At 35.0% G+C, this 144179-nt stretch overlaps 1 protein-coding gene across 1 annotated transcript; it reads left to right on the top strand.

Moving 5' to 3' along the window:
- Positions 1-31888: 31888 nt before the first annotated feature.
- On the top strand, positions 31889-117384 carry POT1 (protection of telomeres 1; the record flags this gene model as incomplete). The annotated part of the gene is made up of 19 exons (XM_080701443.1): positions 31889-32011; positions 37732-37804; positions 47743-47834; positions 56013-56123; positions 58054-58101; positions 61339-61453; positions 76215-76345; positions 80468-80758; positions 83509-83664; positions 89303-89472; positions 91400-91488; positions 94928-94984; positions 97931-98087; positions 101806-102011; positions 104402-104537; positions 109133-109221; positions 113297-113388; positions 114912-115017; positions 117272-117384. The coding sequence occupies 19 exons, from the start codon at positions 31889-31891 to the stop codon at positions 117382-117384; spliced, it is 2355 nt and encodes a 784-aa protein (XP_080557569.1).
- Between the last annotated feature and the right edge of the window lie 26795 nt (positions 117385-144179).

The raw sequence follows: 144179 nt of genomic DNA, 5'->3' as shown, positions 1-144179 counted from the left end.
CAAAAAATGCACAGATGCAGGTGACTACTCATGCCCATCATTAACTGTGTGTTGTACAGGGAAACAGGTAACTTACAAGGCCCATTCCCTTGCGATGCCCCTCTCCAGCCCCACCCCATCTACTCAATAACTACTATGTGATTTATCACCTGTTTATTTCCTTAACATTTGCCACCATCTGTAATTGATATATTTTATTCACGGTGGTCGTGGTGGCGCACGCTTGTAATCCCCGTGCTTGGGAGGTGGAGACAGGAAGATCATGCAGGTTCGAAGCCAGCCGTGCTGGCTTAAGAGACCCTGTTTCAAAATAAAAATATTAAAAAATAGGTCTGGGAGTGTAGCCTGGAGGTAGAAGGGTTTCCAGGAATCCCAGTACCACCAAAAAATAATAATAATAATAGAATTATATATTTAAAATATATATGTTTTATTCACTTGTGAACATGTTCATTGTCTCTCTTCTTTCTTAGTAGGATGTATGCTACAGAAAGCTTAGAGCCCACTTTCTTCCTCTTCCTTTCTTCCTTCTTTCTTTCCTTTTTTTTGTGATAATAGGAATTGGACCCAGAGTTGTTCTACCTCTGAACTACACACCCAGCCCTATATTTTTTTTTATATTGAATCATCTCATTATGTTTCTGAGAGTCTCCCTGAGTCGCTGAAGCTACCCTCAAACCTCCATCTTCCAGTTTCAGATTCATAGGATTACTGGTGTGCACCGCTATGCCCAGATGACCAGCTAGATAAGCAGCATTGAACACAGTGCCTGTCACAAAATTCAAGCTTGGTAATTTTAATGAACAAATCAAAAAGTAAATAAACTCAAGATTGAATTACATTTTTATCTGTACTTTAGTAATGTCTTTCTCATTAGGATGATAACACATTTTATATATAATTTTATTGTATTCTGTTTTAATAAACATTTATTTTCATTCCACCTCTAACAGAATATGAATCCCCTGAAAGTTGAGTCATGTATTATCCTCCTTAGTACTGCAGACATTTTGGGGTATAACACTGTGAATAAACATTTTTATTAGTCTCCCAAAATCATTTTTATTCTAATGAAATGAGAAGATATACATTTCACAAGTTATCACATATGGAAAATATACTTCTTTAAGATTCAGAGCAAAGAATTTTTGTTTATGAACATATAATTTAAATACACATTTTCCCCTGTGAATTCCATAGTCTATTTTAACAAGTTCCTTGATTCAGAAATTAGCTGTTTAGAAAAATTCAAGGCTATAAAATATTTCTGAAGTATCATTTTTAAGAAGTGCTGTTTATCACCCAGGTGTGGCGGCACTACATGTAGTCTCACTACTTGGGAGATGAGACAGGAGAACCACAGGTTTGAGACGAGTTTCAGCAAATTAGGGGGACTCTCAGTAACCTGTAAGACCCTGTTTCAAGACAAAAAAAAGGGGGGGGAGCAAAGGGGGTGAAGATATGGCTAAGAAGTTCAGAGGTAGAATGGTTTCAATACACACACACACACACACACACACACACACACACACACACACACGGAAATGTAGTGATTGACTTTATACCTTCTTCATTTTCTTTAACTTATCAGATGCCTGAAAATCATTGTGACTTTCTCTAAAGTACTTAGTAAAACTTCCAGGATGCTTCTGAACAATACACATAACTTACAGAAAATGTCATTTCCTCCATTTTGCAAATTTTTCATTGATAAGCTACTACATATTTAATAACATTAAAGACATACTTAATTTATAAAAATGTAGGCATCTTCTTTAACAATAGGAATATAAGGCTGTAAAGGATGTTAATAATGTTTAGCCATTATGGATATTAACATTTCATCTATTGCCTGAACATGTACTTTGATGTAGTTTGCAATAAAAGGTATAAAACATGCATTTTTGGGGGAATACTAGGGATAGGGATTGAGCTTACAGGCGTTCTACCTTTGAGCTACCCTACCAGCCTTATTTTATTTTTTTTACTTTGAAATAGGGTCTCACTAAGATGCAAGGTATGCTTTTTATGTCTTTAAGGAAGAGTGATATTGGGTGACCGACTATCCCAGTTTACTTTAGACTAAGAGATTTCCAGGGATATAGGATTTTAAGTGCAAAAAACAGGCAAAGAAGGTTATTTACCCTACAATGAAATAGCATTAAGGTTTTTTTTTCTTTTTTAAGTGAAATCATGTAGTTGTTGAAAAAGTTTCTAGAATTTTACAGGAATGTATCTCTAAGGTATAGTTAAAGAGAGAATGGTAACTCATTTTTGCTTGAAAGGTTGACATTTTCATGTTTTATTTTCATCCCAAGATGACGATTATTATTTATTTATAATAGTTGTAAGGGTACATGGCACTTACAAACACATAAAAGACAGAGCTCCTGTGAGGTTTCCCATCTAACTCAATATACAATATACCATACAACAGGAATAGGGGAGGTAGAAGACTTAGAAAAAATCAATACTGAAGGGCTTAGTCTAAGAAATGTGCTCTAAACTTTCAAGGCGAGATGTCAAGAAATAAAAATAAGTTTGTTCAAGCAAGACTAATCTGGTTTTAAACCTTTTGAGAATTATACATGCATAAATAATAAGGGAAAAGAATTTCTATATCTTTTTTCACTTTCTATATCTTTTTTCACTTTTTTTTATCACTTTCTGGCAAGCTTTTTTTAAATTTATCATTATACAAGGTCCTTCTTTAACCTTATTAATGTTTTCTTCCTTGAAATATTTTCCCCGAGAGTTATAAAACCTACTCTAGCTTCTCTTAGATAATTTTCCAGAGATGTCATTGTTCTTTGTTACTTACCAATTTATCATATTATTAGTTTCCAATGACCTTTTTAAAACAGCATAGAAGTGGAAATTTGAAATCCAATCAGAGAATTTCTGTCTTGCCAAATTTATTCCATTTTATCAGACTGGTATTCTTATTTTCTTATTTATATCAAATTGCTTTTTGTTTTTATGTTGTTCCCTTCCTCTTTCCTATCTTCAGTTGGACTGATTGTACCTTTATCCAATTTTTTTCTTCTGAGCTGTTGGAAGTTGTTATACATCATTTTCCTTTTATGTGAGTAGATCCCCTTAATTTTTTTAAAGTTTTTTATTGGTAAGATGTAGTTATACATCTTAATGGGATAAAAGGTGGTAGAAACATACATGCACACATCACCCAATTAGCCCTTACCAAATTTCGATCCCATTACCCCCCCTCCTTCCTATGCTTGGCTTAGTGATTGACTTTGATATGTTTGTTTAACTATATCATGTGCATTAGAGAATTCTCTAAAATTTCTAATATGATGAAATGTGATGTTAGTCAATGTCTTTATAGTACTAGTTCATTTAAGAAAAGTAATTTGTAACCCTCATCTATAAAATTAATGTTCAATATATTGAATATATCTTGTTTTAAAACCCCACATGATTGGTCACTATTTTTAATTATTTTAATTTATATTTAGCACATCTTTACCAATATCCATTCTGTGTGTGTGTACATGAGAGAGAGAGAGAGAGAGAGAGAGAGAGAGAGAGAGAGAGTAATGCTATATTTTACCTCAAAGCTATACCATCTGACCTTTAAAAAAAAAAGAAATAGGTTCTCACTAAATTGCTGAAAATCTCATTAAGTTGTTGAGGCTGGCTTTCAACCTTAGCCCTGCATATCCTGCATATCGGTATTTATTCTTATCATACATTTGTGAATTCTCCTTCATATATTGAATATCGTTTTCTTCTTCCTCAAGTAAAACTTTGGGTATACATGAGAGACAGTTTCTAAGCGATTTTTTTTAAATCTTCAACAAAAAAAGTCCTCTCTAACTAAAAGTATCTTTTCTTTCCCTCACTCTTAAATAATTATTTTTTCAGGAAACAAAACTCTAGGTTATTTCTCTGGTACTATTAGGAATGTTAGTTATTCTTAATTTTTTGTTGAATTTAAAATATTTGCAACACTTGAATGGATAGCTGGGCCTGGTAGTACACCCTTGTAATCTCAGTACTTGGGAAGCTGAGAGAGGAGGATAGCAGGTTTGAAGCTAGCCTCAGCTACTTAGTGAATCCCTCCACAAATTAGTGAAACCCTGTTTCAAAATAAGGAATAAAAAGTACAGCTGGAGGTATAGCTCAGAGGTAGAATGCCCCTGGCTTCAATCCCCAGTGTTATAAATAAATAAATAAACAAATAACCATGTGCTCACCAAAGACAGGACCACAGTGGCACAGCTAGTCCTCCAGACACCAGGATCAATGAAGCCAGTTATCTGAGTGCATTCAGAGAAGCTGTGGGACTTAGCGTGTGCCTCAGGACTGGTGCTATCCTTGTGCGCCCTGCCTGCACCCCAGAACCCACACTAGCTCTGTTCACAGGCCTGCACTCCTAGACCCAGCGCTCCCTTGTGTGCCTAGCCCCCAACCCAGGTCCAGTGCTAGCCTGGTGCACCCTGCCTGAGCCCAAGACTGGTGCTAGCCTGTGTGCACTGCCTGCGCCCCTGGACCCAGTGCTGTCTGTGTCCACCCCACACCCTGAGACCCAGTGCTAGCTGTCTGCACCCACACTGCACCCCAAACCCTGGTGCTAGCCTAGAGTACCCAGCCCACACCCTGGGTCTGGCGCTAGCCCTGTGTACCCTGTCTGAGTCCACGACCCGCTCTTGGCTTCTGCCCCCGCCAGAGCCCAGAAACCAGCAATATCTGTGCACCCAGTCTGTGCCCCCGAACTCAGCAGCACTTTGGCGGTAACTGTGTGCACCCCAGGACCCTGCAGCAACCCTTTGTGCCCAGTGTGCACCTTGGGACCCAACAGACCAGCCCAGTTAGAATTTCCAGAGACACAGGAAGGGGTTCTCAAGGTTCAATACCTGCACAGGGCCACAGTGGAAGGTTCTAAGACTACTTTGGATACACTCCACCCCTGCAGTAGGGAAGCACAGGCCTGAGTCCAGGGTGGAGAGTGCAGAGGCGTAGACTATAGGCTGGAAAGACACAGAAACTGAAACTTGTACAGAATTTATTAACAGTGACACCAGATGCCCTGACACCTAAACCCTAAGCTGTCAAAGGCAAGAGAGGGGTTCAAACACCCAGAGAGTGGCCTATGAAGCTGACAATAGAATACAGAGCAAATTAGGAGACATTGAATTATACTCCAAAAGCTACCACAGCAATCAGACATTCAGATTTTATATGGATCTGACTCCATATTCATAAATTAGTAGGACTGTTTTTGGTTTTTTTTAGTTCTTTTTTTTCTCTTCTTTTTTTTCCTATTATTTGGGTTCTTTTATGTTTGATAGTTTGTTTTGCTTTCTGGTCTCAAAGAGTAGCTAGTTCGTTAGTTCTTTTTGTTTTATTTTTGTCATTTTTTCCTCCTTCTTACTCTTTGTTTTTTTCTTTTTTTCTTCTTCCTCTTTTGGTTTTATTTGTCTTTGATTATATAATAGTTAGCTTTTGTATCTTGTGTTGTTACTTTATATGTGTTTGTTTACTCCTTCTCCCATTGAAAGGGGAATCAGACTAAGAAATAGGGGAGATCAAACTAAGACAGCAAGACAGGATCTTTCCCATTTCTCCCCCACTTCTCTCCCCTTATCCTGCTTGTGCTGACACCACACTTGTGGTTAACAAAGGGAAAACTGTGTTCCAGTTGCATAGCCAGCTGACCTCGACAGTTGCAACCTGGAGATAGCCTTGGGACTAAACTAATGAATATGTGCAGACGTGCTTGGAGCTGGATCCGGTGGAAGGATCACTGTATTCTTGGAATAACCACAAGGTTGCTGATGTTTGCCAAACCTTTATTCCTTTGTTTGTAAGACCTATAAAAACCCCTGCGCCCAAAGCTCGGGGCTCTCAGCCTCTGTTCAGCTTTGCTGATCATGCTTTGAGCCCCAGCATGCTGGAAGAATAAAACCTTTGCTTTTGCATGAAGAGAGTGGCTTGGGGTCCTCCTTGGTTGTCGCACGGAGCACCGATCTCAACACCATCCCTCTTAGAAACTACCCCACTCTAAACTATCTACTCTCTTCCCTCAAAACTTTCCCATACTGTATCTCATTACTTAATATTCAAGGTATTTCAAATCTCCATACTTAAATACTCTACTAACTATAAGAGTCCTACTATCTAAAACTCTCTCATTCTCAACAAGATATTACCTTATTATATGTAAATTCTTACTAAACCTAAACATATCCTCTACCTAACCTGACTCCTGTACCCATCAACCCTGTTCCTCCCCCATTACCCAACCCTCACCATTGGAAAAAGTACTGCTAACCTGATGACAGCTCTAAATTACTAATACTAAGATTGGATTAGACATAATACTCACAAACAATGGGAAGACATCAGAAAAACAAGCCTGAGATCCTTGAAAATATGAGAACCAAGAGACAACAGAAATCATGAATACTGACCTACAAGAAATGCTAGGGGGGGTGTTCAGAATCCTGATCTACAATATGATGAAAGGCTTTAAAACAAGTCTACAAAAAATGAAAGAGGAAATAAAAACACTAAGAAAATCAGAAAGAGTTCTGGAATGAAATGAAAGAGTCAATAAATGAAATGAAGACAGCAATGGAAAGAAATTCTAGAAGATTAGATGAAATGGAAAGTAGAATATTACTGTTAGAAGATAGTTAACTCAAATCCGAAAAAACAGTCAACAGCAAACAGAAGTCATTACAGCAACAAAACCTAAACATCCAACAACTATGTTACAATATGAAGCATCCTAACTTATGGATAAAAGGCATTGAAGAAGGTATAGAGGTACAGAACAAGGGAATCTGCAATCTCTTCAAAGAAATAATTTCAGAGAATTATCCAAACATGAAAGAGAATTGGATCTTCACTTTCAGGAAACATACAGAACACCATTAAGACAAGATCAAGGAAGAACATCCCCACACCATATAATAATCAAAATGACCGACACAGAGGTCAAGGAAAGACTCTTAAAAAAAGTGAGAACAAAAGGATGGGTGACATATAGAGGCAAAACAATAAAAATCACCCCAAACTATACATCATCAAATCATGAATGCCAGGAGAGACTGGTATGATGTGATCCAGACCCTAGAAAAAAACATCCAACCAAAACTGCTATATCCAGCAAAACTACTATTCAAAACCAATGGAGAAACAAGTGTTTCAGGATGAGCAAAATTTCAAGAAATCATGAATTCTAAGCCAACACTAGAGAGAATGCTTAAAGAAATAAACCATAAAGAAGAAAAAAGAAGCAGACTCCAGAACCAGAGAAGAGATAAAGTTGATCAGCAGGGCATCTAAGTAAAAAAGAAATAATATTATATACAACAGAAGACAGAACACAAAATGACAGGAAACAAACACCATATTTCAGTAATAATGCTGCATGTCAAAGGACTTAACTCTCCAAAAGACACAGACTGGCAATGTGGATTAAAAAATATAATTCAACTATATGCTGTTTGCAAGAAACTCACCTTACAGTAAAAGACATTCACAGACTGAAAGTGAAAGGATGGAATAAGATATATCATGCCAATGGAGACTCAAAACAGGCAGGAGTAGCAACACTGATATCCAAAAAAAACAGACTTTAAGCTAAAACACATTAGAAGAGACAAAGAAGGACACTTACTTTTATTAAAAGAAACAATCCACCAAGAAGATATAATAATAGTAAATGTTTATGCCCTGAATGTGGATGCAGCCACATTTGTAAAACAAACCCTGCTGGACATCAAATAGACCCAAATATAATAATAGTGGATAGACTTTCAAGGCAGAAGATGAGTAAAGACTCTTCAGAACTAATGAAAACTATAAACCAAATGGACCTAATAGACACATACAGGCTATTTCAACCAGGAAAAGCAGAATACACATTCTTCTCAGCAGCCCATGTCACATTCTCTAAAACAGATCACATCCTGGGACACAAAGAAAGCACCAGGAAATTCAAAAGATGTAATATAATTCCCTGAATCTTTTCAGACCATAATGGAAAGAAAGTAGAAATCAACAACAGGAAACTCAAGAGAAACTATTTAAATACATGGAGATTGAATGATGAATGGGTAAAATAGAAAATTAGGGGAGAAATAAATTTCTGGAATTAAATGAAAATAGATAAACAACTTACCCAAATCTATGGGACACTTTGAAGGCAGTGTTTAGAGGAAAGTTCACAGCATTGGTGCCCACATAAGAAGAACAGAACGGCGCCAAGCAAACAACTTAATGACACAACTCAAGGACCTAGAAAGACTGCAATAGTCTAATCCCAAAGCCAGCAGAAAGCAGGAAATTATTAAAATCAGAGAAGTCAATGAAATACAGAACAAAAACACAGTTCAAAGAATCAACAAAATAAAGAGTTGGTTCTTTGAAAAGATTAATAGGATTGAAAAAACCCTGGCCAACCTAACCAAAAGAAAGAGAGAATCAACTCAAATTATTAAAATCAGAAATGAAAAAGGAGACATCACCACAGACAGTTGGAAAATTCAAAGGATTATCAGAAACTATATTGAGAATTTATACTCCAACAGACTGCAAAACATGGAAGAAATCGATAGATTAAACTAACCGAACCAAGAGAACATAGCAAGCCTAAACCAACCAACACCAGACAAAGAAATAGAAAGAGCAATAAAAATTCTGCCATCAAAGAGAAGCCCAGGCCCTGATGGGTTTCCAGCTGAATTCTACAAAACTTTCAGTGAAGAACTAATACCAATATCTCACAACTTATTCCAGTAAATTGAAAGAGATGGAATTCTCCCTGGTTCCTTCTATGAGGCCAGTATCACATTAATTCCCAAACCAAATAAAAATACCTCAAGAAAGGAAAATTACAGAATAATATCCTTAATGAACATAGATGCAAAAATTCTAAACAAAATACTAGCTATATGCATTCAAAATCATATCAAGAGAATTGTACACCATGACCAAGTTGGTTTCATCCCAGAAAAGAAAAGCTGGTTCAACATACGCAAAACAATATATGTTATTCACCACATAAATAGAACTAAGAAAAAAAACACATAATCATATCAATAGATGCTGAAAAAGCATTCAACAAAATTTAACACCAATTTATGTTAAAAAACACTGCAGCAAATTGGAATAGAAGGAACATATTTCGCCGGGCGTGGTGGCGCACGCTTGTAATCCCCGCGCTTGGGAAGCAGAGACAGGAGGATCGCGCAGGTTCGAAGCCAGCTGCACGCACTGGCTTAAGAGACCCTGTTTCCAAATAAAAATGTAAAAATAGGTCTGGGAGTGTAGCCCAGAGGTAGCAGGACTTCCAGGAACCCCAGTACCAACAAAAAAAAAAAAGAAGGAACATATTTCAACATCATTAAGACAATATACAATAAACCCAAAGCCAACATCATATTGAATGGGGAAAAACTGCAATAATTCCATTTAAAGTCAGGAACAAGACAAGGATGCCCACTATCACCACTCCTTTTCAATATAGTCCTTGAGACTCTTTCACAGAAATAAGACAAGAGAACAAAATCAAAGGAATTCAAATAGGAAGAGAGGAGTTAAAACTATCCTTATTTGCAGATGATCTTTATCTAGAAGACCCAATGAACTCAACCAAAAGACTTCTGGAGTTTATTTACCAATTCAGCAAAGTTGCAGGATACAGAATCAACCTAAAGAAATTAGTTGCTTTTCTTTATGACAACAATGAATCCACAACAAAAGAAATAAAGAAAACTATTCCATTTACTATAACCTCTAAACCAATAAAATACCTAGGAATAAACCTAACCAAAGATGCAAAAGACCTCTACAGAGAAAACTACAAAGCATTAAAGAAAGAAATTTAAGAAGACCTTGGAAGATGGAAATATCTGCCTTGCTCATGGATAGGCAGATTAAATATCATCAAAATGGCCATTCTGCCAAAAGTGATCTAAGGATTCAATGCAATTCCCATTAAAATACAAACAACATTCCTCATAGACATGGAAAATCAGTTTTGAATTTTGTATGGAGAAAGAAAAGACACAGAATAGCCAAACCAATTCTTAGCAACAAGAACCAGGCAGGAGGCATCACAATCCCAGACTTCAAATTATACTATAGAGCAATAGTAGTAAAAACAGCATGGTATTGGCACAACAACAGGCAGACTGACCAGTGGAAGAGAATAGAATATACAGAAACAAATCCACACATCTATAGTTAATTGATCTTTGACAAAGGGGCCAAACTCATTCGCTGGAGAAAAGACAGCCTTTTCAACAAATGGTGCTGAGAGAACTGGCTATCCATTTGTAGAAAGTTGGATCTGAATCCTTGCTTCTCACCATGCCCAGGAATCAACTCGAGATGGATCAAAGACTTGGAAATCAGACCAGAGACTTTGAAGCTATTAGAGGAGGGCATAATCTCAACATTCCAACATATAAGCATAGGTAGTAACTTTCTCAACAAGACCTCCAAAGCACAGGAAATTAAAGCAAGAATTAACAAGTGGGATGGCATCAAACTAAAGTTTCTTCTCATCAAAAAACCCATCAAGAACATAAAGAGAAAGCCTACAAAATGAGAGAAGATCTTTACCAGCCACCACTCTGATGGGCTATTATCCAGAATATACAAAGAGCTCAAAAGACTTTACACTAGGAAAACAAACAACCCAATCAAGTAATGGGCAACTGAAGTGAATAGACACTTCAAAAAGAAGAGATACAAGTGGCCAATAGATGCATGAAAAGATGTTTAACATCACTAGCCATCAGGGAGATGCAATCAAAACTACACTGAGGTTCCATCTAAACCAAATCAGAGTGACAAGCATAAAGAAATCAAACAACAACAAATGCTGGTGAGGATGTGGGGAAAGAGGAACCCTCTTATACTGTTGGTGAGAGTGCAAACTAGTTTAAGCGCTATGGAGATCAGTGTGGAGATTCCTTAGAAAACTGGGAATAGATCCACCATTTGATCTGGCTATACCACTCCTGGGTATCTTTCCAAAGGGGTTGAAATCAGAGACCTACAGTAACATATGCATATCCATGTTCATAGCAGCACAATTTGTAATAGCCAAAATATGGAACCAACCTAGATCTCCATCAACAGATGAATGGATTGCAAAATTATGGGAAATACACAAAACGGAATTCGATTCAGCTATAAAGAAAAATAAAATAATAGCATTTGCAAAAAGATGGAAGAAACTGGAGAACATTATATTAAGTGAGATTAGTCAAGCATAGAAAGAGAAGGGACATATGTTTTATCTAACATGCCCAAGTTAGGGAGTAGTGGTAATGCCAGAGGGACTACAGATAATGAAGGGGAAATCGCGGCAAAGCTAGAATGGAAGGATAGGAGAGGAAGAAAGCTGAGGTTGTTCAATGGAAGGGCTACATCTGAATATGTGTAATACTATAAATATAGCATGGTTAACCTGGACACTGATTATTGGGAGGAGGTAAGGGGAATAGGGGGGAGAGGGCACAGAGCACAATCTAAGTGTATACCATATTCAATATATTCCACATATAAATAAAATAAAATATGAAAAAATGCAAAAAAAATTAAAATTAATTAATTAATTAAGAGACTAATGGGGAAAATTACAAAGCCACTTTGCCTCAATGTAGGCCTGTAAATAACAATAATGTGTCACCTGACAAAACTTTGATGAATGTCAACTATGGTAATAATTCTATCTGGAACAGTTAATGGAAGATACAAATACACATATGAGCTTGAGAAATACTTGACTTAATAATGTATTCTTATATAATGTACAGATTATTAAACATTTTCAACTTTATTATATCTACTATCTTTCTAGGTACTAGATTTAGCTGGAGAATAATTATTGCAAATTAATCTCTCATCTAGAGAAAAAATAAGACCACCCTAGCAAATTTGTTAATAACCCAAAACCTAGAGTATGGCTAGCATTTTAAAAATAAATCATGGACATTAAAAATTCCTGCTAGAGCCGCGCATGGTGGTGCACGCTTGTAATCCCTACACTTGGGAGGCAGAGACAGGAGAATTGCGCTGGTTCGAAGCCACCTGTGCTGGCTTAAGAGACCCTGTTTCCAAATAAAAATATAAAAATAGGTCTGGGAGTGTAGCCTGGAGACAGAAGGGCTTCCAGAAACCCCAGTACCACCAAAAGTAAAAAAATAAAATAAAAAATTCCTGCTAGAAACAATGAGCAGATGTTAGACAGGTAAAAGTGAATATGTAAAAATAGAGTTCTAGATTTGTATTTTTTAAATTTCCAAGTCTAGAATGGAATAATTTTGTTTAGCACAAGTTTTTTATTCTAGCATGCAAACTAGTAAGTTTAAATTTACCAAGCACAATTGTACACAATATTAAATTTTTGACTGTATCAATAAATATATAATGCCAGTTGAAAAAAAGGTTATATCATAATTTGGACAAGTCATAGCATTTCTAAAATATTAGAAAAAACAGATAATACGTTCCAGTGCTGGTATTGAATACCAAAAATGTGTTTGGAAGATCTCAGAACAATTTGGTAATGGAAGGTTCAGTAAAGGCAGAAAAGTTGAAGCAATAGGGAGTTTAGTCTAAAAGAAGGATACAAAGTACATGATAACTGTCTTCAATATCTTATGCGCTATAAAATTATTTAAAAGAATTGTACTTTGTCTCTGATACTTTTGAAAACAGAAGTAGTTTCACATGCTTAAACCTCGACTACTTAAACAAAATTCTCTTCTAATATGAAATATTTCTACTTAACACATCCAAGTGACATATTTCTCAGTTCTCATTTTTATCCTCTTTACAGAGGAATCTATACTAATAACTTGTAAATTGTCTTCCTGCCTTCTCTTCACTATCATGCACTTCCATGGTGTTTTTCTTTCTTTGCTCTGCTCAGGCTCTCATTCCTTCTTCCACTCCCTAAACTAGGGGTTCAGAAAGGTCGTCTTTGTTTCCTCACTACTATACTCTTTCAACAGTAACCATGCACCCTCTTTCTCTGTAAACATACAACTGAACTGCAATTACACCTTCGCATGTTCATTCTCAGATATCATATGCTGACTCTATTTTAAATGACCACCTTTACTTTTTCCTCAGCCCTCTCGAAAGTATGTCTCTCTATGACCTGGTAGCCCAGCATATCTGTTTAAAAGAAGTCATTCAGGGATGCCAATTTCTGGTGAAAGTAGTGTTGAGAAAATACAACTAAAAATAAAATCTCTTCCTAACTTAGTAGATTGTTAAGTCAGATGTTAGGTCTATTTTTTAATTTTTTGAGGAATCTCTATACTGCTTTACAGAGCAGCTATATCAATCTACATTTCTGCCAGCAGCATAAAAGGGTTTCCTTTTCTCCAACATTTGTCATTTCTTTTTATACTAACTATACTAAATGTGTAGCTATTATAGTGTGTGTGTGTGTGTGTGTGTGTGTGTGTGTGTATTACTGAAGATTAAATCCAGGAGCATTCTATCTCTGACCTACCCACCCAGATATATATATATATATATATATATATATATATATATATATATATATATATATATATATAGTTTTGAAAGAAACTCTCTTTGGTTGCTGAGACTGGCTGAGATTCTGCAATCCTCCTGTATCAGCCTGCCAAGAACTGGAATAACAGGCATGTGCCACCATCATTCTGGCTATCAAAAAAAATTTTTTAATCTTTCAATACTCAATTTGTATTTTCCCATGCTGTCTATTGTACTTAAGTGAAGTATTCTTCTGAGAATTTGAACTTTTATAGTCATAACTTTTTATGACCATCTTAATTTTCTTTTTCTTATACAGCATTTATTAACTTACCACTAAAAGCAATTAAAATATTACTTTACTTACACTTGTTCTTACTTTGCCTCTTTCATCTACTACCTAATTTATGTCAATTAAAATACTGTTAGTTCTTTTTCTCTGTTATTGTTTTTATCCTATATAGTCTTATGCTACTATTATTTAATTTAATCACTGTTAAATATTTTTGAAAATTTCACTACCACAATTAAAAACTAAAAAATGAGGATGTTTATGACATTGGGTTTTTTTTTTGTTTCATCATCCAACATTTGACATTTATATTATCTCTACTTAAATAATTTGTTCTATAACCAGTTTCCCTAGATGTTAAATCTGTGCTTCAATATTTAAGTCATTTTAGATTTAATTCTTTTGTTTCTTACTATGTTATTGGAAGTGCATCCTTCAGTAATTTCTTCAAGAAGGGTTTTGAGGAAATTATCTTGTTTATATTCTTGAAAGTTTGAAAATACTTGCCTTCTGCCATTATAGATAAACAGATATTTTGACTGTTTAAACAATTTTTTATTGGTGCATTGTAGTCATACATCTTAATAGGGTACAAGATAGTAGAGGCATACATGCACACATCATTCAGCCCTTTCCCAATTCCTACCCCATTCCCTCCCCCCTCCATCCTTCTCATGTTTGGTTTAGTGATTGACTTTGATATGTTTTTTAATGTACATCGCGTACAATAAAGAATCTCCCTCTTTCACCCTTCCATCCCTCTTAGTTAAGCTGCCTTATGTGCTCATCTATGATTTTTCCTTCCTTGTCTAGATTTAAAATAGTACAAAATATTTTAGTCACACTTTCTTTGGGGATTATTTAGATTTGCTTTACTTCCTTCTTACATTAAAAAGAAAAAAGCTACATAGAAGGTTAAAGCCAACCTGAAAAGTATCTTGTAAGATGAGTGAATTTTCTTTTTTTTTTCTTCTTTTTTTTTTTTTTTTTTTTTTTTTGTTGGTACTGGGGTTCCTGGAAACCCTTCTCCTTCGGGATACACTCCCAGACCTATTTTTTTTTTTTTAATTTGGAAACAGGGTCTCTTAAGCCAGCACAGCTGGCTTTGAACCTGTGAAATCCTCCTGTCTCCACCTCCCAAACATCTACTTTACATACTTCTAGTGCTTTGTATGTCATAATCTTCTTTCCCTTTAATGTCAGAAAATTAAGTGAAAAAATTTTCAGTAAGTCTGATCCAACTTTAATTAATATACAGTGTTCAATGAATTGAACCAAATATTCTTACATGTCAAGAATTCTCTTTCTTGACTCATGTCTTTAAAGGTAGTACCCATATCATTTGTTCTATTCTCCTCTATATGGATCCAATTTTGTGTATAAAACATCAATTTAGGAAGCTTTCACATCTCTTTCTTTCTCATCATTTTAATGCTTTTTATCCTACTACATTTAATTAAATATTCTGAAATACATCCTTCAGGTAGATTCTTTGCTAGTAGTGTGGTAGTTCAATTTTTGCAATGTTTATGAAATCCTGGTTTTGTTTCCAATTCTTTTGTTATTTCTCCCAGGAGTTCTTGTATGTCTGCCTTGACCTCTCAATCACAAAGGCTGCTACAGTCTGGCAGTTTGGAATGTCCCCTTAATATCCATGTTTTAAATGCTTGACTCCTTGTTTGTCATTACTGAGAAGAGGTGGAAGCTGCAAGAGGTGGGGTGTGGTAGGATGTCTTCTGGTGACTGATGATGTGCCTTCAAAAAGGACTGTGGAACTCTTTCACCCTTCCTCTTTCTTTTTCACTTCCTGGCCATGAGGGCAAGTGTCTGTGCCCACCATGCCCTCCCTTCCACCATGTTCTGCCTCACCACAGCTCAAAATCCATCCTGGATTGGCCACCAAAACTGTGAGTCACCATAAACCTTTTCTCAGTACCAGACAATTATCTCTGCTATTTGTTTAAGTTACAAAGCTGGCTAACACAGAAACTGGCTGTTTTTTTTTTTTTTTTCCAGCAAGGTAGTCTATAGAAATTTCATAGAGAAACACTTCATCAAAGGTTTTAACTACTTCACTATAAAATATTTTGGTGGGTGTCTTTGTTTTTTACTTTTAATAATACTTGTGGCTTTTCCCTCTTTTTTATGCCCATTTTACATTCTTGTACACCTTTAAATTTGAGCAATTGTTAATTTCCCCCAATATTTACCGAATGTATTGTGAAAAATAACAGAAGGATTTAGGCTGCCACAGAGGAGAGGATGATAAACAACTTTGTTACCAAAATGGAATATACATAGTTTAATTTTCTTCAATCTCAACTCCCTTGCCATGCCATGAGGACAAAGAGGATTCCGGGAAGGCTTCGTCAGACAGCTGACACTCTTTGATTGTGATGCCTAAGACAAGAATTAGTTAATTTTACATTGTATGATACCAACCACTTTGGAAAGTTGATATTCCAAAAAGATTTGTTCATGATCTCCAGTGACTGTGAATCTCTGTCTTCTCTCTCAAAATGGTTCAATGTTCAATCCATGCACCATATTTTATAAATATGTTCCGAGTTTGGGATTATAGTTGCTAATATGATCTAAGGTAAAAATTTCCATTTCTATTTCTCTTTTTCTTTGTTAAAAGATTTTGTTCCTTTTCTAACTTAAAAGTAAATTTATACACATGTATTATTTGAGTAGATATTTTATCATCCTCTATTTTATCTTTAGTTACTCATATTTTATCAATTCATATTGTCTATTACAGAGTTAATAAGTAAGAAAAATAATCTATTTCATTTAGCCTTTAGCTGATTGGTATATTTTATAAAATACTTATTTGTACTTGTTTAATATCCTACATCTTTTTAGAATATTTTGCAATATTTTGTCTCATTCTGGAAATGTTCATTATATTCCATTTGAAGTCTTCAGTTTCTTCCTAAGATCTCAAAATCACTTCCTTGTGAAATTGGTGATTTGTATTAATAAAACATATGAGCCTCAAATTTTTTGGTGATTTCTGTTTGCGTAAATGTGGGTATATGTTCTGACATCAGAGCTGGCCTCAGGAGAATGTAGGAGGAAAAATGCAGGTAAATTGTGCCAGAAATTTTCATCTGATTTTGTATGGCTGCAGTCATCCAAGCACTCATTCTCTCCACTTCACTGGGAGGGTAAATACAGCTGATGCTCATGGAAGGAAAGAATTCTGTTGAACTATTCCACATCCACTCACCCAAATAATCTTTTCTCTAGGGGTTTCCCCAACTGTTTGCACATGTTGGCTCTGGGCTGAAAGCATCTTTTGGTATAGTGCCACACAATCCTCTTCTGTGTTATCTAGGCCATGGTTTATATTAACTTTCATCCTCTATTTTCTGTATCTTGTGATTTTCTCAAATTACATGGTTAACTTATAAAAATATTCTAGTTTCCCAGCACCACTTCAAATTTATTATTTTAGAAGATACATTTGGCCATTTTAAAGGTAGTTTGGGTTAGAGAGGGTTCATGTTTTCAGTCAACCATCTTTAATCTAATATCCTCACTTTCTATAATTTAAGAGATCAATATAATACTTATATGGATTTATACATTCTAGGAATTCAAGGGAATGTTTGTTTTAGTGGTTATTTTTTTGTGATGAATTTTTCTTTTACTTGTAGATATTTTCCATTAATTTAATGAATGAAGCAGATTTTAAGACCATAATAATAGAAGAGATGGTTTGATTACAACTGAAATTAAAGTTCAATAATCTATGGGTAAAAAAAAATCTGTATGGGTTTCAAAATGGTGACTGCAGGACACAGCAGATCTCAGTAGCTGGAACAAATAAAACTCGACTACTGAGAAGGCAGTATCTTGACAAAAAAACATAAAGCAGCAAATTTTATTAATGAATAAAAACACCAATGGGGACCACGGCAAACGCCAATCCAATACTCTGAACATGACATCCACTGTAAAGAGCCCAGGCGTGTGACTCACCTGGTGTGGCAGTTGACGCCATCTTAGCCTGCAAGCCTGATTGCGATTGCCAGTTCTATTGCTGCAGCCTTGAGAAATCCCAACAAGTAATCCTAGAACTTGCAGTGCAGAAAGTGGCGGCAGAGCTCCAACATCTTAAGTAACCAGCTCCACACTTCAGTGATACAGAAAAAGATCCAAAATCCCGTGCACTTACCAAAGGCAGCAGCACTGCAGCAGTGCATTGTGCCCTCCAGAAACCTGGCCATCAAGACAGAATGGTAACCGCATTGCATTACTCATTATACGGCAGAAGAAAGCCCAGAGTAGCAATGGGACCCAAGCGGGCTAAGACTTAGTGGCTCATCCTGGAGGTAGTCCAGTTAGAACCTCCAGAGACACAGACAAGACCCATAATGCTCAAGGCACAGAACCTGCATAGGGTCACAAAGGGTTGCTCCAAGACTACACTGAACCCCCTCTGGCAATGAGGGTAGGGAGGCACAGGCCCAGGGCAGGAAGGCACATAGAACAGGGCCTGAAATCACAGAGCCAGCGATTGAGAGCTCAGAGACAGGGGCCAGAGAGAGTGGAGCCCAGGGCCAGAGGGTACAGAGCACAGGGCTGGAAAGTGCAGAGCCCAGGGTGGGGAAATACAGACATGGAACTCATTTATAGTGACACCCAATGCCCTGACACCTAAGCACAAAGCTGTCAGAGGTGAGAGAGGGGTACAAACACACATAAAGTGGGTTCAAAAGCTAACAATAGGTTACAGAGCAAATGAAAGACATTGTAATATACTCCGGAATCTACCACATTGAACAGACTTACAGATATTATATGGGCCCAGGCCCTATATATGTAAATTAATAGGACTGCTTTTTTGTGTTTTTTTCTTTCACACTGTCACTAGTTCTTTTTCTTTTTTCTTTTTTTTGTTTCTGTTCTTTTTTTATCTTTTGGTTGGTTTGTTTTGGTCTTTGATTTTTAATTGTTAGTTTTTGTAACTTGTTTTGTTATTTTATGTATGTTTGTTTACTCCCTCACCCATTCCTTTTACAAACTTCCTCCCTCTGGCCTATCAACTCTCCTCTCTCAAAACTTTTTCCCCTTACTGTATTTCTATGTTCTATATTCAAGCTTTATTTATTTATTTATTTATTTATTTATTTATTTATTTATTGTGGTACTGGGGTTCCTGGAAACCCTTCTACCTCTGGGCTACACTCCCAGACCTATTTTATACTTTTTTATTTGGAAACAAAGTCTCTTAAACCAGCCCAGCTGGCTTCGAACCTGCACGATCCTCCTGTCTCCACAGGGATTACAAGCACGGGGATTACAAGCGTGTGCCACAACGCCCGGCTATATTCAAGCCATTTCATATCTCCATATCTAACTACTTTGTACTAACTACAAAATCCTACCTAAATTAAACCAAGAAGACATATCAAGCCTAAACCAACCAATAGCAAGAAAAGCAATAGAAATAGCAATAAAAATTCAGCCATCAAAGAAAAGCCTAGGGCCTGATGGGTTTCCAGTTGAATTCTAAAAATCCTTTAGTGAAGAAATAATCCCAATACTTCACAACTTGTTCCAGGAAATTGAAAGAGATGGAATTCTACCAAACCCCTTCTATGAGGTTAGTATCACATTAATCTCAAAACCAAATAAAGATACCTCAAGAAAAGAAAATTACAGACCAATATTCTTGATGAACATAGATGCAAAAATTTGAAACAAAATTCTAGCTATATGCATTCAAAACCATATCAAGAAAATTGTTCAACATGACCAAGTTGGTTTCATCCCAGAAAAGCAAATTTGGTTCAACATATGCAAATCAATACATATTATTCACTACATAAATAGAATTGAGACCAAAAGCTACATGATCATATCAACAGATGCTTAAAAAACATTGACAAAATCCAACACCCATTCATGTTTAAAAACACTGCAGAAAATTGGAATAGAAGGAACATATTTCAAAATCATTAAAACAATATACAATAAACTGGAAGCCAACATAATCTTGAATGGGGAAAAACTGCAAGAATTTTCTCTAAAATCTGGAACAAGATAAGGTTGCCCACTATACTATCACCACTCCTTTTCAATATAGTTCTTGAGACTCTGCCACAGCAACAGGACAATATAAGGATATCAAAGGAATTCAAATAGAAAGGAGGAATTAAAATTTTCCTTATTTACAGATGACATGATCCTTTATCTAGATGACCCAAAGAACTCAACCAAAGGGGCCAAATTCATACACTGGAGAAAAGACAGCCTTTTCAACAAATGGTGCTAGAAGAACTGGCTATCCATTTGTAGAAAGTTGGATCTGAATCCTTGCTTCTCACCATGCCTAGGAATCAACTCGAGATGGATCAAAGACTTGGAAATCAGACCAGAGACTTTGAAGCTATTAGAGGAGGGCATAATCTCAACATTCCAACATATAAGCATAGGTAGTAACTTTCTCAACAAGACCTCCAAAGCACAGGAAATTAAAGCAAGAATTAACAAGTGGGATGGCATCAAACTAAAGTTTCTTCTCATCAAAAAACCCATCAAGAACATAAAGAGAAAGCCTACAAAATGAGAGAAGATCTTTACCAGCCACTACTCTGATAGAGGGCTAATATCCAAAATATACAGAGTTCAAAAGACTCTACACTAGCAAAACAACCCAATCAAGAAATGGGCAACTGAATTGAATAGACACTTCACAAAAGAAGAGACACAAATAGCCAATAGATACATGAAGAGAAGTTCAACATCATTAGCCATCAGGGAGATGCAAAGCAAAACTACACTGAAGTTCCATCTAACTCCAGAGTGGCAAGCATAAAGAAGTCAAATAACAACAAATGCTGGCCAGGATGTGGGGAAATATAAACTTTTCACACTGTTGGTGGGAGTGCAAATTAGTTCAGCCACTATGGACAATTAGTGTGGAGATTCCTTAGAAAACTGGGAATGGATCCACCATATGATCCAGCTTTACCACTCCTAGGTATCTTTTCAATGAGGTTGAAATCAGAGAACTACAGTAACATATGCATACCCATGTTCATAGCAGCACAATTCGTAATAGTCAAAATATAGAACGAACCTAGGTCTCCATCAACAGATGAATGGATTGCAAAATTATGAAAAATACTCATAATAGAATTCTAGTCAGATAATGGAGGGGAAACCTCAGCAAAGCTAGAAAGGAAGGGTAGGAGAGGAAGAAAGCAGAGGTTGATTAATGGAGGAGCTACATTCAAATATGTGTATAAGTGAATGTAGCATGGTCAACCTGTACACTCATTGTTGGGAGGGGGAAAGGAGAAGTAGGGGAGAGAAAACCAAGTACTGTGTAATAAAGACATTTCAGTCCATAGCAGCCTGAGGAATTGCATTAAAGTTGTACCATGGATTGAGATAAAAAACATGAAAAATGGGAAATGTTAAGGTTCATAAAGCAAGAGTTCTATTTTGGACTTGTAATGGTTTGAGTTGGAGAGATCATCTAGACATCCAAGAAAATATCTAGTATGTAGCTGAAAATAAAAGCCTTTAATTATGAGAAGTATGTTTATAATGTGGACATCTGAAATGGAAGATATAAAATTGAGACAGCATAAGCACACAACTGCACTGAGGGTTGGGAGGAAGTGACTCACCCAAAGAGCACCAAGGCATGGCTGGATGGTAAGAGGAAAGGAATATAGAGCTCTTAAGGCTATGCATCTTTCACGGTGTTCCCTCGTCTGCTATCAGTTTTTACTACATGTGAAAATTATTAGCGATGCTAGATATCTTAAATCTATAAGTCCTCTGGTGTTCACCTGAAAGAAGAGTGCTTTTTACAAAAAGAAAACCAAAATCTAAAAGTTACTTAAACCATAAAGCTATCCAATAGTTTACATAACTAAAAGTTCAGAGATAAATCAAGTTGTAGAGTTGTTGAATTTTTTTTTCTGTGTGTGTGTGTGTGTGTGTGTGTGTGTGTGTGTGTGTGTGTGTGTGTGTTTTACTGGTGATGGAACCAAGAGGCTTGCTAGCTCTGGGCTATACTCTGAGACCTATTTTATATTTTATTTGGAAACAGGGTCTTACAGGGTCTTACTAAGTTGCTGAGAGCTTCACTAAGTAGCTGAGGCTCACTTCCAACCTGTGTGATCCTCCTGTCTCAGCCTTCCAAGCACTGGAATTACAAGTGTACGCTACCACGCCTGGTGAGTTAGTCAATTTAAGAGTTCACCACTACTGTTAAGATTATAGGTTTTTTTATCTTATTATTTTACCTGATATTATACTCAGCCAGCCATAGGACTAGCTATATCTTAAGTTTATTTCTTTTTGGTCATGGGATGGCTGCCAGAAGGAATTGACATGCATATTTTCTCTTTTGGTACCAGGAAGAGGGGCTGCTAATTTCAAATTATATATCTACAGTAAAAGAAAGAAAAACTTGCCCTAGAAGTGTCAGAAAATAGTTTCTTTCATTTCCAGCTATTGTGGCTCACATGTTTATTCCTAAATGGATAGCCTATGGCATAGAGGATAGATTTTTCTGCTGGAGGATAGATGGTTTATTATAAAGGATATCAGGCAGAAATGGAAAGGAAGAAAGCATTTTAATATAAGAAACATGATGGAAGAAATTGAACAAGGTTAATATTATTGAAATTTTGGAAGTCTAATATTAGTTGAAAATTAGTAGATTACTTAGATTAGGTAGAATATTCTTTCTTGTCATATATACAGGACAAGACAAAAGAAATCTATTTCCCTTTTATAGTTTTCTTTCAGAAAGTCTAGTAGACTTACTAATCTCAATTAAATATGTCTCTATATTTTGCATATGTGTACATCATCATAATGTGAAACCTATTAAGAATGAAAAAGTGCTTTTATCCATCTGTCTTATTACTCTGATACTATGTTCTAGATTGAATATACTATCTTTAAACAGAAGATTTTTAAAAGTATGACAATTGATTCTATTATACTCTAATCAATGGAAAAATATTTTGAACTAATTTGTCACAATTTTGAGTTCAATAAAAGATAACAAAGATAATATTTCATTCTTTGATACAGTAGTTATAACTATCATTCTAACAAAACACAATCTTTGATGAGTATGTTGTGGGGAGAAAAGATTAACATTTAGTCTTAGCAAGTTTCATTTTTATTGCACACATGTGAAAAATGAATAAACCAATTTTCAAGAGGACTCTTTCCATTTTCTATAAAAATGTAGAAACATAATGAATAGATGTAGATTCAATTTAAAATAATAGGGAAAAGTTCTCACAAAGTTACAAAATGGCATTCTGTATTAAAAATGTATTTTGAATTTAAAGTAAATAGTTCCCAATTATTCCAAATAGCCAGGACAAACTTTAAAAACATGTAAACTCTTAATGGGCTTTCCATTATCCAAACTATTCATTATAAAGTTTCTAAAATTATGCCAATATTTGGTTACTAGAAACATGGGAGAAACAGGAAAATGTCAAGGTAACAAATTGCTAGTTGCTACTGTGTGCTCTGACTTTTGTAGAGGTAGACTTCCATTTTAGTGGTGGACATTTATAGAGTTGGACAATGCTATTTTAGTGTAAGGTTCTTTAGAAAAGAGGTTGCATATATGCAGGAATTTTCAGGATATCTCTCTTTGATATAAAATGTAAAGTTGAGCATGGTAGAGCCTGCTTGTAATCTCAGCATGAAGGCTGAGACAAGAGGATCACAGGTTCATAGCCTGCCTCAGCAACTTATTAAGGCTCTCTGCAACTTAATGAGACCCTGTTTCCAAATAAAAAGTAAAATTTGTCTGGTGGTGGGAGATAGAATGTCCCTTGTTTCGATTCCCAGTACCACAAAATACACACACAATAAAAACAAACAGAAACAAAAATAAAATGTAAACCATGAAGATGAAAGGGACCCTTAAGTCAAGATATAAACTATTACCTCTACAATGTGAAGAAGCTGAAAGATCATCTCTAAATAAACTACCCTCTGTGTCTCTTAATTTAAGATTTTTTTTTTTTTTTTGCAGTACTGGGGATGGAATCCAGGGACATTATATTTTCAAGCAACACACCCAGCCCTATTTTTTGTCCTTTATTTTGAAACAGGGTCTAACTGAGTTGCAAAGGGCCTCACTAAGTAACTGAGGCTGTCCGCAAACCACTATCCTCTGTCTTAGCCTCCCAAATGATGGAATTATAAGCGTGCACCACCAACCCTGGCTTTCATATATTTTTTCTTAGATTTCTTTATGGCCTTTCTTCTGAGTGTGATCCTTGAATTATATACATATAAATCTGATTCTAAAACAAAATTCTCACTGGTTTTGTCAAAGATTTCACTTATTCTTAAACATTTTAGGATCTCAATAACTTTACCAAAGATTTCCTATTTTTCTCAGTGTGTGAATGAGGCACAGCACAAGTATCAAAGTCTGGCGTCTCTCTTGGGAATCATGAAAACCCTGGAGCATTTTGCTGGTTCTTTTTCAGTTTCTCCCCTTTTTCTCTTTATTATCCAATTCTAAAGAGACTAGGAGAACAAAAATGTGTTTAGGTAACATGTTTCTTCATACATATAGGCACTAGGGAGTGAGAAGGGGGGTCTTGGGGTTGCTTGGTACTGGGGATTGAATCCAGGGTTACTTTACCTCTGAGTTTTACCCCAGCCCCCCTTTTATTTATTACTTTGACATAGGGCCACATAGGTTGCTGAGGGTCTAAGTTGCTGAGGCTAATATTGAATCTGTGATCCTCCTATTTCAGCCTCCCAAATACTGGGATTACAGGCATGTGCCACCATGCCTGGCAAGTTCTTGGTTTTTACTACAAGCGAGTTTGACAACCTTTTTCTGAATTAACACTCAAAATAATGACCACTTAAAATAATTTTCTAATGATGATTTTTGGAATATAAATATCTATCTTTGTTGTCATTTATTCAATTGTCTGTTGAGACAGTATTCTCCTACCCTGTATCATTTGCACACTGAGTCACTAAGGTGACATGTGATATAGTCAAAAACAGAAGAATGATCCATTCCTTTACTCCATGATAAAAATTCAAGTCCTCTTGCTTATTCCACATTTCACTTCACATGCATTTGGGTCCTCTGTTGTAATAACTTGACTTCAGACTTTTATTTTCTATTTCTAGCTATTAGCTTTTCCCTTAGTGCATGGTTTAACTCTTAACATTCCTTTTAGATGAGGCTTTTCACTGTATTTGCCTTCATTCACTCCAAATCACTGCACCGGCAGAGTGAGGAGGGAGCTGAGAAGAAAGTGGCACAATAGATGGAAAAGAATTCTCTGATGATCTTTAGCTCTAAAGAGTAGTGAATTTCCTTCTTCCCCCCACCCATCCCTTAAACAAACATACTGATGTCAAGCACTAAGCCAAGCATGGGAAGAAGGGATGGAGAGGGAATGGGGTGGAGATTGAGTAGGGGCTAACTGGGAGATGTGTGCATGTATGTCTATACAAGATTTTTTTTTATCCGATTATGATGTATGAATACAATACACCAAAAAAAAAATTACTGCAATTTATAAAAAAAAGAGTAGTGAAGATAAACTTTGTATCTAAGTGCTATAATCTGAAACATTCTAATCTAAAAAGTCTCTTATCTATATTAATCCAGGTAAATATTCAAAATTCAAATCTTGACTAATGTATGATGATAATCATTATAACCAAAGATCTTTCTCATTTTACCTCTAATTCACAGAATCAAGTCTTTAAACCATTTGTAGGCTGTATTGACCTCCAATGGTATTCATGTGTTTATAAGCTAGCTATTCTACTACTTTGGCACAAATAAGCAATATGCCTACTTTTCACTGTCATACATAATCTCACTGGTGTCTATTCAAAATCAGTGTTTTTCTTTCTTTTCTTTTCTTTCTTTTTTTTTTTTTTTTTTGGTGGTACTGGGGTTCCTGGAAGCCCTTCTGCCTCCAGGCAACACTCCCAGACCTATTTTTACATTTTTTTTTTTAATTTGGAAACAGGGTCTCCTAAGCCAGCGCAGGTGGCTGGCTTCGAACCTGCGCGATCCTCCTGTCTCTGCCTCCCAAGCGCGGGGATTACAAGCGTGCGCCACCACGCCCGGCAGTGTTTTTCTTTTAATCAATTCCACTGATGGTTTTCAAGCACTAGTACACTGGAGATAATGTTTGTCCACAGGGCCTCTGAACTACTGGACAGAAAATTAATTAGTATATCATTATCATGATGTCTTAGCTAATCATTCATTTGTCAAGTACTTGCTGACTGCCAAATGAACATAAGAGCCTGACATCTCAGCTCCCGTGGAGCTTAAGTTCCAGTATAAAATGTAATTGAATGCATCAATTTTATAGTAGCTAGAAGGTTGTTAGTGCTCTAGATAAAAGGGTAGCAAAAGTCTGGAGGTGTGTGTGTGTGTGTGTGTGTGTGTGTGTGTGTGTGTGTATGCGTGCGCATGCGCATAAATGCATGCATGAGCAATTTTAAATTCAGTGGTCCCTTTGGCACTTTGAGACAGTTATGTTGAGAAAATTCTTAGAGGAGAGGAGGAAATTCATTAGGAACATTGTGCTAGTACTCTGATTGAAGCTCCACACCTTAACATCAAGAAATACACTTGTTCTGGAGTGAGTAGACAGGAAGAAGTAAAGACAGAAAGACATTAGAGGGATTGGAAAATATATTGCCTTTTAAGTATTTAAAAGACTTTGATTTCTATTATGATAGCATTGCAGAACCCCTGTGGTTTGAGCAAAGAATCAAATGATGTAACACACTGGCTTGGTTGAAATGGAATATTGGTTGTGTGTAGAAAAGAGTTGGAAAATAAAGAATCAAAAGGATCTTCTAGGATGTTATTGCAGAAATCCAGTCCAGAGAGAATGGTGACGTGGATCATAGTGGTAGTGGTGGAGGTGATATGTAGAACTAATTCTGTACATACAATAATGGAATAGACTGGAATAGACAAAAGAAACTTCTGAGTGTTGTTCATCACAGCCCTATTGGTGTCAATAATTAAAAAATTAACAAATGAATAATAAATACTAGGAGAATTCAAAAGTATTACATGGAATGCAAGAGTATGACATTTAACTTCTTATGAAAAATATTAGAATTCAGGAAACTACCCTGCCTTTTTCTCTGAGGTTTCATGGTGGTTGGTTTTGTTTCTTTGTATATATCTCACTCATGTGCCATCTTTCTTGGCACTTTGATTTTCTCTGCTTTTCCATACTGTTATGGACAATAACTACCCTACCCTTCTATTAATTTTGCAGTTCAGGGGCCAAAACCAACTGACTTCTATAGAAATGCCAATCTCATCTTTTTTTTTTTTTTTTCATTATTGGGGATGGAACACAGGGGCATTCTACTTCCAATCTACACTGCCAGCCCTATTTTTTTTTATTCTTTATTTTGAAACAGGGTCTCACTGAATTGCAAAGGGCTTCACTAAGTAGCTGAGGCTATCCGCAAAGCTTGATCCTCCTGTCTCAGCCTCCCAAATGCTGGGATTACAAGTGTGCGCCACCACGCCTGGCTCCATCTTCTTAAGAGAGAAAATCTGATGAGCTCAGCTCTGGTAATAAGTCGTTGTCTCTTGAGTCAAGTGATCAAGTGGTCACTCTGGTTCACTCTATAGCCATGTGGCCATGGATAGATTTCTGTCTGTGGGTAGGGAAACTCTTAAAGAAGTAAAATATAAACCACATAAACATCCAAAGCATTGCACACATGATTATCAGATAATCTTACCACTAAAGTGGGCTTAGATATACAATGTAAAGGCTATAAAAAATCCAGCTATGTAAGCATAGTTATTTTCAGTTAAAGGACTAAGTAATGAAAATAATATTTTTAATTACAAAAAAGCCTATCTTTTGTATTTAACAATAACCAGTGTTAATACTTTATGAACATCCTTTTTGATATCTCTGAATGAATAAATAGAATTAGAATGAAGCTACCTGGCTACATAGAATTCATTTTAAACTAAATGAATCCTAATTTAAATGATACTTTAAATTAAAAGATTAACATAAATACCATTTTAAATAATCGGAAGAGAAACCAACTGAAGTAAAATGGAAAAGTGGGAGAATGAGAAGAAGACAGATTGAAAATTATTTGAATATGTGGGAAATATGTGCATTGAGAACCACCTCCCAGTGACAACAACATAAAAGTAGCTACGTACATGTACACTTCTGTTACATATCTTCATCAGATCTTGGGGACTATGTACATTTATAAGCTAAGAAGAAATGACTAAAAATGTCCTTGTTACAGATTGGGAGAGTATGGTTGTGAGGAAACTGTTCCCGGGAACCCCTGTTAGGGTCCAGGACACAATTTCCCTCAAACCACAACAAAACCCAAAACGACCAAAACCAGAAAAAAAACGCAGTTTCTTATCTTAAGCTAAGAATAAACATGCATAGCTTGGACAGTTGCTGAAGATTTAAAAAAGTTAATTAAAAAGATAGAAATACAGAAAATAGAAATACAGAAAATAGTTACAGCCCCATGCGGGGGTGGGGGGTGGAGGGGGTTGAGAGGGAGGGTGGTACAAGCTGATTCACTACCCCCAAGGTACAGCACATGGACTGGACTTTTTATACCCATGACCTCCATCTTGTTTATGTAATTCTGACTAGTCCCTGTAAGGTAGTCCCTGTAAGGTGTGTCCCCTTACCCTGTAAGGTACCTCCCCCAGCAAGGTGTGGTTAGGTGTCTCCTTTCATGAAGGTCGACCCCTCCTACCATCTTAGCTAGCTTATCTATTCATGTAGATCTGTCTTTAGATAGAGAAAGGCCTAGTTCTCCTCCCCTATTGACTTGTTAATTACTTTAAGGTAGGTTAATTTACATTGGAATAGTTGCCTGCTTTTAGGCAGAAACCAATTCCTTGTACAGATTTGTCCCTCACCCAATTTTTGAAATACATTAATAATCAGAGCTTTTTTAAATCTTCCTAGGCCATTCCCAATACTGGTACACTTTTGGTTTAGCAACAAAAAGGTCTTTGGTGTTTGTGTTAAGGGAAGTTTCAGTGTAATAGGATGAGAACGGGAGTGAGATGGATGGATAGAAAGAGGTGAGGAGAAACATTTTTGTTGAGCACTGTTGGTTAAAATATTTCACCACTACAATGCAACAAACACTGGGGTAGGATCCATAAATATAATAGTAAACAATGGGAAAAACTGAGTACGGGGAGAAAACTGAAAACGTGTTGAAATTATTTTACTGTTTCCCGACTTGAGATGAAACTGGTCAGAATCCAAAGCTTCAGAGTATGGCTTCACTAAGGGAGGAGGAACTGTATTTCACAACTGAGTGAGACCTAAGGAGAAACTAGGAAGCATCCTAAGCCTTACCTAAATGTAGGCACCTTAGCTCGGATTCAGTTACTTCTGCCTTATGCATGTTATATGAATATAAGGGTAGAAAGGGAAAAGTGAAGATGGGCCTTTTTTAAAAAATAGATACTTGACAAATGTGTTCCCTTTCATCCTGCAAATACGCACCTAAAGCAGATATTTAAGTCCAAATAAACCTGCAAATATGTACCTAAAGCAGATATTTTAGCCCAAATAATTCTTGAAAATCTTCATATAATGCCTTATTACATTATAACTTTACACTGAGGTGGCTTCGCTTTCACTAAATGAAGACATATATTAGAAATCGGCAGATGATTCATTTAACAATGTTGCATTAATTATATCACAAAAATTATAGCCTTATAAAACAGTGGCTAGGTTAATCAAATTTGTCTTAATAAACCGCATAGCCAAGTACAGAAAACATTGTTATCCTTGTAAATACTTTTTAGTAAAAATAGCATTCATAAATTTGTCTTAATAGCCGCATAGCCAAGTCCTGAAAACTGTTATAAAGACAAATAATCTTTGTTAGTCTTGTAAATACTTTTTAGTAAAAATGGCATCTGGGTGTTTATTTGCTAGGGGGAGCAGAGCTCTAAATTTAAAAAGTCCCACTCAGGAGCTTCCAACCAGCCAATGGAATGCAGCCTGGGATCCCACCCTGGTCTCAGAAGGCTTCTCATTGGTTGCAGGGCTTAGGACTGACACTCAAAACACCCGCTCTTCTCGGGGGCGTCTCTCTCCAAGACCACAGGACAAGGACGAGGGGCGGGCCTAAGGGGAATGGCGAGAAATCTGCGTGGACCTGGGCAGCCAGATCGGAGCCTTAAGGCGACCGCACACGCTTCATCCTATTAGAATTTCGCGAAATCCCCGGAGCGCCGGAGGCCTGGAATTTGTCCTCCGCGAGGAGCCGTCGAGCGCTCGCGCCTGTGCGCGCATGCGCAAGATCCGAGCCGCTGACGTCACGCGCGCGCCAGTCTAAACTCTTCCTGGTTTCCTATCCAGCTGCGGGTCAGAAATTTTCTAAGTGAGTTTGGAGTTGTTGCGTGGTTAGGAGGTGAGTCGAGCCCCAATTGGTTATTATAAAGAGGTCGATGTAGTTTAGATCAACATTATAGTTACTGCAAGGAAACGCTCTGTACGTGTTGATCGTGGATCTGCTGTGTTCAGCATCTTGCCCGACGTTTTGGGAGAAACAGAAGGAAAAAAAAATCTATTCGTCTGCTCCCACGGAGCTCTAGTGGTCTGGTTAGTGCGCACACAAATTAAAGTTAAATATTGACACGAGTGATTGTTCCAGGCAAGAAGCTTGAGGAGTAAGATTGATCATACAACTCACAATTCGTCAGTAGTTCAGTTGTGGTTTCTTTAAATTTATGTTTATTATGGGTTGGAGGGAAAAGGCAACAAGTGGATCTTTCTTTGGGTGCAGTTTGCCTACACAATATACAACTGCCAAGGGTGTTGGGGAAAAAAAAAAATTCAGCTCTCCTAGGGGTGTGTGTGGCGTGGGGGGTTGTACTGGGGATCTGACACAGGGACATTCTATCGCCAAGCTCCACCCTAGCCCTTTTTATTTAAAAACATGGTCTTGCTAGGTTGCTGAGGGCCTCGCTGAATTACTGTGACTCACCTCAAATCTGAGTTCCTTCTGTATCAGCCTCCTGTTTAGACTGGGAACACACCCGCATTTTGCCAGTGTTTACGTTTTATAGCACAGTGGTAAAGTTTCTTAGTGAAGTTTTTTGTTTTTTTTTTTACAGATTTACATTTGTGACCTTATAATTCACATTTTTCCTTTTATTGTTGCATTGTCATACATCTTTTATTTATTTATTATTTATTTTGCGGTACTGGGGCTGGAACTCAGGGGCATTCTATCTCTGAGCAACGCCCCCAGCCCTCGTTTTTTGTTCTTTATTTTTGAATTAGGGTCTCACTGAGTTGCAAAGTGCCTCAGTAAGTAGCTGAAGCTGTCAGAGAACCATAATCCTCTTGTTTCTGCCTTTCCAATTCTGGGATTACAAGCATGCTTCACCAGGCCCGGCCCATAGTTATACATGTTAATGGAGTACAGTAGAGGCATTAGCGCTTACCCAATTTTCACACATTTTAAGCAAACGTTTAGAAGTATTTGAAATATAAAAACTAAATAGAAAAAGGTTAAGGATTTGTTCCAGAGAAGAATGTTCAATATTGATAACAGTAATGAGATTATAAAATAATACAAACTCCTGCCAAGCCCACCCCAGTAGTGGTAACTAGCTTATAAAAGGAAAGAGAGCTGGGCGTGGTAGCTCACACTTGTAATCTCAGCGTTTGGGAGGCTGAGACAGGAGGATCACACATGTTTGAAGCCTGCCTTAGCTACTTAGGCTCTCAGCAACTTAGTGATACCCTTTTTCCAAATAAAATATAAAAAAAGTAGGTCTGGGAGTGTAGCCTGGAGGTAGGAAAGTCCCTGGGGGTCCCACCTCCAGTACCACAAAAAAAAAAAAAAAAAAAAAAAAAAGAAGAAAAGAGAACTAAAACTAATTTGAAGAGACTTAAAGGAAATTATCAACTATATTTGGGATAAAACATTTCTTTCTTTTAAGCTACAACCTGTCAACTTCCCTTGCTGAATGTGCTTTGGACATCACTGTGAAGCAGAATTGATATGCCACTTGAATTAATAAAGGAAGTCAGGGGGGTGCCTGAAATTCAGTTGCTGAATAAATTAAAGGAAGTAGATTTCAGATCCCTACATCTGGGTTGTGACTATAGCAAGAAATACATCCAGGTAAGAAGTTTCTTAACTCAGAATTTAAAAATTAGATTGTTTTTCTGGAATTTTAAGTATTTGTATAACTTTTTACCTTTTACCATGCATCATTTATTGTGGTTTCTCATTATAATACTCACTTTCAAATTACAAAGAAACTGAGAAAAACCTTTCCTTATGGAGTGAGGAAAGGTTTTAGTTAAATGGATTATAAGGTTGAAGAAAGCTTTAATAGCTTTAGAGGGAATGGTGATATATCTGAATATGTTATTGTCGATTTGTAATTTAACTCTGAAAAGTTAGGTTTTTAAAATTATATTAATTATATTGAGACTTTGTGGACATGCATATGGTTTTGAAAAGAATTTGTATCATTACTTGGCAGATTTACTCTTGACATTTGTCAACCATATTTAAATTGCATTGTGGTATTTTTAGGTCTTCTATATTCAAAATGATTTTATTTCTGCTTATCAGTTATCGAGAGATAGGTATTAATTCCAACTGTAATTCTTTTTGTTGTTGTTGTTTTTTTTTTGTGGCACTGGGGTTCCTGGAAACCCTTCTACCTCTGGGCTACACTCCCAGACCTATTTTATATTTTATTTGGAAACAGGGTCTCTTAAGCCAGCAAGGCTGGCTTCGAACTTGTGCTGTCCTCCTTTCTCCGCCTCCCAAGCTCGGGGATTACAAGCATGCGCCACCATGCTGAGCCTCCAACTCTAATTCTTGATTTGTACATTTCTTTCTTTTTTTTTTTTGGTGGTGGTACTGGGGTTCCTGTAACCCTTCTACCTCTGGGCTACACACTCCCAGACCTATTTTGTATTTTTATTTGGAAACAGGGTCTCAAACCAGCAAGGCTGGCTTTGAACCTGCGCAATCCTCCTGTCTCCGCCTCCCAAGCGTGGGGATTACAAGCGTGTGCTACCACGCCCGGCTGTATATTTCTTTTACTTATAAGTGAATATATATTTAGGATGTTATATCTCGATGAATTGGTTAAATGTTTTTCCTTGATCTTTGTAACTCATTTTGAAATCCATTTTGTTTGATGGTGATAAAGTCTTGACAACGTGTGTGTGTGTGTGTGTGTGTGTGTGTGTGTGTGTGTGTGTTACTTGGGGTTGAACTCAGGAGGGTTTGACCTCTAAGCTACAGCCTAGCCTGTTTTTGTTTTTGGTTTTGTTTTTTTGTTTTTTGAGACAAGGTCTGGCTAAGTTGCCACACTTGCCTGTAACTAGGGAACCTGCCTTGGTCTCCTGAGTAGCTAGGATTACAGGTATATGTCACCATGTGTGGCCATGCCTTGTCACACTTGTTTGCCTTACTGTTTAGATGGTATGTCTTTTTTGTTTTCAACTTGCTTTAATATCTTAAATATTTCATAGACCATATATCTCTAGATCATCCTTTTTAATCCAATCCAACAATCTCAGTATTTTATTATTGGCATGCTATACTTTAGTAGATTCAGCTAGTAAGGAGACAAGGAGCCCAGATGGGCTTACGTAGTTCTATTATTTATGTTACAGCAGTCAACATGAACTTGTTTGCATTGTTTCTTCTTTCTATCCCACATCCCATGGAAACAGGCCCAGGTGATTAATCCTGTTGTTCACATAGAGTTTCTGTCATAGCTTAAGGTCTCTGAGCTCAGAATCTCCCCACATTTTAAAGGTGTGCTTTGCTTGTTAAGACTGCCATAACAGAATAACACAGACTGGGTGGCTTAACATTTATTTTCTCATAAGTTGTGTAGACTCGTAGGTCAAGCGCAAAGTCCTCACAGGTTTGGTTTCATCTTTGGCTTGGAGATGCTCACCTTGCTCCCCCATCCTCGTTGGCCGCACAGGGCCTCTCTTCTGTGCATGTGTGAGTACCTGCGGTCTTTCTTATGTACCTTATTCCCATATGGTCACCAGTCATGTGTAATATGGGTCCATTCTGATGGATTTTTTTAAAAAATTTTTATTACTTTTTTAAAGGCCAAATGTATTACATTATGAAGTATTGGAGGTTAGGGTTTCCACAGATAAATTTGAGGGACCACAGTTTATTCCACATTATGGACTAATATCTATATTCATTTTTATTCCAAAAAACCCCACATGAGCTTTCTAGAGTAAACGCAGATTATTGATATTGCTCTCAGCATTCACTGTATCTCAGCATATCTCAATATAACTCCATGCCCATTCCCCCACTCAGGCTGAGGCAGTGAAGACCAGGTGTCTTCCTACGTGTGGAGGCGATTCTTTGCTATGTAGAAGAGGAACCCCTATCTAAGCATGCTTATAGGACAGGTGGCCAACTTCACTCTTCTCTGAAGGCAGAGAAAGCTCATCTCCTTAATCCCATCATCTGTAATGTGAAGGAAAAGCTGTTGGTTTTATTTCCTGTTGAATTGCAAACACATTAACTCTGTGGATATGTCTCTCTGGAGTCTATTTTTTTTTTTTTTAACTCCAGGTAAGGGCAGGGTCAGATTTTCTACCACCTTGCTAATAGAGTAACTCCCTTTGTAGCTACAGCTGTTGAGATAATATATAACTGAAGGCTATAGGATCAACCAAAGGTATTTTATTAAGTACTCAAATGTTTCTTATAAACTACACCTGGGTACAGTTTATAATGTTTTTGTGATTATTTTCTGCCTTTCACACAGAAAACACAATCCCAAGAGCATGTTTACCACCTCTGGAAACAAAAGTTTGCAAGTGTTGGGAGCCTCTCCATGAAGGACATAGATCAGTCAGGCAGCATGGGTTGACAGGGTCCCTTGAATGGTCTGCCATCTAGTAAGCCCTAAGGCCCCCAGTTCAGTTCCAGTAATTCAATTTAGACTTGTTTTCAGAGAGACTGCTGGAGGGCAGTCTTGAATCCATCCTGCTTGCCCAATTAACTTAACCTAGCTGTGGACAACACTTGGAGGTGTTCAGCATTGAAAGTTCAGGAGCCTGGCCATGCCCTGCTGGCTCATTGCTAGAGCCCTGAGGTGTAGGGGATGATAAGTTCAGTAGTAATTGACTCACAAATTTCCCAGAAGTTCCTGAAAGAAACATAAGTGCATTTTCCTTTGGGGTGTAGGAAGGCTGCTGGCATAGTTCTTACAGAAAAAGGTCATTAATACCTTCCTTTCCCTATATTTACCAGAATCTCTGTGTTACCTTCCCAAGGCTGGCAGTTCTGGCCCTGGTGCTAGTGCCCTTGTCCAGTTGCGATCACCATCCCCACCTATTGAGGATCTCTCCCTAAGTGCCCTTTTTATAAAACCAGTGTGTCTCCTGTGAGCGAAAATTCATGTTTTTTCTTTTTTTTTTTTTCTGGTCATCTTCTCTCATCCATACCTTTCTTCTGGTTGGACTGCCTGCAAGAGAAATGAAAGCTCTTGCTTGGTAATTTGTCTAATCTCATTTTGATTCTCTTAGTTGCTGTGTGTCTTTACAAGTATGTTACTTCTTGCTATTTTTTTTAATGCCTCAAGTATGTTGTTGAAAGTCACATACCTTGTATAGGATAAGGGAAACTGGAAATAATTTTTATTCATGGAAATGTTTATGTGGTGCATTAGGTTTTTCTAGTCGGGAGCAGCACTAGGTTGGGACTTGGTAGTGTGCTTATTTGTATGTATTACAGGCTGCAGATTCCTCTAGATCTACTTGTATGTAGGATGACGAGTATCAAGATATTTTTTTTCACTGTCTTCTGCATCCATAGTTGTATTCTCTTTCCTCTACTCTTTGCCTCAGATAAGGTGTCTCTGCATGCTGTAGTGTGTCTCTTCCAGTTGTAGGCATGCTACCTTTTACTAGGTGTCTGTTAACCTTTGGTAGGTGGATGCTCTCCATTCCGATGAAGTCTGCCTTGGCAGATGGTGGGTCCCTGGGCCTTGTGAGTGATCTTGCCCTGCCTTTAGATATAGATGTCTGGGGCGTGCACTAGTGTGCCAATTCCTCCCCATCCGTAGCAGAGGTAGAAGTATTTTTATTGCTGTTGTTGATTTTGTTTTGTTTTTTATTCCTGTTCCTTTTAGCTACAGTGGGTTTTCACAAAACTTTAAAATTGGCGGGGTTATTGTTCTTCTCCCAGCAATGTTAGGTCTTCGTTCTAAAAGAAAGATAAGGGAGAATGATCCAAGCAGGAGTTCTTCTCTTTCTTGCAGTAACTGCTGCCACCCTTGCTTCTCCCATCAGTGGAGAAGAACTTGTAAGTGGACATGAAAACTTGTGTTTGTAGCTCCTAGGGGCTTGATGTGGCCTCACTAACCCATACCTTGCCATTAGCAATTCATTAAAAATGTTGTATGAATTTTTCTTAGAGTTTTCTGGAAGCATCTGCATTTACTCTAGATATGAAAGCACTTATTTCCCATCTCTCATTAAGGCTCTTCAAATTTTTAGTTATTCGATTGCCCTGTGACCAACTTTTTAATGGGTCAAGAAAGGTTTGACATTTTCTGATTGTCTAACTATTTCTTATTATCATTCTTCTTGATTGTCTGCCTCCTAAATAGAGCTATTTATTTTTTACTTTTGATCGCCATATTTTATTACCATCCTATAAATAAAATTTATATGTAGCTAAAATTGATTTGTCTTATAAGCAAAGTTGATATTTTGTTGTTGGTACTATGAAAGTATTGAATACTAGAGTGGGAGATATATATTATATAATCTATTTTAAATTTTATTAAATAAGTAGAGTAGGTAGTTTTTGCAAAGCTCAATAATATATTCATACAATCTTTAAATTTTAGAGCCAGAAGTAAGTATAGAAACTATCCAGATTATGCACTTTTTATTTTACCTGAGATGCCGTTAAATAAGTTGTCTTCAGCTGACAGAGCTTTGCAGTTACAGAAGGAGAACAAACCTAATCTGTCCTGTGTCTTAGTGTATCGATTGGTCCACACCATCCTTATTTATGAGATTATTCTGCACTTTGAAGTTTTCTTTATTAGATTTTTCTTTCCCTTCTAGGAGTAAACCTCATCTTTTTTTTTTTTAAGTAGAAAACAATATTATAGTCTAAAACAAAGTTGGGGAAAGTTTGATCGTGTTTATCTTTAACTAATAAATTTGCTTAAGAAATTAAATTTTGAACCCTAAGTATTTTTGAACCCTCTGATTTTTCTTTGGGAAATTTAATTCAGTATTCTTTAATGTTATAAAAATAATTAGAACATAATATATTGACTTCTAGAAAAGACCAATTTAAGAAAAATCAGAGATTCTCTCAAGATTAATTAAGCTTATTTGCTAATAGAATAACATTACAATGGAAATACACTTGCCTTAGTAAAATATGGGCAACATCAAGAAGGTTAGGCAAGGGGAAGTTTTTAAAGGCAAAAATGAGGAAGATTACACAGGATATTCTGAAGTAATAATCTTTGGCCACAGAGCTTAAGAACAAGTGTGGCACCAGTCTGAGGCTGAACAGATAGTTGCTGGGCAGATATCCTCACAGAAGTATTTGGGTGGGGGGTATTCTTATGCAAAGTTTTGGTTCTGATAGTCTTTTTTGATAGTTACTATCACAAGTCATACATCGGAACTCTTCCTTCATAACCTTTTCATGGCTTTATTTATTTTGTTAGTGTTGATGCAAGCAATTCCATTTTGATCCTGACATCCTTCACAAAAATAAAATTTTACTGTTTCAAAATGATTATTCTAATTTTCTAATTTTCTAATACAAATCTCTCTGGCTAACTATTGTTTTCTCCATTTCAGGGAAAACTTTCAGTTATCTCTTCTCTGACTTATTCTGGAAAAGGAACAGCTGTTTTGAAGATTGGACTTCAAGGTATATAGTACAAGATGACTATATTTTTTGTTTAGCTCTTTACTTATAATCTATAAATATATAATTTCACATTTATACATATTTGAATGATTTTAACAATATATTCATAGCAAAACAAAGTGCAGACAATGGAAAGTTAATTCTTCCCTAAGTATTTTTTTCTATATCTGTCTTCCCTTCCCTCTCATTTCTTCTATTTTATTTAAAGTTCCTTTATTCCCATATCTAGAGTAATTCAGTATAACTTTTTTCTCTATTTCTAGCTTTACTAATGTGACCTAAGCATCTTAGTGACTAAAATTTCTTAAAAGTTTGGTTTCAACATGTTACTTCTTATGTAGGTCTTACAAAGGAAGAATGTTTCTCCTTAGAAACTCTTAAGTAATCCTGTTAAGCTAGGATGAGTACCTTGGGACACTCGGAGGCTATAAAGTAGATTACATTTGTAATCCCAGCATTTGGAAGGCTAAGACAGGAGGATCTCACAGGTTCAAAGCCAGCCTCAGCTACTTAGTGAGGCGCTCAGCAGCTTAGTGAGACCCTGTTTCCAAATAAAGTATAAAACAGGTCTGGGAGTATAGCCTGGAGGTAGAAAAGCCCCTGGGTTCCACCCCCAGTACACCAAAAAATAAAAAAATAAAGCCTATAAATGGTTTGAAAATGGTCTGGAGCTGTGAGTGGAATCAGACTGTGAACTTTAATAGTCTGCAACTATTAAAAACCACCTATGTACCAGATTCTTGTCCTCATAATGGTTCTATTTTAGGGGAATGAAGAAATGCAACAAATAATTATAAACATATTTGGTACAAATCTGGTCTTCTAAAAAAAGCAAATTCAGTTGGTAGAGCATACATAGAGGAAGTCTAAGCTTGGCCTGCTGTCACATACCTTTAATTCCAATACTTGAGTGGCTGACACAGGAAGATTACAGGTTCAAGACCTGTCTTTCAAACTTAACAAGATCCTCAGTGCCTTAGTGGGAGACCCTGTTTCAAAGTACAAAAGGCCTGAGGGTGTAATTTACAAGTAGAATGCTCCTGGATTTAGATCTCATTGCCAAAAATAAAATAAGAGATACTCTAAATAAATTTATTTTCTGAGAAAATCTAAAACTGTATTTGTCAAGTAACAGGTAGAAAACTGAATTATGTCAGGATTTTTTTTTTTTTTTAATGCCCTGGGGATGGAATCTCAGGGGCATTCTACCCCTAGCCTGATTTTTTTATTCTTTGTTTTGAAACAGGGTCTCATGGAGTTGCAAAGGGCCTCACTAGGCAGCTAAGGCTGTCTGCAAACTGTGATTCTCTTGTCTCAGGCTCCCAAGTATTGGGATTATAAGTATGTACCACTATGCCTGGCAGGATTTTTTTTTTTTTTCTTTTATTTCTAATGCTCAGTGTCTTGCATGTAGCAAAAACTTGGTAAATGGCTCTTAAATGAACTGTAAGGGCTAGGCAGCGACATAGATTGTAGAAGGCACAATTTCAGACTTTATATTTCAGACTTCTCTACTTGTGGTAGAGAAGTCATTTATTTAAAAAAATACACAAATGAATTTAATGTAACATGATAGAAGAACTCATAATTTTAACCCATCAAGGTACATTTCTTTAAGGCTTTGGATACATGATTATTTTTTGAAAAAATTATGTATATGAATGTTTTATAAAGAGAAAGCATGTTTGTAATAAGCACCTAAATCTAGACATGCCGTTACCACATCCTTAAACCCTCTACTTTATTTTTAAAAGTAACTTATCTCCTTAAAATACCATAAATTAGTTTGCTTGTTTTTTACATTTATTTAGATTAACTTTATTTAAATTAACTTTATGGCATTGTTTCTGTTACTTATGGTTTTTTTCAACTGAATAATAATGAGATTTGACCAATATTGGTATTTTAGTGCAATGCTTTTACATTGTTTTCTAGTATTCTATTGTGAAAATGTATTAATAGTTTACATGTTTTACTTTTGATAGATAGTTAGTTTTGTGGTTTTGGTTATAACAAAGATACCTATATGTATTTTTGGTAAATATATACATTTTAGTTGAGCATATATACCCAGTAGTAGAATAACTGTGTTTTAGGATATACATATACTGATTTTAATAGGTATTCATAGACATTTTTCCAGAGTTTTTATACCAGTAACATTTCCACAGTTAATGTATCAGAATATGGCTTATTCCCATTGTCATCAGCACTTCACCTACTTTGCTTTTTAAATTTATGTTATTTCATTTAATTTAATTTGACACCAATTCATGATAAAAAAAAAACAGTTGGTCAGCCAGAAATCTGAAGAAACTCTTAATATTATAAGGAATATCTTAAAAATTCCTACAACAAATGTCATCTTTAATGGCAAAATATTTAAAGTTCTTCTTGAGATCAGGAATGTATCCAGGATGCTCATTTTTACCACTTGTACTCAGCATTGAACAAAGATAAAAAACCATCCAGCTCAGAAAAGTATTAATAGAACTGTTATTACTAACAGATGCCCAATCTGAGGAAAATTTTAAGATTTACCAAAAACCTTATTTGCTGAATAAAAGGTCAAAAAAAAAAAAAAAACTACAGGCCTATATCTTTGATGAACTTGGACACAAAACACTAGCAACACGCATTCAAAATCACATCAAGAAAATCATATACCAGCCGGGCGTGGTGGTGCATGCTTGTAATCCCCGTGCTTGGGAGGCAGAGACAGGAGAATCGCACAGGTTCTAAGCCAGCCGCGCGTGCTGTCTTAGGAGACCCTGTTTCCAAATAAAAATGTAAAAATAGGTCTGGGAGTGTAGCCCAGAGGTAGAAGGGCTTCCAGGAACCCCAGTACCACCACCAAAAAAAGAAAATCATATACCATGACCAGGTAGGCTTCATCCCAGGGATGCAAGGCTGGTTCAACATACGAAAACCAATCCATGTAATTCATCATATAAACAGAATCAAAGACAAAAATCACATGATCATTTCAATAGATGCTGAAAAAGCTCTTGATAAAATCCAACATCCATTTATGATAAAAGTACTGAAGAGAATTGGAATAGAAGGAACATACCTCAACATCATAAAGGCAATCTACAATAAGCCCACAGCCAACATCATATTAAATGGGGAAAAACTTCGAGAATTCCCCCTGAAAACAGGAACAAGACACGAATTATCGCCGCTTTTCTTCAATGTAGTACTTGAGAACCTAGCCAGAGCAATAAGGCAAGGAAAGGATATCAAAGGAGTACAAATAGGAAAAGAAGAACTCAAATCTTTACTTCTTTACTATTTGCAGATGACATCATATTATACCTAGAAGACTCAACAAACTCAGCCTAAAGGCTTATAGAATTGATCAGCAAATTCAGCAGTGTCTGGATACAAAATCAATCTTAAAAAAAATCATAAGATTTTTTGTATACGAACCATAAATCCACTGAGAAAGAAATTTGGAAAACACTTCCACTCAAGATTTCCCACACACACACACACAAAAAAAAACTTAGTTATAAACCAAGGAGGTAAAAGACCCCTCTACAAAGAAAATTATAAAACACTGAAAAAAAAATCGAGAAAGACCTTAGAAGATGGAACGATCTTCCATGTTCATGGATAGGCAGAATAAATATCATCAAAATGGCCATACTACCAAAAGTGATCTACAGATTTAACATAATACCCATTAACTTACCAAGATCATTCTTCACAGACATAGAAAAATCAGTCCTTAAATTCATTTGGAACAACAAAAAAACCCAGAATAGCGAAAGTGGTTTTCAGAAACAAAAACCATGCAGGAGAAATCACAATATATGATTTTAACTATACTAAAGTCATTGTAATAAAAATAGCATGGTACTGGCACAAAAACAGATACATAGACCAATGGAGCAGAATAGAAGACTCAGAAACAAATCCACACACTTATAGCCAATTGATATTTACAAAGGGGCCAAATTTAATAATTTTATAAATAATTAATAATTTAAAACACAAAACAACAACAAATGCTGGCAAGGATGCATAGAAGTGGGAACCTAAAACATTTTTGGTGTGATTACAAATTAGTGCAACCACTTTGGAAAACAGTTTGGAGGATCCTCAGAAGAATGGCAACAAATTTACCATTTGACCCAGCAATACCACTTCTGGGTATTTACCCCAAAGAAAGAAAACCAAACTACAAACTAATGCATGTGTATCTATGTTCATAGCTGCACAATTCACCATTGCCAAACTATGGAACCAGCTAAGATGTTCATCAGCAGATGAATGGATTATAAAACTTGAATATGTACACAATGGAATTTTACTCATCTATAAAAAAAACCCCACAATTCCATAATTTTCAGGGAAATGGATGGAACTGGAGGACATTATGCTAAGTGAGATTAGTCAGTCACAGAAAGAAATCAGATGTTTTCCCTAATATGTGAAATCTAAGGAGAAATGGTTTATAGGAGGAACTCTGGGTGAGAAGGGAGATTCTATAGAGGAGCAAATAAGGCAGTCTAACTGAGGGGATGGGAATGGGGAAGAAGGAAAATCTAAAGCACATAATGTACTTAAACAAACATATACATTTCAACCACTAAGCCAAGAATGGGAAGGAAAGTTGGGGAGGGAATGGGGTGTGGATTGGGAAGGGGCTATCTGGGCAATATGTGCATGTATGTCTACACAAGTTTTTTATCCCATTATGATATATGAGTATAGTATACCAATAAAAAATATAAGAAATTATATTTTATCTTTATATGGTAGCAACAGCCAAATGGGATTCAATTGCAATTGAAATGAGTCTATAGATCATTTGGGGAGATTTGACATGTAATGGTATCCATGTTTCTGATTCATTAGTTCTGCCTAATGCACTATTATTTAGTTCTTTAACTTTTCTTAATAGAGTTTTATAAGTTTTTGGTGTAAAAATATTGTACATTAATATATCCCAGAGATTTTTGTGCTTTTTCATCCTATTTAATTTTTTTGCCCTAATTTTTAATTGTTTGCTAGAATGTAGAAATTTATTTTTGTATTTTGGTTGTGAATGCTACATCCTTGCTTATCTCAATATTTTTAGTGAATCTTGTGCATTCTTTACAATTTTTTGTGTAGACCAATATTACATCTGTGAATGAAGACAGTTTTACTTCTTTTTCCCTACCTACAAACCTTTGTTTTATTTTCTTTAATTTTTAGTTTAATCTTACAGGTTAAGATTTCCCATGTGTTGAAATTATGTATCTTTTCTTTTAAACTAAGGAAGAAAGCATTTATTTATTTATTACTTAGTAAGTGTGATGTTACCTATCAAATTTTTATAATTGTCCCCTATCAACCTGAAGAAATGCCTTTCAATTCTTAGTTTGTTGAGTTTTATCATTACTGTTAGGTTTTGCTAAGTCTGCTATCTTCCTTTATTGATGAATATATTTTCTCTTATTTTAGTTTGTTAATGTGTAGTTTACTTGATTGATTTATTTTACCATATTAAACCAATCATGTATTGTTAGTATAAACTCTACTTAGTCCTGATGTATTAGCTTTTTTTATATTTCATTGGATTTGATTTGGAATATTTGTTAAACATTTTTGTATCTATATTTATGAAGGATGTTTTCTGGAGGTATCTTAGAATAATTTTGACTTTAGTATCACAGTAATGCTGTCATGAATTAAGTGTTCCCTCTTCTATTGTTTGGAAGAATTTGCAAAATTGTTACTTCTCCTTAAATGCTTCTAGAATTCACTTATTAAAGCCAACTGTGCCTGGTGATATTTTTGTGGAATAGTTTTTTTAACACTAAATTTAATGTCTTTTAATTGATAAAGGGGATGTTCAGGTTTTCTGTTTTGTTCTGTGAAAGCTTTGGTAGTTTTTGTTTCTAAAGGAAGTTAATCATTTCATCTAAGTTGCCCGTTATATTGGTATCAAGTTATGATATTTTCTTAGTGCTCTTTTAATATTTATAAGATCAATAATAATATATCATTTGAGATTTTTGACTTGGTAGCTGGTGAGCACTATGTCATGTTTTTCTCCCACTCATTTCTAGCTAAAGGTATGTATTATTGATTGTTAGACATAGTGGCTCTTTGTTTCATTGGTTTCCTGTATTTTTCAGTTCTTTATAGCACTTTCTTCTGTATTTATCTAATGTGAACCTCATTTAGTACACTGTCAGTTTCTAATATTATTTTTAATACTTTAGAGGTTCCACTTGGGTCTTTTTTATACTTTCCATTTCTCTCCTCATTACATTCATTTTTTTCTACTTTCTTGAACTTGCACTTAAAATTTAAAATCAGTTCTATTATTTTTGTCATTTCTGGCTTCTTTCCTTCCTTCATTCTTTCCCTTCTTTTTTTCCTTCCAATACTGGGGATTGAACCCAGGTAACTCAATAATGCTAGGCACAGCGTGCCCTACCACTGCACCACATATATCTCAGGCCCTCTATTGATTTCATTTTATCTTTTCTATGTGCTTGTTCTTTCTGTTTGTATGAATGGCATTTTGTTGTTGAACTCTGGAGATTTATAATTTGATATAGTCAAATGTTGAATTTGATATGCTATCAATGTCTTTGATATTTGGGAATACATTTAATTTTATTGCACTCAAATTTGATTAGCTTTGTTAGGTTATATCCAAAGTAGTCTGTTTTCTGGGACAAATTTGACCTTGTTACAAAGGAGATATCTTTCTGAGGAGTCTGTGTTCTGTAAATGAAAAGTCTTTCCATTTTAGCGAGTTGGAACAAGGATTGTGAACCTCAGAATTGTTCTGCTTACTCTGATGGGTTGGCTTTATAGGTGCTGCCTGTCCATTTATTTATTTATTTATTTATTTATTTATTTATTTATTGGTGTATTGTAATCATTCATCTTGATGATGTTCAGGACGATAGAAGCATACATGCACACAGCACTCATTGAGCCCTCCCCCAGTTTCCACCCCACTTCTTCTCCCTCCCCACCTTCCTGTGCTTGACACAGCGATTGAGTTTGATAAGTTTGTGTATGTACATCATGTCCTTTGAAGTGTTTCCCTTTTCAAGTCTTCCTCCCCTCTCCCATCTCCCTGTGAGGTACCCTCCTTCACTCCACTGAGGTTTCTCCTCTCTTGTGTCCATATATTTAGAGATGACTACTCAACCAAATACCTGAGAACACCCCTCTAAAGGTATTCAGAGCACTCATATAGCTCCTTTGCTTTTAGTACTCTGTCCTGAAAATTCTAGCCACTGTCATACCCTGAAACTCTGAACTCTTCTGAATGGCAGTGAGACTGATTGACACTGTTTGGTTCAATGTTCATATTCTGCTGCCTAAAAACTCTCCAGGAAATTACAGTTATTGTTTTTATTTTCTCATAAAGGTCACTTTTTTTGTCTGGTATATTTTTTTCCTCTTGGTTTTCCACCTGTTTTAGAGCTAGAGAATAAATAAATTTAGTGTCTGTTACCTGTCCAAAGAAAGTTATATGGGCCATCTATAGGTTAAAGAAATGTTTTGGGTTTTCATTGTAGGCACTGTTTCTGTGCTTAGGGAACAATAATGTTTCAGTTTGCATATGCATTTGTTTTTAGGGGCTGGATTAAGGAGATAAGTGAAAGAAACAATAGGCAGCAGTGTGGTAGTTTTATTTCTAGGTGCTGCCAGACCTGACACAGTAGGGGATGCAAGAGTGTCACATAATGAAGACTGTAGATCTTAGGAAGAACTCTCTTGTCCTTCTTATGTGACCGCATGGAAATCTAATAAAGGAGTTTCTCAGAATAGTTCAGTGTTTGAAAACATGTGAATGACTCATCTCTCACATCATATAATTGAATCATAGCATCTGGCCCTGTAATAGTGGTTTACAGGAGGTGTGTGAAATTAAGAGACTAAGAATAGTGGAGATTCTGTTTCCAATTATAGAATTTCACAATGAGGTTCCTTATAGAACTTGCTGAAGGCCCTATTTACAATGGCGTGGCTAGTATGTGCCATCATTTAGGGTTGGTGATCACTTGTTAGATTTGTTCCTGACCTTTGTCTCCTCACAAATGCTTGTTGAATATTTTTGATGAGTTTATCACTATGTTAAATATGTCCTTGTTCTTCAACAATGTTGTAAGTATTAAAGAATTGATAAAATGGCATTTTCTTTTCTGGTTATAAGCTATACTGACGTTTGGTTGGTATAAGCATCTGTTTGATAAATAAAACCTCCAGCTCACATATATTAGATCCTTGGCTCATATTTTTGGAATGTGTTAGAGATAAAGGAGTAATGTAATAAGTTATTTTGGTGCTTGTAGCTTTGATTTTTTTTTGGTAATTGGGGGTGGAACCCAGAGGCTTTCTACCTCCGGGCTATACTCCCAGACCTATTTTATATTTTTATTTGGAAACAGGTTCTCACTAAGTTGCTGAGAGCCTTTCTTAAGTAGCTGAGGCTGGCTTTGGATCTATGTGATCCTCCTGTCTCAGCCTCCCAAGCCTGGGGATTACAAGCATGGACCACCATGCCCGGCAGTATTTTCAGTTTTAAATCAGTGAATGTTAAAAGTTAAGTGTGGTGATGTACACCTGAAATCTAGTACTTTGGAGGCTGAGATAGGGAGATTACAAGTTCAAGATTAGCTTTGGCAACTTAGCAAGACTCTCAGCAGTCTAGTGACACTCTGTTTAAAAAAAAAAAAGGTAGTAATATAGCTCAGAGGTGGAATGCTTCTGAGTTCATTCCTTAGTAACACACACACACACACACACACACACACACACACACACACACACACTAATAATAATTATGCATGTTAGAATGAAGACCTACTGTATTATTGTAAAGTATATGATGTTTATGAACACATTTTTAGGGTGCATGTAAAGAATTGAATGTAATCTTCTCAGTGAAACTTCTTTGTCACCTAATTATTTTACTAAGATTTTATCTTGAATAGTGTGTTCTTCTCTCATATCACATCTATAAGGGAACATCTGTAAAGGAACAGAGTATTATTAAAAATCCAGCTATCCATAATTTTAGTAGATAAAATAATTGGGGAAATAATAAATGCACAGCATTGGAGAGTCTGCACTGATATTTGCTTGTTACTTACAATTGACCACTAGTAAAAATGAAATATTTTGGGGTGAACTGTTAGGCATCTTAAAATATAATTGATATTCCATTTCTTGTGACTGTAAACATGAAACAACATAAGTAGAAGGTAGTTATGGTATGCTATTAATGTGATATTTGCAGAATGTTATATGATTTTTTATTCTGGTTGAAACTTGTTAGAATTTGTATATTACATACTGTAGCAGTCTATACACTCATAATACTTAAGGTATTAAAGCAAGGTAAAAGTAAATTTCAAGCTGGGCATGGTGGCGCACATTTTTAATCCCCGTGCTTGGGAGGCGGAGATAGGAGGATCGTGTTGGTTCGGAGCCAGCATCGCTGGCTTAAGAGACCCTGTTTGCAAATAAAAAAAATATATAAAATAGGTCTGGGAGTGTAGCCCGGAGGGAGAAGGGCTTCCAGGAACCCCAGTACCCAGTACCAAAAAAAAAAATTTCAAGCCAGGAGTGGTGGTGCATGCTTGTAATCCCAGCATTCCGTAGGCTGAGACTGGAGGATCACAGTTGGATGACAGCCTCAGCTACTTAGTGAGGCCCTCTGCAACTTAGTGAGACCCTGTTTCAAGATAACAAAAAATAGGACAGTGGTTGTAGCTCAGAGGTCGAATGCCCCAGAGTTCCATCCCTAGACCCTAAAAAAAAAAAAAGTTAATTTCACATCTTAATCATTTTCTTTGTAATTATAGTTTAGAGTAACTTTTTAAAATACAATTGTCATCAATTTTGTTGTGTTTATAAAATTGCTATGTCTAATAGGTGTTTTTCTTTGTGTGCATTGTTTTTCTCAATAGAAAAAGAAAATTCAGATTCAGAGATCAACATCATCAATGTCTTATTTTTCAGAAAATTAGCAAAGAACTGTGCAAAAGTTTTCTATGAAGGGGTAAAATAGTTTTTTACTACTTTATTGTTTTAGAAATAGACTTAGAGTTTAGTAAAGCTGAATTTGCCTTATAGATTTTTTTGAGTTTTGTCATATATTTTCAGGCATGTAAAAAAATGATACTTAAAAAAGTAACATCTTTAAAATTGCCATAGTTCTAAGAAATTAGAAAAACCAGTCATTGATATGAAGAACGCTTTTTCCTCTAGCTTCATTTCAATTTTTAGTATTCAATAGAATATCTCAATTATATACATTTCTCACCTAATATAAAGTACTTAAAATTAAAAGTTAATGTGAACTATAACTATTGTGCTTTCTTGTAGATATTTTATTTATTTATCTATTTATTTATCTATTTATTTTTGTGGTACTGGGGATGGAACCCAGTGGCATTGTACCTTCGAACTACACCCCCAGCCCTATTTTTTAGTCTTTTTTATTTTTGAAACTGAGTCTTACTGAGTTGCAAAAGGCTGTCCATGAAACATGATCCTCTGGTCTCAGCCTCCCTAATGCTGGGATTATAAGCATGTGCCACTATGTCCAGCCTTTCTTGTAAATATTTTAAATACATGCCTGTGAGACCTCAGGAAAATAGTAACCAAGTTAACCCATCAGCATATGAAAAGTAGTAGAAACCATGACCAAGTAGAGTTATCTCAAGAAGACAAGCGTGTGGTTCAGTGTAAGGAAATCAGTCCCTGCAGTATACCATATTAATAGAAGAAAGGGCAAAGCCCCATGTGATTATAGCAATTGATACAGAAAACCTTTCTGACAAAATCCAGTACCTTCCTTTTTTTTTTTGTTGTTTGTACTGGGGATTGAACCCAGGGTTATTCTGCTTCTGAGCTACACCCCCAGCTCATTTTTGTTCATTTGTTGTTTTGTACTGTGGATCAAACTGTGGAATATTCTGCCTCCAAGCTTCACTTTACCCCCAACCCTTTTTTTTTTTTTTTTAATTTTGAAACAGGTTCTTCTAAGTTGCTGAGGCTAGCCTCAAACCTGAGGTCCTTCTGTCTCAGCCACCTAAGTGATTACAGGCATGTGCCACTGTGCTCTCTACCTTTCTTGATAAAAACATTCAGAAAACTAAGGATAGAATGTAACTTATTTGGTAACAAAGGGATTGATGAAAACTCCACAGCTAAAGTCATACCTAACAGTGAAATAGGGTCTCACTGTGTTGCTGAGACTGGCCTCAAACCTTGAGTCCTTCTGTCTTAACCTCCCAAGTACTGGGATTACAGGTGGGAACCAGATCTTCTTGGTTCTTATCGATAGATACACAAAGAGAAAAAAAAAATTGAAAGGAATGGCAAGATAATGTTTAAATTTGCCTTAAGAGATAATTGGAATTTATAAAAAAGGGGGGGGGCTGTTTCAAAGGGTACATATGAGACCATAAAGCAGTAGAAGAGAGAGAAGGTATTTGAGGAGGGCAAGAAAGGTGTGGAAGGAAGCCTGAGAAAGTAACATTTGCACAAACACTTGGAAGAGATGATGAAATGATTTTTAAGACATTTGGAGTAAGAGTGTTCTAGACAGGGGTTATCAAGTACAAAGCTTCTGATAATGGGAATGTATGTTTCACACACAACAAGGGGTTCAGAGTGCCTAATTTCCCTGGACAAAGCCCTCAGTATCATTTAGCCCCCCCCTCCACTGCCCCTAGTCTTTAATATAGTCATAATACATACATACTTTCCTGGATTGTGTTCAGGATTAACAGCAAAATATATCTGTCTACATTGACCTCTAGTAGAACTCAGTACATGATGACTCTTAGGACTTATTTGTTATTGTTCTGTAGTTAGATACAGTCCCAGTAAGAAGAGCAGGGCAAAGGAAGAACATCTGAACCCTGAGCTGAGAAGTTTGGCTCCTTGGTCCTACTTTTCCTGTTGATAATGTACTTTGAGTAACATTGAATGTCTCCAGATTGAAATTGAAGCAGCTATAATGTGGCTGTTGGATTAGTTGAAACTCTGAATAGTTTTGACAATATTATCATTACAGAAATTATGATTTACAAGTTACTGAGTTGTCTTGAAGTGGTATCATTTTTGTAAAACCTTTCACTGAAATCTTGATTAAGGATCTATTTCAAGGAAACTGTTAGAACATGACCTTTTTAAATTCAAGTACAAGAACTTTGTGGCTACATTGCTAAAGTCAAGTTTTATCTCATTTTGCCAATGCTCCCATGAAGAGGTAGTAAATCAGTTAATTTTTGTCCTAATTTAAACTTTGAACATAGAAAATGAGAATCAGTGTAGTGATATTTTTCCTTGTGCAAATCTGTTATTAAGTCAGCACTATATCTTTAAATCTTTTTTGAGAATTTGGGGAAGTCATGTAGTTGATATATAATTCATGTTCTAAAACTCTTAGGATGGTTCATCAGATCATTTCACTCAGAATGATAACTAGAGTAATTTTAGACCTAAGCTTGATTAGAATTGAGATGTAGTTTTAATCTACTTGATATGACACTAAAAAGTTCTAGAGACAGATAAGAATATATTATATAACAATTGTTTATCATGGATGGGTACTAGGGAATGTGTACATGTTTGCAGCCATTTTAGGTAAGACTCAATAGTTCTCAACAGGTCTCTTTATAACTGTGTATTTTGGTAAGGCAGTTTTGTTATTGTGTAGCTCCAGTAAAGCCTGTTATCATTACTGTTATTATTTCTTCTCATGAGGGTATGGCTTTGTCAGTTTAGTTAATATTTGAGATGACTGTTTTGACTACTAAGAATTCAGTACTTAAGAAGACCCAAAATCATGCTACTTGTTTATGGAAGATAGTCTTCACAAATGATGAGAATGAGAAAAGAAAAGAGAAAATGAATGAAAACTAGAATATAAATGGGTGTTTAATAGGGCACAATATTCACCTTTTTAGTAAGCTAACATATATCATTTTTATTTGAATTATAAAACTCTTCAAATTCTTTGTTATTCTAGTTGGAATTAGGTGAAATCTCAGGGTAGTTTTGATTTGCATCTCTGATTGCTACCGATAATGAGCATTTTTTTCATGCATTTATTGGCCATTTGAATTTCTTCTTTCGTGAAGTGTTTATTTAGTTCACTTGCCCATTTTTTTATTGGGTTATTTGTTTTCTTAGTGCTGAGTTTCTTGATTTCTCTGTATAGTCTGGGTATTAGTCATCTATCAGAGGAGTAGGTGGCAAAAATCTCCCATTTTTTTGGCTCTCGGTTGAGGTTCTAGATAGTTTCCTTTGCTGTACAAAAGCTTTCCAGTCTAATGCAATCTCACATATTCATCTGCCTTTTAGTTTCTTGTGCTTTTGGGGTCTTGTTGAGAACATTTTTACCTATGCCTATATGTTGCAATTTTGGACCTCTGTCTTCTTCAAGGAGCCTTAAGGTCTCTGGTCTAATTTCCAAGTTTTTGATCCATCTAGAATTGGCTCTTGTGTAGGGTGAGAAAGTGGGATTTATTTCTGTTTTTCTGCATATGACTAACCAGTTTTGCCAGCACCATTTGTTGAACAGGCTATCTTTTTCCAGTATATGTTTTTGACCCCTTTGTCAAAAGTCAGTTGGCTGTAAGTGTGTGGATTTGTTTCTGGGTCTTCTATTTGGCTCTTCTGTTTGGTCTTCTATTTTGGTCTATGTATCTGTTTTCGTGCCAGTACGATGCTATTTTCGTTACTGTGGCTTTGTAGTATAGTTTAAAGTCAGCATGATTTACATTATGATGTGAGACTATAATGCACCAATAAAAGCACATTAAATAAAGAAAATGCTTTGTAAGATGGGGGGAGATTTTAACACTCACCTTAATGACTAAATTGCATATGGATAGTAAGCTTTAACAGACATTTTATCTACCTCTCCTTCCCCTCCTTCTGCTCCAAAATAAATAAAAAACCTTAAAAGCAAATGTCTTAGCCGGTTTTAACAACCTGTCAAAAACTGGGTAACTTACGATGAACAGAAATTTATTGGCAGACCTCTGAAAGGCCCTATCTCTTAATACTGATACAAGGACAATTAAATTTCAACATGAGTTTTGAGGGGAGAAACAGTTAAATCATAGCCACAAATAAATGCTATTACTAAGGCTTTTCAATTCTTCATTCTTTCAGGTAACTTTAGGAGCTGTTGTATATATTCATATCTTTGGTTATTTATGTGGGTGTTCAAACAGTTGTTGATTTTTTGTGCTCAGTGATAGATGTTAGAGATACAGTAGTGAAGAAAATAGTCATGGATCTTGCTTTCATGGAGAAGACTGGAATTAACTAAATATTATATAATATTATATAATTTATTTAACTATAATACATTACTAAATACTGAGTAGCCAATTGAGAGTTGTGAATAGGTCCTTGGAGGGTGGATAAGTAAGAAAAACAGCACGCACAGACCCCGAGTGAGTCCAGGAGTGTTTAAAGAATTGTGAGAAGGTAGAGTACAAGAGTGAGTCACATTGTGTGTGGTTGGTGATGAGCATGGGTGTGGATCATATGGTGATTGTAGGCAGTGTGAGGATTTGGGTTTTTAATGCAGATATTATATCATTGCTCCCAATTATGTCCTTGGTGTCACAGAATCCAATGACTGTTAATACTCATAAAGTGTACTTTTTTATATTAGAGAAACAATCTGTCAATCATTACAGTGTTAATGCCATCAGGTCTGTGACTTCTCCCTGAATGCTCTCACTCTTTAACAGTGCTTGCAAATATGATAACCTAATAAGATTTGCAAGGTCAGTAGAGAAAAATTAATTTAACGCTTGTTAAAGTCAGATAAGTCTTTCTTTTTGAATTCTCAATTATTTTACATATTGTGTGCCCTTTCCCTGCTCATGAAGTGAACAGCTTGAGAATTATTAATGTATTATCTATTAAAAATTAGCAAGTTTTGTGGTTTACATTTTTTAAGAGCAATTTTAAGTTCGCAGCAAAATTGTGAAGAGATGACAAGATTTCTTTTATATTTCCCTCACCCACATGTATATACACTCCTCCATGGTGGTTATATTCATGACAGTTGATGAACCTTCATTGATACATTGATATCAACTGATTCATAGTTTACATTAGAATTCACTGTTTGAGGTATACATTCTATGGGTTTGGACAAATTTATATTAACATAGGCCGTTATGGTATCTAACAGTTATTTCATTGACCTTAAAATACTGTGTGCTCTGCCTTTTTATCCTGGTGTAACCCCTAATCTTTGACAACCCAGTTCTTTTTATTGTCTTCATAGTTTTGCAATTTTAAGAATGTCATATGGATGGACTCAAATATGTAGATGTTTGGTTGTTTTGTTTTTATTTGTTAAATTGTTGAGTTTTGAAGAATACTTTTTTATGTTAAAATAGATATTCCGCTTAGGTAACTAAATGAAATTCTCTGACAAAGACTCACTCTTTGTAAGGCGCTGGGACAGGGCAGAATAGATACAAAAAGAAAATGATGAATTTTTATTTCAGTTATACCAAATGTGGTTTTACTTTTGTCACACTATTAATATGATATGTTTTAGGTTGATCTGATGCTTTTTCATCAAATGATTATTATAATAAATACATATTCTGGTATATCAGAATATGTTTTTGGTACCAAGCTATGTAATTTCCATATTTATTTGAATGGCTTCAGTAGGATTCCTTAGAAGCTTAGGACTCATAACACCACATAATAAATATTATATTCTGTTCAAATTACTTATTGTTATACAAATTAATATTGTATAGTAAATATTTATATTTCTCATTCTCTTTATCTGAATACACACACACACACACACACACACACACACACACACACACAATGAGTGTAAATTCATGGGAATTGTATCCTAAGAGCCATTTATGTTTTTCCCTCTTGATCAAAATGTATTTCATTTTTTACTGCTGTTGATTCATTCAACAGGTGTTTGTTGACCACTGAGTAGAAGCGTTTGCAAGTCACACCTGTGGCATACACACGTGGATGAGACATTGTTTTTAAGAGCTTAAAAGATTTTAAGGGAAACTAGAAGTGCTAAGCAAAGTTTGTAAAGTAACACAGAATAAAAATATTTAAATGCCGTGTGGGAGAATTCAGAAAACTCATTACTTAGTTTTTCTGGAAGAGGGGTAATCTAAGATAGACTTTACTGGGACAAAGCATATATAGCCTAGATGCTGTTTATTATTAGTAGAAGTTTAGAATAAGTAAAGTATGCATGTGGAAAAGCACTAGACATATAAGAGCATCAATTTGTCTGGTATTAGATGAAAATATATAGAAGTAAAGTTGGCAGGGTCAGATGAGATGAGATCACTGAGGGCCATCATTGCAATTTACGTGTGTGTGTGTGTGTGTGTGTGTGTGTGTGTGTGTGTATTCAAATGTAAATCTGTGCTTTATACAGATTTACATTGAGGGAAAGATTTACTAATTTATGTGTAGCTAATATTAACATAAATTTCTTACAATTTCTTTATGAGTATTTTTAGTTATATGTTATTTTTAAATTTTTTCTCCATCATGAAAGATGTAAAATTTGTAAAAAAAAAAAAATAGTTACAGAGAAAAACATAAAAATATTCATCTGTACCCTATCTTTTGTTTTTGATGTATTTCTGACCAGATATTGTTTACTTTTGAAAACTTTTTAAGTAGAATAGTGAATAACGTGTGTTTGTGTGTGTTCTTCTTAAGACAATTTAAAACTGATGAACCTTGCTCATTTGAGTGAACAATTTTAAATCTTTGAATTGATTAAATCTTTAAAATCTTAAGAATTTCATTTAAAGTAGAATGTAATCTGAATCAGTTGATAGTAGAAGAAAAATATGTTTTTTCTTTTGTAAAAAAAATTTATTCCAGAAACATATCTATTTTATTCCCCTTTAAACTACCTAAATCATTATAGAAATAATAAGATCTTCAGTAAGAAGGAAAGTTTTCTCCATTTAACTATATAGAATTGTAGTTAGTCACATTATCAACTTACACACAATTACAATCTTTTCTTAAGAAGAAAAAGTAATACAAGAATTTGCAGAGCTTAAATACTTGTTTTAGGCTAGTAATTTAAAAAAGGCAATATAAGATTCTTTAATTTAGTTTCTTTTTTGTTGTTGCTTATGGAAGTCTTGCAGTGGACCAAGCCTTGTAAATACAAAGTAAATTAAGACATGTTTAGGGGCTCACAGCCCAGTTACTGAATCTAGGGAAAGAATTCTAGGGTTGGACACCAGGTTTGTATATGTAAAGCAAAATGTAGGAATGTAGAACACTTTCAATTTGTAGAGATAAAAATTATTTAAGGAAGATTACCTGGAACCCAAGTATTATATATCTTAATATTTTGTTGCTCAAGTCAGAGGGATAGAAAATAAAATATGTATAATGTACAAAACAAAGCTTATGTTTCTGCATTTGGAAAAAAGAAGTGAGAGATACAGGAATAAATAAATAAATCTTATGCTTTGGATTATATATATATATATGCTTTGGATATATATATATATATATATATATATATATATATGTGTATTTTTATTTATTTATTTTTGTGATACTGGGGTTTCTGGAAGCCCTTCTACCTCTGGGCTATACTCCCAGACCTATTTTATACTTTTTATTTGGAAACAGGGTCTTTTAAGCCAGCGCGGCTTTGAACCTGCATGATCCTCCTGTCTCCGCCTCCCAAGTGCGGGGATTACAAGCATGCGCCACCACACCCGGCTTCATAAGTATTTTTAAATATGGAGCTTTTTCACTAATGACATTTCTTTCTCAGTGTAGTCTCTTAACTAAGATTTATTTTCATAAATTCTATTCTTAATATTGTTAAGCCATCTGTTTTCTTCTCTTTATTTATACAACTCATTTACATAAGCTGAGATAAACATTGATTTTTGAAATCCCACTAAACAAATAAAGCCATTTAAGTGGCTTAATTAATGTTTGCCTGGTCCATTATCCTTACTGTTGCCATGTTGTGACTCCAGATGTTGAAGACTCTTTGAGAAGAGGTGGTAGACTAATTCAGTAAGCATTAAACTAACTTAAATAGTTTTTCTCTTTATAGAAGTGATACCTATTTTTAAGTCATAAGATTATGTGATATTCAGGCCTATAGGTATTTAATAATTGATCAACAAACTTTTTTTCTATGTAGGACACCATTGCATTGGCTAGATTTATTGTTTTATCTGCATCTTCTACACGCAGAGATGGTAAATACTCCGTATGTTTGAAGGCATTTGAAGACTTCAACTCAACTGTGTATGTAAGTGTACGGCTCTTACTCTAATCACATTATGTTGCAGTAAACCAGGGTGATAAGAGAAAAGTAATAGTTCTGTAAATCCACAGACAAACTACTTAGCCTAAGTGAATTATTTTGATTATTAGGGAAGTTCTGACTTTCTTCTACAGGTTCAAGAGTTAAATCTGCTGAACTGACAATAGGCAGACTAACAGGAGAAAAATTATGAATTTATTAATGTGGATATGCCAGGAGCCATACAAAATACGACTTTCAAAGAAGGGTCAGCAAGTCGAGACTTAAATACGTCTTCATAGGGGAGAGGAAAGAAGTATTAGCAATTTTCAGAGAATAGAAAATTATATTTGGGGGGAGGCGATGAGTTTTCAGAATGTTTAGTGCCTTGATTAAAAGTTGTTTTTGGGTTCTGGGTATGATGTTTGACTTTCAGTCTCTCCCTCTGTGATTTGAGTTTAATCATCCTTGCTTAATGAAATTAAAGTTAAGATCTAAAGGAAGTCATGTTCTTCTTTGGCAGAAATAGTCTTTAGGTAGATAAGAGAATTTCAGAAAAAGGCCTCCTGTGTACTTGGTGTTCCTGAGGTATTCTCAGGTTGAAGTCCAAAGTGGTATATTTGGGGGTATTATTTTCTGAGCTTTAACAACTGAATATTTTCAGTTAAAAATTGAAATTGTTATTATCTTTTAGTTTAGAACAACACTAGGTAGGAAAGAATAATCTTTTATAAAATAGTAATTTATCTTTCAAGAATAGAGATATGTCTGAGATATGCATCATTATCAATTTTATTATTGTTTGAGCATCTTGAATTATATTTAGACAAACTGAGATGACTATGTCACGCATTGTTGACTGAAATATATTTATCAATGTCATTTTACTTAATAGCAAAACTTAGAAAACTGCATAGACACCCAGGACCTCATCCTGTTCTTTGTAATTATCCCATATCCCATAGTCTAATTTTAAATTAATTACTGACCTCTTTTAGATCAAACAGACTTTTATTTTATTCTTTGTGAAATGATCATCATCCTCTTCCTTTTCATCTCCTTTCCACTGCATATACCTATTTGGTTACAGCTGTTAGGTAGAGTTGGGCTTCATACCATGTGCCTGTAGACCAACATCTGTTTGATATTTTTTCCATTATTTAAAAAGGCATTTTAAGGGCTGGGGAAATTCTGTTTGATATTAAAATTAGATTAATACTGAATTCTACCTAATTCATTCAAAATTCAAATGAATTAGATTGAATATGGTTGAGATTTGTAGCAGTGATCACTACTACATTTCTTGTCCTTTTTCCTTCCAAAAAAGCTCAGTGATCTATGCATGAAAAATTTTGAATACCAACTTTGATTTTCAACTTTCTGTGGACTGCTAGAAATGTATGTTCTTTTACAGTCTGTCCTGGGATTGTTATACTTCAAATTTACTATCTTAAGTTTCTTTTTTCTCTCTCTCTCTTGTGTGTGTGTGTGTGTGTGTGTGTGTGTGTGTGTGTGTGTGTGTGTGTGAACTAGGGATTGTAACCAGGTGTCTTCTAGCTCTGGGCTACACCCCTAGAATATTTTATTTGGAAACAGGGCCTCACTAAATTGCTGAGAGCATCACTAAGCTGCTGAGGCTGGCTTTGAACCTGTGATCCTCCTTTCTCAGTCTCCAAAGTACTGGGATTGTAACCGTGTATCACCACACCCAGCTATGTCTTAAGTTTTTTTAAAGTACATTTTTATTTAAACTTAGCATCTCTGAATCATAGCTCAACTTTGTACATGATAGCCTTAATATGCAATCCATAACTTTACTGAATTTGAATATTATGTGCTTAAGTATATAGTTTTATTATGGGGGTTAAATACCTGTAATCACTATCACACTGGAGGTATTTTGCATTCAAATAAGCCCTCTTTTTTTTTTTTTCAGGTTTATACTAAATCTGTAAGAGAATTTTCTACTGAATCGATGTCTTTGGTAAGATGATATTTTATTTTAATTTAAAATAAATACAGCTAAACACACCTAGATAACTATTAATATCCAGTTCATAGTTTGATTTTGAATTAGTCTGTTTTGTAGTATGATTTTGAAATATACCAATACAATGAGAAAACATAGACTTTTAAAACATTTTACAGTGTTAATCCAAGTTATACATTTGCCTAGTATTTAATATCCGATTATTCTGTCATCTATAGCATCTGGTAGTTTGGATAATATATACATATGCAAGAAAATTAAATTTTAAAAAAGTTTTTGTTATGAAGATATTGAGATTTTATTTAATACCATTAAACTGTAGGCAGATTTACTCTTATTTTTGTATTTAAGCAGATTATTATGTGTCAAATTATGATTTAACAAATTACATAATTTTAAGTAAAGAATTTTTCTATATTGGAATACAGTTTGCTTTTACTTTTTATCACTTCTTCACTGTTTTATAAAAAATTGTAGCAGTAGGAAGGGTCCCACTTTTCTAGGTAAAATTCTTGTAAATGAGTGAAATTGGAAATAAGATAATATGTGGTACATTTTAATATAATGTTCATGGTCAGCCTTTATTTTCTAATAGGAAAATGGAGTACAGAGACTTTGTTTCTAGATGACAATGACTATGAAACACAGAAGATTGGATAGACTTTTTAAACTGAATTCGCCCTGGTATTTCTTAAAATTAATATAGGTTGATCAACTTCAAGTGTTTAATACATCTTTGAACCTATAAGTTCTTGAATTTGACAAAAACAGGTTTTCACAAAGGTTGGGTATTCTAAATTAACTAAATCAGGCATAGATGTGTTAGACTTTTTTTTCTGATTCTAAGATGCTCAGTTTGCATTTTCACATTTTTAAACGTGCATTTAATGTAAGAAAAATCCAACTGGAGAACATTATGTTAAATAAGATTAGTCAGTCACAAAAATAAGAAATCAGATGTTCTCCCTAATATGTGGAAGCTAGGGAGAAAATGGGTTACAGGAGGAACTCTAGCTGATGAAGGAGACAATATAAATGACCAAATAAGGTGACCTAACTGAGGGGGATAAGAGTGGGAAAGAGGGAAATTCTCTAATGTACATGATATACATTCACAAACATCAAAGTCAGTAACTAAGCCTAAGATGAGAAAGAGGAAAGGGGGAAGGAATGGGGTGGGGATTGGGAAAGGGCTAAATGAGTGATATATGTATGTTTGTCTCTACTATTAATTACCACTGTGCTCCATTAAGCGACTACAATACAGCAATTTAAATGATTTAAAAAAAGAAAAATCCAGTTATTGTTGATGTGATTCTTACTGTTTTTCTAGCACTAAGAAAAGAAAGAACCAAATTAAAAATGGGCAAGTGAACTAAATCACTTCATAAAAAAAGAAATTCAGTGGCCAATAAATGTATGAAAAAATGCTCAACATCAGTAGCAATCCGAATGATACAAATCAAAACTACCTGAGATTTCATCTAACTCCAACTAGAATGGCAGTCATTTGTACTAGTCACTTATAAATTCTTAAATGGCTACAGGTAGAGCTTTTGGGGAATTACTATATAAGTTTATTTGCAGTGTTCTCAAGCATGTGTTCACTCATGAGTATATTAAAAGAAACTTATAAAATATGCCGATTTATAATAAAAATATCAAAATTCTTAATGAAGGCTGGGCGTGGTGATGCACGCTTGTAATCCCAGTGCTTAGGAGGCTGAGACAGGAGGATTGCATAGGTTTGAAGCCAGCCTCAGCTACTGAGTGAGGCTCTCAGCAACTTAGTGACCCTGTTTCCAAATAAAGTATAAAATAGGTCTGGGAGTATAGCCTGGAGGTAGAAAAGCTCTTGGGTTCCACCCCCAGTACCACCAAAAAAAAAAAAAAAAAAAAATCAGAGTGACAGATAACCTTATTTCCAGTTGGATTAGAGGTGGGTGGATGACTGGGCCAACTAAAGGATTTATTTAACATTCTTTTAACATTCTTGGTAATATGTAAACATAGCCTTATAAACCATTTTCTCTTTTTATTTTACATACTTATGGTAATTTATTTCAGTAATCTTTTTTTATTATTACCATTTTTAGCCACCATACTGTTTATGAATAGAAACCTAGCTTTATTAAAGCCTTAGTAATGTCTTTGTAACAATATGGGGGGAAAGAGGAGAGAGAAATTGTACTGTAAGTTTTGAAGTGATAGTAAAGTTATAAACCAAAACCAACGTCTCAGAAACTATAATTTTTAGAATTTTCTCTGTCTGATACAGTATAAATTTTATCTTTCAGACATGATTTTTTAGTCCAAGTAAGTTGGATAAATATTAAATTAAAGATAGCTAAAATGTTTTAATTACTTATGAGCTTCTTAGAGTCTTTAATATCCTTGAGAGTATCCTAGAAAATTTTTTTCTAAAAGTACAAGACATAGAATCTTTATTGATACAGTACCAATATTTTAGTTGCCCTTCAAAGTGTTTTCAAAAATTCTTATTATACTTAGTTTTTTGGGGATCCGGGAGTTACTGAGGATGGATTCCAGGTCCTTATACATGTTTGGTGCATGCTCAACCACTGAGCTACATTCCCAGTCCTATATATAGTTACTTTTCCTTAGTAAAACTCATTTCTTAGATCTCTGCCATTGAAGATATACAAACTTCAAATGTATTTCTTATTTTTCGTTACTACTTCATTTTATACATTAATTACTGATATTTAATATACTGTTATCTACTTTGTTATTGAAGAAGTATAATGTTTCAGGTAAATTGTAGGCTCATTATACTTCTATGGGCTGGTAGTGAATTATACGGATTTATTAACAAAGTTATTTGTAAACAAAACTAACTGGTTGGTACAGTAAACTTTAAGCTCTGCATTATTTGAAGTTACATCTTTTTTTAGATCTTAAAAGAATAGCAGGGCGTGGTGACACACGCTTGTAATCCCTGCACTTGAGAGGCAGAGACAGGAGGATTGCGCAGGTTCGCAGCCAGCCTCACTGGATTAAGAGACCCTGTTTCCAAATAAAATATAAAATAGGTATGGGAGTGTAGCCCGGAGGTAGAAGGGTCCCATCCCCAGTACCACCAAAAAAATAAAATAAAAATAAAATAAATAAATAAAAAATAGTTTTATAGTTAATTACTAATTTACAAATATCATAAAAATATGATACTGAAATATACTTAATAATATATCTATTTTCTTCTTTCTTTAGGCTCCAGCAACAAATTATATATATACACCCCTGAATCAACTAAAGGGTGGTACAGTTGTAAATGTCTATGGTGTTGTGAAATTCTTTAAGCCCCCATATCTAAGCAAAGGAACTGGTAAGTATTAAAATGGTGAATCTTTTATGGAGTGGAACTGTATTATTGGGCTCAGGAACACAGTTTCTTGAGTACCCTAAGTCTTTGAATAGAAGTTCAGTTTTGATTTATAATTCCCAAATAACACAAAGGTAAATATATAAGTAAATAAAAATTATTGTAGTAACATTACTATAGAACATAAACTGCTTCATGCAGTACTACATACATCTCTTAATTTTGGGACATTAGTTAAAAGACAAATGTATAAACCATAACTATCACAGAAATACATTAACAAATACACTATAAAAATATAATTTTTTTGAGCCAGGTGTGGTGGCACACATTTGTAAATCCAACATTTGGGAGGCTGAGACAGGACGATTGCAGTTTGCGGACAGTCTCATCTAATTAGTGAGGCCCATTGCAACTCAGTGAGACCCTGTTTCAAAATAAAGAATAAAAAACAGGGCTGAGAGTGCAGCTTGGAGGTAGTATGTCCCTGAGTTCCATCTCCAGTACCAGAAAAAATAAAAATAAATAAAAAATAGAGCTGAAGGTATAACTTGGAGGTAGAATGCCCCTGGGTCTCATCCTCAGTGCTGCAAAAAAAAATTATATATATATGGGGGGGGCACATTAATAATAAAAGTATGTTGGGGAAAAAGTAAAAGAATTTTTTCATGTGATTGAAATTAAGTTGCTATAAGCTTACACTAGATTATTATTACTATATGCTATTTTGTGTAAACTTTGTAATCACTACAAAGAAAATAACTGGAAAATAGCAAAAGAAAATGAAAGAGAAATCAAAGCATATCATTAAAAATACTCAACCAAGCATAAAAGAAGATAGCAGAGAGGACCAAAGGAGCAAAAGAGTTGTAGGATAGATAGAAAATAACTAAAAAAAAAAAAAAAAAGTCTATCAGCATCAGTAAGTACTTTAGTTATAAGTGGATTAAATCCCCTAATCAAAAGAGAGAGAATACCCAAGTAGACTAAAAAGGAAACAGTCAACTAAATAACCAAGAGAGGAGACACGTCATAATTTTATCAAACAAAATAGACCTTAGGTCAAGAATAGTTATACCAGAAAAAAGAAATTATATACTGATAAAAAGAATCAATTCACCAGGAAAACAGAATAATTATCAACCAACATCAAAATACCAACATATGACTTAAACAAATGCAGAGCTGAAGGGAGAAATGGCCATATAATTATATTACCAAACTAGAATATGCCACTTTAAATAACAGAACATTTAGACAGAAGGTAAAGAAGCAGAGAAATTTAATAACACTGTGAAACAAATTGATTTAATAGACATATTAAACCCCTGTCATGTATAACAACACATGAGAAACTTGAGGGTAGTATATTAATTGAAACAGGCCAATCACAAAAGGACGAATACTACTAATTTCACTTACTTATACCAGGTATCTATAGTGGTGAAACTAACAGAAGTAGAATGGCAATGGTAGTTTCCAGAGGCTGAGAGTAGGAGAAATGGGAATTGCTGTTCAGTAGATATAAAATTTCAGTTATGCAAGATGAAAGTGTTTTAGAGATCTACTATACAATATTGTGCTCCTACACTACAACATTGCACTATGCACTTAAAACTGTTAAAAGGGATCTCATGTGATGTGTTTCCTAACCCACCTCTTCAGGAAAAGCATAGTGGTTGAAATTACACCTCTGCATCAGTTTTGATCTGTATACCTGGGTAGTTGTTAAAGCAAATTAAAAAGGGTTATATGATAATGTAAGATAAAACGTGTCAAATAGTACATTAAAAAGCATGAGTTTCAAATTATTGTGAGGTAATAATAAGTTAGCAAAAATCATACACTTCACCTTTAAATTTAACAAGGATTACTGTATTTCATTTCTTCTAAAACATTTGTTATAGGCACTATTTTATATACTTATACATTTTTTTTATATATTTACAGATAATACCAGTTAAACTCTATTTTTTTAAGATGAACTCACATTTCTGAGACATTAAAAATGGGTAATAGGAGGAACTCTAGATGAAGAAGGAGAAACTAGATGAGCAAATAAGGCAACCTAACTTAAGGGAAGGGGGATGGGAAGGGGGAAGAGGGAAATTCCCAAACATACATGATGTACATTCACAAACACACCAATCAGTCACTAAGTCACTTAGTCAATCACTAAGCCAAACATGAGAAGGAGGGAAAAGGGAGGGAATGGAGTGGGAATTGGGGAAGGGCTAAATGAGTGATGTGTGTATGTATGCCTCTGTCATTTTGTACCCCATTAAGATGTATGACTACAATGCACCAATAGAAAATTTAAAAAATAAACAAAAATGTGAAACAAGGAATGTGTTGATGAAACACTATCCTTAAATACTGTAACTGGAGCTTTGGTCATGATGGGAACACAAAGATGTTTTCAGTAAGTTTATATTACAAAACCATTTTATTTATAAAGATATACATTCAAATTTTATTATTGAGGCATGAGCTGAAAGTTTGAGAGGACTAAATGGAGGGGAGAATCTCATTTCCATGTGATCAGTGTATTTTATTAATGTTCAGTATGGAGATTTACTCTGTGCACGTGATAATGTGGAGACTGTTATATCTGGAGATAAGTTTAAAATAGAACTCAGACTAAGTCTGAAGACCACAAAGGGATGTTTTGTAGAAAAGCCTTCTGAGTTCTGTTGTTTTAGAAGAAAAAGAAGCATAAACCATTAAAGCTGACGTAGAGAATTTTTTGTTTGAAAATAAATGTTTCAGATATTTTCATTCTGGCTTTATTTTCCCCAGTCTCTATTACCCTACTTCTCATGCTATTTAACAAACACTCATATTCTTTTATCTTAATAGTTTCCTCTCATCATCAGATTTCTCCCTGAATCTTACATGTGCCCCCTCTGGGGCTCAGGCACAATAAGTCATCTGTTTCCAAACTGTCAGTCTTCCCTGGTTGACTTTGGTCTGCCAAGCTTAGAAAAAAAGCTATACTAATATTAATAATGTCTAACATGGTAGAAGGTATCATTTATAAACTTTTTTTGCAGTTGATAGTTGATATGTTGATTCCAGCTATTGAAAATTTGTCAGTAAGTTGATTAGCATACAGAACATTTTAAAATAAATGACCTAACCATGATAATATTGAACAAAATGGTAGGTGTTTCAAAAACACTGATGACTATTAATGTTTCAGTTATTAGAGTATAGCATTGCTTTCTTCTGGTGATGTAATTAAACCATGCATAAAAATGAAAGCCATGGGGATGTATAATATTTATTATATATGCATATGTGTTTTATATATCTTTCATATGTGTTTAGCTGGATCCCATTTCTTAGTAAAAAATTGATGGCTAGTAAAGAACCATCTGTTAGTACAGAGATAATATGTTTCTTCTGAGCTACTAAATTAAAATTAATGTCATCAATTTTATCTGAACATAGTCATTGAAACTTTAAGAATCCATCTTTCAGACACAGCAAGATGTCTTCACTACTAGCAAGACAGTGAAGTTTTAAAACTATCCATCTTGTAGCTTTAGTTACAGTTATATTTTTATTTCTCTTGACAGAACTCATCCTTCAACAGGAGTAAATGCTGCAGGACAGTCAGACAAATAGCACTGATATTTGTGTTTAGGAAAGGATCAGTTTCATTACTATTACCCCAGGATAGTACTAGAATAAATGTATAGGAGCAGTCCACAGCTGTGTGTTTGCTAAATGTTACATAAAGCAATATTTCACAAATACAAAGCCACAATCTCAGTATTATCCAGATGTACATTACTAGTTAGGCATAGGAAAACTCCTTCTATGCAAGTGAAATTTAGATATATCCTAAATTTCATTAAAATTCATTTTATGAATGTTAAATTCATTATAGTAAATTAAGTTAGGTACAGTGGCATTCTTACTCCTTGATTGTATTTTTTCTTTCATCTTGAATATTAATGATTACATGCTATCTTATTTCTGGCAGCAGTCTTTATCTGTTAGTAAATGCATCATTTCTCAACATTTTCAGCCACAGGAGGATATGTAGCTTTTGTTCTTTCAGAAGTCTTAGTTCTGTTAGAAGGATATATAATACCATAGATACTAACTCTTGTTATAAGATTCATTGTGAAAACCAAGAAAGAATTCTTCAAAGATTATGGAATCAACCTGTATTAAAATGTCATTGGTGACATCAAAATTGACTCATTATGGAGTACATGATCTCTTTCATATAGAAAGGCAAAGATATTACATTCTTAGTACTTTGGAGATTATAGCAGTGATTTTTGGCAGGGAGAAGGCACTGAGTTTTCATTATTTAAGAGTTAAAATTACTATGAATTTTCTAGGTACTTTCTGAAATAGAAGTAACATTTGGGCTATGGTCATTGCTTACCTCTTTAAAGCTTTGGAAAGTTGAACTATGCTCCTCCTTAGCTGCCTCAATAATACCATATTATTGCTAGCTAGTCTGTCCATTTTCACCTGGAGAATGGAGGTGGAGAAAGCATATTTTTCTTCCCCTGCCATGGTGCCTTTGCATTGCTTCCTTTTTTTAATAAGCAAAAATGACTTTTTAAATTAAGCTTGAGGCTTTCTCTGCATATCCCGGCACTCTGTCTTTTTGACTTGTTTATCAAATTATAAGCTTATCATTTTAGAGAATTATTCCTTCCTTTCATTAGTTTATAACTTGAATTATTTTAAGGAATCATAAAAGTACTATCATCTTATTTTTTAAGACTCATAGTACTTTTTTTTTTTATTTATTCAATCAGATCATTTTTGGCTGGCCTTCTGTAGCATTGTGCTAGACCTAGTTGTGCTCTATAGTGACAAATGATAGACTCTGATTTTTCAAGGGAGACCTAGATGTGATCAGCTAGCTAATACAAGGCACAGTTGTTTACTGTAACCAAAGGATCAAGCAAAGGGCACCGGCACTGAAAATAGATTAAGTCTAACAGTGGAAAGAAAGCCTTCTAAGAAAGCTGGAATTTGAGCTCAACTTTTGAGGGTAAATTAGATTTTGACAGATGAGGAAGAGGAGGTCAACATTCCAAACTTTGGGAAAAAAACAGTAAAATTTGTCAGACAATGGATAATTAGATGTTTGTTAAAATAGTTTTATGCTTTTGTAGCAGTCTTTTTTGACTTTTATTATTATTGGTACATTGTAATTATACGTCATGATGAAGTTAAGAGTGTAGAGACGTACATGCGCAGTGAACAAGCACACAGTGAGCTTCCCCTGGCTCCCACCCTGTCCTTACCTTCCCTGTGCACACATCGGTGTTGATAAATGTGTTTGTACATCATGTCCACTGAAGAGTTTTCTTCATTGAATCTCCCTCCCCTCACCTGCCTCCCTCCAATAGGTCTTCTCCATTACTACACTGAGGTTTCTCACCTTTTGTCTAGAGTTTCGCCTTGTATCCCGTTTTCTCCCTAGCTTCCACATATGAGGGAACACCTCCAACCTTTCACTTTCTGTGATGGACTAATCTCACGTAGCCTAATATTTTCTGGTTCCATCTATTTCCCTGCAAATGACATGCTACTTCTTTTTGGCTAAGTAAAACTCTGTTGTGTGTATATCCTATAATTTTGTAATCCATCCATTCATCTGTTGATAGACACCTAGGCTGGTTTCATGATTTGCCTAATTTGAATTGTGCTGCTATAGGCATAGACATGCATTCATTACTGTGGTGGCCTGATCTCATTTACTTTAGATAGATACCAGGAGTGGGATAACAGGTCATATGGTAGGTCCACTCACATTCTTCTGAGGATCCTCCACAGACTGATCTTCAAAGTGGTTGTATTAACTTGCAATCCCATCAAACTTTTATTCCACCAGTCTTTGTTATGGATCATTATTAAGTACGTAGGGTACTTTTGTTGGTTATGCTTTCTTTATATTTTAGGATCAAAGTAAGAAAAATATTTTTTATTTGTGGCTTTCTGTATTTAATTTACAATATGACATGACTGATTTGTTCATATTGTATTGGTTACATATGCAGTCAGCTACTTTATCTAAGATAATGCTATCATTGTCATTTGATCTTTGAAAAATTATTTGGTAGTTATTACAAATGACATGCTATTAGTAGTATTGATGAATGTGTTGTTATATTAAATCTTATATCAAATGATTTCTGGTAACATTTGTTGTCATAGATTACTTTTATACATATCTTTGAAAGCTTTTTCTACTTCACTGTATACTTCCTCTCTCCCCTGATTTTTTACATCATTGGTTAAGAAAAATCAAAATATCTTCTATTCCTTATTTCAAGATTTGTCATTCTCAGTTGTTTCTGGAGGCTTCTTGGCTTCTTATATATTAATAACATTAATTTTTCTTCTGTCATATGTGTTAGAGATGCATTTTCTAGCTCTTATATACATTAATTTGACTGCTGGGAATGTTTGAGATACAGATATGTGAGATTTGTATGGAATGTTAGGTTTTGTTTTGTTTTGTTTAGCAAGACCATTCCATGTCCTGAAAAATATATACTTCTGTTTCCATAACATTCATTTATATTTTTAAAACAAATATTGCTTAAATCATGTCTATTAGATATTAAGAGTATGGGATGGAAGTTTTATCCTAGTATGTAATTTGTGATAATTTTCAGTTAAGTAGAGGGATGTGCAGCTGTTGCCCAAGTTTTAATCATTGGGCAGACTGTTTTCTGCAGCCTATATAGGAATTTGGGAAGGGGATGGTATTTGGGTAGGTAGGATTCTTTATACCAATCTTTATTTTCTTTATGATAATATAATTTACTTGGAAATTTCAGTGTTTTAGTTTCCTCCATATTGTTATGGTTTAGGGAAATATATTGAGTGTACTGGTTTCTGGAATTTAAAATGTTAGAAACCAAATTAGGAGACTAGGATGTAACTCAGTGGCAAAGTGCCAGCCTTCTTGAAAGTGTGGTGCTCTGGATTCAATCCCCAGTCATAAAAAGACAAAAAAGAAAAATAAGCTAAGAAACCAAATTAGCCTTTGTATAGAACTCATACTCTAAGTTAGGGTAATTATTTATAAAATGAATATAAGTGGTATCAACTTCTTAAAGGAATTATATATACAAAATGTAATATACCAACAGTTGGACACACACATACACACCTCTTGGTACCACAGGTATTGGTTCCAGGACCCCTAAGGATACCCAGATCTGCAGATGCTCAAGTTCCTTGTATAAACTAGTGAAGTATTTATGAATAACTTACATACATCCTCTATTGTACTTTAAGTCATCTCTAGATTACCTATAATATGTAAGACAATGTAAATGCTATATGAGTAGTTACTGTGCTATATTTGTTCAGAAATAATGGAGCAAAAAATGTCCCTGTATGTACAGTAAAATACTGATTTTTTTTTTTTTACCTGAAACATACTTGAAAAAAAGTGGCTCGGTGCCACCGACCAGCATTGTGAAAGAGTATCATGCAAAATACCACTAACCTAGGAAAAGACAACAGTCAGTGAATGATTTCTGCAGAATCAATGGATCCTTCACATCATAAAGTTTAAAATTTGTGAATTGAACCATTCTAGGGTTGGAACCATCTATGTATCTTTAACTGAAACACTATTCAAAAGTTGTAAAATCAGGCTATGCATGTGTCCCCTGAAGCCATAAGAAAATACTGTAGATTGGGAACATTATTATTATTATTATTATTATTATTATTATTATTATTATTATTATTATTTGGTGGTACTGGGTTTCTGGAAACCCTTTTACCTCCGGGCTACACTCCCAGACCTATTTTTATACTTTTTTAAAATTTGGAAACAGGGTCTCTTGAACCAGAACAGCTGGCTTCAAACCTACACAATCCTCCTGTTTCCATCTCCCAAGAACAGAGATTACAAGCGTGCATCACCACGCCCGGCTATTGGGAACCTTATAAACAACATAAATTTATTTCCCAGTTTGGGAGGTTGCAAAGTCCAATATTTGCCTGTTCTTGACATTCTGTATAAATATAATCATTCAATATATGGCTTTTGAAGCTCGCTTTTCTTATATAACACACTATTTTCAGATTTATGTTGAAACATGTATTGGTGCAGAATGTTTCAAATTTACACTGGTTCAACTTGAGTTTTTGATTTTGTAACAAACTATGTCTTGCGAAACCTAAAATATTTTCTGTTTGATCCTTTAAGAAAAAAATCTGAATACTGAGTTAGTTTAATGGTGGATATACAAAAAGGGAATATGTCTGAAACTTGAAATCAGTCATAGACACCATGAAATGAACATATAAAAGTTTATAACCACAGGCAGCTACCCACAGACTGTACTTCTCTGTCCTCTGATCTTGTGCGTGGATATAGCTTTCAACAAACTAAAGATGAATTTAGATGGCAGCACATATGTGTGTCTATGTGCTCTTTCCCAAGTTACAACTAAAATAACAATGTTAAAAATTAGATTTAACATTTATCTAGTCTATTGATCTGTATCACTATATATTATAATATTTACATTATAATATGTATGCTTTCTCTCCTACCTTTCATGGTCTTGCAGTAAAATAAAACTTTGAAAGGAAATGACCCCCACCACAGAGTAATAAAGGAGTGCTCTCGTTTTTCTGTTGTGTACTGTTTTCTTGTAAAAGAAGATTGTAGCATAGAATGCAGCCTTGATTCTATGATTTGTCCTCATAGCTTTTACTAAACTATTTTCTCAATATATTTTCATACAAATGAAAGTGTTGCTGAAATACGGAGTGATTTAAAAACAGCAGAGTAGATAAAAAGGAGTTGAAGCAACTTTCATGGATGGATTTTTTGTGGATTATATAATTTATGCATGCATGCTTCTTTGATTAAAGACCTTGCTTAGATGAACTACCAACTTTCTCTTATAGTAAAATTCTAAGGCAATTTACACTTAATCATACTGAGGAAATTAGGTGAATTGCTCAAGATTGGAGAATTGAGAGCTTAATTTATCATTTATTATCTTTTCCAAATTTATATCAAGCTTTGTGAAGTATTACCAAAGTGTAAAATTGGTAAAAAACACTTTGTAAGCAGTTTAAATATAGTGAGTTACTAAAGCATGAAGATCAACATTTTATTGTTTTAAAGATGTATATCATAGACTCTTATACTATTTAAGTAAATTAAGAATGTTGATTTATTAAAGTTCTTTGTACTCTTCCCAGCTTCCCTGGTGATGTTAAAAATGTCTATGAAACAAGACTGGTAAATTAACTTTAACTTTGTACCTTTATTTATGGAATAATGAAAAATGAGGCAAAGAGAAAATAAAAAGCATTTTTATTATTTTTAAATCAGTATTGTAAACCTTTTTGTGCCGTGGACCAACCAAATAAAACCTATTTTAGCATTTTGCCTTGTTGATAACATCTGGCTAGCTTCTTTATCCTAAGTCTTAAGCTATATGTTAGATCCTTTTGGCTCTTGAACTACCCTTTTGCTTTGTTAAAATTGGCTTATCTCTTTGGCATTTTGTTTTATGAACCAGGTGAGACAAATTAATGGTTATTTTTCACTTGTGTTCTGGAAATTTTCAGTTCTGTATCCTTGTTAACCACTGGATTCTTCCTTTGACATGTTGATAGCAATTAATTGAGAATCCGGTGGGAATTCAAACTGAAATTTGTTTATAATTCTTTAAATTTTTTTTTTTCATTTTATATGCCAACTGCGATTGATTGGTTCTGTATCTCGGCAAAATATTTTTAGATAGTATATAGTTTGTTAAGACAATCTGAGGTTATATGTAGGTTTATTAGAAAAGAGCATTGTGATGAGCAATAGTAAGTCCTGCCTTTGCTATTCCTACCTGTGAGCACTTAATGAATCTTAAACATGCCAGGCTCTGTTCTAAGCACAACAGTCCAGTGAGGTAAATACTTTTATTCCCATTTTTCAGTTAAGAAAATTAATGCACACTGAGACTTAGTGATTTTCAGGCTCAGAAGTTGTAAAGTTTTACAAGTTTCATGTATTTGGTAGATAAAAACATTTTAATTTTATGAAGAAGATTGATCAACTACTATGTGTTACAAATGCTATGAACGGAGAAGACTTAACAGTAAGTCTGGCAACCTTACTGTCTGTTTTTTGATTAAAATGTCTCTGTTAATCTTCTGGCATTTTTCTCAGGTCTTCTGTGGTGAGTCACTGTTAAATTATTTCCTGTGTTCTCATTCATACTACATCTGAGTTATATAACATTTATTTTAGCATCTTCACATAACTGAGTAATTTAAATTAGAAATTTCCTTAACCATCCTCTTATCTGTAAAACCTTGTTATAGACATTTTATTGTCCTATACTCTCACCATTAGAAACTGACCAGTGTACCGGCTTACTTCTACTTCTAGTAGTGAAGCTGCATTCTCACAAGAATTGTATTATTTATGTTTTGTGTGTATGGTACCAAGGATGGAACCCAGGGGCATTGTACTTCTGAGCTATACCCCCAGCCATATACATATACATATACATATACATATACATATACATATACATATACATATACATATACATATACATGGTAGTCTTTTTCTTATTTTAGAAACAGAGTTGCACTAAGTTGCAGAGGGCCTCACTAAATAGCTGAGGCTGTTTGCGAACTGTGATCCTCCCGTCACAGCCTCTGGAATGCTGGGATTACAAGCGTGCCATACCACGCCCTGCTAAGAATTGTATTCTTAAAATTTTGTTTCCTCCCAGATCTGTTGATAATCATTCCACCTGTTACTCTAAGTAGCTTAATTAAATATTTCATAAACTGGTAATATAAACTTATAAGTGCATTTATATGAAAACAAAGTTGAATGCTTTGGGTAGATGAATAGACAGATGGTGAGATTTGGCTCGTGGATCATAGTTTGCCAACTCCTGGCTTAGGATGCCATTTCTCTCTTTTCCTCTTACTGCTCACTGTAACTCCTCTTTAAATACCCTCACACTTGGACATATGTCTTTGATTGTCTTTCCATTAGGATTTAACTTGTTCAAATACTTCAGAAGCTACTACTTTTGACTTATTTCTTTTATTGATTCATTCACTTTATGAATCAAATACCAAAAATTAATTATCACACAATTTTAACAAATAGCATTTTTCTACAAGCTTTACAAGAATGAATTATGATAGAATCTGTGATAATGTCCTTGGGGTCCATATCTGAGATAGATGTATAGGTGAAATTTTATTGCAATGATATGTTCTTTAGTAATTCTGTTTTAAGACAAATGAATAAAACAATAAGTACTATAGTATAGTTCAGGTACAGCATGACTTTACCCAATTTGGGAAACTCTCCACCACAATTCTAATTAATTTTTGAGTCATTTTTCATGTTTTTAAAAATATACAACAAGCACATATGCATTTAACTCTGTGACCCATAAGATGTTAGAACTCGGGCACCCTGCCTAGTCTTTGTTATAAAACCAGTTCTTTTGTTTTAAAGCTTGAAGCAATAATTTTTACTGTAAATGACTATGTAAGAATTCAAGGAGATTTACATACACACACACACACACACACACACACCTTAGCATACTACCTGACATAGTGAACTTTAGTAATTGTTGACAGCTTACTGGTACAATTTCCCCTGCAGTTGAAAACTTTGGAGCAACGTATTTTGCTTAACACCAATAATTTATTTTATTTTGTTTCCTTTCTGAGAAATAGTAAAGTATTTCATTTAGCTTCTATAAATTGAGATATTGACAGCTATTTATAATTTTAAATATTTTTACTAATCTCTAGTTTCCCTGTAGTTATACTTAAATTATTATGAATTTTAGAATTTCATTTGAGGTCTATTTTGTTGCTTGACATTTGGAATTGCAAGTTTGGTCTTAAAATGTATAAAAACTTGTTTTTACCACTTTTGTAAAATGTGAATGTTTAATGTAATGTTCACCAATAATGTAGGATCATCTTTAGCCTGGCTGTTCATTTGTCCTTCGTGTAAATGTCAGTTTCCATTATCCTGGAAAATGTCATGCACATCATTAATTTGATGAGTCATTACCTATATAAGGAGTATAAATTGTGCACTAGCAAATGTGGACATAAACTAATGCACAAGCTAAGATTATAACATCAGTTTGTAAGACAATAAATCAATATAAAGGAAATGTGAACATCATGGGAGGAGGGGCCATGCTTTATTCATTTAGTATTTTCACTGAACATTGATAATATGTGATTCTAAGTAGAGAATAAGTCTTAGATTCACTTATATGCCAATTATTTTAAATTTATGTTAAATAGAAAAGTAAAGTCTAAGGGATTATCCCTACAACAATACAAAATACTAACCTGAACAAAGAATTTAGCAGTATAGGGGCATCGAGGGAATTTCTAAGGATATTTAAATTTATTAAAACTAGGAGGTCCTTCTCCTATAATAATAAATGTTTCAGGTGAGTCTATTGTTGCATAGCATCTGCTCTACCCCTCCATTTTCACTGAATTCAGAAAGTTTTATATGCCTACAAATTCTCACTTACTGCTTTCTCTGTATATGCAGATAATTTTGCTTTTAGCTCTAGAAGAAGCTCTTGCTTTATGGAAAGATCTTATTCCTACCTTTCTTCCCTCTCTCCTCCTTTAACTTTCTTTCTTCTTTTTCTTTGTGTGTATTAACAAAAACATAAAAGCATTTGAACACATGGTGGACCTCTAAGTTTCCTAAAAACTCACAGGTAGTAGTACTTCAAAATGAGAGATAAGTGAAAGTTAAGAACAGGGACGTAGCATGCTGGTGGTTCAGATGTGCAGGCACACCTGTACTCCATCCAGATAGTCATTTAGATAGAACACTTAGATGAGATTTTAGACTTCCCAGCCCAGTCTTGATCCAGCTGAGAGGTGCCCTCTCTTACATAAAGCTGTACCAGCAAATCATAACCTTTCTGCTTACATATTCAGAATTCTAGGCATGTATGTATAGAGAAAGCTAGTGTTCTCATGGGATTAGTAAAGTTTAAAAAACTGATCAGGTTGTGCAGTATTTTTATTTGGAAAAGGAGAGTCTTTTCTAAATTGCACAAAAGTACTACAAAAGATGATGATAACCTTATATGGTCTCCCTAGATAATGGGCCCACATCAGTCTTTACCAAAGTGTTATCTAGGGTGTTTTGCTCCATCATCTTTGGAAGATTGGCATTTTCTTGGTGGAGGAGAAGGGGTAAGGCATAATTTTTTTTTTTCAGTCTTGTAAAGTTTAGAGCAAGCCTGGCTTCTTTTTTTTTTTTTTTTTTTTTTACCAAAATCTAAGTGCCTTTTTTATTTTTCTATTATTACAATTTTTTATATCATCTTAGTGCTACAAGGCTCAGTTTTGTCAGTTCATCTTGGCTAACATTAAAATTCAACTATTATTTGTGCCAGTTAAATTTGCAGTTTTGTTCTTGCATTACATCCTCAATTTATAAAAGTGAATCATTTCAAAGCATTTAAAGTGAGAGGAGTATCGCAGAATTGTTATAGTTTAAAGTGACAAATATAAGTAGTGAATAGTTGTCTGGAATAAATAGGAAATGCAAGTTTGAGTGTTCTATTACAAGTGAATTTATGTGATTTTTATAGAAGCTGCCAAGAAATAAAAATGTAAAAGATTCAACTTTGATAATATGTACCAGAACCCAAATTGTTAGAATAATGATCTTGCCCTTGTGTTTTATGCCATTAAATTTTAAGGAGCTTGAAACCTTTAAAGTATCTATAGTTTATTCAGAGTCCATTGTTCTTGATAGGCTTCCACCCCATCCCTCAAGCCCCTCCTCCCTCCCTATACATGGTGGTGAGACTGGTAATGAGGCTTGAGGCTTAAGTTCATATTGGAACATAACATTATTTGATTTCTTTCCTTCATCACCAAATGATCTGTGACTATATGAATGTATCACTTTGAATTTCAGTGAGATGTATAATTACAATGCACAAATAATATTTTTAAAAAAGTAAAGTGCATTGTTCCTTTTGGCCAGCCAGCCGTGTGTTTCACTGTGAAATTGGTTAATTGTATCACTTGGCAGAAAAGAACCAAAAGTTACCAAGACTTTATTCATAGTTCTAGTTTTAATAGGAGCAGTTCAGGTGGCAGTGTTCATGATAAGTTTTTAAATCTAGCTGCAAAGTTAACAATTGGTGTAGAGTTTGGAGAAGCACTGTAAGCTATTACCAAAAGGCCTATATGAAAGCGAATCGATGTATATCATTTACTTTATGGATTTTATTTTATTATGATATGTTCATTCATTTTTCATGATTTTTAAACTTTGAAGTAATAAAGTGACTACCTTTCCAGAAAATTTACCTGGGTTTTTTGTTTTTCTAAACTTCATAAAATTAATTTTTGTGTATATGGTACTAAGGATTGAAGCTAGAGATGTGCTACTACTGAGCTACACAACTAGCCCTTTTTTATTACTATGTAACAGGGTTTGATAAATTATTATGAGCTAGCTTCAGATCTGTAATACTGTCTCAGCCTCCTGAGTACTATAAAGTTAACTTTTGAGGAGCACTTTTGCAGATTAATTTGGTAGGGTATATTGAGAGCCAAGGAAGCATCATGATTTTTTATCTTACTCAGAAGATTGAAGGGAAAGAATAAAGTTTGATATTTTGCAGTATGTTTGTTCTTATTTGATTAAATGATTTGAAATATTAAGACTAAGGCTAAATATTTTTGTGTTTTCCAGATTATTGCTCAGTTGTAACAATTGTGGACCAGACGAATGTAAAATTAACTTGCTTATTCTTTAGTGGAAACTATGAAGCCCTTCCAATAATTTATAAAATTGGAGACATTGTTCGTTTTCACAGACTGAAGGTATAATTCATACTTTCTATAATTTAATTGTTTAAAGAGAACTCTATTCAATAAACTAGTTAGCACTAATTATATCATTGCTTTATTAGAAAATGATATCAAGCATTTCAGGAGATAGGAAGAAATGTAAATAGTATCAGACATTCAATAGTTTATTAGTGTGACACCACTTCATTTTGATGAACTGTCTCTCCTTTTTCCTCAGAAATGTATTAGGTGCTTTTATTTACACTGATTTAATTCTTATTTTCTCACTGCCAAATAGAAGTTAATGCTATGAGGTTTTCTGTAAAGAGTTTAGCACAGGAGTAAACAGTCTCATGACTTCTTATTTCTTTTTTTTTTTTTTATTGGTGGTACTGGGGTTCCTGGAAGCCCTTCTACCTCCGGGCTATACCCCAGACCTATTTTTACATTTTTATTTGGAAACAGGGTCTCCTAAGCCAGCGCGCGTGGCTGGCTTCGAACCTGTGGGATCCTCCTGTCTCTGCCTCCCAAGCGCTGGGATTACAAGTGTGCGCCACCACTCCCGGCCTTGACTTCTTATTTCTTATTTATTTATTTATTTATTTATAGACAGTTCTTGCTATGTTGCCTAGGCGTGAACTCCTGGGCTTCCTTCCTAGCCCCTCTAACCCCCTACAGCAGCTGTAACTATAGGCACATGCCACCACATGGGTCAATCCCATGGCTTCTAATAGCACATACTAGTTTCATCTGTGTTTGTTGTTTATAATTTATTTTTAAAATGCCTTTTTTGGATCCTAGGATGAGCTTGTATTCATATTTAGTTTTTCAAAGTGTTTTTTTTTTTTTTGCCAGTTTACATTCCCATCAACAGTATAATAAAATTTTAGTTGTTTTTCATTTCACCAACACTTGGTATTTGTTCATTTTGAACATTATTTTGGGTATATATTACTATCTAATTTTAGTTTTAACTTGAATTTATCTGAAAACTTATGAATTTGAAAGCCCTTTCAACTCTGAATATCTTCTAAAGTATAAAATAACTATTCAAGTATTTTATCTTCTATTGGAGTTTTCTCCCTTTCTCAATTATTTGTAGAAATTTTTTATATATTTAGGCTATAGGTCTTTTTTGTCAGGTATAGAATACTATTTCCCACTGTACAAAGATGAAGCACCTGTTTTCAAACATTGGACAATAGTTAGCTTTGATCAGAGAGAAAAGAGAAACTTTAGGAGATGACCCACTTCTTTGCTACATCTGTGTCTGTAGGCAGCTTCTCAATCACCACTTAGCAAGCTGAAGTCCTGCCAAGCTAAGAAGGCTCAGATCCAGATTCAAGGCAGCTAAAAAGGACTTAAATTCTCAAAAAAAAGGACAGAGAGGAAAGATCTGTATAGAGTGGGATGTCTAAGGGTTTACTGGAGTTAAGAATGGGGATGACATCTACAAAGAAGACATTTTGCTGCTAAATCATATCAAGGTACAGGACTTTGGGAAACAACCCACACTTTCCACAGATTCACTCTAACAAGATAAAGAATGAGGCCTTCATGAGTTTAGGGGGATCCGTCAGCAACAAATGGCAAAAAAAAGTAATATAATTCTGAGTCTTTGCATTGTAGTGTCTAAGAAAATAGGAAAATACTACCCAGAGCGAAGGGGAAAAAACATTTCAAACCAATTCTTGGTGACTGGGATATTGTGTTTATTAAGTTGAAAATAACTTTAAAGAAGATATTATATTTATTTTCAAAATTCTTTTTAAATATCTTCAGCAAGTTAAAAATGTTAATGAAAAGATCTAAAATGACACCAGAGAATTGGATATTATTTTTAAAAGAACTAAATAGAAATAAAGCTACTCAGGAACAGTGACTAAAATGAAAAATCTACTGGACAGGCTAATGAGCCGACTAGATATTTCAGGTTAACTTAGAGATAGATCAAGAGAGATTATTTAATCGGAAGAACAAGGATCAAATGAAAAAGAACAGACCCTGAAGGATTAATGAATAGTATCAAGTTTGTGACATTTAATTTGAGATAGAGGAAGAAAGAATGTGAATGGGAAAAACAGTTCTAAGAACACCGATGAGAACTTTTCCAATTTGATGAAAAACACTAACTTAAATGCACAGCATACAGGGTATACGCAAAGAGAAGACACCTACGCAAATGATGGTAAAATCACTGCAGAAACAATTAAGTCTTGGCGAGAAATGACACATTCTTAATTGGGGAACAGAAACAGTGGTACCCAAACAACAAAGCAAGGATAATATTTAAGTAGTGATAGAAAAGTTTATTTACCCAGAATATTCTTTAAGACATAAAGGTAAAATAAAGGCATTCTTGTGTGAAAGAAAAATGAGAGTGAGTATTATCTGTACAAAGTTGAAATGCTAAAGGATGGTATTTAGTTCAAAGAGGAATACTACCAATTACCAACTCATAAGAACAAAAGCAATTTAAAAAGTCATTTTAAAATGAGTAAATATAAAGGCTGATATTTTGTATTTCTTCCCATAATTTTATTAAAAGATAAATGACTTACACCTAACCAGTAATATTATAAGATAAAATTTATAAAGTATGTAGGAAAAAAAAAACAACATTAACGAAAGGATGGATAAAATGATTAAATTATACCATTGAGAGCCTGGTATGGTGGCGCTCTTGTCATCCCAGTACTTGGGGAGGCTGAGATGAGAGGATCGCAGGTTTGAAGCCAGCCTCAGTTACTTAGAGTGGCCCTCTGCAACTTAGGGAGACCTTGTTTTAAAATGAAGAATTAAAAAAAAAAAATAGGGCTGGATGTGTAGCTCGGAGGTAAAGTGCCCCTGGGATCAATCCTCAGTACCACCAAAAAAAAAAAAAAAAAAAAAAAAAAAGAATTATACCATTAAAAGGTTACTGCATTTGTGAATTGGAAAAAGTATAACAGAAAATGGAAATGTGAAATGGAAAGTAGATAGTATAGATGAACAGTGTAGAGTCCAACTATGCCTTGAGAAGCTGATTCATTTAAAGCTAATAGGAAGGAAATGAAACACTAATAAGAATTCCAAAAGGAAACAAAAAAGGAAAGACAGAAAGTAATTTTTAAAAGCAAGGAGTGGTAGCTGGGCGTGGTGGCACACACTTGTAATCCCTGCGGTTGGGAGGTGGAAACAGCAGGATCCCACAGGTTCAAAGCCAGCCTCGCTGGCTTAAGAGACCCTGTTCCCAAATAAAAGTATAAAATAGGTCTGGGAGTGTAGCCCGGAGGGAGAAGGGTTTCCAGGAACCTCAATACCACACACACACACACACACACACACACACACACACACACACACAACCAAGGAGTGGTAAATAAAAGTAAAAGAATAAGATATGGCACTTATATATGACCATGGAGATAATTAATGTTTATGTAAATGGACTAAACACTCTAATTCCAACTAAATAAAAATTGAAGAACCTATTATAAATGACCTACAAAAAACTCTTTAAATATGCAGACCCAAATAAATTGGAATTAAAACGGAAGAAAAATATATACCACATCACCAGTTAACATGAAAAAATGGAAAAAAAAACTATATTACTACTAAAGTATTAGAAGGTATTAAATGGGAGAAAGGAATTGTTTTATAAGATCAAAGGACTTGCCACATGAAGATGTAACAAGCTATTTGCCTAATAAGTAAGTCCTCAAATGTAGAAAGCCAACATCCCCACATCAGTCATTAGCCCTCTCAGTCACACCAGCTGAACGCTGGCCTCAGATGCACCTGTTCATATCATACACTCACATTTTAATCATTCTAGTTTTCACTATTATCAGTATATGTTACTTTTCTTTTTTTCCTCTGTAAATTATTCTTCAATTTAAAAATAACAATATAAAAATACAACCTTGATAGAATTGGGTTAACTACTACTTAGCTCTTTTAAAATATAAATAAATTTTTCATATGTTTTTAAATTTACATGATATTATAATGTTATCATGAGCCAATTTTATAATTCCATGCTATTTAGAATTACATAGTTTGTTAATCATATTGGAAAGCTTTATAATCTCTCAAGGTTTTTTTTGGATTTTGACTTCTGTGTCAGTAACTGTTTTGTTTGCATCTGTTTACTTCGCCCTACTTTCTCAGATTCAGGTGTATAAGAATGAGCCTCAGGGTATCACCAGCTCTGGATTTGCATCTTTGACATTTGAGGGAACTTTGGGAGCTCCTGTCGTACCTCGTACTTCAAGCAGGTGTTTTCACTTCACTGCCAATGACCACAAAATGGTAGAAGCCTTACGGCTTTGGGCATCTACACACATTTCACCTTCCTCCACCCTAGTGCAGTTATGCGATGTTCAGCCAATGCAGTATTTTGACCTGACTTGTCAGCTAGTGGGCAAAGCAGAAGTGGATGGAGCATCATTTCTCCTAAAGGTACGCCTTGAAGTTAGTAAGCAAGTTCCAGTTACATGCCAATACAGGGCTTGTCAGCATTCTGATGGAATAAGCTTGTTTATGCATATTATGCTAAGAACTCAAATTTAACATGCCATATTTGATAAGCCTCAATATTCATGCAATTTGCTCTTGTATTTCTTTCTCTTCCTTACATTTCCCTTCCAGAGAAAAATACAATTTTCATCTTTTTTTTTAATCTTTTTTTTAATTTTTTTTTTTCGTGGTGTATTTTTTATTTTAGTAGTAATAAAGTGTAGGCATGTCTCTTTCTTAATTGTGGTTTTACAAATTAATGTTTCTGCTTCCTTGGCAAGGTCACATATTTTGTCACTCATTTACTTTCTTAACCAATTAATGTCGGTTTCTCTTTTTATTGTTTTCACTGCCTGTCTTTGGGAAGGTCATGAATAATTTTGAAATGCTTATTATTATTATTATTATTAATTTGGTGGTACTTGGGTTCCTGGAAACCCTTCTCTGGGCTACACTCCCAGACCTATTTTATATTTTTATTTGGAAACAGGGTCTCTTAAGCCAGAGAGGCTGGCTTCAAACCTGCACCATCCTCCTATCTCAGCCTCCCACACGTGGGGATTACAAGCATGCAGCACCACGCCTGGCAATTATTTTGTTTTTTATTTGTTCAGAAAAAAAATGTAACATAAGACCCACCTAATATTTATTTACAACTATCTAAGTTCAGCTCATGAATAACTTCTAGAGGAGTTACCTGAAAATTTTCTTGCTTTACATTTGAACAACACTACTTCAGCCATGGTCCTGTTCCTGTGTCTCTGTTTTGTGTTTAGAATAATAGAGCAAAGAATGGAACAGAGAATGATGGTACTTGGACAAGTATTGGGGTTTAGTTTATCACTGCACCTTGCAGCAATATTAAAGAACAACAGAGTATAGAAATCATTGAATAAAATAAGTTTTTAAAATTGAAAATAGTACCTTTTTGGCTTGCATATAGAATACTATGAATAAATTCAGTGAATACTATAAAAAAGTTCAAAATTCAAGTATGACAAAGTTGGAGGTAAAGTAACACATAAAATCACCCAGTTAGAAGAAGTCTTGGGTCAACCAGTCTTGTTTCTTATCCAAAGTGATGTCCTTAAGAAATGTTCATTTATGAGCCACTGAACATGTTCAGTGACAAGGAATCTACCTTTAGACATAGAGATTCTTTTGACTGCTCAGGTGTTAGAAAAATTTTAAATTCTGAGAATAAAATATGGTACACTTTAGTAAATAATATAGTTGAGTCTACATTTTCTCTTTAAAAAAACAATATATGAACCAGGCAGGGTGGTTCATGCCTGTGATCCCAGCCATTCAGGAAGCTAAGACAGGAGGATCATAAGTTCAAATCCAGCCTGGGTAACTTATCAAGATCCTGACTCAAAATAAAAAAATAAGAAAGGCTGGGGATATAGCTCATGGTAGAACAACCCTGGTTCAACCCCCAGTATCTTGAAAAGAAAAAAAAGGAAAGGAGGGAGGGAAAGGGAAAAGAAAGAAATGAAATGAAAAGGGAAAGGAACATCATATGCTTGCAACCCATTTTCGTAGATGGCCTTTTCGGATAAAACAGATCTCATGTGACTTATTTTAAAATAAAACACTAAGAAGCCGAACGTGGTGGCACACACTTTTAATTCCAGCATTCAGGAGGCTGAGACTGGAGGATCGTGGTTCATGGACAGCATCAGCTACTTAGTGAGGCACTTGGTAACTTAATAAGACCTTGTTTCAAAATAAAGAATAAAAAATAGGGTAAGGAGTATAGCTCGGAGTTCGAATGCCCAAGGGTTCCATCCCCAGAACCACCAAAAAAAAAAAAAAAAAAAGAAAGAAAAACCATTGAGAAGGGAATATTTAAAAATTAGCCTTTCTTGAGGACAGGTCCCCATATTTTCAGCATCTCAAGGTAGCTTACATAATAGTCTATGGGACATTTTCTTTTTGAGCACTAATTATTTCATTTGTATTTTTAAGTTCTAATGTAAATATAATATCCATACTATACATTCTTAAGACTTTTTTCTAAATGACAACAAAGTAAAAATAATTGTCAATGTTAGAATTCATTTCTAATGAATGTTAGGCTAAGATTTATTATAAGATAATTAACAGAGCTACTCAAAAAGGCATATATGTAGGTCAACTATCAAATTATTTAAAATAGTGAAAACTTTGAAACCATTCAACTGGAATAATTTAATTATGGAATAATTTTTTTGTCTATCTTTATTAAAAAACACTATGAAGATATTTGTAGTTGTATTTTAGAATAATGCTTAAATGGCCAGAAAAAGCCCTCAGTAATAAACTGAAGAGAAAAGCAAAATATAAAGAAAGCCTATTTAAACATTTTTAAAAAGTCATATGTATATTGGTCTGCACACATGGAAGAAATGAATGAATATAGAGTCAAGAGTATGCTAACAGTTTGTCTAGGCCCATCGTAGTGTGACCGGTGTTTCTTTACATTCTTCTTTGTTTGTAACATTACTCTTACTTCTTACTTCATAGTCAGTCCTTTAACCATTAGAAATAACATATTTCATATCATAAAAAGAAATAACATTTCACATCGAAGTGTTACCGATATTTAAAGGTGTACACTTATTTTAAGTAAGATTTCCACTAAATAGAACCTTCACATTACTAGATTTTTCATAGAGATTATTAAGTTTTGCTTTACCTTCTCATGGCAGGTGTGGGATGGCACCAGGACACCATTCCCATCTTGGAAAGTCTTAATACAGGACCTTGTTCTTGAAGGTGATTTAAGTTACATTCGTCGACTACAGAATCTGACAATAGACATTTTAGTCTATGATAACCATGTTCAAGTGGCAAGATCTCTGAAGGTGATGTTAAATATAGCAAAAATGTTTACTATAATAAATTTATATTATTTATATTGTTTGCAGAATAATAAACATTTATATTTATAAATGTCTTTAAAGTTATTTTTGTGATTATTGGTCATATAAATTTTGGCAATAAGTGATTATATTTATAGGTGATATTTGGACCCTAAAAGTAACTTTAAGATTTTTTTAAATTTTTTAAGTTTATGTATTCTTTCTTCACTTTACCTTTATTTGAAAAATATTTTATAGCAAATAGTGGTATCAAAATTATAAAAATATTTGTGAAGCACTTTGCGTATATTTGGTACTGTCATTTGGGATGGGTCCTCTCACCATCCTGTTTTGTAAATGAGCCTGGAATTGAGAAATTAAGTGAATTGTCCAAAATTGCAGAACTATTTGATGATACCAGTGATATAATCCTCAATATCAGTTTCCAGAGCTATTTTCTTTAAGCATTAGAAGGAAATCATCTTCTGTATTGCAAATGTCTTCTAGCCTGTGTATAGGCAGTTAAAAGAAAATAGTGAAATTGCAGATCTGCATTTCAGTGCCCAATTTCCTTTTTTTTAAGCCCTGGAAAGAGAAGATATTTCCATTCACACGCTGTGTTACTAGTAAGATCACCCAGCTCAAATCAAAAGTTAGGATAAAACCAGAGCAAAAGAACTGAAACCTTCTTGTCCTTTATAAGTATGTGTGCTTGTGTGTGTGCCTACATATACCTGACATACAAGAGAAAAAAAACTGTGTGTTGAAGATTAACATTTGATATTTTTCCTCCAAAAATACCAGCTGTACTAATTTATTTTAAAAGCATAAATAATGACTAAGTCCAATTCTGAAATTTGTTCAGAGAGAATTTTCATGACTAAAAAGAATTTATATTTTAGAATCCTCCATCCATACCCTGCATATCTACTATGACCATTTTAATTGTCTCTTCTTCCCCAATGCTAATGCTGCTTCCATTGGTCTGTTTCTCTACTTGTCCTGCTTTTCTTATCCAGTTCCCAAACAGAGCTTAGCACAGGGCTTTCCGTTTAGTAGGGATGAAGCAGTATCTGCTGGGTAATGAGTGAATCTGATTGTCATGGATTTTTTTTTTTTTTTTTTAGTTTTTCTTTTTATCTTCTGCCTTATCTTGCCCACTAGAGGGTGATAGGAGCACATATTCTAATGAACCATATGGCATTTTGTTTCTCTCTAAAGACAGCATAGCATTATTTGTCTGCAGTGCAATAAAAAGGGAAAATAATTGTCTGTGTAAGTAATAGTACTTCACAGTTATTTAATGTACCTTGATATTATTTATTTGGTACTATAGTATTTATGTTAATTGAGGAAATCTTCAATTACATGATACTGATAGAAATTAATTCTTACCAGATGTACTTCAACACAGCTGTTTAAATTTGCATTTTATACCAAAATGCATGGTACCAATTCAAAGTTTGCTATGTAGGGGCAGGAAAAAATGTTCTTTTTAGTTAACTTAATTATAAATATAATATCAACTTATATAAATAGCATATTTTACATCCTAAATTACTTTAACTTTTTTACCTTTTTCATTTTTCAATTTTTAAGGAATTTAGGTCATTCCCAAAACATTTTGCACATATATACTGACCAAAACTGATGTGTCAAATTTATTATTGAGAATATGCAGTCTTATTTTTTAAGTCCCCAGTTTTGATGCAATTTTTAATATAGTTACAAAACTTATGAAGTCTGCGCTGGCCTTTAGATATAGACAGAAAATTAATAATATTAAGCCTAAAGAGAAATTCTTGATTTGTGGAGAATATTTTAGTTTTAAAAGGATAGTGGTTTCATAGTAGCCATATTTGCTTTGCTTTCTTATAAATGTTTCTGCATTAAAATAGGTTTTATACAGCTTTTAAACTATTTTTTGCAATTTTTAAAATTTATTTGCTTATATTTTTGAGATCTTACTACATTTGCTTTTTATAATAGAGAATCAGGCATATGCCATAATATATTTAGTCAAACTTAAAAACAATGCAATGCTGCCTCCAGTAGGAATTTCCTTATAATAACAGTTTCTCATTTTTATTGTCTGTTCATAATAAATACATTTTATCCTGGACTTTAAACTTTGTTTAATAATGAAATAGAATAGTAGTGAAGATGGTAAAAATAAACACCCATGTGTTCATCATTTTAACTTGTTTATAAATGTTTTGCTATATTTGTTTCAGTTGTTTTAAAAATAAAATTTTCCATTAAACTTTCTTAGAGTTATCCCAGCCTGGCATGGTGATACGTAGAAAGCCCCTGGGTTACATCCCTAGTACCATAAAATAAAATAAAATAAAATAAAATAAAATAAAATAAAATAAAATAAAATAAATTGTCTTGTACACCTGCATTTCTTTTCTTCCTTCAGCTCCTTGACCTATTCGAACATATATCGATATTTGCTTATTATACTTTGGCTTTATAAACTTTTTCTGTAGGGCAAGGTCCCCTTCTAAGACTTAAGAATTCACTTGGCTGTTCTCTTTCATATAAGTTTTTAGATTAGGTTTTAAAATTCCATAAAAGACACTAAGGATTTTTTAATATGCTTTTATTGGTGTATTATAGTCTCACATTTTAATGTAAATCATGTTGACATACATGCACACTGTACTTGGTGGGCCCCCCGCTCTGTCTCTATCCCCCTTCCTCTTTATATAGAGTACAGAGATTGACATTGGTATTTTTACATATTTTTACATATTGGTATTTTTACATATTTTTACAAAGGCAATAGTAGTTATTTCTTCAGTAATCCTCATTCCTTCCTCTCCCCTTCCCTTTGACAACTCTTGCTCAACTGAGGTTTCTCTTCCATTATCTGAATTTTGATTGAAATTTTATTGAATTTAAAGATTATTTTAGTTAGGCATGATAGTGCATTTTTGTAATCCCAATACTTGAGAAGCTGAGACAGGAGGATCACAGGTTTGCACCCAGCCTCAGTTATATAGTGAGGCCCTCCTCAACTTTGTGAGACCTTGTTTCAAAATAAAGGATAAAATATAGGGATAAGGGTATAGCTTGGAGGTAGAATGCCCTGAGTTCAAATCTCAGTGCTGTAAAAAATATATATAACCATGTTTAAAAAAATGAGCTTTTTCCCTATAAACATAGGATATTTCTTTATTGTTTAGGCCTTCTTTCAAGTTTTTTTTTGTAAATTTTAGATGTGCTATTCTAGTATATTTGTTATATATTTCTTCACATGTACTCATATGTAAATATTTTTATGCTTACACATATAAAATATATCTATATGAAAAATTACAAACTAAACATTCAAAAGAATGAGATAAAAATAGAAATAATATTTCTCCTAATACCTCACTTTGGAGACTGTAGAAAATGAGTTTTCGTGTGTGTTTTCTGATGCTCTTTATTCCCCAGCCGTGATGTTACGTAAGTAAAAGAAAAGGCTAGGTGTCTCACCTCTGCCTTTTAGAACCTGTGATTGGGTGTGAAAGAAAAGACTTTTGGGAATGAAGGAGTAGGGTCTGGAGATGGTAAATCAATCTTTCTCTCTCTCTCTCTCTCTCTCTCTCTCTCTCTCTCTCTCTCTCTCTCTCTTGTTCTCTTTCCCCCTTCACACCCCTTGGGAGCTAAAGAGTAAGGAGGAGAAATGTAATTAAGAGAAGCTACAGTAAGCAGGTTTGGAAGGTTGATTTGCTGGTCATCACTTGTCTTTTGTGGGGGCGGGTTGGTATTCACCCTTTCACTATCAGAAAGGCCGGCATTCACCCTTTCTGTGACATTGGATATTACCACTGTTAGGCTGAACTTATAGGAAAAAAGGATAAAGGAAAAGAGAAAGGTAGTCTCATTCTCCAGCAATTTGAAATGTAATCTTTAACAAATGAATTAAATGCCCTAGTCTATAACCCCTTTAGTTTATAAATTTTCATAAAAGTAAATGCGATTGTTGTTGTATAGCTGCTTCTTTTTCTAAGTGGATGTCAGTATATTTGGATAGCATTCTATATTTATTTCAAAAATTTTCCCTGAAAAAAATCTGAAGTTATCTGTAATTAACCATGATTTTAAGAGCTGGGTGTGGTAGCACATGCTTGTAATCCTAGGACCTGGGAGTCTGACACGGGAGGACCCCAGGTTTGTGGCCAGCCTCCAAAACTTAGTGAGACCCTGTTTCCAACTAAAGAATAAAATAGGGCTTAGGGGTGTAGCTCAGAGGTAGAATGCCCCTGGGTCCCATCCCCAGTAGCACAGAAAAAGATGTTTTTATACTAAATTTATTAAAACATCTCAGATTAATTGTAGAACACTCAAAACTCAACCCTATATTTGAACTTGTAGAGTATATTTCACAGTATTTTGCTGCAAACCTTTATTACAAAAGTTTTCTTTCCATAAAAACTTGTAGGATAGAGTGATATTTAATATTTTGATATCGTTCTATATTTAAAATGTCTCTACTTCTCATACAGAGACTGAAGGGATCACATTTAATTAATCTTATTTAATGAAAGCAACTGATTTTCAGAAATGTTAATCAAATAGAGGTTTTGAGTTTTTAGTTAAGGGTTTTCTTTACTTTTTTTTATTTATACTTGTCACTGAAAAGAGGTCCCAGGAGTTCCCAGAGAAGGGGACCTCAACAATGGGGTTCTTAAAAAACATCACAGAAATGAATTTAAATATGTGTCAATTAGAAGCAGTCAGTGTTTTATTTAGGAAAGTGGAGGTACAATCAAGGGACAATGTGGGCCATCAAGAGTAAGAAGCACTATTGGAATAAAGCAGGGAGCACACATTTAATAAGGGAACATGTGGGCCCTCTTGAAAGCGAGAGACAGCAGCCATTGATCTAGGGTATTAGTATTATACAGGGACTGTCGCTAGATGCTGGGCTAGAGGTGGAATCAGGGCAGGGTTACATGATGGTACAATAGTTTTCCTGGTGCTTGTGCATTGCCTTCATATCATATAACTTCCTGTGTTCTTGTGGGCATGGGTACTGGCACTTGGTTGCTTACTAGTTGTTTATTTTTCATTCCAGTGGTTTTTGGGTACTTTTTGAGATTCAGTATATCTTTCTTCCTTTTTATTTCCGAATTCTTGTCTCAATGCTAAAGAGATTTGTTTTGTTGTTTTGTTTTGGAGGAATACTGGGGATGGAACTCAGGGGCATTCTATCCCCAAGCTATACCCCCAGCCCTATTTTTAATCTTTATTTTGAAACAGGATTTCATTGAGTTGCAAGGGCCTCACTAAGTAGTAGCTGAGGCTGTCTTCTAACCATGATCCTCCCACCTCAGCCTCCCAAATTCTGGGATTACGAGCATGCATCACCACGCCTGGCTGTTTCTTGTTTGTTTGTTTGTTTTACTATTAGTATGCCTAAATAGGACTTTGTCTTATATGTGAATGTATGGGCATGTACGTGCATTTTGGCCTTTATATAGGATCCAAGCAACTGATGTTCAGCAGTATTGGTATAGCACACCTACTATTTTTTTCTGGTTGAATGGTGTCCTTGGTTGTTACTCGTTATTGGCTTATACATTTCAAAAAATAGAACATATTTGACTTTTTTATTCCCTCATGCTAAATTATAATCTGTTTTTAGGTTGGAAGCTTTCTTAGAATCTATAGCCTCCATACCAAACTTCAGTCAGTGAATTCAGAGAACCAGGCATCATTATTAAGTCTAGAATTTCATCTCCACGGAGGTACCAGTTATGGTCGGGGAATCAGGGTCTTGCCAGAGAGTAATTCCGATGTGGAGCAACTGAAAAAGTAAGTATTTTATACCTACTTAAAAAGTTAAAATAGGGTATTTATTAAGTTAATTTCCAAGATAGTGTTGTTCCTGGGGGGGTGCTCTGATGAGTTTCTTGTTTGATTCTTAGAGCCTTCAATGCCCTTCTCTATATTAACACATGAGCCAGATCAAACAAATCAGATGACTGTAAGTTCAAGTAGCTAATTAATAACAGAGTCAGAGTTATATGTTTTTCCCATAGTTACTATTTACCACACCCTTTAAGTGTAGCAACGGTGGTAACTAGACTTTAGCCAAAGTTGGAAAACTTGATGATGTATCTAGAATTCCTCTAATACTTAATTTTGCTAAAGAAAAAAAAAATCCTTCTAAAAGGCCTCAGATTAAATAGATAACAGAAGCATTCTTGTATGTCACATTTTATAAACTTTAAAAAATTTTAAACTTTTAGATGTGCTCAGAGAGTAATTAGTGTCTAAATCCTGTCTTTAATTGAGCTCTTCTTTTTCTTGAGGTATTTCTCTATGTACAGAAACATTTTCACCAATATTCTAGAGAAATAAAAAATTAAGCACATGTCTTGAGAGTGTTAGAAAGCATACTCTTCAGTCATGTGTTCCTAGTCACCTCCTCCCTCTAGGACTCCTATAAAGGAAGAACCCTGGGAACTCTCATGCTCTTGAGCTGGCCCATGCTCTCCCTTGAATGTATATCCTCATTTTACCTTAATAAACTTGTGCTTGCTTTTCTTTCTTTTTTTTTTTTGTTTGTTAGTTTGTTGTTGTTGTTGTTGTTGTTGTTGTATTGGGGATAGAACCCAGGGGCAAAGCCAGGCGTGGTGGCGCATGCTTGTAATCCCCGCGCTTGGGAGGATGAGACAGGAGGATCGCACAGGTTCGAAGCCAGCCTCAGCTACTTAGTGAGTCTCTCAGCAACTTAGTGAGACCCTGTTTCCAAATAAAAATATAAAAAATTGGTCTGGGAGTATAGCCCGGAGGTAGGAAGCCTCTGGGTTCCACCCCCAGTACCACCAAAAAAAAAAAAAAAAAAACAAACCCAGGGGCATTCTACCTCCGAGCAACAACCCCAGACCTATTTTTTTTTTTATTATCATTCTTTATTTTTTGAAACAGGGTCTCACTAAGTTGCCAAGAGCCTCACTAATTAGTTGAAGGTGTCCCAAACTGCCATCCTCCTGCCTCAGCCTTCCAAAAGCACGTGCCACCATGCCCAGATGCTTTTATTTCTTAAAAAATAAAAGGAAGAAAGAGAGCATACTACTTAATAAATTGAAGGGAAATAACTTGTCTAAGTTTTCATTTCTTTAATTTGTCTTTAAAATTAAATTTTGTTTTACTAATTTTATATTACATATTTTTCCTTATATTACAATATATAGCAACATACTATTTGGCTTCTTGAATCTAGACCGAGATTGTTCTGACTCAGAAATGGCATCCATTAAATTCCCAGCTTATTTTTGTTTACAGTGTTTCATCATCTTCCTATTCCATTTGTGTCTTTCAAACCCAAGATTTTTAATTTTGAGGGCCTTAATATCCTCAGATAATCTGATAAAAACTATAGACTATTTAATAAGGAATAGTTATAAAATTTTATAAATAATTCAGTGAGCCCTGCCTGGTGGAACATGCCTGTAATCCCAGTAAGTGGGAGGCTGAAACAGGAAGATCTCAGATTTTAAGGTAGCTTCAGTGAAGTTCTCAGCAACTTAGACTGTATTTCCAAATAAATAAAAATGGGCTGGAGGTGTAGTTCGGAGGTGCAACGATCCTGAGTTCAGTCTTCAGCACGGAACATGCATTAAAAAACAACAACAACAACAATAATTCAGTGAACTTCTGAATTTTGTGGGTAGAGCCAGACTTACTGTTTTGACTTTGTATTATGCAATTTGAAATTATTTTCTTTCAATTTTAGAGCATTAGAATCTGTAGATTTGACAGCTGGTCAGATTTTAGAGGTTACCTGTCAATCAGAAAATGAGGACAGCTTTCCAGCCCTTTCAAGTAAGGACAATTTTAATTAGTTCCTGCTAAATTAAATAGCTTTATAAATATAATTCACTTTTGTAATATTTTCTTTTCTCTGTCTCTATATATTGTAAAGGAATACCCTAAGCATTTATGTGTCCTATGCAAAATTAAAACATGGTTCCTCCTTAAGTAAATAATTCTATTTTAAATTAAGCTGGTAATGATACTTCATTTATAATATACATGATATGTGTGTTCATTAAAAATCTGTATTAATTTTCTAAACCACTGTTTTGCTTGTCCCTTTCTAAAAATGTAAACGATATTTGTGCTTCTTTCTTTTCTTTCTTCTTTCTTCTTTGGGACACCAAGTGCTTTTTGCTTATCCACATCTTAGATATGTATATAATTCCCATCATTATTGAAATAACCAAGTATCTAATTATAAATATTAACAAGCAGTAGAGTGTATGTTTGTGCTGTTCTCTATCTGAATGGATGTCTATTTTAATCTGAAATTTATAATTCTCAATGTGCAGTGTTTTTTAATTTTTCACTTCATCTTCATAGCTGGTTATACATTTGGACCCCTAGAATCTGGGTCACGTTTTTAATCTCATATGCTCATTTTAGAATCTTAACTCCTACCCTACTATGATCCAAAGAACCATTTTCTGGGTGTTGTTTTTTTTTGATATTAGTAATGATAAACAAAAAAATTAGAATGTAGTTATAAGTAGGAACTTAGTAAATGCATAAATGAATTTTTATTTAATCTTAACAACACTCCTACAAAATGTATTATTTTCTCCTTTTTACAGAAAGGAAAATAAGCTTTAAGTGATGGGCACCATATAATTTGCTCACAGTTATTTAGCTGTTGATTGATGACAAAGCAATTCAAATTAAAATGCAAGCTATACTTGATTTTTTGAATATATTTGAATTTTTTTTCTCACTTTATCTTAAACCTCCTGATTTCCTATCCCTTTCAGATGGCATTTTAGCCTTACATATGATCACTTGCACTACCATTATGAGGCCAGCTTAGTTCAATTGACACTCATTTAGGGATAACACAAGTTGTAGTTATACTTTCTGTAACCTTTTTTCTACTTTTAAAATAATTATCTTATTATTTTTAAATTTCAGAGAAACACACATCATAATATCAAGTTACAGTTTTCTGTATGCCTGTATTCCCTCTTTTGTCTTACTCCCTGAGCCCAGGTTAACAGTTTACTGTGACTCCTTCAATACCTTCATGTTTCCACAAACATATATACATGCCACTTATATATGAAGAAATAGGATTTCTCATAGTTTTCAGTCAAATAAAATCATGTTATAGTTTTCTTTTTAACAATATAGTACAGACCTCTCTGGACAAATTCATATAACTCTTAACTCATTAATAATTGCATATTATTCTATAAGATGGGCATTTCCTTTTACAAGCTTTTTTTTTTTTTTTTTTTTTGGTACTGGGGATTGAACCAGAGGCATACTACCTCCACGCTACATCCCCAGCACCCCTTTTTTTGGGTGGGGGTGGTACTGGGGTTTGTGGAAACCCTTCTACCTCTGGGCTACACTCCCAGACCTATTTTTTTAATATCATTTTTATTTGAAAACAGGGTCTCTTAAACCAGCGAGGCTGACTTCAAACCTGCGCAATCCTCCTGTCTCTGCCTCCCAAGCACAGGGATTACAAGTGTGTACCACCACACCCGGATATTTCTTATTTTAAAACAAGGTCTCACTGAGTTGCAAGGGCCTCTCACTAAGTAGCTGAGGCTGGCCAAGAATCCTGATCCTCCTGTCTCAGCCTCCCAAATGCTGGGATTACAATTGTGCACCACCATGTCCGGCTTACAAGTAATATTTTAAGAAACATTAAACATATGTATTTCTGTGCTTTTGTATCTTTACAAAATTAAGGTTAGTATTGACTTATTAAAAGTTAAGCCATGCTTTATTTTAATAGATGCTGCCAGATTATTTACACAAAAGGTCATAGGAATTTATATCCAAAGAATAGCATAGGATAATCTCCTTTTCTCTGATTCTCACAGTATTAGAGCTTAACAGTGCATGCAGCTTTTTGACAATTTGCCATGTAAACAGTAATATCTTACCTAATTTTCTTGACTACTTGAAAAGTCTCATCATATAATTAGCAGCTATTTTTTTCTTTGAATTATGTATTCTTATTAATTATCTGACTTTCTGTTGGGTTCTTTATCTTTTCCTACCAGTTTTTGGGAGACTATGTCTTTATTTTACACATTTACTTATATTGTCTTAATTTATTTGATTATTTTTATAGTTTTTGTATTATTTCTACTTCATGTTAGAATAGCTATGTTCATTAATTACTGAGTCAGATTTATTAAAATTGTACTATGGTAGCTTATGATATTTATTTAAGTTCTCATGGCATTTATTAATGATGCTGAGGAAGAAAGACTAGTCGTATGTATATTGTATATGATGCTCCGTAAAGTAAATTGTAAATATATAATATACTGCTTTACGTAATAGGACATAATTTAAAGCAATTCTAAAATATACTTTTTAAGTCTTAAGTATTTTATTTTATGAATTAGAAAGCATTTTGTAAAGTATTGATATGATTTCTACTTTTAATTTTTTGTTAATGTAAAGTCTTATGCTTTTCATCTTAAAACTCATGTATAATTAATCATTGTATCGCATTTAATTTACTGTGTCTATTCCCTTCTACGTTTATTTTCTTCAAAATGTATTTTAACATAATAAAGAATTTTAAAATATGAAGAAAAGTTAGTTAAAACAATTATACAGAGAACACACGTGTTTCTCCCACCTAGATTCTCCAGTTCAAACTTTATTTGCTCTGTCACTTATTTGTCTCCCTCTTTGTATCCCTTCTTTCATTTATCAATCCACATTACTTAGAATATACTTTTTTGTACAAAGTATGTTTCAGAAAGTTATCTACATTGTTGCATGTGTCAGTTTTTTTTTTAATACTTTGAGAAAGATACTTCTCATTTAAATAGGAATTTCTAGTTGTTAGAACAACATTTCTTTCATTTTCCTGTTTAGATGGCTTTGGTGTCTTTGTCAAAAATCAAGTGAGAATATCAAATGAGGGAATTTTCTGTACTTTCCATATGAGTTTTTCCACATACTGGTTTCCAGTTGTTGTAGAGCCAACTGGACTAGAAATTGACATGAAAAGTCAATTTTTTAAGATAATAAAGCTTAGGCTATTTGATTAGGATTGTAATGAATCTGCCAATTAATTTGGGAAAAATTGATACCTTAACAGTGTTGAGCCTTCCAATTTATAAAAATAGCTTACCTCAGCATTTATTTAGATCATCTTTAGTTTCTCTCAACAGTGTTTGATAGTTTTTAGTGCAACAAAAAAATTTGCAATGTACTGAAGAACTGTCTAATCCTCTGTCTCTTCTTCTTCCTATAGGTTCTGGATCAGTATCCCTATATGAGGTAGAAAGATGTCAACAACTATCTGCTACAAGTAAGAGCTTATATCATTTTGGAGAGAGTACACAATATAGTAATGAACATGTTAAGCCTTGTTCTCACACTAAACAATTAATCCCTTCTTACCTAATAGAGTAGATATCCATGAGGACAAAGACATATCATCATTTAACTTTTATTTCTCTATCTCATCTTATACTAGCATAAAGTATAACCTATATAGATGTCTCTAATATATATGTTGTCTCATATATCTCTAAGGTTTATAAAATATATCATTGTACTATTTCACAGTACATTGAGGTTCATTGAGTACATTTTTACTTTGAGGATGTAAAGTATATTCTGTGATGTTAGTTTTAATCAATTCACACTATGTTTTTAACTGTTCACACAAAGGAAATTCTTATTGTAGTCTTAAAAACATTTGTAATGTTAGCATTAATTGTAAATCAGATACATTCTCTCCATTGCTTCATTTAAGATGAAAAAAATTTTTTAGAAAAATACTTTTAAGCTTAAATTGATTAAATAGCCGGGTGTGGTGGTGCATGCTTGTAATCCCTGCGCTTGGGGGACGGAGACAGGATCACACAGGTTCGAAGCCAGCCACGCTGGCTTAAGAGACCCTGTTTCCAAATAAAAATATAAAAAATAGGTGTCTGGGAGTGTAGCCTGGAGGTAGAAGGGTTTCCAGAAACCCTGGTACCACCAAAAAAAAAAAAAAAAATTGATTAAGTAGTAATGTATATTACTATAAAGATAGGATTTTCTCATATTGGAGAAATGTGTGAATATAGAATGTAAGAGTCTAGATAAAAACTTGTATTAGAACTGAAGGTGCCAGGTACTAATGGGTTTTTTTAGATAGATATATAAATGGTTACAGGTGTAGTAGTATACGTATCCATATATTTACATGCCTAGGTATTGGTTAAGTATAGAATATATCAACATAAGTACTATTAATTATGTATTAGAATACACGGAATAAAATGGTGAATACACAATCACATGTTGATAAAAAAAAGAAAAATAAATAGGACTGAATAGAGAGGTAGAATGGCAACTAGTAAGTGCAAATAAAACAATGAAGTTATGGGGAAAAAAACCACCATTTTGCAGCTGTGGTAGTAATGAGTGATCTAGTTGTGAAACAATGGATTCTAAACTTTGGGGCCCCAAATGTTTTATGAAAAATAGAATGTTTGCATCATTTTCCCAGGTACCTCCTTATGAATCATAAGGGGGAAGATAGTAAGTTTATAGTAGACAAACTTGTTGGACACCACCTTAACCAAATGAGCAAAGTTCTCTCCCCAGTAATGGGAACACTGACATCATATGCCTTTTGCTGCAACACACTGAAAAATACACAGGATCAGGAAGATACTCTTCCTGCCAAAAATGTGTAACCTGAATCTGAGCATGAGGAAAACCCAGACATTCACAGTAATGTTAATTTTACAAATTAAGTGACCTGCACTCTCCAAATAAATGTCATGAAAGACAAAAAAAAAAATAAATAAATAAAAAAAACCATTTATTTTGTGATAAGAATTGAAAGAGACATGAAAAATAATCATTATGTATGGTTCAGAATTGGAACCTGGACCCCCCAAAAAAATGTGAAAACAAACATTTTGCAAGGCAATTGGAGGAATTTGAAAAAGGCCTGTTGATTCCATGATAAAGTAAGTGCTAAGTGTGATGTTGAAAATTGCACTGTAACTATGTTAATGAAATATCTTGTGTCTACGAAATACATACTGAAGTATTTTGGGGAAAAGGGGCATATAATGTCAAATAGTTCAGTAATGAAAACCAGATGGTTTTCATTAAAAACTGACCCAGAGACAAAGTTAAAAGTAACAAAATTTAGCAATCAGTGAATTGTGATAAAGACTATATAGGGGGTCTTTATATTATTCTTGCAGTTTTTCTTTTAAGTTTCAAAGTATTTTAAAATAAAGATTTAAAACGATCAAACCATGAGCAGAAACAAGTGCTGCGATTTGCATTTAATTGGTCAGGTTTGCTATGGCCTTTGCTTTTAAAAACAACTAAAACTATTCCACTGTAAATTATTGGCCACCACTTTTGGATGGAAGAAAATTTTACTGAACAAGAAGTTAGTTGGATTAAAGCTAGGTAGAGAAAGTTTTGTTCTGATTGTTTCAAGGTTATAAGATTTGTGCATCAGATCCATTTTCTAAAACAATAAAGTATTAACTAGATTGCTTATTAAACAGAATAAGAGTTGTTGCCTTAGGCTGAGGGTCACTGGTGATTTTGAACTAATCCTAATATAAACTGACCACTACTATCCCAAACCTTCTTCCCGAAATTAGCTAAGGATACCCATTTTTTAACTCTTTTCCTAGGCAATTGCTTCTAATCCTTTAGCCTTTTGTGTTCTCCAGTGTTAACTCTAATCTCCCCTACTCCCTTCCTCCCTTTATCTCTTAGTCTTTCTTCTACTCTTCTTCCTCTCTACCACACTTAACAATCTGCCTGTTCATTGTAAATGATATAATTCAATAGAATCTCCAATTTAAAAGATCAGGGAGAAGAGCCTGTCTGGCAGATAATGTTGAGCAAATATGTTTGTTACATTCTTTCAACAAATGTCAACAAGAATTTAAGCTTTTGCCTAATAAAGATTAGAATTTTAGTGAATATTTTAAAACCATTCACTTAGTAACATTAATTTTCTTGATGAAATAAATTTTGCTCTTTGCTCTAAGTTATCCAAGAATTCTCTATTATCCTCATATAAAGATGCCCCTGTACACTTAGTAAACAGATATTTCTCTTCCAAATTACTCAACACTCTTCAGTAGATTTTTGAGGTACCTACTGTGACCTTGTACTATGCTAATTGGCCTCAGGTATACTATTTAGTTTGGAGATAGGAGTCACAAATATATTTAAGGCTTTTGTATATTATTTATCTTGATTTAACTTTAATTCCTTATAGTACTTACAGATCATCAGTATTTGGAGAAAACACCATTATGTGCCATTTTGAAACAAAAGGCTCCTCAACAGTATCGAATTCGAGCAAAATTGAGATCATATAAGCCAAAAAAACTTTATCAGTCTGTTAAACTTCATTGTCCTAAATGTCATTCACTGTAAGTATTTTTCAAAAAAAAGTTCATGTCTTATTATTTGAATATAAACATGACATATGTATAACTTTAATTCTGGAAAAGAGTAAATTGTGATTTCATGTATACTATTTTAAAAGAAAGATAATGTTATAGAGGGAAAATATTAAGTTCTTAAACTGAATTGATCAGATTTGGTAAATTCTTAGAGAATAAATCATTTTTATTCATTCTTAGTAATATTTTTAAAAAATCGGTGCTATTTTTACATCTGAAATTCAGCTTGTTGTGTGCTATGGAATCCAAATAACAAATTATGAGACTCATTTGTCATAAAAATATCTATAAATATAAACTTTTATTAACTAAAATTATTGAAAATAATTCTAGGTAGTTGAAATTTATAATTCAGTAATACAAAGTCTTGTAAAAATATTTCTGTCATGGTTAATAACCACAATATAATAAGTACAATTTAAGTTTTCTTTAATGTTATGGTTGGGAAACTATTCCGGGGACCCTATTGGGCTCCTGAAACTGTTCCAGAGAGAGAGGAGGGGGGGTAGCTGTGGGTTCTTGTTCTGAGCTAGGTATAGAAAACTCTAGTCCAAACTCTGCAAGCTTAAGCCACTTTATTATTACAAAGATGGAAAGATAGACTATAGATTAATACAGCTCTATATCCAAAATAGTATAAGGAGTAACTTGAAAATAAGTCACCGGAGTTCTAAATACAAAACAGTTTTTATAGATACATAGTCCTCCATCTTGCTCTACCAGGTAATCCTTTGACGTAGGTATAAGTCTACCCCTTAACTCCATGCAGGCAGGCCCCTTTTATTATGCAGGCCCCTTTTGTTATGATTATGGAGATTTCTGGCCTGGCAAAAAAAATAAATAAATAAAAAACCTCCCTGCCTTACCACAGGGGTAAGCCTAGATTTCTTTGTTGGGACCAGAATGATTCACAAGGTCAGTGTTCATGTGATATCTGCTCCCCTTTTACAGAGGTTAGTACTCTCTTCTTGGAGAATTCTTAGCTTTTGTTAGATGTCTGTAAACCTGGTTTTAGAATGTGAAGGTCCTAAGTCCCAATTCCTCTATCCACTTGCTAATTACTTTTGGTGAGGGTACTTTGCATTATAACAGCTAACTGAGTACCGGGGCAGTAACCAGGACCTGACTGCTTTTCTTTTTACATTTTTAACCCCATTTTCGATAAATCAATTTTGAAATGTGAAAACTATTTTTGAATATTTTAGGCCATTTCCCAATACTGGTACATTTAGTAATTAAGAATTTCTCAGACATCTGATGGTGGTACAGACAGAACCTTACAAAGACATCTATCAAAGCCCTTTGTTTTTTTGTTTTTTTGTTTTGGTGGTACTGGGGTTCAAAGCCCTTTGGATGATCATAGAGACACACCACATGCACACATCTGATTCCCCCTATGCCAATTGCATACACCTGTACCCTAAGCCGGGGCCCCCTTACCACATCCCTGTTCAGCCTGAGGAAGCTCGATGAGTCATCTCCCTTATTCCTTTGCTATGGGTACATGTATGTAATGATAAGGGGAGAAAATTGATGGAAATTAGCTCGTGTTAAATGTTTGTAAAATTGTAAAAGTCAAAATGTATTTTCTGTATCTATACCTTTGGCCTGACAGGTGTCAGAAAGTAACTAGACAGAGGGGAGAATGTACCAGTATTGGGGATGGCCTAGGAAGATTTGAGAAAGCTCTGATTATTAAGATATATTTCAAAGATAATTGTGTCAAAATGGCGGCAGACCTGGGGAAAAAAAGACTTGGTTTCATTTTCAGTCAGTAACCAAACAGCTATTGAAACTTAAATTAACCTAGCTAAAGGTAATTAGCAAGTCTATAGGAGAGGGGAACTAGGACTTCCTCATTCTCATTTTAAAGACAGATCTACATAATAATCTAGCTAGGACAGGAGGAGGGGAATTGACATTTGTGAAAGACACCTTGGTGTGGGGAGGTACCTTACAGGGTAAGGGGAGGAACCTTACAGGGACATTTACTACATCTGAATTACATAAACAAGATGGAGGTCATGGGTATAAAAGGTCTGGCCCATGTGTTGTGTCTTTGGTGGGGCATTCACAGCATGGGGCTATAACTATCTTCTGTATTTCTATCTTTTTTAATAAACTTCTTTAAATCCTCAAAAAAAAAAAAAGAATTTCTCACATTTTGACATCTGTCTTAGCATTCTCACTGCTATATTCCAGTAAACCTGACCAGACAACTTACAGAAAGGAAGATTTATTTGCTCACAGTTTCCTTCGAAATTTTGGGTTCAGTCCTTGTGAGGCCAAGGTTTAAGGATCTCAGTGCATGATGGGAGGGGAAGTGCAGAGGGAGAGCCCTAGGCCCTGCTCTCACATCACGGCAGCCAGAAGCATAGAGAGCAAGCAGGGGAATAAGGGACATGTGTAATCTCCAGGGCTACAACCCAGGGACCACCTTCTCCAGCTACACCCTGTCTGCCTATGTTACTCCCTAGATAAACCCAGTGTAAAGTGGTTACAGCCCTCATGATGCAGTTAGAGCAACTCTAAACACCAATATATGTGCTCTTCAGGGGGCATTCTGATTCTAACTATAATGGCATCTTCATTCCATATGCCGTTTATTATGTAAATATATGTACATTTATATAACTTTTAAAAAATATTTTAATAGGTACTCAACACATGGAAAATTAACTTTTATTCATCTTTTTAATATAATTTTTCTATTTTCTCTCTAAATATATTAAATATAGGTACTTGATGGGTGCATGTACTTGGATACTATAAACACACTTTCCCTGTAGTATGCATAGTGTATAAATATATCAATACATCTTTATATATTTGTATACTTACATATTATTTGTGAATATCAATGTACCCTAATATACACATTTTCCTCTCCAAAATCCAAGTATATCCATGTACCCTAATATGCACATTTTCTACTCCAAAATCCACGTATAATAATGTTTGGGAAAATTTTGATCATCTATCCATTTTAGCTTGAAATGGTGCTTGGGAAAATATAGAGAGAGATATAGATATAGAGAAATTTTAGAGATCTCTCAAAATATTATTAAATTTTGGTTGAATTCTGTAAAATTATACAGTTTTTAAAAACAAACAAATCTCTATAATCTACTTTAAACAAATGAGGATTTATTCATAGAAGTTACACAGCTTCTTGGTGAAAAGAACCAAAACGTGGACATAGACCTTTTGAGCCCAAACCATGCCATTTTTACTTTATGATACCTTAACCATGTGACTTTTTAAAACTACTAGCTCTTACAGGGAAGTGGAAATAGTACTTGGTTAAAGTCAGTACCTTACAGAAGTGAGATTAACTAAAGACTGACAACTGCTAAATTTATTTTCTCCAACTGAGAAACTTTGCCTTTCTTATAGAGGAGAATAGATTGGTACTAGAATTAATTATAGTTACAAGGAAACTTGGTTTCAAAATTAGATAGGAAACTTATCACTGGTTAATGTAATTATGATCTATTTAGCTACAAAACATCAAATATTTATTGAATAAGATGTGTGTAATCTGCAAAGTGAATTATCTTAAGAAAAAGTACCTGACTTGATCTACATATAAAAAGGACATTTTTAAGTTGGGTAATTTACTAAGTTGGAATTTTTAAGATTACGCCAAAATTGTTTTCTAATACTTCATTGTCAATGATTTCAGACAAGAAGTTCCACATGAAGGCAATTTGGATTTAATTTTTCAAGATGGTGCAACTAAAACTCCAGATACCAAACTACAAAATACATTATTGTATGATTCAGAAATCTGGACCACTAAAGATCAAGGAGGACGGAAAGTAGTAGTTCATTTTGTGAAAAATAATGGCATTCTCCCACTTTCAAATGAATGTCTAATTTTGATAGAAGGTAAGATATTTAAATTGCTGGATTTCTTAAAATACTGCTCTTACATTTTTTAATTAATTTTCATTAAATATATTTTACAGCAAATCTAGTGGATATAAAGTAAAAATATTGGTAATTGAAATTTCACAAAATATATCAGATCAACTGCATTCATGTTCATACACATAAATTAACCTGAATTTCATTTTTAAATTATACGTTAAAATTAAATGTTTTTATGTCTCTATCTTCTTGGATTCCTGCATGTAATTTTGTCAGTTCAAGCTGATTTTCTAGTTGAATAATAACAGAAAGGCTAATTGCTTATGTATAGCTGCTGCTGTTGTCTTATCCTCTGGATGTCACTGTTGTTTCATAAGAATAGGATGAAAGTCATCTTTTAATATCTAATCAAGAAAAAAATTGAAAAAAGTAAGGATAACATGACAAAATTTTAAAAGAATGAAAATTTATTTTTCTTTTTCATTTTCTTTCTATTTTTTTCTAATTTCTATCTAATACTTAATATGTTTACAATTATTCTCATGACAAATTTAAAGTTATATTTTGAGGCTTTTTCTCCTACATAATTTTTCATAAAAGGAAAACAACTTCAATTTTCATTATCATTAGAGTAATACATAATCATTTTATATTCATGCATGAAGACACATGTGTATAAACATTAGTTTTATTTCCATAAGCATCGTTCTTTAAAAGTATAATTACAGTTTGTTAGAAGATACTTTTTTTTTTTTTTTTTGCAGTACTTGGGATGGAACCCAAGAGCATTCTACCTCCGAGCTATAACCCCAGCCCTATTTTTTATTCTTTATTTTGAAACAGGATCTCACTGAGTTACAAAGGGCCTCACTAAGTAGTACCTGAGGCTGTCTGTTAACTGGCATCTATAAATCATTTAAATCAAAACAGATGTTTCCCTTTAGCTTTGTAGTGAAACTGTCCTGTCATGCATATTATTTTGTGACATATATGAGGCTTCGTATTCCCCTACCCTTTCAAGTATATACTACCTTTTTTTTATTTATTTATTTATTTATTTATTTATTTATTTATTTATTTAGTGGTCCTGGGGTTCTTGGAAACCCTTCTACCTCCGGGCTACTCTACCCTCCCAGACCTATTTCATACTTTTTTTTATTTGGAAATGGTCTCTTAAGCCAGCGAGGCTGGCCTTGAACCTGCACCACCTCCCAAGCGCGGGGATTACAAGCGTGCACCACCACGCCCGGCTATATACTACCATTTCAAAAAACTTGCTATATCAGTGTTTTTTTTTAAAGAAACAGAGCTAATAGAGTGGAGATACACATATATGAAGAGATTAGCAGGAATTGGGTCATATGATTATGGGAGCTGGTAATGTCTCTCAATATCTGTAGGGTGAGTTGGTAAACTGGAGACCCAGGAGAGCTAATGGTATAGTTTTAGTCTGAGGTTTGGCATGCTGGAGACTCAAAATTACTAGTGTGCAGTTCATACAGGCAAGAGGAATTCTTCCTAATTCAGAGGAGGGTCTGTCCTTATGATTGGGGTCTTCAGTTAATTGAGTGAGGCCTGCTCACTTTAGGGAGGACAATTTGCCTTACTCAGTCTTTCAATTTAAATATTAATGTCATTCAAAAATACTCTCATCGACAAGCTCAGAATACTGTGTTAACCAGGCAGGTTGAGAAATAAAATTAACCATCACTCTTGATCACTTCAGTGTGTAAAATGTAGTATCTTATTCTGTTGCCAAATTTTAATCTGTCCTAAGCGTTAGATATAAAAGGAAAAACAAAAATACAAGAGGCCCTCTGTCAATTGGAATAAGACTGTATATCCAAAAAATATAAAATAGCATATGAGTCTATTGGGTTCTTTAATAGCTGTCCTCATAAAACCAATTAACAGTATGTCAGGTAGGCCTCAAGGTTCTGTTCTGTTAGACTGCTTCTACCAGGCGTCTGTGCTGAAGCCAAGCTGTCCCTGTGGGTTCAGAGGAAACTTGAATAAAGGAATGCCAGCCCCAGTCCTGTCTTTGCCATTCACCTTCAGTCACCTCCCATTCTCCATTCTCATTCTGCCTCCCAGCCATATCAATTTAGTGACACTTTCCTAAACCCAAACCCAGAAGATATATCTGTGCCTCTTTTTTTCATTACACTGCTGTTTTTTCCTGAGAATTTCTGCTCTACTAATCTTCAGAAGAAAGCTCAATAATTCTCCATATTCAGTAATTGATATGAAATATTTAATGGGCACTTACATTTACCCAGTGCTTTTCTGATTCACAAGGCAAGTATAAATGGTTCTTACTACTTACATTCTTTTTACATACTGTTTATACTCCGATTGCCTGCATTTTATTTTTCTACTTGAAGGGTTTATTTTTTCTTTTTTAACAGGATGTACACTCAGTGAAATCTATAAACTCTCAAACAAGTTTCATAGTGTAATTCCTGTGAAATCGGGCCTTGAAGACCTGGAACTCCTAGACCTTTCAGTACCATTCCTTATACAAGGAAAAGTCTTTCACTATGGGTATGTTTCAACTCTGGGAATTCTTCAATTAAAAACAGAAGTTTTTATTACTTTGTTCCATTGGTTACTTACTTTAACACTTTAACATATACTTATTGAGTACCGACTTATATGATGTGCAGACAGATCTTGACTTAATGTTTAGATTTATAATTTTTTGACTTCATAGTGGTACAAAAGTGATGGACATTCAGAAGGAACTGAACTTTGAAGTTTTCTCTTTTTTTTTGGCTAATGATGCTGGGCAGTGGTAGCAAGCTGGAGCTCTCAGTCAGCCTCAAGGTCATGAATGTAAACAATTGATACTAAAATGCAGGGAGGATGTACTGTATGTTTCCCAGCTTAGTTTTGTTGAGTGCATTTTCAGTTTAGATATTTTTTAACTTACAATGGGTTTATTAGGCATTGCCTTGGGTTCTGTCCCAAACTCGACATTAAAAAGCTTTAGCCATAAAACAAAACTAATTTTTGTACCACTGAGTTAAATCCCTGTATTAATAGCAACTTTCACTCTGATGTGCCTCTCATTGGGCATATGACATCAGATTCCTCTCTAATATTTATCTACCAATTAAAAACTCCTAACAACATATTTGTGTTTTCTTTGACTAATTATAGATTTTCTTTCTTTTTAACATGATCATCCTTACTCTTTTTCTCCCTTCTGCTTCTTCTGCTTTGCCTTTCTCCTGCATTGTATCGTATCCAGACTAAACCAGAAAACAAATGTTAGTTTTATTTTTTTATTATTTATTTATTTATTTATTTATTTATTTATTTATTTATTTTGGTGGTACTAGGAGTGGAACCCAGGGGCTTTTCTACCTCTGGGCTATACTCTCAGACTTATTTTATACTTTATTTGGAAATAGGGTCTCACTAAGTTGCTGAGAGCATCACTAAGTAGCTGAGGCTGGCTTTGAACCTGTGTGATCCTTCTGTCTCAGCCTCTCAAGTGCTGAGATTACAAGCATGCGCCACCAAGCCCTGCCAAATGTTAGTTTTAAACTCCGGAATTCAGGCCGGGCATGGTAGCGCTCGCACGCTTATAATCCCCGCGCTTGGGAGGCAGAGACAGGAGGATCGCGCAGGTTTGAAGCCAGCCGCGCGCTGGCTTAGGAGACCCTGTTTCCAAATAAATATGTAAAAATAGGTCTGGGAGTGTAGCCCGGAGGAAGAAGGGCTTCCAGGAATCCCAGTACCACCAAAAAAAAATAATAAATAAACAAACAAACAAACTCCGGAATTCCACTTGTTTATTTACTACTAGCTTCCTTTTTTTTTTTTTTTTTTTTAAAGGCTGTCAGTTTTTTTCAATACTTTCAACATGAACCAAGGCAAATTTTGTTTACACTTAAGATTTTATAACATTTTTAGATTTTCTATTACTGGAAAGTCATCACATAAGTCAGATACTTTTTAATTGATTTTGCTCTTTATTTTTAATTATGAAATTATTTTGAATTATGAAGAAATAAAAAATAACATCATAACAGTTATGTTTCCTCTATGCAGACTTAAAAATGTTAGCATTTAAGCATTTTTCAGACCTTTATCTTTAATAAAGTGCATTTTACACTGAGGAATCTTGTCCATGTGTCAGTCTCTTCTCTAACCCTGCCTTAAAGTCACTACCTTCCCGAGCTGAGTCAGCCCTTCTGATCAACATTTTTATACTTTTTATGCTTTTTTTAGGCGTATGAACTCTTAAATAGTAACAGTATATTATTTCCTGTGCCTTTTAAATGTATATAAATTGTTTTTTACTCTCTAGATGGCTAGTGGATTTAAATGACCCTTCTGATTATTGGCTATTTCCAAATGCTAGTCCAATAATTCTGTGTACTTATCTTTTGCCTGATTTTTTTTGGTGATTACTGATCTTTTTTTGGTTTAAACATGTACATATAATTAAATGTGAAAATGTTTTCTATATTAGATACACTAATAATTTGTCAGTTACATACACACTTCTGGTGTATCTAAAACCTTTCTAACTTAATGGCTTCTTTTATAGATGTTTAAAAAGTTAATATAGATATATTTGCCAAAATACTTTTCAATACTCTAAAAGTTTTAAAAAAACTTTCCTTATATTATCTGGATGTGATACATTTTAAGTAGAATCTAGGCTAATGGTGCAGTTAAGTTTCTTTATTGGTTTTATTTCTTCTGAGGCATTATAGTTTAATAATTTTTCTTACAGAAGTATTTATTTATTTATTTATTTATTTATTTATTTATTTATTTTGGTGGGACTGGGGTTCCTGGAAACCCTTCTACCTCTGGGCTACACTCCCAGACACCTATTTTTAAAATATTTTTTTATTTGGAAACAGGATCTCTTAAGTCAGCAAGTCTGGCTTTGAACCTGTGCAATCCTCCTGTCTCCGCCTCCCAAATGCGAGGATTACAAGCGTGCGCCACCACGCCCGGCCTCATTTCATTTATTTTTAAGTTTAAATATTTTTTGTTGAATTGCCTTAATGTTTCCGTTTGCATCTTTTTTTCTTTGATCTTTCTTTGTCAAAGCAACTGGTTTTAATTGCTGCTTAGGCTAATATTTTACTATTGCTCTGTCTTCCTTTGCTTTTTTTTTAAAGTCTCTTTAGTATTTTTTTTTGTTTTAGTATTTTTATTGTTGCATTGTAATCATACTTCTTAATGGGGTAAAAGATGGTGGAGACATACATGCATACATCACCAGATTAGCCCTTACCCAATTCCTGCCCCATTCCCTCCCCATTTTTCCTTCTCATGTTTGGCTTAGTGACTGACATTGATATGTTGTTAAAGTACATCATGTACATTGGAGAATTTCCTTCTTCCTCGTTCCCATCCCCTCAGTTAGGTCCCCTTATTTTTTCATCTATAGTATCTCCTTCTCCGTCTAGAGATCCTCCTATGACCCATTTTCTCCCTAGCTTCTGCGTATTAGGGAGAGTGTCCAATTTTTTTTTTAATTGGGTTATTTGTTTTCTTAGTGCTGAGTTTCTTGAGTTCTCTGTATATTCTAGATATTAGTCTTCTATCAGAGTAGTAGTTGGCAAAAATCTTCTCCTGTTCTGTTGCCTCTTGGTTGAGGTTCTTGATAGTTTTCTTTGCTCTACAGAATCTCTTCAGCTTAATATAATCCCACATATTGATTCCCCTTTTAGTTTCTTGGGCTGTTGGGGTCTTGTTGAGAAAGTTTTTATCTGTGTGCCTATGTGTTGCAGTGTTGGACCTATGCCCTCTTCAAGGAGCCTCAAGGTCTCTGGTCTAATTTCCAAGTCTTTGAACCATCTTGAATTGACTCTTGTGCAGGTTGAGAAAGTGGAATTTATTTGCATTTTTCTGCATATGGATAACCAGTTTTGCAACACCATTTTTGAAGAGGCTATCTTCTTTTCCAGTGTATGTTTTTTGTACCTTTATCAAAAATCAATTGGCTGTAAGTGTGTGGGTTTGCTTCTGAGTCTTCTCTTCTGCTCCAGTTTTCTCTGTGTATCTTTCTGTGCCAGTCTCATGCTGTTTTTAATACTATGGCTTTGTAGTATAGTTTAAAGTCAGGTATTGTGATTCCTCCTGCACAGTTTTTGTCGCTGAGAACTACATTAGCTATTCTGGATATTTTGTTTTTCCAAATGAATTTAAGGACTGATTTTTCTATGTCTGTGAGTAATGATCTTGGCAATTTCATGGGCATTGAGTTGAATCTATAGATCACTTGTGGAAGTATGGCCATTTTGACGATATTTATTCTGCCTCTCCATGTACTGTTTCCAGATGATATGATAACTAACAAGACCCAACAAACTCAACCAAAAGGCATATAGAACTTATCAACAAATTCAGTATAGTGTCTAAATATAAAATTAATCTTAAATCGGAAGCTTTTCTGTAAACCAACCATAAATCCACTAAAAAAAATCCAGAAAACACTTCCACTCAGAATTTCCCACAAAAACTATTAAATACTTAGGAATAAACTTAACCAAGGAGGTAAAAAGACCTCTACAAAGGAAATTATAAAACACTGAGAAAAGAAATCAAAGAACTTAGAAGATGGAAAGATCTTCCATGTTCATGAATAGCCAAAATAAATATTGTCAAAATGGCCATACTCCCAAAAGTTTTTCTTTTTCAGATGCTCAAAATTGAATGCTTACTCCTGACTTACCTAATTATTTCCTCCTTTTCTTTTTGAGACCCTGTTTCAAAATAAAGAATAAAAACTAGGGTTGGGGTTGTAGCTCGGAGGTAGAATGCCCCTGGGTTCCATCCCCAGTACTGCAAAAAAAAAAAAAAAAAAGAAAAGAAAATTAAGAGTCAAATTAATTCATTAGTACCTGAACTCCAGTCCCCAATTCTCAGCTCATAATTTTTCACTGCACTCCATAGTATCTTCTTTATTGCTTTTATGTAAAAAGCTTATTTCTTAGTAATTCTCTTTTGAAACAAGCACATTATAATAGGAGGTACAGAATTCTTTTTAATAATTTACTTTTCTATACTTTTCTAAAAGTATACATGCTTAAATAGCAAAAATGTTATAGTAAATAAATGAACTAAATTATTTGAAAATCTGTGTGTTTTTCTTTTATTAATTTCAGGTGTAAACAGTGTTCTAATGTGAAACCAATACAAAATCTAAATTCTCTTGTTGATAAAACATCATGGATTCCTTCTTCTGTGGCAGAAGGTTAGCTAAATTTTTATGTCTTGTAACTTTATGTAAAAGGTCATCGCATTGATATATATTTTAATATTTGGGGATATATAACACTGAGTTAACTTCTCTTAACTGAAACCATTTAGGGTTATTTTAATAGTATTATAGGGTAAATGTATAAAATATTTGCATGATCTCACTGAACATAATTCTTCAGGTTCACCCATTTTCCTGCAAATGACATAATTTTGTTCTTTATTGCTGAATTTTAGAATTCCATTGTGTATCTACTTCATTATTTTGTAATTCATTCATCTGTTAATGGACATCTCAGTTATTTTCCTAATTTGACTATTGTGAATTATCTTGCCTTAAACATGGATTAGCATATATAATTATAATATTCTGATTTTAATACCTTTGGGTAGATACTCAGAAGTGGTATAGCTGGATCATAAGGTATATCTGTTCCCAATTTTCTGAGGAATGTCCACACTGATCTCCATAGCGGCATCTCTAATTTGGATTCCTACCAGCAACACAGAAGAGTTTCTATTTTCCCACCTCCTCATTAACATTTATTGTTGTTTGACTTCTTGATGATTGCAGTTTTAATTGGACTGAGATGAAATCTCCGTGTAGTTGTGATTTGCATCTCCCTAATTGCTAATGATGGTGATTTTTTCCATGCACTTATTGGCCATTTGTATTTCCTTTTTTGTGAAGTGTCCATTTAGAGAACATTATGTTAAGTGAGATTAGCCAATCACAGAAAGTGCAGGGTCATATGCACTTTTTTTTTTTCTCTCATATGCAGAAGCTAGGGAGTAATCAGTATACCAGCGGCACTTCAGATAATGGAGCCAAGGAGGTGGTCTAGGAAAGTGCAGAGGAGAGAGGGAGAGTCAGTGAAGGAATAATTTCCATTGACAAGTAAGAGCATATGTGGAATAGCAGTTCCAGTCCCAGTATTCTGTATGGGAAAGGGGAATGGGAAGAGAGCTGGGGAAATGTTCACTCAGTGCTGTGTGTATGTATGTCACATCTCTTTGAATTACATAATGTAAGATTATAATGCACCAGTAGAAATATTAAAAAATTTAAAAATGAAAATAAAAATCTTGCAAAATCACTTTCCAGTATCGGCCAGTACTTTTTAATCATAATGCCTATTTTAACATATAATAATTTGCTTTCCTATTTGTCATTGATGATAAATACAGGCCATATTCTGCCTTAGAATTATTCAGGATCTATCATTTTCTTATTCTATAAGAAACAGACTTTGTATATTTAAAGTTTCTGTCACACCTCTGTTGAATCTGTTCTTCAAGCAATACCTTTACTTCCTTTGGTATTTTCCTACATTCCTTACTATTTTGTTATATCTATTTGTCTCCTCCTGAGTAACCTATTAATTTTGCCAGTTCTTCTGAGGTTTTAGAATTCAAAGCTAAACATAGGGTCTTGTATATAGTTTGACTGCTTTAGAATATAATGAAAGTTATTATTTCCCTAAAACTGGACATTAACCTTCTCTAGCTCAAAATTTTATTGTAAGAATATTTATTTGTATACCTGCTTATGTTTTCTTCATGTAATTCTTCTATGTGGTACTACTATCTCATTATATCTGTGGTCCAGTGAAGTCCCATGTTATTTTAACTTTTTAAAAAAATTTTTAATTGGTGCATTTTAGTCATACATCTTAATGGGATACAAGATGGTATACATGCACACATCACTCAATTAGCCCTTCCCCAATCCCTACCCCATTCCCTCCATGTCCCTCGTGTTTGACTTAACGATTGACTTTGATATGTTTATGAATGTATGTCATGTACTTGAATTTCTTGATTTTAAGCTTGTTCTCCCCATCATGTTCTTTTTTTTCCCCCCTTACCCAGAATTAATGACTAATTTCAGGGTCTGCATTCTCAGCCCTTTTTATTTATCTACTTTTATTCTAAGACAGGTCTCACTGAGTTGCCCAGGCTAGCCTCACACTTGGGATCCTTAACCTTCCCAATGACTAGTTATAGGTGTGATCCACCACACCCTTCATACCATTAGTGAAATTTTTATGTTCATTTGTGTGGTTCCTCATCATAGGTTTTTAAGTTCATCCTTCTTGATATTGGTTCATATTTTCACCTAGTAACATATTTATACCTTTATTGGTACATTATGATTGTACACCATAGTGAGATTCAAAGTAATACAAACATATATGCACACATCATTTGGTGCATTTCCTTCCACGTCTCACTCCAGTCTACCCTCTTACCTCTCCATCCATGTTAGTGACATTAGTAATGAGACCTTCATAAGTAGACATAACCTTTCTTGAACTCTGTCCTTTCTCAGTCTTCCTCTCTCCCCTTGCCCTCTTCTCCTAATTCCTATCTGCTATTCTACTGGTCTCTCTCCTCATTTATCTGTGAGGTCTCTTTTTTTTCTTCCTTTCTGTCTGGCTTCCACATCTGAGACAAAGCATATTTCACCTTGGACTTTCTGAGAGGAGACTGGCTATCTCACCTAGCATAAATATTCATTAGTTCTACCCCTTTTTCTACAAAGGACATAATTTCATTTTTCTTTATGAATGATAAAACTTCATTATAGATATGTATCACTTTTCTTCATTTATTTATCTGTTGTTAGACACTTAGATTGGTTCCATACTTTGGCTATTGTAAATTGTACTGCAGTAAACAGAAGTATGCATATAGCACTGTATTGTTTGACATTCCTTTTTGTAAAGTTTAGTACTAGGAACTGAACCCAGGAGCATTCTACCTCCAGGCTGCATGTACTCCACCCTTTTTCTTTTCTTTTCTTTTTTATAATTTGTGTGTGTGTGTGTGGTACTGGGGGTGGTACCTCTGGGCTATATTCCCAGACCTATTTTATACTTTATTTGTAAACAGGGTCTCAATAAGTTGCTGAGAGCCTCACTCAGTATCTGAGGCTGGCTTCGAACCTGTGCGATACTCCTTTCTCAGCCTCCTATGCGCTGGGATTACAAGAGTGTGCCAACACGCCCAGCTTTTATAATTTTTAAAACTGGGTCTGGCTAAATTGCTGACAGCCTTGCTCAGTTGCTGAGGCAGGCCATGAACCTGAGACCTTCCTGTCTCATCCTCTTAAATAGTGGAATTTTACGTAAGCATCACCCACGCTGCCAACTGCCTCTTTTTATTTTTATTTGTTTAGTGTTACGTTCTTGTGAGACTTTTGTGTATTCTAGAGTTTAGTCTTTTACCAGAATAGTTGGCAAAGGTTTTCTCCCATTCTGAAGGCTTTCTCTTTAGACTCTTGATTCTTTCCGTCACTGTGCAAAAACTATTTTTTCTTGTACTAACAATATTTATCATGTGTTCAAATTCATATCTGTATGACCTAATTTACTCTTTGTATATGCCTACTTACTTAGTTCTACAGTTTAAATATGGGTTTGCTAGGTGGAAGCTAATTCAACATCCCATAAACATTGATTTTCTTCCATTTTCAAGTACAGTGATGTTCATTTTTAACCTATCTAGTCTCATGTGATTTAGCATTTCCAGTTTCTTTCTTCTTCATCCTTTTATCAGTATTAAATCCCATATTCTGCCATTTTTGCCTCTTCAAACAGATAAGATTCTTTAAAAAATAATTGATTCCCGCATACTTTTAATAAAAAGAGGAGAGACATGTTAAAAAAAAAAAAAGAGCTACATGCCACCTTTTAGAATATTCTGGTATTTTAAGTTCTACTAAGACAAAAAAGGAATCAGTTGTATTTTATGAAGCATGTTATAGTTTCTACCAAGGTTTCAACTTATTTCAAAGATGTATTATAAAAATACCTTTAAAAATCTTACTGCTTATATTACTGTGAAACATTGTCTTTATGTAAATATAGTGGAATGTTCCAAAATAAACTTGCCAAATGAGTTTTTTATATATTGGGATTAGAGAGCTTAAGTCATATCTAAAATTTTTTATCTCTTAAAATTTTTAATAAATAAAACTTGTAGTTTCATACTATAACAGAACAATTATCATTGCCTTGATAATAAGGAATAGCAGACTCATAAAAGTCTTATTTTGCCTTTACCAGTACTGGGTATTGTACCCCTCCAGTATGTGTTTGTTATGACATTTACTCTTGATGATGGAACAGGAGTATTGGAAGCTTATCTCATGGATTCAGTAAGTAACAGAGTTAGTAAAGATATTTCAGACTCAAATTTACTATTTTTTAGAATATGTGTGCGTGCATACCTATTTTAATATTCAAAGAATTTATGGCAACTTAAAAGTAGAAATAGAATAAAAGTCCACATATTTCTAGTTGTGTATATGTATCTCTTTAAACTTGATATATCTTTATATTTGAAAAATCAAAAATTAGGGAATAGAAATTTGGTCATTTTCTGTACCATGCAGAAATTCTATTCAAGGGCTAAAAAGCACAGAGATATTGCCATCCTTATATAGACATTATTTATATAACATTAGCATTTCACTCTACTTTTTATATTCATTTATTTATGTATCTATTTATTTTAATCTCTACATTTCCTATTGGAGGGAAAAAAGTTACTTTGATGAGAAGATAGGTCTTACTATGTGGTGCTGTGGGGAAGCTTATGAGACTACCTTCACATTTAAAACTAGTCCTAAGTTCAAAAATATCCTTTATGAAACCTTTAGTTTTCATAATTCACAAGAAAAGCTCAGAATTCACTGTAGTCTTCATTATAGCTTATTGCAGCTAAAGGATATAGATTAAAATCAGCCAAGGAAAGAGGTGTTTACAGCAGAGTTCAGGAAAGTTCCCAATGTGTAGCGTATGGTCATCTTCTCCCCATGGAATTGTGGACTGTGTTATTTTTTCTTGAGACTGTATGTAACAACATAATGGAGTATTGCTAACCAGGAAAGACCAGCCACGCCTTGATGACAAGAGTTTGTATCAGGCTCCATCGCCTAGGCATGGTTCACTGCCCATGGGAATTATTTCATCATCATCCCTTCCTGAGGTCAGGCTGGTGCTATTTACCCCAGGGTCCCCACCCTGAATCACAGTGACCCCTAGGTAGAGAAAGACATTTTTTTCCTATCAGTTGTGACATTGTAAGGATTTAGAGATTTCTTCCCACAAGCTAGAAGCAAAGGCTAAATCTCTTAATGTAAGGTAACCTTTTTCTATACACATTGAAAAGAATCTGAGAGAGTTTTTCTTCTGCCTTCACAGTTCATTGAGCCACTTATTAAATAGGTTTTTAACGATAACCTGCTGAGCACCAAGTCCTTTTCAATGTAATGAGGATATAGCAGTGACCAAAGCAAAGTCTCTTCCTCCATGAAACTTATAGTCTAACATAAGGGAAAAAAGTAAATGTATACTATATGTTATATTCTTTTAAACTTAACATTATATTTGTGTTCCTGTGCAAAAACAGAATCATCAGCCTCCTGTCTTTTATCATCATCATGAAGTAAAAATAATTCAATTGTATTATATGTATCTCAATGCTGTTTTAAGATTAAAGCTGTAAATCAGATTTTAGAGTTCACATCAGCCCTCTAATTTATGAATTCTCTAATCTTGATAGAGAAAATAGTCTGGATTATTTTAGAAAATTAGATAATATTGAAATAACTTTCTATTAATTATAACTTTGAAAAGATTATTATTTTCTTTTCCTTTCTGTCATAATTTTCTAAAGGACAAGTTCTTCCAGATTCCAGCATCAGAAATCCTGACTGATGATGACCTTCAAAAAATTATGGATATGATCATGGATATGTTTTGCCCTTTAGGAATCAAAGTTGGTAGGCAATGTTTTCACAATCTCCCTTGAAAGAACACCTAGCATGTATCTAATCTGCAGACTTAGGAATCTGAAAGCTTTGAATACAAAAAGTTGAAATAATAATTACTATATTATTCATCCTATTTATTTGTTTATTTATTTTGGTGGTACTGGGGTTCTTGGAAACCCTTCTACCTCCGGGCTACACTCCCAGACCTATTTTATAATTTTATTTGGAAATAGGGTCTCTTAAGCCAGCGAGGCTGGCTTTGAACCTGCGCGATCCTCCTGTCTCTGCCTCCCAAGCGCAAGGATTACAAGTGTGCACCACCACGCCTGGCCTTATTTTTTTATTTTGAAACAGGGTCTCACTGAATTGCAAACGGCCTCACTAAATAGTTGAGGCTGTCGGTGGACCACAATCCTCTTTTCTCAGCCTCCTAAATGCTGGGATTACAAGTGTGCGTCACCACACCCGCTAAAAACATTTTGCTAATTAGGTTTTGATCATAAATATATTTGTGAGTTTATACATATAAACATTTAGTTAAAATTATATGAAAAAGGATGAAATTTTGACAAGAACCTTTTTTTTGGCACTAGAGATTGAATTCAGGGACATTCTACCTCTAAGCCAAACTTGATTTATTTTATTGAAACAGTGGTGCTAGGTTGCTGAGAGTCTCAGTATGTTGTTAAGGCTTTCCTTGAGCCTACGCTCCTCCTGTCCCAGCCTCCTGAATACTGGGATTACAAGGCCTGCAGCACCATGCCCGGGTAAAAATCATTTTTTATCATGCTGTACTTACTCAGTTTTCTTTTGTATATTTTCTGCTGCTGCTGCTGTTATTTTCTTTTTTCTTTTTTTTTCTTTACTGGGAATTGAACTCGGGGCCATTCTACTTCTGAGCTACATCCCACACACCCCTTATTTTATTTTGGAACAGGGTCTCACCAAGTTACTGAGGCCTTCACTAAGCCGAGGCTGGCCTCAAACCTACAATCTTCCTGCCTCGGCCTCCTAAGTACTGGGAATACAGGCATGTGTCACCATATAAATTTATATGGTCCTTTTTAATCAGGATTTTCTTTTCTCTGGTCAGTCCTCATATTTTATAACACACAAAGACAGTTTTTTTTTTAATCTATAAGAAGGTTTATATCATATATCTTTATTTGTTTTCTTTTTTCTTTCTTTTTTTTTTTGGTGGTACTGGGGTTCCTGGAAGCCCTTCTTCCTCCGGGCTACACTCCCAGACCTATTTTATATTTTTGAAACAGGGTCTCTTACGCCAGCGCGGCTGGCTTCGAACCTGCTCGATCCTCCTGTCTCCGCCTCCCAAGCGCGGGGATTACAAGCCTGCGCCACCACGCCTGGCTCTTTATTTGTTTTCAATTTTATTTGTTGACTATTTGGCTTGACTATTTGGCTTACTGGGGAGGGTTTTTTTGTTTTGTTTTGTTTTTTTGGGTGGTACTGGGGATGGAACCCAGGGCCTTTCTACCTCCGGGATACACTCCCAGACCTATTTTTTATTTTTTATTTGGAAACGGTCTCTTAAGCCAGCGGAACCTGCGAGATCCTCCAGTCTCAACCACCCAAGCGCAGGGATTACAAGCGTGCGCCACCACACCCGGCGGGGATAGTTTTTTTTTTTTTTTTTTTTTTTTTTTTTAAAGCAAAACAAGGACCTGTTAGCTTTTGATATACACTGCCAAATTGTTTTTCAAAAATATTTTACCTGTTTCTGAGAAAGTTCTCCTGGAGGTCATAGGAGTGTGTATCTCTTTACTCTTGCCAAAATTAAATATTTTATTAAATACCTTCCATACTTGATCTTGAGTAAATCTAAGTCTTTTTTTAGAAATTATAAATAGATTTACTGTGGTCATAACCAAACCTTAGAAATGGCATCTGTGGCCGCCAGTGTCGCCTAGGCTGGACACCTGCTGCCCGATGGAAGTTTTATCTGGATAGGTAGAAGGGCTGGAGCTGTTTTGCAGCTCAGGTTCTTTTGTTTTTCTGTCAATCAGGAAAAACAAACGGGAACTCATTAAGCAATCAGCAGGGAGAAATGAAATAAAAATGAATCGGCTGTGAGCTCTTTGCTACCAAATACTTTGAATATCAAAATACTTTGAAAATACCAAAATACTTTGAAATAATTTGTAAATTTGATCACTCTTTGTCATTAGAAAAAATTTTAAATTAGTTACAATTGTCAGAGTACTACTTAATTTCCTGTTTAATAGCATTTTCTTTTTGCTTTTAGATGCATATCCCTGGTTGGAATGCTATATCAGATCTTACAATGTCACAAATGGAATGGAACAGCAAATTTGCTATCAAATTTTTGATACCACAGTTGCAGAAGATCTTATCTAACATTGCCATTAATTTAGCATGTGTCAAATATAGTAATATTTAAAAATGTTGCTACTTTTATGTGGTTCTTAAAAAACACAGAAGAGATTTAACTACTGTTAAAATACCATTTACATTGTTATATTTATCACTATTTTAGGTTTTTGTTTTTTGGGAAATAGACATTTTATAATCTTCATGCCTTCTTGTGAATATTTCTAAAATGTTGTTTAAAATGTCTACCATGAAGACTTCAAGGGATATAGAAGGAAAAAGTTGTATAAACAAGGACTGCACTTTAATTTGCTCTGTGCAGCATTTCAGAGAAGCTGTTTTGTTACCCTACACTCAAACAACCACTTTCCCTGCAGTTTTTTCTGTTTCTGCCACTGGTTTCTGTGCCATCTGACATCCTTGGTTGGGCTTTTTCTGCCCTGACTTTTTATCAGTAATGTTGATGATGTTAGCATGTGGGTGGGATTAGAAAATATTCTCAGCTTTTACTGGGTGTAAGGTAAAATTGCAGTTCCTGGTTTGGTTTGGTTTCGTTTTGGTTTTGTACAGATGGATCTTTTTAACTAGTTTCTGAGCAAGCCATGTAGTACTAAAAGGGGATTTGCATTAGGTAGATGTACAAAATTGTTTTGTTTGTGTGTTGATATTGACTGTTAGTGGATAAATCCATTTCTTTAGACCTGAATTATGTGTCCTGATTGCTTGTTTCTCTCCATAATACTAGAACTTACTCCATTTCACACCATCCCAATAAAGTTATCAGATTTATGATGTTAATGACTTATTTATATTAAATATACCTTTTTGAATAGTTGTATGTAAGTACACTTATATTACAGGTTTGAACTAATTGAATGAGATGTTAACTCAGTGTAACAGTCTGCTTTTTTACTTGACAGTATTTGTGAAATGTGAAATCATGAATATTCAATTTTATAACTTTCAAATATTTGTATAGATGTGTAGATGTGTCTATTTATTTGCTACAAACTGAGATAAATGGATCTGCCTAATTCAGTATTAGTGAAGAATAAATAAATGCATACATTTCAGTGGTTTTATGTATTTTCTACATGTTGGGTGGTGGAAGGATATGCACAGGGTATGGAAGGATAGTAGACATTCATGAGTGTCTGTACCCTGGGTCCTGTGCTCAGTATTTACCATGTATTTGAACCTTACAACAGAGCATTTTCCTAATATAAGTAACTGAGGCTTGATTGATAATAGAACTTGAACAAGTTCAAACAAATTCTAAATCCTGGAATCAGTACTTGAATTTAGGTGATCTTTGTTTGATCCTGTACTGCTAAGCCATTTCAGGATTCTGTACCAAAAGATAGGATGTTCCACAAATCATTTCTGCTTTCAAGATCAAACCAGCATGAGAAATAGATTATGAAAGGGATCACTGTGTTTTCCTGCACTATGATAAAGCTTTAATACAGAAAGGATTGGATAACTGATTTTCTGTCTTCATAGTAATTCTCAAGTTTAATTTTTTAGTACATTAACATGTCTTCATACATAATTGTCAGCCACTCACTTCCTCAGCTTGTTTGTGACAGTGAGGAAGACTGATGCTATTGTTTTAGGAATATAAGCTCTTGGTTCAAAACTTTTTCAGGGGAAAATTTAAAAACCCTACAATTGAACTGACATATTTCAATATTAATGTGCTGGGAATACAAAGGTGAGAGTCACATGGTTTCTGCCTTCAAGAACATCCAGTCTAAAAAAGAAAGGATAAAACAGTGCTGTGCATTTACCATGGGCATGTGGAGCATCCCAATTTACAAAGGAAAACTTTCTGGGAGTATAATTTTTTTTCTTTTTAAATAAACCTTTGCTCTGTCATGATTTCTCTTAGTTTATTAGAGAATTTTCCTCTTCCCCCTTCCTATCCCCTCAGTTAGGTCACCTGATTTGCTCATCTATAGAATCTTCTTCATCTAGAGTTCCTCCTGTTACCCATTTCTCCCTAGCTTTCACATATTAGGGAAAGCATGTGATTTCTTATTTTGTGTGACTGACTAATCTCACTTAGCATAATGTCCTCCAGTTCCATCCACTTCCCTGTAATGATGTGATTCTGTTTTTCTTTATGGCTGAGTAAAATTCCATTGTGTACATATCTCACAGTTTTGTAATCCACTCATCTGTTGATGGACACCTTGGCTGGTTCCCCATAGTTTGGCAATAGTGAATTGTCCAACTATGAACATCCATTAGTTTGGTAGTTTGATTTCTTTTCTTTTGGATAGATACCCAGAAGTGGTACTGCTGGAACAAATGGTAAGTTCATTCCCATTTTTCTGCAGATCCTCCATACTGTTTTCCAATGTGGTTGCACTAATTTGAAATCCCACCAACAATGTTTTAGAGTTCCCTCTTAACATCCTTGCCAGCATTTGTTGTTTGTGTTTTGAATGATTGCCATTCTAGTTGGAGTTAAGGATAGTTTTGATTTGCACCTCTTTGATCGCTAATGATGTTGAGCATTTTTTTTATGCATTTATTGGCTATTTGAATTTCTTCCTTCATGAAGTGCCTATTTAATTCACTTGTCCATTTTTTGATTGGGTTATTTTCTTAGTGCTGAGTTTCTTGAGTTCTCCGCATATTTTAGATATTAGTCCTCTTTTGGAGGAGTAGTTGACAAAAATCTTCTCCCATTCTGTTGATTCTCAGTTGAGATTCTTGATAGTTCCCTTTGCTGTACAGAAGCTCTTCAGTTTTGTACAATCCCACTTATTGATTCACCTTTTTATTTTGCTGTGCCTTTGGTGTCTTATTGAAAAAAAGTTTTTATCTGTGCCTATGTATTGCAGTGTTGGACCTATGCCCTCTTCAAGGAGTTTCAAAGTATCTGGTCTAATTTCCAAGTCTTTGATCCATCTTGAATTGACTCTTGTGTGAAAAAGTGGAATTTACTTTCCCCATTGTATCTTAATAATTTATTTCAGCCACTTTGAGATAGTCTGTCTAAACAGACTGCATATGAGTAATAAGTATATTAGCAAACATTTATCTGAGGTTTTTTCATCCACTAGGGTAGCCATCAACTAGGACATGTGACTCCTGAGCACTTGAATATGGTCAAATTGAGATGTACTATGGAATATAAAGTATACGCTAGATTCCAAAGATCTAGTAACAAAAAAAGTGCCATGACAAATACTATTAATGGTTCATCATTATTGTTGTATTAATCATTCATAATTATCTGTTATTAAATGTTAATACTAATTACTAATAATTATTATGTTGATTAAATGTTGAAAAATTTTTAGACTTGAGTTAAATAAGCTTCTTTTGGAAGCTAAATTTTAAAAAGTGGAATTTATTTTCATTTTTTGGCATATCGTTAACCAGTTTTGCCAACACCATTTGTTGAAGAGGCTTTTTTCCATTGTATGTTTCCATTGTATGTTTTTGTCAAAAATCAATTGGCTGTAAGTGTGTGGATTTGTTTCTTAGTTTTCTGTTCTGCTCCATTGGTCTGTGTATCTGTTTTTGTGTCAATAACATGCTGATTTTATTACTATAGCTTTGTAGAATAGTTTAAAATCAGGTATTGTGATTCATCCTGCATGGTTTTTGTTGCTGAGAACTACTTTGGCTACTCTGGGTTTTTTGTTGTTCCAGAGGAATTTAAGGACTGATTTTTCTATGTCTGTGAAGAATGATCTTGGTAATTTAATGGGTATTTTGTTGAATCTGTAAATCACTTTTGGAAGTATGGCTGTTTTGATGATACTTATTCTTGCAAGCAGCAGATGGGTGGATTATGGTTTTTAGTCCATTTTGCCACTTTATGTCTTTATTGGGGAGTTGGTCATTTACATTCAGTGTGATTATTAAGAGATGATTTTTAATTCCTAAGATGTTGAGATTCTACTTTTGTTTGAAATATTGTTTGTTCTTCTTTGCTTAGTTGTCTGGTGAATGGAAATTCTTGTTTCTCTGGATCTGGTGTGTATTATTTCTTCTTTGCAGTTAATTTCTTTGAGTATTTTCTCTAGTGCTGATTTTGAAGACATAAATTCCTTCAGGTTCTGTTTGTCGTAGAAGGGTTTTATTTCCCCATCTCATTTGAAAGATAGTTTTGCTTGGTAGGAAAATTTTGGCTGCCTGTTATTTTATTTCAGAGTTTGGAATATGTTACTCCAGGCCCTTCTGGCTTCCATGACTTGGTTTGGAGAGTCTGGAGTGATTCTAATTGGTTTTCCTCTAAATGTCACTTGGTCTTTTGTTTTTGTTGACTTTAAGATTCTCTCCTTGCCTTCTCCATTGGTCATTTTGACTATTATGTGGCATGGGGAACCTTTTCTCTGATCTTGTCTAATGGTGTTTCTATAAGTTTTCTGTATCTGTGTATCAACCTCTTGTTCTGTGTTTGGAAGTTTTTCTGCTATTACTTCTTTGAAAAGATTGTTGATCCCTGTGGTTTCCCCACTTTTTCCCACTTCTGTTCCAATTATTATTAGGTTAGCTCTTTTAAGATGGGCCCATATTTCTTCAGTGTCCAGTTCATTCTGTCAAATTGCTTTTTTCTAAGTTACATACTCTGTGTTTTTGGAGTGATTTTCTTCTAGGAGCAAGATTCTATTCTCCATATGGTCTAATTGATTGTTTAATTGATGGCTTTACTTCAGTTACTTCAATGATTGCATGCATGCATGCTTGCTTGCTTGCTTGCTTGCTTCCTTTCTTTTTGGCGGGTCTGGGGATGGAACCCAGGGGCATTCGTCCTCCGAGCTACACCCCCTGCCCTACTTTTTATTCTTTATTTTGAAACCAGGTCTCACTGAGTTGCAGAGGGCCTCACTAAGTAGCTGACGCTGTCCGTGAACCATGATCCTCTGGTCTCATCCTCCCGAATGCTGGGATTACAAGCATGTGCCACCATGCCCGGCTTTGCATGCTTTATTTCTTTCAGACTTTTTCTAAATTCATTTAGGAAGTCCTGTGTTATTTCTACAGTTTTATTCCTGATTTGACCTTCTAGATATCACTGCAATTCTGTGTTATCAAGTTCTGTTATTATGGGTTTGTGGGAGTTTATTGCTTCCTTTTTGTTCCTCATGATTTTAGAAGTTTGTATCTGTTGCTTTTGATAGATTTCTCTTGGTCTCTAGGTTTCAGCTAGTATATCAAGAGCAAATTGTATTCAACAGGGAAGGTTGAGTGAGAAGGTAAGTGAAGTTATAAATGGAAGTATAGGGTAAAGCCTCAGATAGGGTTGAATAGAATGAGAGTATGTGTTTGGTAAGGTAGTATATACTAGAGAGTAGATATAGTAAAAATATAGTAGTATTCTAGTAACCAATGTAGAGTTTCTGGTCTTGTGATATGCAGTGGATTTAATACAAAACTAGGGAGAGAGTAAAAAGAAAAAAGGGATAGAGAGAAGGCAGTAGGTATGTATAATGGAAGAAGATTGGGAGCGGGTTTGGGAAGAGGGTAAAATAAAAAAATAAAATAACAAGTATACACACACACAAAAAAAGAGCAAAAAACCAATACAACCCCAACAACAAATTGATGCAACTCTACAAATAAATGACTATTTGGCAGACAGGGCCTCTGCAGTCTACAGATAATGTGTGCCACTGGCACCTTTCCTGCTGTGAGTCTGGATTCTGAGTCCTCAGTATATGCAGATGGTTGGTAAAAATGGGGTTGAATTTAGTGTTAAGTGCAGGTCATCCTCCACGTTTTCCATAGACTCGGAGTCTCGGTCTCTCCCTGCCTTTGTTGGTGGCAGATGCCTCTGAAACCATACTCAGTGTAGGAATCTCTCTTCTCCAAAGCTAGGGCTAGGCTGGTCTGACTTCTCCCCATTCACCACAATTGGGAGGTCTGTGGTAAAACCAGAGATCCTACTAGTTGGGTCTAGTGTTAAGCATAGGTCTACCCCCACACTTTCAATTGATCAGAGCCTGAGTCTATCTAAACCAACAGACCCACTCCCACCTTCTCTGGGTTGAACCACAAAGTTTCAGACCCAGGGACTTTATCATGGCTACGTGAGTCCCTGGGGGCACAGTGCTGGAAGTTCTCCTTTGGGGACCACAGTTTCACTGACTTATTTGGTGCACACAGGTCTGGATCTCTGGAGGGTATGGTGTGCTTGGCTGCCACTGGCAAGATGGTATCACCATGGCACCCTTGGCTGTGAGGCAGGCCAGGTTTTTTTCTGGTTTTGAGCTCTGCTCTGGATCCCTGGAGAACGTGGTGAGCTCAGCTGCTGAAAGTTGTAACTGCTATTTGGGCAGAAAGAACTAATGGCTTACAACCCCATTGATCTGCAGCTGTTCACTTGTAGTCCTTGTTTTCTTTTTTGTCTCTGGAGTCTGGTGCTATCAGACAAGATGGTGCCACTTTGGCTGTCGCAATGTGGGCGGGTTTCTTTTCTGCTCTCTTGTTGGCCTTTTTTTTTTTTTTTTTTTTTTTTTTTTTTAGTCCTCTACTGATAGTACTTCCTGGCTTTGTAGAATGTTGTTTTTGAGGCAATGGAGATCAGGTGTCAGCAGGACTGGTATATGCTGCTTCCTTTGGTCGCCATCTTCCTGGAAGTCCTGTATTTTTTCTTTTGTCACTTTCATAGTGGACTTTTTTCCAGGTAATAGAGAGGCAGCAATTCATTGCTTATTAGTTACTTAAGTTACTTCAGCAGGTAAATCTATGATTATTTCATTTTCTATTTCTGTTATGGTTTTTTGTCTAAATATTCTTATTGTGCCAGTTTTTTTGTATTTTGTATTTTTACAAGACAGTATTCTTGATACCTTTTTTATTGTAATACCTTATAATAATTATTTATTTTATTAATTTATTTTAAGCCTCATTTTTTTTTTCTGATGTTATTTCCTCATAAATAAATCTGGAATGCTGGGCTGTTTCCACCATATCCTCTAGGGGTTTTTAGGTGCTTAGAATTTTAGAGTCCTGTCCATAGCTGCCTACTGCTGATTAAGATTGCTGTAACACAGTTGTCTTGAAGTATTCTTTTATGCTCTAAAAAAAAATTCACGATGAAAATAATATTAATGTAAAAAAAGGAATTATCTCTGGATAGTTTCAAAGTCTACTTTATCCATCTCAGGAAAAAGGAACCTAGTTAGCAGTAATATCTGGCAAAGTGATATGTCTTTTACCTCTGATTCTTGGACATAGTATTAGAAATTAGTAGTGCACTCAGGTGTGTGATAATCACTTTTTGTGGAAATCAGGGAATTTATCAGTAATGCTCTATAATATTTTTCCCTATAGTGTTGTGATTTGAACTGTTAGAAAATTTGAGATGAGTTAGGGTTTCAAAGGGATAATCATCTTACATGGAGATAAATGACTCTTCCATTCAGGACTACACTGATGAGTTGAGAAGTGATAGGTTTCCATTAAAATGATAAGGATAATATATCTGTATATGGGAGATCCTCCACATATGTTTCAGTTATGATACAGGGTTAGTTCAAACTCTAAAGATTAATTCTGCTACTTTTTAGACTATCTAGCAACATTTTTTAGCTTTAAATTTAGCTCACAAGTCATGTTGTAATGTGTATGTGTATGTTTGTAAATATGTGTGTTTTTGCTTTCATTCTCTGTTTTGAGTTCTTTCAGGGTACTCTAGTGGAATCTACTTGAAACCTTAATCTACAGTTGCCAAAGAAACTTCATGTGAAAAGTCCTATTTTACCCATTTTTTTCAGATTATTTGGAAAATTTGGAGCATGTACCTGTTAAAATTTCTAAATTTCCTCTTATCTATTAACAAAATATTACATCAAATATTGTGCCATCTACTAAACATCTACCTTTTTATATACAACCCTAATTTTTTTTTCTATACCTTCAGAATGTCTTTTGCCTCTTTTGAATGATAAATTTTCAGGTAAATGCTATTTAGTCTTTACAAAGATTCTGTTCTTCAGCAGATTTTTGTTCTCCATTAGAAGGTAAAGTATTCTATAATTTTAAAGGTTCTTGCCCAATTTAGCTTCTTCATAAGTGACTTTCTGTCTCAAGCTTCCATAACAGTTAATACATACATAATTAATACAAGTCTCTTGTGGCAGTATAAGGGGTGGTAAGACATTTTAAAATTAAAACCATTAGCCTGTGGAGTCAAATGATAACATAGCTTGCAGTATATAAGTACAGTTGTGGTTTTATTTTTGGTAGAAAATATGTGCTTCACTAGAGAAGGCTCTAGAATAATACATTTAACTTAATTTTGGAATCATTGATAAATATTTGGGCAGAATGAGGGTATATAAATATTTCTGCTAAAGTGAGGGTTTAGATAAAGAATACAAAGTACAAAATAGGTATTTAAATATTTCATGCATCTACTTTTACTCATTCAATGTCTTTGTATCCAAAAAGAATTCCATGTTACTTTAAGTAAACAAACATGGATCATATATTTAGAAATAGGGCAAGAAAACAAAAGCCAAATATATAGAGAGTTGTGTTAAAACCATTTAAAATCTTAACATAAGGGATATCTCAGGTTTTTAACAATACTTATTATAGGTGAGGATGCATCCCATATTCAATTATATTGCTCTTATCAATAACATAAGTTATTATGTTACGAAGTAATACAAACTTTTTTTATTAATTTCAATAGGAGAATGGTAGATTTTTACGTTAAATATACTAAACAGCAGAATGATTTATGTCATCAATAAGAGTTCATTTGAAATGCAGAAACAATCTAAAATATAGAAGTTAAGTTGGGAAGATGGAAGACATAAAATATGGGATTCTTCAATTGAGTATCCACCTTTTGGCTATTGAGTAAGATAATTTTGTTGAATGTAGAGTCAAATATTTACATATTTAAAATTATTAAAAGCAGTAATATGTTAAAACAAATAATAATTTTCTAATGTTAAAAATTTACTCATGAGGAAAGGGTAAAATGATGGCAGCCGCAGTCACAGTGGTGGATGAGGCAGCCAAATAGGACATGCATTCCTCAGAGAAGCCCTGGACACCAGATTTTGGTTTAATATCTGATTGGGACAACATAAGGAGACATTTCCAGCCGTGACTTCCTATCTAGAATACAGGAGAGAGTGGATAATGCCGGAATTAGAAGCAAGATGACGAGGCGCCCGCCACACAAGAAAAGTGATTTTTGGAAGAAAAGACCAGTTCAGCCCCACATGCTGGGGAACTCTTAACAACATACCTTGTAAGAAAAATGATCTGGGCTTGTTGGAGGGAGCCCAGCAGTGCTGGGTGGGAAGCCCAGCCGCACGTCTGGGGGAACTGAGTGCACCTGGCTGCCTTGCTCCTCCATGCTGCGCTGGGGGCCGTGATGTGCTCAGAATAGCAGATCCTGCTCTACGTGGTGAGGCTGTGGGCCTCTGCTCTTGGAGGGGAGATAAAATTTATTGCTGCTGAGTGCTTCATCTCACAACCTCTTCAAAACACACAAACTATCTTCTCTTATTAAAAAATATTGGAGAGGGGCCAAGATAGTGGCGACAGCGGCAGCCATTATTCAGGAGATGCAGACAAATCCTATCCAATCCACCTTGAACTTTTGTTAAGAAGTCTCCACAAAGGGGGACTGCTCCTGTGATACATGCTTAGGAATTTTGGACATCATACCATGTAAGGAAGGTGCTCAGGGGAGAACCAGGAGGATGGCTGCGGCCAATATTTGGGAAAGGCAGAGATCCGATCCAATCCAACTTGAACTTTTGAAGAAATCTCCCCAAAGGTAGGCTGCTATCGTTGTGCATGCTTAGGAATTCCGGACAACATGCTGTGTTGGAAAAGTGTTTGGGAGACAACTGAGATGGTGGTAGCAACGGCGGAGGAGGCAGTGGCCAGTATTTGGGAGAGGCAGAGATCTGATCCAATCCACTTTGATCCTTTGAAGAAATCGTCCCAAAGCTAGAATGCTACTGCCACACATGCTTGGGAATTGGGGACAACATGCTCCATAAAAAAAGTGCTCAGAAGAAAACCGAGATGGCCCTGACAGGAGCAGTGGTGGCCAGTATTTGGGAGAGGCAGCGATCCAATCCAATCCACCTTAAACTTTTGAAGAAATCTCCCCAAAGTTAGACTGCTACTGCCACACATGCTCGGGAATTCTGGAAAACATGCTGTGTGGGAAAGGTGTTCAGGAGAGAACTGAGATGGCAGTAGTGGGAGCAGTGGCGGTGGCAGTGACCAGTGTTTGGAGGGACAAACAGATCTAGTCCAATCCACCTTGAACTTTTGAGGAAATCTCCCCAAAAGTAGACTGCTCCTGCCCCACATGCTTGGTGATTATGGACAACATACTAAGTGGTAAAAGCGTTTGGGGTGTATCAGAGGGAGCCCCGCATAGCCGGGTTGGGCCGCCACACTGCATGTTCTGGGAGACATCAGCCCTCATGGCCACTGTGTTCCTCTGTGTAGCGTGCGAGGCCAGGATACATGTTGAGCAGCAGAGCCTGCTCTCTGTAGTGCAACTGTGGACTTTCTGCCTTTGTAGTGGAAACAAAATTTATTGCCACTAGGTATTCAGGCTCTCAGCTTTTGAAAAAGACATATACTTCTTTCTGATATTAAAAAAAAGGAAGAAAAAAGGGAACTTCTGTAGATGACCTGTTCACAGTGACAGAGATCAGAGCCGGCTGCATAGCAAGTTTGGTGCCGGGGCCTCTGAGGCCAGGATAGGAGCCTACCAGGCATCAAGGCCGGTGCTGGGGCCGGTGAGGCTGGGATCAGAGCCTGCTGTGAGGTGAGGCTGGTGCCAGGTTCAGGGAGTTTGGGAACAGAGCCTGACTTGTGGTGAGGCAGGTGCCAGGCCCAGCGAAGCCAAGATTGGAGCCTGCCTTGCAGCAAGGCCAGTGCCAGGGTCTGAAGGCCAGGATCAGAGCCTGACATTTGTCAAAGCCAGTGCCAGAGCCATGAGGCCAGGATCAGAGCCTGCCATGAGACAAGGCTGGTGTTGAAGCCCCTGAGGAATGGAATCAGAGCCTGCCATGTGGCGAAGCCAGTGCCAGGGTCAACAAGGCTGGGATCAGAGTGTGCCGGTGAGTCGAGGCTATTGCTGGGGCCTTAGAGGCTGGAATGAGGGCCTGCCAGGCGGCGAGGCTGGTGCCTGGGACAACAAGGCCAGGATCCGAGCCTGACCTGCAGCGAGGCCATTCCAGGTGCCTCTGAAGCCAGAATCAGAGCCTGCCTTGCAGTGAGGCTGTTGCTGGGGCCTCCAAGGCCAGGATAGAAGAATGCTGAGTGGCAAGGCTGGTGCCAAGGTCTGAGAGGCCAGGATTAAGTCTGCCATGAGGTGAGGTTGGTTTTGTGGCCAGTGAGATCAGGATTGGAGCCTGCAGTGCGGTGAGGCTGGTTGTGGGGCCTGCAAGGCCGGGTTTGGAGCCTACCAAGAGGCGAGGCCAGTGCTTGGGCCTTCGAGAGAGGGATCAGAGCCTGCAATGTGGCATCCACAGGAAACTGTCACAGAAAATAAAAAAGTCAGATGCTTTCCCTAATATGCAAACACTAGGAAGAAATGGGTAATAGGAGGAAATCTATTTGAATAAAGGGCCCTATAGAGGAGCAGTTAAGGTGACCTAGCAGAGGGAATGGCAGGGGGGAAGATCAGATCTCTTTAAAGCACATGATGTATTTAAACAAATATATCAAAGTCAATCACTAAATCAAACATGGGATCAAGGGAGGCAGAGGGAATGGGATGGGGATTGGATAAAGGCTAATTGGGTGATGTGTGCTTGTATATACACACAAGTCTTGTACTTCATTGAGATGTTTGACTACAATGCACCAATAAAAATATATTAAGAAAATTTACTCATGATACTGATGCCTGGGAGAAAACTGATTTTTTAACTTTTGTTCTTTATATTATAGGAAACATGTTTGTATTCTGTATTTCATCTCAGAAAGAATACAATTTCAATGAATAATGAATAATAGTTAACAGATGTGTGTTCCAGTTTTTAATCTTTGGTGCTCTATAAAAAAAATGTTGCCTTGGTCATAAGTCAAAAAAGACACACTGGTGGTCAACTGCGAATTTGCTAAAAGATTCTTAAGTGACACTAAACCTAATAAGCTCTAAATGTTCAGTTTGATGTAGTCATCTTGTCTTTCTGATTGTTTTTATTTTACTTTGCACCCCCATGACTTGATCAGCATTTTTTTTTTTTTTTTGTAGTACTGGGGGTGGAACCCAGAGGCTTTCTACCTCCGGGCCATACTCCCAGACCCATTTTATATTTTATTTGGAAATAGGGTCTCACTAAGTTGCTGAGAGCCTCACTAAGTAGCTGAGGCTAGCTTCGAACCTGCGCAATCCTGTCTCAACCTCCCAAGCGCGGGGATTACAAGCGTGCACCACCACGCCCGGCTTGATCAGCATTCTTACTGCTATAATTCAGAACAACTGACCACAAAATGTAGAAGAAAGAAGATTTATTTGTTCAGTGTTTGGGAAATTTCAGGTTCAGTCTGTGTGAAGCTGGAGTCTTTGGATCTCAAGGGATAATTTCAGGTAACAGAGAGATAAGAGAAAGCAAAACTTTGCTCTCACATCATGGAGGCCAAAATCAAGAGGGCAAGCAAGCAAGGGGAGTCGAAGACATAAGCACAAGCCCTCAGCCTGCATCCCCCAAGGAACGACTTTCAGTCACATCCCACAGGCCTAGGTTACCACACAGATAAATCCATTAGAATGGACTTCTCTATTGATACGATTACAACCTTCATGTCTTAACAATATCAACCCTGAGCTCTTCAGGGGACATTTTATATCTAACTATAACACCCCAGATTTAGGCCATTAGAAAAATAATTATGACTTGCTCTTCAAATATATCCATCCAGAGATTACTTCTTACCACTTTCTCTACTAAATGCTGGTTATCCTTTCTCTTGCCTGGACAAAAGTAATGGCCCTCCCACTAGTCTTCCTGCCTACACATTTCCCTATACATTATATCCTCAGCAGTCAAGCTGATCTGTTAAAATATACAGCAGATAAATGTTATTTTACCATGTTTTCTAATCATATGGAGTAAGATTACCAGGGCCTTACCATCCAATGTGATCCAATTCCTTACCACCTCTCTGATACCTCCTATTATCACTTTTCTCCCTTTCCAAATACTGGTCTTGTTTCAACTAAGCAAACTTTCCCCGGGGCCTTTATAATTAAGGTTGCTTTATTCTGGACACTTTTGTGATTTACTAGATTTCATGTTTATTCTTCAAAATCCTTGGCACCAAAGTACCAGAACTGCCACCTTATCTCTCACTCCATCCCCACCTCTGTTGTATCTTTCTCCCATGTATTTGTCTATCTGACAATATATTTCTATTTTTCTTCTCAAGTAGAACATAAGCCCCTTGGACAGGAAGTTTGATTTGTTCACTGGGTTTACCCAGTATCTATATATTCTTGGCACAAAATAGGTGCTCAGTAAATATTTCTAGAGTTAATAAAGGGATCTTCTCATTCAAGAGCCCTCTCCCCAAATTTGAGAGTGACAGATGTATTAGCATCTAAAGTGATTACAGAGTAGTGGTTTTCCTTGGACCTGGAATTTATATTCAGAATGAACAAAGAAGCTTTGGGACTGATGTTCAGTAATTTTCACTTTAAGCCATGTCCTGGGATGATTTCTTTTCTGATATGAGATTGAGACCCATGTTTAAATATTTTCCAGAGTAGGATATCCATATCTGATTTAAACCTGTATTTGACCTGCCTGGTCCTAAAAGCTAATTTGAATAGAAGAAACTTGAACTAGACTCTGGAACAGCCAGTGGTTCTCAACTCCAGCTTGCTATGTATTGCCTGATGAGGGAGTTTTAAAAAAATATCCCATTAAGATATTACCATGGATTCTGGTTCAGGATTAGATGAGTTACATGACCTGTTTGTAAGGAATCTGGTTAGTCTTCCTTGAAAACTGGAAATGATAATAATATCCACCCTAGAATGCCATGGGGAATAGGAGGACTTAATGAAGTGATATATTTAAATGTTTGGTTTCTGGAACAGAGGAAACTCTCCTAAAGGATTAAATGTCAGTAAACTTCAGTGATTTAAAAAAAAAAAACCTAGTCATCTTTTATAGGTACTCACTTTAAAAAAGACAAAATTAATTTTGTCCTTTTATTCTGCTGATGCCTTAGCATACTAGCAAGTCTTGCTGCAGTGGTGAAAAAGGAAAACAACTGCACACCTGGGACATTTTAGGTCCAGTATTATGAGGCTGTTGGAAAAAATAGAAATGAAATGTAGTATCATTGGATCAACAGACCAAGAAATCTTCTTGAAAGATGAAGGGAACTATCTTGGATAGTTTTATGATTTCAAACCATATTTTCTCAATATTTTATTCGTATCATGAAAAAATACAACAAAGATAAACTCAAGAGAAAGAGCAATCATGAAATGCCAGTACTGCTTATATTTAACATAGGGTATAGCTTTACTGTTGAGAATAAATCTGAAAATAATCCACAAGCACTGAGAAAAATATATTTTTCCTTATTAAAAGACAGTTCTCTTAAGCATGGCATGGTGGCACATGCTTGTACTCCTAGCACTTGGGAGGCTGATACAGGAGGATCACAGGTTCACAGCTAGGCTCAGCTATGTAGTGATTCCCTCTATAATTTAGTGAGACCTTATTCAAAATAAGGAATAAAATATAGGGCGTAGGATACTCTATATTAGGATAACTCAGAGGCTGAATGCCCCTGGGTTCAACTCCCAGTACCACACACAAGAAGAGACAATGCTCAATATATGGTAGGAAGAAAGTTCCTGAAAACTTCATAAGGAAAATGTTTACAATTTGTAAACAGTTTGTAAAAGTCTTCTCATTTTATTTAGATCCCTTTACAACTATAATACAGATAAAGCCATGGGTCTCCCAATAGTTTTACCACTCAAAAGGGTTTATGTACAATGTCACTGACTAAACACTAGTTGTTTTTCAGAGAGTCACCACAAATGTTTTTCTTAATATTTGGTATAATCCAATAGTCACTACTCAGTATACCTATCTCTTCTTAGAGATTAATGATATAATATACACTATTGGCATTGAATCCCTATGGTTTTAGTTAAGTAAAAATAAAATAAAAATGCAATTTATGCTGGGATATTTTGATGGGATATTTGAATGCTATTTTATGGTTCCACAAACTATAACTGACATCTATTTGATTAAATTTTCAATATTAAATCTGCAAATTGCTTTCTACCTTGAAATCACAAAGAGGGCACAGGACACATGCAATAAATTATCTGCCTCAGAAAATAAGATTTGGTTCTTATAAGAGAGCACCTATTAGGTAAAATTAATCTGAACCTATCTTCAATGTACTCTTTAGTCATTTTGGCATGACACTTGGTTGTCCTAAGAGAATGATAAAACAAATCTTTCAGAACACTACAATACCCACAGGATCATAACGGAATAAGTTAAGCCATGTGATACAATGCAGTTACAAGGAAAGCTAACCAAACAAACATTCATGACAGGTTTTCTCCAGCTCCACTATAAGCAGATCAATGTTCTTTTGCAAAATTAAGATAACCCACTTTATATTTGTCTTAGTCGTTGACTATCTTCCAGAGATTCTTTTCTGCCAATAATACACCTAGTAAGAGGTTGACTCTCTTGGAAGAGCTTCAGGTCTTTGTGATAGGCATTTATAAATATAAATCAGTCAGGAAACACACAGTGCTTTAGGTTGGTATCAGTATTGAAATTGATATAAAATCTTGAGTGACATTTTGTTGAAAATAGAAGACTTACCAGAGCTACTAGCCACAGGTGTGAACGGCTGCATTACAAAGTTTCAAAGATCACACCACACAGGTTCTAGTGTGAATGGCACCAGCTTCTATAAAATTAGAAGTGGAGGCAGAGCTAGAAGATGAGCTTACTTACTCTGACCCTCACTACTAGAAAACAACAAACTTGAGATCTTGTACATCACTTCTATGTAACTTCATTTCTCTATATATTTAATATTGTTTTTTCAATCTGGTTGTTTGAATATGTGAGTACAGAATTTGTGCACAAAGAGGGCTCACTATATAAGGTATGAATTAAATAGATAAGAGGATCAATTTGATAGCACATATTTTTAGAGTCATCTCTCTCCAGTTGAGGGGAATCATGAGAAACTGTATTAACTTTTATGTCACTGTGACCAGAAACCTGATAGGAACAACTTAGAGAAGGAAAGAATTATTGTGGCTCACCATTGCAGAGGTTCAGTCCATGGTGTGTCAGCTCTAAGACAGAAACATTGTAGCGCTAGGTTATGAAGGAGGCAAGCTGCTTAACTTATGACAGTGGGAAAACAGAGAGAGGAAGGGGCCAAGGCCATATAATTTGCAAGGCCACAGTGCCGGTGACCCACTTTCAGCCTTGCCCCACCTCTGAGCCTTGATCATCCATTGGGGGCCCTGCTTTTAATACATGAGCTTTTGGGGGATACTTCAGATACAAATCGTAGGAAACACTTGAAATGTCAAGTTCTCACTGCTGATTAGTTTAAAAGGTTTCACATCTGAATTTCACATGTTAAGTAAGAATTTTTTCTCATTTTTATTTTTTAATTTGAAAGAAGTAGGAGATAGGTGGGTGGGACATATCTAAAGGAGGTAGGTCACTGGAAATGTGGTCCTGGAGGCATTATCTCTCCCTGGCCCCTTCCTGACACTCTCTACATCCCAAACTACAATGAGCTGAACATCTTTCCTCCTCTGTGCCCCCCTGCCATGATGTTTCTGTGTTGGAGCTAGCAGACCAGGGCCTGAATCCTCTGAAACTGCCTTAAGCCAGAATAAATATTTTTTTTTCTTAAAGTTGTTCTTGTCAGGTATTTTGTTCCTGACAATGAAAAGCTGACTAACACAAAGAGCATGTGACTAACACAAAGAGCATGTGGTCCAATTACTATATCATGCTGATTTTAACTGATTCCCTCTAATTCTAAACAACAACACACGAAAAAATTGTGCAGATTTCTTATGGATAATCATCCAACTCTTTTAAGCTTTTTGAAGGGTTGGAAGAAAGAAAAAGAAAATCCTAGTTTCTACCCATTGATCCATGAAAGTAACCAGCAGTTCAGGAACTCATATTGTAAACCAGTGAACCAGATGATCTTTAATATCCCTCTCAGTTCTGACTTTTCTTTTACTTAGTGATTGATTCCTTGCTCAGTTTTGCCCAGTAACATTTCTGTTATAGCTAGCCTTTGTTGACTGCCCTGATAGGTCCTCACTCTGTCCAGTAACAAAATGTCTTATAAACAAAAAGGCTTAATTTAATGGCATTCTCAGTGGAAAGAATAAAGGAAATGATAGAGAATTGCATTATAGGCTATCTTTTGGACAGCATTTCAGAACAATCCAACCTTTAAGCAACTTAAAGGAAAAGCAAAAAGAAACGAAAAATATTACCCCCAGTCCAGAATCATTGCTGACCTTTATTCACAATTCTTTTCCTGTTGGGTTTCTTTCTTTCCTCTCCCAAAGTAAGAATTCCTCCTTGGCATCTGAAAGAAGCCTTTTCAATTTCATCTTGGAAAACTTTAGATTGTCTATATTCAGTTAGTGTTTTCAAAAGAAAGAGAGTTAATTGCTTAGCTTTTCTTTTTCTTTTTTTCTTTTTTTTTTTTTTTTGTCTGAATGGAGTGTTGTGGGTTTTCTGGAGCAGGGGGTTAGAGAGTTTTATTTATTTTTTTTCTTTTTAATCCATAGCAAGTTAAAAAATAATATTCTTATAAACCTAAACCTAACCATTGATATTCTTTAAGTTCTTGGTAGTCTATTTTAAAAACACACACATACACACATACGTAGTAATAGGAATTGCACACAAGAATGTTCTGTCTTTGAGCTACACCCTCCAGCCAGCCATTTGTTTGTTTGATGTTTCAAAACAGGGTCTCACTAGGTTGGTAAGAGTCTCTCTAAATTGCTGAGGATGGTCTCAAGCCTACAATCTCTTCCTGTCTCAACCTCCCAAATACTGGGATTATGAGTCCACCATCACACCTGGCTTTATGATGTTTCTAAATGGATAATTACAAAAATAATAACATAACTTTGAGTTACTCTTTACAATTCAAGATGCACGTCTAGAAAGCCAAGGTTGTGAATATTAATCTACTTTGAACTCTTAAAAAATTATTTCTGCTCCCTTGGAGCAGTTAGGAAGGAGATAAATATAAGCTATACTGTGAAGTAATTTTCCTAGCTGATTCTTCTCTTTCCTCCAACTTCTAGGAGCACAAGATTCAGAATGCACATCCCAAAACTTTACCCCAAGTTAGTATGAGTCATATTATCTGAGGAAGGCAAATTTCACAGATTTTTACTGAGCCTCACTATGTAGAAATATTTCTAGTAGCACCAGTTTAGAAGTTCAGTTTCCTATTAAAAGATTTAACAGGAGCTTTATATTATTTTAGTTTTTTGGTTTTTTATTATGTTGTGATCTTGATAAACTTTAGCTACATCCTTTATAAGTACCAAAAAGACACTACAGAGGAAATAACAAACTTAAAATAGCCAGGAAATTCAAATTTTTCCTTTTAGGTTCAAAATAAAATTTCTCATTAAGACTCATAAAACAATTTGATATCTGTCATTGGCTTTCCTTTAGTGATTTTGAATTAGAAAGAAAATAACCCAAGCATCATTTCTGTAATACTCAATTTTTTTTCTATTCCATTCACTTTGAGCAAATGTGAGTTATGTATTTGTAGTTGGCTATTCCTTCATCGAAATTTGCTTGAGATTTTCCTTCAAAATGAAAGGGGAATGATTGCAAAAGGAAAAGAAGATTAGCTTGTGAATGTTAGAGAAACTTCCTGCATTCATTACAAAGATGTGCTTTAGACTTAAACAGCTTGAAATACTGACTGCATACCAAACACATAGCATTTGCATCTCATGTGTAAAGAAGAATGTCAGAATGATAGCTAGTTTTTGTGTGTAGCCACTATCCATAACTGTAAAGAGGAGTAAACTTTTGATCTCATATAAATCTGAGTAAAGGTATAAAAAGTAAAGTTCTATGAGATTATTTTATATTAAAAACAAATCTTTTGTCCCTGTCTTATTCTGGTAGGAAAAGTAGGCTAAATAAATTGTATCTGTTGGAAAGCCAACATTTTTCCAAAAGTTGAAGACCAGAAATAAATTCAGATGAGCTTAGGAATCTTTGATCCCAAACCTTGTCTGTTCATAACAATTTTAAACAATGAATTTTACTGAGTCAACTATGTGTTCACTTACAAAGGTCTTGTATTCACTCATTCAATTTATATGCATGAATATTTGGCATGTAGAAATACTTCATAACCCACTATAATTCATTTAATAACCTGATAAGTTATAACCCTTCTATGATTATGAAGAGCATGTAAAATAGCTCTATATGTGTGAGATTCTGAATAAGTATAATAATATAAAATAATTCATTAGGCCAGGCTGTCTGGTAACAAAAATGTGAGATGGACTCAAATATTTATTAGTCTGGCATTAAATTATTGTGTGGCCACTACAAATGACTAGATTCTTGAGACATATATTTTTTAATATCAGGTATAAAAATATCTCTTTTGAAGCATTATTAACCACCTGTCTTTTGTAACATACTTTTATAAGAATTAAAGATGCTTTCAGAAAGTTTATTAGATCTTGTAAGTTATCCATGATTTGCCTTTAATAAAATTATTGTAAAAATTTGCACAAGTTCTAAAGCAGACAACTCAGTTATTTAATGATTTCAACTGCAAATGTGTTTGGCCTTTAGATTTCCCCCACAATTTAAAGAAAAATAAGAATGGTTATGTATAATTTTGTCTTAAATACAAAACTTTGCATGTCTTTTATAGTAACACAAAATAGCAAAATAAATATTTTATAGAGGTGTGCCATTATGTAAAAGGGAGAAAATGTGTGTTAAGTTTAGTTTGTTTAATACAGATTTTATTTTAAATAAGCAGAGGCAGGGAGATTCTACTTTAGTTTGGTGGCTATTCATTGTCTTTTCAACTCATTCTTTCTCTGCAGATGGGGGCTAATGAGATATCTCTCTATTCCATTACTGTATTTACATTGAAGTCCTGTTTATCCACAGCATACCATCCTCCAGTTTCATGACCTTTCTTTTTAAATTTTTTTATTGGTGCATTTTAGATATACAAGTTAATGCGGATTCAAGATGGTGGAGGCATACATGCACACATCACACATTTAGCCCTTCCCCTATTCCCTCCCCATACCCTCCCCCTTCCTTCCTTCTCATGTTTGGCTTAGTGATTGACTTTTTCATAACCTTTTTTTGACAAAAGGGATTATCTTATTATAAATGAGGTTAAAATTCAGTGTGAGAAAGCCAGGCATGGTGGTGCACACTTGTAATCTCAGCATTTGGGAGGCTGAGACCAGAAGATTGTGGTTCAAGGACAGCCTCAGCTACTTAGAGAGTCCCCTTACAACTCAGTGAGACCCTGTTTCAAAATAAAGATCAAAAATAGGGCTGGGGTGTAGTTCAGAGGTAGAATGCCCCTGGGTTCCATCCTCAGTACCCCCCCCACACACACACACACATAAAAAATTCAGTGTGAGAGCTGGGCATGGTGGCACACGCTTATAATCCCAGCATTTGGAGGCTGAGACAGGAGGATCCCAGTTCACAGACAATCTCAGCTACTTAGTGAGGCTCTTTGCAACTCAGTGAGATCCTGTTTCAAAATAAAGAATAAAAAATAGGACTTGGGGTTTAACTTGGAGGTAGAATACTCCTGGGTTCCATCCCCAGTACCTCAAAAAAAAAAAAAAGTTTGAGAAACTTCACCATACAATCTTTGCCAATTCTTACTCAGTATTTAGATGTGAAATGCTATAGCTCTTTGCCCCCCTGAAGTGGGTATTTGTAACAGAAGGACACTTTAGTAAAAAATAAATAAATAAATAAATCAGTTGATCTCTAATGTGGCTGCACTAATTTGCAATCCCACCAACAATTTATTAATTTTTATATTTTGATGACTGCCATTTTAATTGGAGTTTAGTGAATCTCAGTGTAATTTAGATTTGCATTCTCTGATTGCTAATGATAAAGAATGGGAATGGAACTACCATATGACCCAGCTATATCACTTCTGGGTACCCACCCACAGGTACTGAAACCAGACTACTACGGTATTGCATACATATCTATGTTTATAGTAGCATGATTCACAATATCCAAGTTAATGGAACCAGCCTAGTTGTCCATCAACAGATAAATGGATTATAAAATTTTGGGATATATGCACAGTGGAAATCTACTCAACTATAAAGAAGAACAAAATTATGTCATTTGCAGGCAAATGAATGGAAGTGGAAAATATTATGCTAAGTGAGACCAGTCACAAAAAAATGAAAGATTAGATGTTTTCCCTCATATGTGGGAGCTAGGGAGAAACTGAATACACAAGGAATTCTAGACAAAGAAAGAAAACTAGTGCAGTGACAGAGGAAGGCAGGTTGAGTGAGAAAGATTTGAAGAAGAAAATACTTCAATGGACACCATGTCCATATACAAAATTTTCAATGCCAATCTCAATATTGTGCACAAGGAGGGTGACAGAGTGGGGTGGGAGCTGGGGAAAGACTCACCAAGTGCTGTGTGCATGTATGTCTCCATCATTCTGATTTCTTCATGATGTATGATTACAATGCACTAATAAAAATATCAATTGAGACCATGTGCAGTTTTTTAAAACATTTTTGTCTATTTTTCTTAAATAGAGAGAGATGTAATACATGTGGTACAAGGGAGTGCTTTTCAATTTTGTTATCTCACAAGTACCAAAAATATCACCTGTACTCTAGAGACAATAGAGGGATAGAGATTTATGACTTTCTTTGGGGCCAAGATGATTTTGAAGTGTTCACATGCTACTAATATATTTTCTCCTTTCACTTTCTCTTTAGGTGTATGTGTGAAGGTAAAAGAATGTTGAGGCATGGAAAGAGAAGGTCTTTTTTTTCTTTTAAATAACAATAAAGAACCAGGTGCAGTGGTACATACCTGTACCACATCCACTACTTGGGAGACTGAGGCAAGGAAGATTGTAGGCTGGAGGCCAGCCTCAGCAACTTAGGGAGACCCTGTTTGAAAATATTAAAAAATGAGCTGGGTCTGGTGATGCACACCTGTAATCCCAGTACTTGGGAGGCTAGACAGGAGGATCACAAGCTCAAAGCTAGCCTCAACAATTCAGTGAGGCTTGTATCAACTTCAGGAAGCCCTGTTTCCAAATAAAAAAATAAAACAGGGCTGGGGGTATAGCATGGAGGTAGAATAACCCTGAGTTTAATCTCCAGAACAATGACAACAACAACAACAACAACAACAACAACAACAACAACAAAGAGTTTTCAGTAAATATGTACAAAGTAAGGCTGAAACAGGAGGATTGCAGGTTCATGGCCAGCTTCAGCTACTTAGTGAGGCCCTCCACATCTTACTGAGACCATGTTTCAAAATAAAAATAAAAAATGTGGCTGGAGTTGTAGCTTAGAGGTAGAATGCCTCTGGGTTCAATCCCTAGTACTGCAAAAAAAAAAAAAAAAAAAAAAAAACCAAAAAAAAAAAAAACGAAAGAAAAAAGAGTGTACAGATTAAAGCCATTGCTGAGACTCTTAAATTGTTGATTTGTTGTTGTTGTTGTGACTATTTTTGGCAAACACTTGCTTGGCTGGCCCAGTACCCATCCATAGGCCCCTTGGCTCTAGCCATACCTCAGCTAGTGATGACATGCAATGCCTGTCTGGGTCAGAAAGAGAAGTTGAAGACTGTTGTCGGAGAAGTTTCCTTTACTGATAAAAAGAGCGACTGGTCTGGCACCCAGCTCTGACCTTCAAGCCTGATGTTTCTTCCTCCTTTTTCCTACCTGCAATGCAGATAGTGATAATTAGAGGCAGTAAGTATGAATACAGAGCCTTACTGTCCACCCTGAAGATAGTGGACAGTAACATTTAAACTAGTTGAGTCCCTGTTCATGTCTTCAAGAATCTCAATTAACTTCCTACCACATGCTCTCTGTTCTTTATGAAACATAAATTCCTCTCTGCTTAAACTTTTACTTTTTCTTTTCTGATATTTTTAGCTGTATTTATTCCTAATCAGCATACAACCTTAAAATTTTCCATTATTTACCACTGAGTATTTATGATGTGCCAGATACTATGCTAAATATTTTATACGTATTAAATTAACCCACATGATGGCCATGAGGTACATGATATTTTATTACGGATAACACGGTGGAAGAGTGGGAGTCCCTGTGTGACTGAATAGATTTATAAATGAAAAAAACATGCGAAGAAATGTTAAGCCATTTTACGTAACTACTAAGTATCAGTGTTAGAATTTAAATAGTGTCCATCATGTTATTATTATTATTATTATTTTGGTGGTACTGGGGTTCCTGGAAGCCCTTCTACCTCCGGGCTACACTCCCAGACCTATTTTTACATTTTTATTTGGAAACAGGGTCTCCTAAGCCAGTATGTGCGGCTGGCTTTGAACCTGATCGATCCTCCTGTCTCTGCCTCCCAAGCGCGGGGATTACAAGCGTGCACCACCACGCCCAGCATGTCCATCATGTTTAATTTCACCTAAGTCCAATTAAAATGAAAATCATTCAAAACACAAACAACATATACTGGCGAGGATATGGAGAAGTGGAAACTCTACTACATTGTTGGTGGGATTGCAAATTAGTGCAACCACTTTGGAAAACAGTATGGAGGATTCTCAGAAGAATGGGAACAAACCTACCATAAAATCCAGCAATACCACTTCTGGGTATCTACCCAAAAGAATGGAAATCAAACTACCAAAATAATGCATGTGTATCTATGTTCATAGCCACACAATTCACAATCGCCAAACTGTGGAACCAGCCAAGATATCCATCAACCGATGAATGGATTTCAAAACTATAGGACATGTACACAATGGAATTTTACTCAGCCATAAAAGACAAAATTAGATCAACAAAATTGCATTTTGTGGAGAAATGGATGGAACTGGAGAACATTATGCTAAGTGAGATTAGTCAGTCTCAAAAAGTAAAAGTTTGCATGTTTAAAAACATAATGGTGATATTTTTCATGAATTGCAAGAAGCTTATTTGTACTCATGCTTGATTGACTGTGAGGTTGAACTTCTTTACAAATGTATTTGGCATTATCAAATGTTTTTTTTTTTTTCCAGTTTCTTATCAGGGCATTTTAGTGATTACAATTGAGATAAGCCTTCATTCTCTCTTTCAGTTTTCTCTTTTGTCATTTATACTTTACTTAGATCTTTTCTTTTTTGGTCACGCAAAATCGTCTTGTAATTACAAAGTTAAGTTTGTCAGTAATTTCTGAATACTGTATCATATGTAGGTCATTCTTAGGCCTCTAAGAAAAATGTTTTTCCCATCATTGTAGTTAAATGTTTCAGAGTCTAATTGTTTCTGTATCTCTGATCTATTTGCAATTTATTTTGGGGTAAGGTAAAGACTACAACTTTCCCATCTCATTTAAATGCTATCACGATCATGTGTAACAATAAACAACAAAGCACATTTTGTTTGTAACTAAGCTTTTTATTCCTTTCTTCTGATTTTTGTGATAGTGTCTCTTTCACAACCATAGTCAATATTATAACTGATATAGAACGATAGGAAGCTTTTCTGATATACTTAAGAAAAATGCACAACGATTTTGTAGTTATTTAAAATTCTGAAGGATGTGGCCTATGTATTGAGTTATGAAACAGGTCCAGTAATACACATGTATATAGGGGAAGAAGACACAACCTTCGAATATTTGTAAAAAATATTTTATGATACTAAACTATGTTAACTAAAAAGTGTTAATTTTAAAAAGACTAGATCTTAACAAGATTACTCAGTAAATTAGTAATACACAATATAATCTATATCATGAGTTTTCTTAAGTATCTGTGAAGTTGGGTGATGCTTTGAGATTATAATTTATATTTCTTAGTGTTTTCACCCTTTCTCTTTTCTTGCTCCCAATCACCATTTAAGCAGGTCCCAGTTCTGCATTTTATTTTCCACAGAGAAATATTGGCTGAACTAGAGGCAAAACTAGCCTGAAATATACCTGTCTTCTTTTTGTTTGAAACCTTTTGAATAATATGTAAAAGTTTGAAGGGCTCATGGGAAAGGGTGTGTGGAATGACAGTGTATTTAATCAAGATACTGGATGACTATCTGTCCATAATTGTAGGCTAGCTCCTTATCCCTTTTTATGTGTCTACACTGGAGGTTAGGATGAAAGTTGTAAAAATGAGAGTGCCTCAACAGCAGGGATCAATCCATCATTTCTTGGTGCCACCACAGGCTATGGTGCACCCGGAGGGCTCAGATTTCTTCCCCTTTTCTGATTCATTTCCGCCAAGTTTTCAAGCACTGCTTTTGAAGACCTAAGAAAGGCCCGTAAAATAAGGACATAAGGCTGTGATGTTTCAGCATAATGAATTCTGTTCTTTGGCTGTGACGACTTGTACATTCAAGTCCTGTAAGATCAACGAGAGAGAGGGGGGGAGGGGTTGGCATTTTTATTTATTTATTTGTTATTAAGGATTGAACCCATGGACATTCTCCATCCGAGGTTCACCTCCAGCACTTTTTAGCTACACCTCTAGCACTTTTTATGTCTTACTTTGAAACAAGGTCTCACTAAGTTGCTGAGGGTTTCACTGAGTTACAGAAGCTGGCTTTGAACCTACAATCCTTCTGTCTCAGACTTTCAAGTGCTGGAATTACAAATGTGTACCACTGTATCTCACAGGAAATATAATTTTCTAATGTTTTACACAAACTATAAGGTAATTTTTTGTACTTTCATAATGAAAACACCAAAAACAAAAACTGATGCTTAAAACTAACACTTTGGTGAAGGGCACATGTTTATGAACACCTTACCTCTATTCAGTCGTATCATCTTTCTCATCAGTAAGCTTAAACAAATTCATGAAGGTGCTTTTTCCCCCTTTAATAAGCATTGAGTTTGGGGTTTTGATTAACTTGAAAGCTGTTACAACAACTTCCATAGTTTTAATGTAATTCTTTAACGTCTGCAATGCTTCTGTTATTAATCATGGGCAAATACAAAATATATATTTGGCAGGTCATGTAAGTTCATTTATTGCATCATGTATTGATAAACACTATTAAAATGCATTGTATAATTGATTCTAAAAAAGAAATAAAAATGTTACTGATGCATACTCTCATAATCCATTTAGACAAACAGAACAGAACATTTTAGGAAGAAGAGAGATGACTCTATTACATAATAGTGGGTTATGTCTCCTTTAAACTGGTGTTTTTACAATTATTTTAGGTTTTGTTAGTCCATCCTGATTCACCAAAATGGCTATGGCTTGCCTCTGAAGGTTCTCTGTATGTAATTACCTGTAAACTGGCCATCTGTTTAACATTCAAGAATTATATCCAAATTTCAGAATTGTACAAATTCCCTAAGAAAACTGTCCTGCTTTGCTGTCATTTTAATCCCTTTTCATAACAAATGTATTTGGCCATAAACCTAAAATGTATGTTTGAACTGCTCGAATCTGTAGTTCACCTTTCTGTTTTTTATGTGAATCTATTCCATCAACCAATGCGATACTTTAGCCTTGTCATTTTCTTTCTTATGCATGCATGTCTTAGATATATTCATCTGTAGAATTCAA

This window comes from Muscardinus avellanarius, assembly GCF_963383645.1.
Source record: "Muscardinus avellanarius genome assembly, chromosome: 9".
Classification (NCBI taxonomy): domain Eukaryota; kingdom Metazoa; phylum Chordata; class Mammalia; order Rodentia; family Gliridae; genus Muscardinus; species Muscardinus avellanarius.
Note: the sequence above shows the minus strand (reverse complement) of the source record. Positions and strands in the feature narration are given on the sequence as shown.